At 38.5% G+C, this 138498-nt stretch overlaps 20 protein-coding genes, 3 long non-coding RNA genes and 4 other non-coding genes across 38 annotated transcripts; 14 read left to right on the forward strand and 13 right to left on the reverse strand.

The window, feature by feature from the left end:
- The first annotated feature begins 719 nt into the window (after positions 1 to 719).
- LOC112191333 lies at positions 720 to 2080 on the forward strand. Of its 3 annotated transcripts, none has more exons than XM_024330647.2 (4): positions 720 to 783; positions 977 to 1116; positions 1202 to 1348; positions 1488 to 2080. In XM_024330647.2, exons 2-4 carry the CDS (start codon positions 1105 to 1107, stop codon positions 1986 to 1988), a joined length of 660 nt encoding a protein of 219 aa, XP_024186415.1. In that variant the 5' UTR covers positions 720 to 783; positions 977 to 1104; the 3' UTR covers positions 1989 to 2080. The 3 variants fall into 3 exon arrangements, with proteins under 3 accessions (XP_024186415.1, XP_040373151.1, XP_024186414.1); XM_040517217.1 differs by having other exon boundaries at positions 737 to 762; XM_024330646.2 differs by lacking the exon at positions 720 to 783 and having other exon boundaries at positions 801 to 1116.
- Positions 2081 to 2471: 391 nt separating this feature from the next.
- On the reverse strand, positions 2472 to 5881 carry LOC112193222 (putative E3 ubiquitin-protein ligase XBAT31). The gene is made up of 8 exons (XM_024333294.2): positions 5419 to 5881; positions 5255 to 5314; positions 5062 to 5133; positions 4844 to 4965; positions 4615 to 4755; positions 4420 to 4527; positions 3613 to 3868; positions 2472 to 3184 (listed from the first exon to the last, which is right to left on the reverse strand). Exons 1-8 carry the CDS (start codon positions 5596 to 5598, stop codon positions 2798 to 2800), a joined length of 1326 nt encoding a protein of 441 aa, XP_024189062.1. The 5' UTR covers positions 5599 to 5881; the 3' UTR covers positions 2472 to 2797.
- A 5326-nt stretch (positions 5882 to 11207) lies between these two features.
- On the forward strand, positions 11208 to 12914 carry LOC112191364 (60S ribosomal protein L36-2). The gene is made up of 4 exons (XM_024330687.2): positions 11208 to 11328; positions 11418 to 11522; positions 11625 to 11824; positions 12659 to 12914. Exons 2-4 carry the CDS (start codon positions 11421 to 11423, stop codon positions 12690 to 12692), a joined length of 336 nt encoding a protein of 111 aa, XP_024186455.1. The 5' UTR covers positions 11208 to 11328; positions 11418 to 11420; the 3' UTR covers positions 12693 to 12914.
- Positions 12113 to 12215, forward strand: LOC112195604. The gene has a single exon (XR_002934657.1). It is a non-coding gene; the product is annotated as a small nucleolar RNA Z107/R87 (small nucleolar RNA).
- On the forward strand, positions 12323 to 12423 carry LOC112195566. The gene has a single exon (XR_002934624.1). It is a non-coding gene; the product is annotated as a small nucleolar RNA R30/Z108 (small nucleolar RNA).
- Positions 12915 to 22184: 9270 nt separating the features above from the next.
- On the reverse strand, positions 22185 to 24085 carry LOC112192890 (dof zinc finger protein DOF2.4). Its single transcript, XM_024332805.2, has 2 exons — positions 23824 to 24085; positions 22185 to 23657 (listed from the first exon to the last, which is right to left on the reverse strand). The coding sequence occupies exons 1-2, from the start codon at positions 23872 to 23874 to the stop codon at positions 22563 to 22565; spliced, it is 1146 nt and encodes a 381-aa protein (XP_024188573.1). The 5' UTR covers positions 23875 to 24085; the 3' UTR covers positions 22185 to 22562.
- Positions 24086 to 25293: 1208 nt separating this feature from the next.
- On the reverse strand, positions 25294 to 30113 carry LOC112193770 (transcription factor-like protein DPA). Of its 4 annotated transcripts, none has more exons than XM_024333998.2 (10): positions 29443 to 30113; positions 28840 to 29025; positions 28558 to 28625; positions 28317 to 28360; positions 27911 to 27982; positions 27673 to 27813; positions 27508 to 27576; positions 26979 to 27077; positions 25809 to 25879; positions 25294 to 25720 (listed from the first exon to the last, which is right to left on the reverse strand). In XM_024333998.2, exons 2-10 carry the CDS (start codon positions 29010 to 29012, stop codon positions 25543 to 25545), a joined length of 915 nt encoding a protein of 304 aa, XP_024189766.1. In that variant the 5' UTR covers positions 29013 to 29025; positions 29443 to 30113; the 3' UTR covers positions 25294 to 25542. The 4 variants fall into 4 exon arrangements, with proteins under 4 accessions (XP_024189766.1, XP_024189767.1, XP_024189765.1 ...); XM_024333999.2 differs by having other exon boundaries at positions 27920 to 27982; positions 28840 to 29054; XM_024333997.2 differs by having other exon boundaries at positions 28840 to 29054.
- On the forward strand, positions 29629 to 29702 carry TRNAV-AAC. Its single transcript has one exon. It is a non-coding gene; the product is annotated as a tRNA-Val (tRNA).
- A 123-nt stretch (positions 30114 to 30236) lies between the features above and the next one.
- LOC112193769 (beta-glucuronosyltransferase GlcAT14C) lies at positions 30237 to 32699 on the reverse strand. Its single transcript, XM_024333996.2, has 4 exons — positions 31958 to 32699; positions 31799 to 31874; positions 31596 to 31711; positions 30237 to 30796 (listed from the first exon to the last, which is right to left on the reverse strand). Exons 1-4 carry the CDS (start codon positions 32520 to 32522, stop codon positions 30288 to 30290), a joined length of 1266 nt encoding a protein of 421 aa, XP_024189764.1. The 5' UTR covers positions 32523 to 32699; the 3' UTR covers positions 30237 to 30287.
- Positions 32700 to 33848: 1149 nt separating this feature from the next.
- LOC112194147 (amino acid transporter AVT1J) lies at positions 33849 to 34682 on the forward strand (the record flags this gene model as incomplete). The annotated part of the gene is made up of 2 exons (XM_024334397.2): positions 33849 to 33917; positions 34024 to 34682. Coding segments are annotated over 2 exons (585 nt in total), but the record flags the coding sequence as incomplete, so codon positions are not given.
- A 111-nt stretch (positions 34683 to 34793) lies between these two features.
- LOC112194148 (protein BPS1, chloroplastic-like) lies at positions 34794 to 35162 on the forward strand. Its single transcript, XM_024334398.1, has one exon. The coding sequence runs from the start codon at positions 34794 to 34796 to the stop codon at positions 35160 to 35162; it is 369 nt and encodes a 122-aa protein (XP_024190166.1).
- Positions 35163 to 35914: 752 nt separating this feature from the next.
- LOC112192886 lies at positions 35915 to 36545 on the forward strand. The gene is made up of 3 exons (XR_002933688.2): positions 35915 to 35961; positions 36061 to 36110; positions 36199 to 36545. It is a non-coding gene; the product is annotated as an uncharacterized LOC112192886 (long non-coding RNA).
- Positions 36546 to 38412: 1867 nt separating this feature from the next.
- Positions 38413 to 41344, reverse strand: LOC112191320. The gene is made up of 4 exons (XR_002932918.2): positions 40773 to 41344; positions 40632 to 40694; positions 39378 to 39485; positions 38413 to 38736 (listed from the first exon to the last, which is right to left on the reverse strand). It is a non-coding gene; the product is annotated as an uncharacterized LOC112191320 (long non-coding RNA).
- A 3698-nt stretch (positions 41345 to 45042) lies between these two features.
- On the reverse strand, positions 45043 to 45917 carry LOC112192928 (RING-H2 finger protein ATL33). The gene has a single exon (XM_024332871.2). It carries the CDS (start codon positions 45787 to 45789, stop codon positions 45259 to 45261), a length of 531 nt encoding a protein of 176 aa, XP_024188639.1. The 5' UTR covers positions 45790 to 45917; the 3' UTR covers positions 45043 to 45258.
- A 29083-nt stretch (positions 45918 to 75000) lies between these two features.
- Positions 75001 to 77606, forward strand: LOC112191431. The gene is made up of 2 exons (XM_024330779.2): positions 75001 to 75252; positions 75688 to 77606. Exon 2 carries the CDS (start codon positions 75836 to 75838, stop codon positions 77369 to 77371), a length of 1536 nt encoding a protein of 511 aa, XP_024186547.1. The 5' UTR covers positions 75001 to 75252; positions 75688 to 75835; the 3' UTR covers positions 77372 to 77606.
- A 1167-nt stretch (positions 77607 to 78773) lies between these two features.
- Positions 78774 to 79910, reverse strand: LOC112191434 (uncharacterized metal-dependent hydrolase YabD). The gene has a single exon (XM_024330783.2). It carries the CDS (start codon positions 79672 to 79674, stop codon positions 78871 to 78873), a length of 804 nt encoding a protein of 267 aa, XP_024186551.1. The 5' UTR covers positions 79675 to 79910; the 3' UTR covers positions 78774 to 78870.
- A 162-nt stretch (positions 79911 to 80072) lies between these two features.
- On the reverse strand, positions 80073 to 82192 carry LOC112191433 (protein STRICTOSIDINE SYNTHASE-LIKE 10). Its single transcript, XM_024330781.2, has 2 exons — positions 81656 to 82192; positions 80073 to 81472 (listed from the first exon to the last, which is right to left on the reverse strand). Exon 2 carries the CDS (start codon positions 81411 to 81413, stop codon positions 80430 to 80432), a length of 984 nt encoding a protein of 327 aa, XP_024186549.1. The 5' UTR covers positions 81414 to 81472; positions 81656 to 82192; the 3' UTR covers positions 80073 to 80429.
- A 144-nt stretch (positions 82193 to 82336) lies between these two features.
- LOC112191432 (heat shock 70 kDa protein 1) lies at positions 82337 to 85363 on the reverse strand. Its single transcript, XM_024330780.2, has 2 exons — positions 85055 to 85363; positions 82337 to 84274 (listed from the first exon to the last, which is right to left on the reverse strand). The coding sequence occupies exons 1-2, from the start codon at positions 85266 to 85268 to the stop codon at positions 82545 to 82547; spliced, it is 1944 nt and encodes a 647-aa protein (XP_024186548.1). The 5' UTR covers positions 85269 to 85363; the 3' UTR covers positions 82337 to 82544.
- A 3088-nt stretch (positions 85364 to 88451) lies between these two features.
- On the forward strand, positions 88452 to 90565 carry LOC112195166. The gene is made up of 2 exons (XM_024335531.2): positions 88452 to 88598; positions 88913 to 90565. The coding sequence occupies exons 1-2, from the start codon at positions 88587 to 88589 to the stop codon at positions 89423 to 89425; spliced, it is 525 nt and encodes a 174-aa protein (XP_024191299.2). The 5' UTR covers positions 88452 to 88586; the 3' UTR covers positions 89426 to 90565.
- LOC112194149 (putative nuclease HARBI1) lies at positions 90029 to 91366 on the reverse strand. The gene has a single exon (XM_040516962.1). It carries the CDS (start codon positions 91364 to 91366, stop codon positions 90029 to 90031), a length of 1338 nt encoding a protein of 445 aa, XP_040372896.1.
- A 3492-nt stretch (positions 91367 to 94858) lies between these two features.
- On the forward strand, positions 94859 to 101249 carry LOC112191975. Of its 5 annotated transcripts, none has more exons than XR_005807985.1 (6): positions 94859 to 95090; positions 95655 to 95859; positions 96192 to 96531; positions 97413 to 98381; positions 98699 to 98887; positions 100856 to 101249. XR_005807985.1 is itself a non-coding variant. In XM_024331480.2 (6 exons), the coding sequence occupies exons 2-6, from the start codon at positions 95644 to 95646 to the stop codon at positions 99345 to 99347; spliced, it is 1710 nt and encodes a 569-aa protein (XP_024187248.2). In that variant the 5' UTR covers positions 94859 to 95090; positions 95411 to 95643; the 3' UTR covers positions 99348 to 99974. The 5 variants fall into 5 exon arrangements, 2 of the variants coding, with proteins under 2 accessions (XP_024187248.2, XP_040372015.1); XR_005807984.1 differs by having other exon boundaries at positions 100797 to 100898; XR_002933259.2 differs by lacking the exon at positions 100856 to 101249 and adding an exon at positions 99257 to 99972.
- A 1773-nt stretch (positions 101250 to 103022) lies between these two features.
- LOC112194150 lies at positions 103023 to 107122 on the forward strand. The gene is made up of 3 exons (XM_040516963.1): positions 103023 to 103660; positions 105236 to 105403; positions 105497 to 107122. The coding sequence occupies exons 1-3, from the start codon at positions 103133 to 103135 to the stop codon at positions 107120 to 107122; spliced, it is 2322 nt and encodes a 773-aa protein (XP_040372897.1). The 5' UTR covers positions 103023 to 103132.
- A 397-nt stretch (positions 107123 to 107519) lies between these two features.
- On the reverse strand, positions 107520 to 107856 carry LOC112191590 (dolichyl-diphosphooligosaccharide--protein glycosyltransferase subunit 4A). Its single transcript, XM_024330960.2, has one exon. It carries the CDS (start codon positions 107854 to 107856, stop codon positions 107749 to 107751), a length of 108 nt encoding a protein of 35 aa, XP_024186728.1. The 3' UTR covers positions 107520 to 107748.
- Positions 107857 to 108129: 273 nt separating this feature from the next.
- LOC112191591 lies at positions 108130 to 109322 on the reverse strand. The gene is made up of 2 exons (XR_002933020.2): positions 109215 to 109322; positions 108130 to 108366 (listed from the first exon to the last, which is right to left on the reverse strand). It is a non-coding gene; the product is annotated as an uncharacterized LOC112191591 (long non-coding RNA).
- Positions 109323 to 109402: 80 nt separating this feature from the next.
- On the reverse strand, positions 109403 to 109474 carry TRNAH-GUG. The gene has a single exon. It is a non-coding gene; the product is annotated as a tRNA-His (tRNA).
- Positions 109475 to 115820: 6346 nt separating this feature from the next.
- Positions 115821 to 121197, forward strand: LOC112193374. 3 transcript variants are annotated; one of them, XM_024333499.2, is made up of 12 exons: positions 115821 to 116057; positions 116156 to 116241; positions 116343 to 116490; positions 116901 to 117021; positions 117125 to 117571; positions 117670 to 119070; positions 119156 to 119235; positions 119361 to 119886; positions 120249 to 120307; positions 120424 to 120478; positions 120736 to 120820; positions 120912 to 121197. In XM_024333499.2, exons 1-11 carry the CDS (start codon positions 115998 to 116000, stop codon positions 120777 to 120779), a joined length of 3027 nt encoding a protein of 1008 aa, XP_024189267.1. In that variant the 5' UTR covers positions 115821 to 115997; the 3' UTR covers positions 120780 to 120820; positions 120912 to 121197. The 3 variants fall into 3 exon arrangements, with proteins under 3 accessions (XP_024189267.1, XP_024189266.1, XP_024189265.1); XM_024333498.2 differs by having other exon boundaries at positions 120736 to 120816; XM_024333497.2 differs by lacking the exon at positions 120736 to 120820 and having other exon boundaries at positions 115822 to 116057.
- A 3922-nt stretch (positions 121198 to 125119) lies between these two features.
- On the forward strand, positions 125120 to 125710 carry LOC112191355 (histone H4). The gene has a single exon (XM_024330668.2). It carries the CDS (start codon positions 125178 to 125180, stop codon positions 125487 to 125489), a length of 312 nt encoding a protein of 103 aa, XP_024186436.1. The 5' UTR covers positions 125120 to 125177; the 3' UTR covers positions 125490 to 125710.
- Positions 125711 to 138498: the final 12788 nt, after the last annotated feature.

Consider the following 138498-nt stretch of genomic DNA (forward strand, 5'->3'; position numbering starts at 1 on the left):
TAATAATCAACATCTCAACATCAAGTTTTCTTGAATAATTTTTATTGTTCTTCAAAAATTAGCCTAACATAATGAAATACCAAAATAATTTTTATGTTAGGCTAATTTTTGAAGAACAATAAAAATTATTCAAGAAAACTTGATGTTGAGATGTTGATTATTATTTATCGAAAGACAATAATTGGAGGTAAAATTTGAATAATTTGGTATTTCATTTGTTAGGCTAATTTTTGAAGAACAATAAAAATTATTCAAGAAAACTTGATGTTGAGATGTTGATTATTATTTATCGAAAGACAATAATTGGAGGTAAAATTTGATGAAAAGTTTTACATGAATAGTGTTGGGGGAAGAGTCAATTTTTTTGGAGGGAAATTAAGATAGAAAGGAGGGAAATGGACAAAATATCAGATGAGGTTATAACAGTCATTTTAGTGGTCAATTTGGGTGAAATGTCTGATTTATCCCCGCAATTAACGGAGGATTAACGGAATATAGACGGAAGTACCTTAATGATGTGGTTTTGGAAGTTCAGGTACCTATTTGATCATTTTAAAAGTCCAGGTACCATTCAGTCCGGTCAGACATAGTTCAGACCCCACCTATGATAAAAACCCTATACTAATATAATGGACTAATGGTTATGGTCCTAATGGAGCATGTGCAAACTCTGATAATGGAAGCAAGGAACCTTTCAATGGAGGGGTTAGTGTGGTCATTTGAGGGTCATCACTCTTCATCTTCTCTGTCTCCAAAACCAGTGTATGCTTTAAACACTAAACGGTTAGACGTCAATCTCACTCCATCTCTATCACAATCTGTGTTTATGTGAATCTTTTGTGCTTAAAGTGGCCAATGCCGTTGGCCAAATTTCTTTAGAAGTTCCACTCTTTTTCTTGTTTATAGAGTATCTCAATCTTTTCATACTCTCTCCTTCTATCTTTTCTTACTCGCTCCATCTCTTTATATTCTGCAGGTACAAAATAGAGTCATGTCGGTGGAAATGCGGGTTCTTTCTGTGAAGTGATCGCGCCGGAGTTTCGATATAGTACATTGTTCAGTCTGCCTCATTTTCCCAGATAAAGACTAGGAGGAAAGAAAGTTATGGCTAATCAGGTAATGCTAGTGTGTCATTCATTACTTTGCTTTGGTTGAATTGGTACAAAGTAAGCAAACCCTTGTAACTGGTTTTTGAGTACAGGATGAAGGGTGGCCTTTGGGATTGCGACCGCTTAATGCAAGGGTTGGGTTGATGAGAAGCCGAGATTTCTCTGCCGGTTCGGCTTCGTTTAGTACTTTGGTCACTGGCTCTCCTACTTTTACTGCTTCTTCAGATCTTGATACAGAGGTCAGCATCTTGATACATGTTGTTACTTTTGCCTTGGATTTGTTTATGAGCATTGTCACTACGGACTTCATTGTGAGTCGAACAAAGAATTTGTGTTGTTGGTATGGTTTTGTTGATTCGTTCATGTAACTGGTATCAGTCAACTGGGTCTTCATTCCATGACAATGGCATCACACTAGGGAGCCTCATTGGAGTATCTAGCATTTTCGACCTCTCTCGAAGATCCAGCATGGGAAGAAGGACAATAGAAGCCTCGAAAAACAAGAAGAGTTGCAAATACAAGCATTGGTTGTTTTCACTCTGCTTTAAGCTGACCCCTGAAGCTGTGGATACGAGTAATACTCCTTCTCTAGGTCACTTTCTTGAGGTGGAAAGAAGAGGAAGTACCAACATTAACAGAAGAAATCACAGTCCAAGACCAATCGAATATGGACCTGACGATTTCTCACCTGCTGTGGCGATTTCAGACGCCAACAGCCTATTTGTGGATGGTGTAGTTGCAGCTGCTCAGGCTTCAAGTGCTTCAGAAAGTGCAGATAATGGTGGAACAAGATCTAACAATAGAGAGTTAGTAGAATATGGAAACGGATTCAGAACCCCATTGCTGGTTTCATGTATGTGTGGACAACTCATTAAATGAAGACCGCTCAATGGATTTTTTTTTTTTCCTCATTAGTACTGGATTTCTCATTTCATGTATTGAAATTCATCTGACATAATGTTTAAACTTTAAAGGGAAGACTTCTAGTTCTTTGAGGATCTAATATATGTTATAGAACTTTGCCATTGAGTTCATGTCGGTTAATAGTCTTTTGAGGTACATTATACTATTAAACTCTGACCAAGCTCTCTGATTAAGGATGTGTCTACCAAACGATTCTTGATTAGTAAATGCTGCTCAATTCCATTTAGTGCTAATTGTGTCAGTTCCACACCTTCACGTGATCTTAGATACAAAAAATTGCAGCTTAAACATATTTCACATAATTTATTCATTTCGGAACCAATAGGCAATAGTATAAGAGGACGGCATTATAAATTTCAGGTTAAGTCAATGAGGCAAAGCAGAACTAGAATGAACATAACATAATAACCCCTTGAGGGTCATTCGAAAAAAGAACTCTTTTGAGGTGGAAGATAAAATGAAACTTTATTTATATGATATGGAATTATATTTATAATTGGGTAACAAACCCATGAAGTTTTGCTGCTTCTTTAATGTAAAGAAAAGCAGACTAGACAAGACTCAAGAAAGCAAAAAACTGCAGACTCGGTGTGCCGAAGGACATATATATTCTCATATGCTCATAGCATTTAAGACCTCCAAAAGGTGAGTAGGATGCTCATACCGGTGATGGTCTCGCTCCTCAAGCAAATTCAAGATAGCTAGCTCCATCTGCTGGACTATCAAACTGGTTCAGAGAGAGGACAAATCCACAACTGCACTTGTCAAGGCTTGATGTCTTCATTGCATTCAGCAGATACCCTTCCTGAATTGCGACCACCCAATCTTCCAAATGAGCCCAAAGGCGACAGGCCCTTGAAGCTGCTGCTGCCTTCACTGACATTAGATTTTCTTGATTTCCTTGGTTTTGAGGGACTCATTTCCACCTCCACATCATTGTTGGCCTTGATATTGGCAACAACTAGTTGGGTGATGCTGGTCCGACAAAAGGGGCAAACAGGGACTGTAGGGCAAGATAGAGATGAGGGGTTGGGCTTCTTGTGGCAGCAGAGGGCGAGGGTGCAATGTGCACACATTTGATGACCACATGGTCCAACCTCAATTGTGCATAACTGGTCAAAGCATATGCAGCATAGATCCACATCGGTAGCCTGTTCGACATTTCACCGGTTAATAAGAAAGGTACATGCATTCCAAAAAGATTTGGCTCTAGTATATTTTACTTGAAGATGGTTGATTCTAACTGTGCAAAGCGCATAAGGTCATTACAACCGAGTGGCGAACAAATGTTTATCTACATATGCCCTTTCTGGCAAGACAAACAAATGTAATGGATTAATTCTTTTAAGACTTTTCTAGTGCACTACCAGATGACAGGTTATAAAATGGAAATGTTTGCTCATTCAAAAATTCTTTTCAGTGACATATACTTGCATTCCTCAAGTTATGTCAATAACTCCAAAACCAACAAGAGTATTGCCAGTAAAGGTTTTTAATTCCTTCTATGAACCAAATTATGGAAACTATGCCCTCAAGCAGCAAAAATAATACAGTAAGCAGAAAGAGAAGGCACATTCACCTCAGAGGCATTATCATCACCCTCTACATCTGAATGCAAAGGAGATGGAATGGAGACTATCTCCTTCAAGATAGCTTTCTCCCTCTCCATGTTTGATTCCATTAAAGCCTTCTCCAACAAAGCTTTAGCCTCTGGATTAAGTTCGCTGATAAACTTCAAAGGTGATGGCCAGACAAGAGGCTCTGCTGATGAAGGGTTCAGTATCGCGGCACATGCTCTGTGCTTGTGCTTCAGAGCAACCAGGTATGGGATTCTCCTGCAGAGATCATTTCTTGTAATGTTATACAACATATCTATAAAATCCAGTCGCCCTTATCTAAAGCAGATCTTTAATAATTGAAGGATGTTACTTGTATGGGTTTAACGGATATAGATCTACAAGATGGGATCAAAAATCAAAATTTAAATGAGTAAACTCCATATCCTCAAAGTCATACTATGTATGGATGACTGCATACATACATTGGCTCAGGTAACTTTCGATGTAGAAAATCAAGTGTGAAAAAGGCTTTTCCAGGAGGTTTACATCCCATATATCAAATCCAACATCAAGTTCTTTCTAACATGCCATATAAAACAGGCAAGCAACTAGCTGACTGCACTAACGCATTAAGAAAAAAAATAAAAAATAAAAAAAATGAGCCGTTCCTAGATAGGAATGTATTGATGTATTGCCTCCTCCAAGCGCAACGATCCATTGAAAATAATCGTATTGACTTATATGGATCTCATAGTATTTCAAACATGGCAAGATCCAATAAATTAATGTAGAAGCAAATATTCAACCATCTAATTAAAGAAGGTTACCCTGATGAGTCTAATTGAAGCCGATCCGCTCCCCAAGCAAGCAACTCTCTGACGCAATCTAAAGAACCAGCACGAGCTGCTAAATGAAGTGGTGTGCTTCCAGGGTAGCTGCAGATATGGTAGATCCATCAATCTCTTGCCAAACTATCACCAATTATCCACAACATTAGTAGAAAAAAAAGCAACTCTAATCACCTGTATCCACCAGTTGAAGCACAAACAAGAGCCCCGCTATCCAAAAGAACATGCACACACTCGGCCCGTTTTTGACGGGCAGCCAAGTGCAATGGGGTTGCTCCACCTCCATCTCTAATATTCACAAATCTTGCAAATCCCCTGCCAGTGCCACAGTATGTAAATTAAACACCAACACCAATCTTCAGAAAGAGAAGGAAAAAAAGAGAGAGAGAGAAGCAAAACCAACCAAGAATTTGCAACAGTGGTGGATTGTGCGGCGGATAAAAAGGCTTGGAGGCAGTCTGAATGGCCATAATATGCAGCATAATGCAGGCAAGTTCTTCCATTTAAGGAATCGAACATCAATATCTAATAATCGCACACATAAAACCCATGATCAGTAATTCAAGTAAAAACTACACCAAAGAAAACTACCGTAACTCACACAAAGAAAACAGAACATACATTTGCTCCGGCTTGGATTAGCTTTCTAACGCATGCGATATTCCCATGCATTGCAGCCAACATCAGCGGAGTCTGAACCGATCACACACCAAAAACAGTTCCAATCCATCAGATACAATATAGACTATCCAAATCCAATCAAAAACCATCCAAACAAACCAGTCTTATCATCTAAACAAGATCACACATTCACCTGCTTATGGCGATTCACTACATCCGGACTAACAGACCGATCCAAAAGCATGGAAAGAACCTACTCACCACCAAAACCAACCACAAAAAAACAAAACTCGATCAGGTCATCAAAAAAAAGATCGAATCTTTCAACGCCAACCACCAAAACCAAACAAAACCCACCTCGATCTGACCACCAGCAGCAGCTACATGCATAGCAGAAAGCTTGCCACGGCCTTTTCTCTGGTCCAAAACACTGGGGTCAGCTTCCACCATATCCTGAACCCCCTCCAAGTCCCCATTTTCCACGGCCCCAAACAGACCAATCTCCCGAGGCTCTCCGCAACTCAGCCCCTGACCCATTTCCCGTCTCGCCCCGGAAAGGCTGCCTCGAGTGTCCCTCACGCGCCACCCTCCAGTGGCGATTGTTGCTGCCACTCTATTGGTGGGAGGTGATGATGCGATGGGAATTGCGCAATCCAAAAAGTAGTAGGAGTAGTACTAGTAGTAGGAATGGGCGCTGCTTCTCTCGGGGCTTGGACCCTGACCGCCGAGATTTCGGGCAGCTGACCGCGCGTCCTTGCTCGGCTTTGAGTGACAAGACTTGGGGCCGCAGCTGTCAGATATTTGTTCCCGGAGATTTTAGATTTCATATGTCTTTATCATCCCCCTCTTAATTTTTATTTTATATATTTTGGTCGTAAAAAGTCTTTATTTCACACATGGGTTTTACAATTACAACGCGTTTACTGAATCATTCGTATTTTCTGGAATTATTTAAGCTTGGTCCAGTTGTGTATTTTTTTTTTTAATATTTTGTTTGGTCACCTTGCGTTTTGGAGAAGCAAGTTTGGTGTATAAAAACGACTGCAATTGAACTTGGTCAATCCGTAGAAAAACTGAAAGCTCAAAGCAGCCATAGATAGGTATTAAAAATACAGAATTTTAGCAGTTACATACTTTGAGATATTGAAAAATGAGAATGTGTGAATATATTAAAAAAAGGGACTTATGATTTTTCAAATCCCCACAAAAATAAAGGAGTTGTTGTAAGTTTATAGCGATGTTTTTTAATGATTAAGATAATACATATATGCGAATTTTTCAATCACAACCGATTCAAATGAATGATTCATTTGAACACTATTGTTTTCACGATTCAAATAACTATATTATATAAGTGATATGAAAGTGTATTTGCTGTTTATGAAGGAGAGTTGAATGATGATCAAGTTCTGTGTTTTGCTTTTGTTTTTCCCTTGGATGGACAAATGCTTTTTCTTCCTTTTGACCTCTTCGTACGTGTTGTTTCCATTCCGGTTGCCAACTCGCTATTATACCCAGTTTCTAGGCTATTCTTTTAGGTATTTTGGTCAATTATCTACAGCTCTGAATTGATAAGCCGGCCAACAAGAAATTAACAATCAAGGAGGAAGGGAAAAGTTTTGAAATTTTTTTATCATGCGCAAATCCATGCTTTAACCAAATTGGTCCTTAATTGGAGGCTTCTGTTTTTAGCCGAAAGCTTCTGCATTTTCTGTAAGGGTAAAATAATTTTAGCCGAAAGCTTGAAAGGTACCTTAAGACTTTTAATACAACCCGAGTCATTCTTCCTGAAGAAGAAAGGAGAATGAGTTTATTGGAACTTGAGTGGTGTCATGATCCGAGGGAATTAAGATTTGATATTTACTCCATCTTCTTAATCGAAGTAGAGCTAGCTTGCCTTGTACGGCTGGCTGTGCTAATACTTGCACTCTTGTCTCTGTGTGATGAACAAATCAACAGCCTTTGTTGTATGATTTTGATCACCATACGTGTGTTGATTGATAGAAAATTCAGAAGTTGACGATGATCGAGCCATAAACGCCATTCTTTTGCAAACCATTGTTGTTGACGTCGGTGATGTTGGAATTATTGAGCTTGACAATGACGTTGCGATGAAAAATGTTGCCCTCATGTGCTAATAGGAGAGGTTTAAAAAAAAAAAACTACACGTGGAGTTGTATTCAATAAAGTGTGAGAGGTCTAAAATTAAATGAAGTCATGTAGAGCCACCCGCAAATTAGACATACGTATATGGTATCTGCAGTTTTAGAAGTAGTTAGCGCGTATATATTTTTCAAATACAAAGAGTTCTTATATTAAACTTGAATACATGCAGTTACCTAAAGAGTATACATATGATGTGTGAATAGTTTGATATGTGAGGTGGTTATCCAAAATTTACTCTAACGTTCCTTTTATACATCAGAATGATGATCATGATCGCGAGGAAACAGAAAAAGACAAACAAACCCAAAGATTAGGGGTGTTTTATCTTTCCACTTTCATTAAATTATACATATATCAAAAGTCGGGGTCATAATTTGGTCATTTGGCCTTAAGCCCTTCGGCCCTACTGGCCCTTTCATTAGGGCATGTCGGCCTGGCCGTTTGAGCCCTTTGGAGCCAAGCTCGGCCAGACCCTTTAAGCTCGCCTAATTAAGCCATAATAATTTTCTATTTTTTCTATTTTTTAAATATGTATCTCTTTTTTCTATGACATACTTATTTCTTTATTTGTAATTGATTTCTTAAGCTTTATTTTATTTAGGGTAGGGCCGGCCCCAGCCAGATACTGTGGGTTATTTTTATTTTTTTCTTCAAAGTTTCATATGTAATAGATGAATACTCGCAATCTAAAAAACATCGGCGCTATTTAGAATATGATTTGTTTTATTGTTAATAATAGATTATCAATAAATGAGATACAATAAAAGATATTTTTTTTTCATGATTTGTAGAAATTTACAAATACAAAACATAATTGTTCTCCCTTTAAATATTTTTTTTGAAAAAAAAAAAAACTAAAAGTATGTGGCAGGATTATAATTTCAGTCAAAAACTATGGGCAAAACCATCTTTTCTGGTGAACGATGATCACAGTCGGGACTCAGGAATGACAAATTGTAAATTACGAAAGAACAAAGGGCAACACAGTATTTTTACTCCTTTATGAACAGTGCTAGGGCCTTTAGATTAGGGGTCATCATGGGCTGGGCTAGGGTCGGGCCGAGGCTTAAATGTGCTAACAGTTACCTGCCTGAAAGGCCCAAGTCGCTAGGACTGAAAGGGTTGGGTCGGGCAAGCCTTCCGAATAGGCCAAATAGGACCGAAATGGGCTGAAAATGACCTTATTTTGTTTAACAAAAAGAAATGCATTATTTTTTTCTTTCTCAAAATGTGGCTCAATGATTATATATTTAATACAATACTCATTATTTTTGTTGATCATATTTAATACACATACACACACAGACATACATACATATATATTGGAATTAACTTATAACATTTATAATGAAGATATCAATCTGTATGGCAGTCCTAAATCCTAGTCGCCCCGGTTTCGGGGTTATCCAATGGCGGCCGACTCCAGCCTTGCCCCTAAGTGGAGCCTTCCTCTCCACACTTTGTGGCTTCTCTTTAGCCCTGCAACACAGTTTGATTTCGGCGAACACCAAACCAAAGCAACCTTGTTATTAGAATGGATCTCTCGACCATAAACCCGGACCTTCTCATGGGGATTATCGAAGGAGATCTGGCATCCGGTGTTGGGGCTTTGAAGCCTTCAGACGCCAGTTTGCAGGACAGGTTTCATTGGGTTGGCTCCGACCAAGTCGAGCGAGGCTAAAGGATGACAGGCTGGAATTGCATGGGATGTCCAGATCTGATGGGTTGTTTCAGCCATGGCAGAAGCAATTTCTCTGTGCTAGAAGCAAGGCAACGAGGGGCGGTCGACTCCGAGTTGCTGAGATGGTGGTTTCGAGGGGTTGTCGAATCTGGATCAGTGCTGGTATTGTGGGTCAGGTGCAGTTTGATGCGGTGGCGATGGCTGCAGAAACATAGGAGGTGGTCACTGTGCAAGTTGAGGGGCTGCAAGCGGCGATAGCAGTGGTGGTTGTGGTCGTGATTGATGGAGAAATGGTGCCCAAGTACGGGGTGCACATATCAGTTGCGAAGCCCAACTTCAATTGGGTGCCCAAATCATTTATGTGGCCCAAATCAAATCGGTTGCTTTAGGTGTCCAAAGCTGTTTTGGGGCTTGCCTGTAGTGGGGTGATTAAAACAAGTTGGTGGCCCAACTCAATTTGGAGGCCAAAATCGGTGTGGATGCTGCAGTCCAATGAGCTCTGGGTGTCTGCAGTCTTATGGACTTGGGCTCATCCACAGACCACACTAATGGGTAATAAGTCTATGAGATTTCATATTTGGGATTCAGGAGGATTAATGTCTCAACTAATTGCCATTGTTTTCTTTATGTTTTGGGATGAGTCTATGTACTATGTTTATTTTCATAGTTTTATAGGTTCATTTTTAATAAGTGTGCACTGGTTGTCTAATGAGTGGTGCTAGCATACCACGTCCTAAACTTGCCATTGAGTTTGGCAAGGGAACGTATGTATCCGTGTCATTCTAGCTTGAGATGAATGAATTACTTGGTTAAAAAAAAAAACTTATAACATTTATAAATATTAGTTAAGATCGTTATATGCAATTAATTATGTCTCTAAATCTCTCAAACTTTATTGTTGTTTCGCAATGGAAATAAAAATTAAATAAAATAAAGCTTAAGAAATCAATTACAAAGAAAGAGATACGTTGTATGTTATAGAAAAAAGAGAAACATATTTAAAAAGGTGTTAAAGGAAAAACACATTATGTGCCTTCGTCAAAGTGATTGACGGAGAGGGAATCAAGCAATTAGCAATTACTATCAATCAACATGGATTACGGACCAATCAGTAGTTAATGTCATCATTATAATTGTTATTTCCATTGTAATTCTCTCCATGTATAAAGGGGTTATGAAATGAAATGAGTAGACCAATTCCAACTGTCATTTTTACTTTAACAAAAGGAGAGTTCTATTCATACCTTTTAAAATGGTATCTAGACCTTCAGCAATTTTTGGAAGTTTAAAAAACTGACCAAAATGAAAAATAAAAAAGATTTTAAAAAATCTACACATTTTCTTCTCCCTCGTTGCCCCTCCCTCATTCTCTTGCAGCCATATCTGAGGATTATTGGGGAACTTTGATTAGAATATTAAAGATTGCAAAATTGAAGAAAGAACAAAAAATATAGAGAAGAAGAATTGAGAAAAAAATGATCGGAAAACAATTACTATTGCGTATTCTTTTTGTTTCTGGTTTGGCTTAATTGCTTCACTTCATGGAGGTGACGTCAATTGTTATCTTGGTTTCTCTTTGTAGTGGTATTTTTTTTTTTTGCTTGACTAGACTGTTGCTAGCCTATTTTAGGTTTAGGGAAATTGATTTTGATAATATTTCTCTTGTAGTTTTTTCCAAATGCACGATTAATTAAGAAATAGAAAGAGGTTAATAAGAGTGTCCAAGCTTACCAGGTGAATGATGTTAAGTCATGGCTATGACCTCGGTTTTAAGTGATGGATTTTTTTTTTTTTACTAGTATATGTGTATTGGAAAAAATTTGTGTGAATACAAAAAATGGCAATATTGAAAGTTTTGTGTAAATTTTAGAAGAGGAGGTCCAAATGTCAATTTATGATGAATAGAAGCTGTCATTTGAAAAATAGAAAATTATTAGTGTTTAATTGTGCAGGCTTAAAGAGCCGAGCTTGGCTCTAAAGGGTCTAGTTTCATTTATATGGTCCATACCCTACTCTATTTGAGAAATGATCGGGCCGGCCCACCCTAATGCAAGGGCCTGATCGGGTCAGCGGACTTAGGGCCAAAGGGCCGAATGATGACACCTAGATCAATTTGTCGAAGTTGCAGTAACCACAAACAAGTAATGGACTTTGTGAGTTGTGACCACGGACCTGCTATTCAAGCAGATCCAATTAACAACAATCAAGGGAAGTAACGGACCGGGCCACATACATATTCCGGGCTCACAAAAGAAAACCCCAAGAAACTAACTGATTCAGCCCGCAATGCAAAACCTAAACACGACGTCGTACGGATCAAACACAGTGTATATATAAAGCGCATAGGCACTAGGGTTTTAGTTTCAGTTTACACTCTTGAGGAGCCGCCCCTCTGTGAAGATCTAGCAGCAGAATCAAAGGTGACCTCCGAATCTCTCACATCCATCCAACTTGGATTCCTCTGTTCCTTGTATTCAATGCGAACTCATATTGATCGATAATTTTGCAGGAAATGGCTCCGGCACAGCCCAAGACTGGGCTCTTCGTCGGATTGAACAAGGGACACGTCACCACCAAGCGTGAATTGGCTCCTCGCCCTTCTGACAGAAAAGGGGTATGTGAAGTTTTGCTGCTCTTTACAGTAAAATGTTCGTATGAATCTGTGATTTGTTTACTGGGTTCTGTTTGTATGAATGGTGGGTTTTGGGTTTTGTAGAAAACGAGCAAGAGGGTCCACTTTGTGAGGAACCTGATCAGGGAAGTTGCTGGGTTTGCTCCATATGAGAAGAGGATCACTGAGCTCTTGAAGGTCGGTAAGGACAAGCGTGCTCTTAAGGTCGCCAAGAGGAAGTTGGGTACCCACAAGAGGGCCAAGAAGAAGAGAGAGGAGATGTCCAATGTTCTTCGCAAGATGAGGTCAGAATTCTTCCACTTATATTCCTCGATGAGAATTTGTTTTTGTTTTGTTGATATTTACCGATAGTCATTTATAGGTTGTTTGTGTTTGGTTCCATAGTTGTTTGATTAGGATTGCATATTTTATTTGGATTAGCCTACGTTGTTTGTGTTAGGCCAAATATGTGAAAATGGGTTAAATGCTGAGCAATATTAATAATATTTGGATCAGGTTTATTGAGCATTAGTAGTTTAGTCATGGCCATCCCTTTGTGAGATTTGTCTGAAAAGTAGAATGGAGAAAGAGAAAATGGCAGTGATGACTCAATAATTTCAAGCTCAACAGACCGGAATGCAGGCTTTTCTTTCTAGAGAAATTTGCGTGTCGACAACCCCGCTGAACTGAGCCATCTTTCTCTTGCTCTTATTTTTATTACCGAGAAGCTCTCATTCTTAATGTTGAATGTAACATGGAATTCTTTTTGTATTGCTATTTTTTCTTAATATGTGTGGGAAATGGGAAGTTGCTATGAGGATACATAGCTCCCTCTTCTGATATAAAGTTGAGGAAATTTGTTGGCAAAATCGAACCTAAAAACTTAATAGCCACCACTGAGTCAATCTTCCCTTTCCCAAGTGGCTACTCAGATATTTCCATGTGTTGTTTACAATAGAGGTAATTCATAGGCCATGAGACCATTTTTGGAGCACCTGTTTAGAGTCATTTTTTTTTGTCATTCAATTGTTTTAGTTCTCTGTGATATGTGAGAGCAAAGAGTTTTCTTCCATTGCAACTTTGTCTCCAGTGAAACATACAATGTTAATGTGGTTTCTTTGTTTTTGGTTCATTTGCAGGTCTGGTGGTGGCGCCACCGACAAAAAGAAGTGAGCTAGTCGTCAAGCTTATGGAGACTTTAATTTTGAACTGTAGTTGTCTTGCAGTGGATATTTGGTGAAGTAATGTTAGACCATTGCAAGGGGAATGTAATTTTTATTGCTGTTTTAGACCGTTTGGTTTTTTATGCAGAGGATATTTGTTCTAGTCTTATTATTCTGCTATCAGTCACTGAATTACCCTCTTAAAAGTGTTCATTGATTTTCTGGTGGTCGATATGTTCATGGCTATGGTTGACAGCTTTATTTATGAAACTACGAGTGCATTCCAGTGAAGAGCAATGCCCGTGGTCAATTACAGAGCATCTAGATAATGAAAAATTTGTCTGCTAACTAGAGATGGTAGAGACTGGAGGAGTGGAGGTTATGCATTGGGATTGACATCATTGGAACACAAATTGGACTAGACTGCAAACAATGTATCTCCAACTTCTTAGAAACGTTGGACCTCCTAAATTTTGAAGTCTGATAGATTGAGGTTCACGAAAATGTTAGGAGGCCCAGATGGTAGAGAAAGTTCAGTTTGTAGAGAAAGATTAGACTATCTTTTAGACTCTATCGGCCCGAGTATCGAGTGAACAGTAGTCCAAGTAGTGTCGTGGCACTAATTTTTACATTCATAAAATTCCATTCACTTATTTTCAACACATTATTAATTCAAAAGATAAATGAACTAATTTCAATGATATTTTGTTTTGAACCTACTTTAAACTTCGGCTCGATTTGACACAAAATTACTTGCTATATCAAGTAATTATTTCTGCCGGAGTGCTAAAAGATGCTATGACATTATCGGAACCATTATTTCTAAAGCCCCACCGAACATGAATGTTTCTCATTTAGCAATTTTCATGGTTTGTTTTTACGTTATTCTATGAAATCTCTATAATTGAGACACATTTCAAATGCCTTATATGAACCTCAAAAACCTCATCCTCAAAAAAATTGTGATTTGACTCCCATTTTGAGCCGAAACTCCTTGTTACGACACACCATTTTATTTTTTTAATTGAATTTTTATGTTGATTGATATTTATATGCGTGGGTGCAATAAGACCTTAATATAGCACAAGCACGAGAACCATTAAAATATCACATATGGAATTAGTTTGTGGTTTATGAGGATTGAGCGCAAGAGTCACAAAGTGAAAGGCATCTTATTTATCAATTCACATTTTTACTTTTCAGGTTTTTAATTGATTTTCAACACATAAGACATCTTCCATATGTCTTATATTACTCCACGTCATTTTTCAATGATATTTCATTTTCAACACAGGTTAAACTTTAGTCTAATTTGACTCAAATTCCTTGCTATTGCACACCCCTTTTTTTGCAAAGTTCACTTTTATAACCCGGGTTCATTTTCATGTTATTAAGTGAAATTCTTATGATGGAGATACATTAAAAATATCTTATATGAACCTCGGAAACCTTATTTTTGGACAAAATTGTATTTGGATTCATTTCCAATTTGGCCGGATTCAAAAACTCTTTGTACATACTACATGGTGCTTTTTGGGAAAATTTAACAATGTATTGACATTTTTATGCATTGGTGTAAAATAAAATATCAATACATCATGAAAAGCATTAAAATATCAAAAAATGTGGAAGCAATTTCAATCATGAAGATTGAGCGAAAGAATATCAAAGCGAAAAACATCTTACTTATCAATTCACATTATTATTTTTCAAGGTATTTAATTGATTTTCAACAACAGAGACATTTAGACAAAAAAAAAAAAAAAAACAGAGTTATTTTCCACATGTCTTGTGTTACCCTTAGAGACATAAGTTTTCAATGATATTTTATTTTGAATCCAGGTTAAATTTCGGCCCTATTTGACACTTGTTCCTTACCATCACACATTATTTTTTGGGCAAATTTCACTTTTATACATCAATCAAGTTTTTCACTTTCATATTTATTAATATTATTATTATTTTTTATCGTTATTTTTCAAGGTATTTAATTGATTTTCAATAGCAGAGACATTTTCCACATATGTTGTGTTACCCTTAGAGACGTAAATTTTCAATGATATTTTATTTTGAATCCAGATTAAACTTCGGCGCGATTTGACTCAAGTTCCTTGCCATAACACTATTTTTTGGGCAAATTTCACTTTTATACATCAATCAAGTTTTTCACTTTCATATTTATTATTATTATTATTTATCGTGCCAAATTATTGTCTCACGATTGGCATGCTGTAATCAAAATATAAAATTAAAAATTCCAAAACCCAGTTTGGCAAAGGTGTCTTGGTATATTTCTGAATTTGGAGTTCCTCGAGAATTTTGTATTGAGAAGGAGTCAATGAGCAACCAGTTTATCCATCTCTCCCAATAATTTCTTGGTCTTCGTACTAAAATAAGGAAGAGACTATGGTAAGAACACAAATCATAGGATTTGGTCATGATCTTACCAAATCCTTGGTTTGTCTCGGACTGGTAAGTTCAATTCACATTGGCAATGTTACTATGATGCTGATGAAGATCACATAGAAAGAGATTGCCACTAGAGAGACCAAGGAATCTGTCTGAGCCTCAATCGATCATGAATCTAATCCAAATACATTAACAGCATTTGCCGTCTCGTCGACGTAACTGAAACATTGAAAACCCTCTAGTCGCCACCATGAATCATCTGCCTATTCTCTATGACTTTGCTCAGTACCTTTCTAAAGTGCTTACTTTGCAAGAAAACAATTGATCACCCCAACCAAATACAGGATAAATGAAACCATGACAAATCATTTCCCTCCAAAATTATTGGACCTAAAGTACTAACCATGGCCTGAAAAAGGCCCAGGACCACAACAACAAACTAGCAAAGAAAAATCTAAAGAGCAAAGAAGCAGTGTGGTAAGAATTTTATTTTTTTGTTCGAGAAAATAATCGCAATTAACTCCTTACAACTTATAAGTCGATGTAAGAAGCTCACCCGGGAGTTTTCTATTTACAACCAGATACCAAACTGGCAACCCATTATTAAACTTATAACTCGATGTAAAACAGTCGGTGAGCATACTTATAAGTTTAATAATGGATTGCCAATTTGGTTTCTGGTTGTAAATAGAAAACTCCCCCTCTCTTAGCCAAAAGACACAGAACCAAAACTCACCAATTAATTTCTATGAGATGATCCATCTCTGTGACATGGACAGAGCGTTTTCCCCGCGCGCCCCTAGCTTGGACCAACAAAAGAATTTTCTTTTCTTTTTGCTTTTAGGCTTTTAACTTCTATATAAAATGAGTGAACGAAGAGAAAACCCTTGTTTGCTGTGGTTACAAATCCATAAACAGAGTGAGTGCTCTCTTACATAAGCATCCATTCCATGCATATATAAATGGCTTATCATTTTATATTTAACCCCACACCGCCAAGAATGGCAATGTAAATTATGATATTGAAGGACAACCTTTCCCATTCTACGTACACTAATTCAAGGCCAAAATTAATTTTGTTAGGCACGTATAAGACAACCTACTTTACAAAAGACTACACAAAATTAAATAGTCCATTAGCTTATAATATATCTGACCAATATGATCATCCGTTGAACAACATTTTCTATGAGAAAGCAAACATGCGTTTTGCTACCCAAACCTCAAGTTGTTTGAGCTTTCCAGCCACAATAATTATTTCAAAACCTTTCTATACTTTAAACTGCACTAAATCGTGATTCTTATAAACACGATTTGTATAGCTATACCTCCCAAGTTGGGAAATGTTGGGAAAGTGACTTCAAATCGATCATTTAACTTATATCATTTGAAAATAAACTTTGAGCTATATATAGGAGCCATTTGGTGAGTAAGATTTTTGATACGATAACTCATTACTCATTAAGTTGAAGGAAGGCTAATTAACCGGACACATCCTCCTGTTTGGCTTGTAAAAAAATGTGTCCGGCTGATTGGATATTCAACCTCCTTCCCCCTTATCTCATGTACTTATCTTTGATGTTGTTTCTGCTTCTGATTAGTTTAATGTTTAGTTTCTTTAGTTGCATTTTTTTCTTTCCTTTTCTTTTTTGTTGTAATCTTCCCTCGTTGTACGTTGGTTTGGTTGTTTAATGAAATTTCATCTTGTCAAAAAAAAAAAAAATGTTGAAGGAAGAAAATGGAGATTATCTTATTATTCATGTGCAAGTTGAAGGATGGTTGGAGATGGATATATTCACAAACAAACTTATCTATTCAAAATCGTTAGATGTCAACTTCTTATAACTCATCCAATTACTTCCTTCAACTTGGACAAAAATCGAAGTGAATGTTTTATTTATTCATTCAATACGTATAACTTTAATCTAATAAGTTTATTGCATAATTAAGTTTATGCTTGATATCAAATAGGTCTTAATTAGGGGTGTCGTATTCTTTTTTAGAAAATGATTTGTGGCCTCAATGAGGCCTAAGATTTATGGCCTCAATATTAGGTGTCATGCCATGTCACTTACACACATCACTTATTTGTCAAATCATGCCATGTAATTCTTGAGAAAAATACCATTTTAGCGTTCCAAAATCTAATGACTCTAAGTTATTTTGATTTTTTTTCTAAAAAGAAAAATTATTTTGTCTTTTTTTTTTCTTTTCATTACACTCATGCTTAGATTTAAATAACAATGTCAAGAATAGAAAAAATTTCATATAATTCAATCAATAGATTTGCACATACATTTGATCAATAGATTTGCATAACACATGTATATGAGTTCAACCTTTGTTGCGTTTATGTAAATTTTGAAAATATAATGTGAAAAATACATAGTTATATCATTATATATATTCTCATGTTCATTCTTTTCTCTTTATGTAGCTAAGGTTTAAACGTTATATTTTAGTTTTTTATTTTCTGTTTGTTTATTTTCCTTGTATTTAGATTGTAGATGATAATTAATGAATGCTACTAACATGAATTTTTTTTTCTTACCTCTTAATTTAGACATATGTATTTTCTAAATTCAATTTATTAATGCTATTTTTTTGGATGAAATTAATCAATAAATTTATTGCCTATTTCTTGACACCTAATTCAATATATTTATGCTATTTGGAAAGAAAAATTATAGGAAAGAATTTAAATAAATGAAGAAAAATATTGGTTAAAGAATTTGTAGACATATCTCTTAAATTAATACATAATTAATAGCAGTTTTTTTTTTCGTCACCTAATTAAATTCATTAATGTAATTGATTCACCCCTAACATCTAAAAGGAAATATAAAAGGGTAAAGTTGGTGTTGCAAATATGGCAAGATATATTATGTGAAATTGAAAATAAAATTAGTATTTGCTTACATGGCATGACACCTAGGATTTGAGGTCATAAATCTTAGGCCTCATTGAGGCCCTATATCATTGCCCTTCTTTTTTATTTGCAGTTCTCGTGCAAGGTTTTAACGAGGCCACATTTTGGCCCTTATAATTATAATTTTGCTTATGAATTAAATTCTTGTTCAATCACCCAAAAAAAAAAAGGCCTTAATTAATGTTGTAAGAGAAACTCCTCAGTTGATCTATTGTCAGATTTCTTAATTAGTATTCACTAATCCATCTACTTTTTTTCGACTCTAACATAGCTAAAAGATTGAAATTTGCCTTGATGAGTTCATAGATTCAATGCACTTTTGGAAGTAATGAGTATAACCAGATATCTAATGTTATGCTAAAGACCAAACTGGCCCGAACGCTGTAAAAAGAAGCTCCTCCATTGAGAGTTATATTTCTCAAATGGATGTGAATCTACTTAAAATGATAGAGGGTACGTATTGGTTCCGGAAGGGTAAAACAACACTGATTGAATGGCCTCAAGTTTTAGTCGAAGCTGACATATGCATTTCTAAATGGGCGTGATACATACATATGTATATCATGTGGAAGCTATATCTAATAGTGAAGAACGCGGTCGATAGGTCTATATCTATCAGACAAGAGCCTGGAATCTCGGTCTCTTTCTTTCTTTCGATTTCTCTACCTGTTGATGATCAGGATTAACCGGCATTTAGAAAATGAATGTTTTATATTCAATCAAGGTTAGCTACAGAACATGTTAAAAGCGAAAGCTGCTACTTCTGCTTCTGCGATCTCTGCGTTATTTGTGTGTGAGAGAAAGAATTAGAAAGAAGGGCGCATGTCATGACTGATCACACAGACCCATGTGGTCATCATCAATATGAGGCACAGATACTGGTACCATATAGTAAAAAGATGCAAATATTTGCTGGCTTGGATTTCTGAGCCCCTGTAATTCCTTCTAATGCTAGCACTTGTTCGTACAACAGCTTATTGGACCAGTCATGGTGCGACTTTTTTCATATATCTCACAGCTGATCGAGAACTGAGAAGAAGATGCCAAAATTTCCAATCTATATATCTATCTATCTTCAATTTCGGGATCGTAATATTCAAGTACTCTAATTCCTCTGATCAATTTTCTGATTACTACACAACCAAGAAAGATGTTGAGGCTAACAGGCTCCGCTATCATTATTCTATGAGTACTACTGTCTCAGAGAGAGAGAGAGAGAGAGAGAGAGCGTTTTAGTTTGCTCTTTTTATTTTCACAGTGGTTTTGAATATGCTTTATTGGTTATTGCAAAAGCAAATCCGAATTCGCTCTCGATCCCTACATAGATTCCTTTCTTTCAATATGGGACTAACTAAACCAACTTGGTATACAACTGTCCGGTCTGGCCATATATATACGCATGTAATTGATTATATTGATTCCTACGTACCCTATAATAACATTACTTTATACATATTCTTGTATCTAATTCAACTCAAATGTTCTTGTATCTAAGAGCATATCTTAAGTCCGAATGTCAAATTGACGTCACAATATTTAACTTTATTGATTTCCTTTCACTTGTTGATGATTATATATGTAGATATAGATGCTCTAATTTCTTATGCTTCATACTATAGCGCACTGGATTTTGTACAAATCAATATAAAAACCAAGTATGGTTTCGCATAATATCGCAGTTTCTGTAGGCAAATTATAGGATGAAGCAATTAGAATGACAAATGCAATGTCTAGGCTGGCGCACTAAATACTTAACCTGCAAGCAACCAATACTATTCTTGATGAACCATTTATTCTATATCGATCAGAGACTAGAATGCATGCAATCCAAACTATCATTGCCAAATTTTCTTTTCAGAGTAATCTATAATATAGACACAGAACACTATTCTTTGGTAGTCAATTAAGTAAAATGGCCATATTATATATAATCTCAATGTTAATAACCCCAGATAAGCAAATCTATAAGTGTATATATATGATATCATGCTTGATGAGTTCAAGTTAAAAGTTAGGGTCACTGAGAAACTTAGACTAGCGCACAGTGTCATGTCAGAAATTGTAGCAAATCAAAGAGCAAGGTTAGAACTCAGAGCCCAGAAGTAGCAAAGCTAGGGCTTAGGGCTAGGTCAAGAGAAAGAAAGTTGCACGCAGCTCTGAGGCGCGTGCCAACGATACATCGAATCAGTCTGGGAGACTGGGACCCACATCTTCTCTGCCATGTCAGATTTTGGGGACCTGACAAAACAGTAATTTGTCTACTAGCGAAGTAGTACTGGTCAGAGACTCAGAGACATATATTCTCTGTTTGACTCTTCAATCTATGACAAAATGGGTAGTAGGAATTTACGTGTTTATATTCTTTGCACAAAAAAGCTCGAGATATATAGAAAACGCAACCAACAACGAACAAGAAAAGTCGGGTTAATATTGTTAAATGTGGCGAGTATGAAAGTAGAAGACCAAAGCAAAGGAAAGCAATCTAGCTCTGTCTATTCTATGATTTGGTAATGAAATGGAATGGAATAGAATTTTTGGTGGGTGTGGAATTGAGTGTCGTTTTGGCGTCTTTTGAGAGACTTGTCCAAAATCATCATCTTCTGGATTCTTATGATCTCATCGTCATCGATTAGAGCCTCAACATATTCCATCTTGTGGCTTAAGTACATTTACTATTATTACAAAATGATTTGGAACAATATCTTAGTCTCATGCAGCGGGCACCTAAGCCAATCACTGATTTGTGTTCATTCCAATTATTGGGTTATCAATCATTTAAGTAATACATGCATGCTTCCTCATGCATGCGCATTATAGCTACTTATAATAAAAGATTATATTTTTGCATGCTATGATATGGTTTTTTGGAGAGTTGGATGTCACTTAACTCACGGTGGATGTATATATATGTCTCCATTATTTTTCAGACAAAAAAGAAAAGACTAGTGGAAACTGATCTGCTAAATTTCTCTGTGTCCTTCCATAATGGAATGAACCTAGCTAGCAAAGGAAACGATATCAGAATAGTTTGATCGAGAAGTACGTACTGAAATCTATGGCACTTTGTCCAACAGATATTAAAGCAGTTTCTTAACTGGGTATATCCCAATTCCCTAAGGGCATGTGGTTCATTGAAGTTTGCAATGGGAACAGATTTAAGACGGTGATTTTGCCAAAATCTATGGCTTTTCTTTGCATCGAACATTACTGCCCAGTCAATATTCTAGCGAGCTAGCTTCTTTATGTCCCCTGCTAGCTCTTAAAATTAGAACTAGGGCAAACACAACATGGATGGCCTACTAGGTCTTTCTTGCTTACTCCTTTTGTTCGTCATAAACATTGTAAGCCAGAACGACGACACTTCAAAGTTTCCAAAGAATGGTCGACACAAATCAAAACTCACAAGGATATGTAGTCACTAATTAAGCTTGCTTAGACTGGAAGCTTGGTAGCTCCTTTTATTAGTAATTGTTGTCAAACAAAGTTGGCCTTTTTGCTTTGACAATATAATAGTATATGCTTGCAAGCTAAATACATACTAGTTAAGCTAGCTAGTGAGCTTTTCAAGTATTAAATGGTGGCATCATTTAAAGTCAAGAAAGGAAATCGCCTCACTTGGATACTTTACTCTTCAGGTAGCTTCTGCTATGAAGTATATATGACCTTAATTGCCCTAAAATCAACCCAGACTTCATTAAAAATTTCATGAACGTACACATTTTCTACTAGAGGTGATGATAATTAACAATTCGACCAAGAATTCATTACAAATTTCATGGAAATCCTCATTTTCTACTAGAGGTGATGATAATTAACAATTCTAGTTATGCTAATTATCCTTTACTGAGATTGATTTATTCTTCAACAAAGACAAAATCTATCAAACATATTTAGCAATGTGTATAAACAAATCATTGATTTTTAGCAACAGAATCATGAATCCATGATTTTGAATAAACTCTACGTCGGTGCATAGATTGATAACATCCTGGAGGACATGGAGTCATTTGCTTGTAATAAGATGTGCAAATTGAATATTCTATCGAAATGCAATAATTGGAGCATATTATAAACTTGAGGATCAGATGATAATGCCAGCCAAGAACTTTAATTCCAGCAGAGAATCAGCTAGCACATGATCAAACACATAGAATAGTACAACACTTTTGTTAAACATGTTCCATATTCTCATTCAAATTGAATTCCATAAACTCATACACTCACTAGTATTGCAAACATGCTAGCTAAGCTCATACAAGGCCTTCTAAAACTAAATTTAGAAAGGAATGAAAAGAGGAAGAAAAAGAAAAAAAAACTGAGCTCGTCAATGGCGAAGAAACAAATTAAAATCATCGAAAAACCTACCATTTCTAGGGTTTCTACTTGATCATGAAGATGAACAAAGTAAACCCATCCACCCATCCTCACATTTCTTCGTACTCAACGAGTCGGATGTGGAAGTACCATTAATTTGTTTAGAGTTAATTTCGATCTAGAGCTAATTGAAGCTGCGACACACAAGGAAAAACCTCAAAACTAAATTTATAGTGGATGATTGGTGGCAGTGGAAGTAGAGCTAAACCCAGAAAGATCAGTCCACGCAGTTGTTGAAGTACCATTCCCATTCCCACCGGAGTTAATCCAGTACTGACTATCATTCCCTCCTTGGATCCCCAACAGCTGCCTAGACAAGTTCAACTCTTGTTGCTGATGATTCTGATGGTGAGGATCTTCCGTCTTCACCGAAGCCATTTGCGAAGAAACCCCAACACTGCTACCGGACGATAGTAGCCTCGGCCGCACCTGATTATAACCTGGAAACTCAACTCCACTACCCTCAAACAAACCAGGAGAAGGATCCAAACCTCCACTCAAGAAAGGAAACGACGGCGTTTGCTGTTGAAACCTCCATTGCTGCTCAAAAAGCGACCCGGTGGGAGTACTAGTAATTCCTCCACCTAAGCCGCTCCCTATCTGAAAACCCAAGTCTCCTACTCCGCCGCCGCCGTAGTTCATGCCGTAGTTCAGGCCGAGATTCTCGCTGGCTGCGAAGTGGTGGTCATTGAAAGGGTTGATGAAACGAAGTGGTGGGATTTGAGGGCTCAACCCAGCTGCTATCATATCAACGGTTCCAGTTGAACTGTTGGAGGGAATTGCTTGACCGGATGAGCTAGCCGAACCAGTGGGACGGTCCGAGCTGCTGACTGGAGATTTAGACCGGCTACTTCCTCCTTTGCTGCTCCTTTTGTTTCTCCTGCAGCCGCCTCCCACGGGAACGTTCCTCAGCGCGCCGCCACGTGTCCAGTAGCGTCGGCAGGTCTTGCAGAAGTGGCGGGGCTGCGTGAGGCTGTAGTTGTTGAAGTAGCAGAACTTGGTGTTGGTGGACTCGCAGCGAGGGCATTTGAGTGCTGGCTCCGGCATGGGGATGTTAGCCATGCGGGCTCGATCGGCCATGGAACCTGGCCTGATCGAGCCCGCACCTCCAGGCCCGCTGCCACCACCGCCAGGATTTGAAGGCGGTGGTGGCGGGGGAGGCGGAAGCGGATGGAGCTGAGAGTTGTTGATGTTGTTGCTGTTGTTGTTGTTGCTGCTTCCGGATAGTAAGTGATGATGATGATGATGATGAGGACTTGGTTGCTGCAATTAAAGAGGAACATATTCAAAGATTGTTAGAAAGCAAAAATCAAATATCTGTAGTATATTCAAGAAGCCAGACGATAAAAAACAAAAGCAAGAGGAATATTTGGCTTTTGAAAAAAAAGATTGAAGAAGAAGAGAATTAAGCTAGCTCCGGATTCATTACCTGTTGCCAGTTGGCTGGATCAAGATAAGCTGGAATGGAGGAAAAAACCATGGTGATCTATATCTTGTAGTCTTGTGGCACCCTTTAATTCTTTTATCTCTTTTGTAAAGGTTGATGGGGGGTTTTTTGGAGATAATACTGAGCTAGCTAGTAGTGGAAAGAATCACATCAACAATTTGCAGACACAGAGTGAGTGAGAGAGAAAGAGAAAGAGAAAGGGGAAAGATGAGGAGGAGGAGAGGAGAAGGAGCAAAAATAAAGTAGGGGGCTTTTGTGTATTTATATCCTAATAATCTAGTTGGTTGTTGATGATGTTGGTGTTATTACCTCCTCACTAAGACTTACTGCTCTTTTTGTTTTATTGCTTTTTAGGGTTTTAAGAAGAGGATGTTTTTTCTTTCTTAATCAATAAGCTTCTCTCTCTCTCTCTCTCTGACATTGTGGGTGCTATGTGCTTGAGAAAAAGAGATCAGTGGCCCTGATTTTGCATGGAAAAAGTTGTTGTAGACCATGCTTGATGTTTAGTTTAATGTTATGGAATAGAATCATATTGTAGTTTATGACCAAACTCCCATTTTGAGATTTAAAATTATATAGTAAGGTGGAAAATAATCAATGGGTGATAGATTAAGGAAAAGAAATGCATGGGATTATGTTTAAGTAAATAGTTGTAAATGAATATTAAGATAATGAAAAAGAAAAGGTGGTTCTTGTATGTATGGGGGGGTATGGGGGAGGGTGAAGCTTTGGTGGTGGTGGTGATGAAAAGAGTGGCACAGTCGAAGTGTCCGAACGAACCTACCCTTTAAGCCCGGTCCGCTGTCTGCTTCCTTCCCCACTCTGCTTTATTTTTATTTTTTTTGCATGGGAATATTATGTACACCTTCCTCTCTATCTCTGCTCATTTCCTTCACACTCACTTGAAATGACTGTCATGGTCAAAAGTGAAAATCTTCCGTTTAAAAGGAATTTTGCAGTTTAAGAGGAATCTTCCAATGAAAATCATTCCCATTTTATATGTTTATTATAAAACAATCAAACTATCAAAGTTGTCCAGTATCATTTAGTCTACTGATATCAGTGATTATTTTATAAATGGAATGTCTTGAATTCAACTCACTACCTAGTTGAATCAAGAATATATTCTAGTAAAAGAGAAAAATATGTCAAAGTCAAAACATTTGCATAGATGTAGAATACCAACCAAAATCAATAATCACACTCTTAGTTCGAGATGGAGTTGATATATATATGTAGATTTCTGATTTGTCACATACACTTTATGGTCTCCATTGACTCCCCCTACACGCCCATTTCAGATTAGTGAAAGGGATAAACATCGTGTTTTACCTCACAAGTTAAAAGAATTGAATTTATTCTCACTTTAAAGTGACAATATTCTACATGTAGTTTACTTCATCTTATTGCAACAAAGATTAACAAAGGTAATATACTAATTACTTTTCTTGATATAATGATTCTAAAGCAACAAAACTCATATGCAAAACTGAATATTCAAATACATGCTAGCTATACGGGTTCTAAAAGTTAATGATCTCATAAGACAAATCCAAATCTTTGGTCATGTTAAATACCATTGCCTTTTGCTGAAACCTTAAAACTACTCATGATAATTTGTACAAATATATCATAATTTCCTTTTCTTTTGTAGTTTGTGTACCATATATGGCCTTCTTGTACAGCTCAGTATCTGGTTCATCATTTTGGAGTTTCTGTTTCAGAGTTCCAAAGAAAGGGTCTGGTGCCTCCAGAAGCCATGCCAGAACTTGAAGACGAGTAAACTGAAGAACTTTGAGACACATTTCTACTTTCTGGCAATTGGTGGCACCGCAATAGCTTCAGAATGGAAGTATCATCGTGCAAGGAGAAAGGGGTACTGCCAAACACATGCAAGTCAGAAATTTATGGTGCAGAACAGCATTAGAGTGTCTCCATAGTAAGGTAAAGTAGTAAAGTACTCATACCTATTGAAGTCACAGTGCACCAACTGCATATCTTCAGAAATCTCAATCTCAACCGTAGCATTATTGCTTGTCTAAAATAAAAACCAAATAGTGAAAAGTTAGGCTATGCACCTCAGACAAAATGAGAGAGCAAGCTGTTGAAATGGTATTCATATAATCAAGAAAAGATGATTCTAAATTTTGTAAAACTACTAGTCCACCAACTTGAGTTTATACCAAGAAATTCAACAGGAGTGCAGGAAACTGAACTGTTTTATCGTAAGACTAAATTTTAGTAAATTGCTCTGGCAAATCTTCAGCAGCCAAATGGAAAATGGCCAACAGCAGTTTTTCTTATTTCACAGAGGATAAAAGTTTCGTATGTTTCTTCTACGTGATACAGAATTCTGTTTAGCAACAGCATAAAAACCAAGCAACCTGTCAGCAAGTGGTAGATTGATAGCATATCCTAGGAACAGGTCATCTCTTGCTCCTAATTAAGCAATAGCGAGAAAGAGGATATCTTCCTTCCTACACCTAACAGACGAATGGTTGACCTTCAGCCCAACTAATTATCAAGTTAATGCAGCACACTCCTTGGTAATCATTGTTAGTAGGATTAATATAAACTTCTAACACATTTCAACCAATTTAATAGTGAAAAGCCTAATAAGATTATGTCAGTATTAACATGTTCAGGAATGAAGTTTATAAAGGGTCAGCAGTATCTGATGAACATATATACTATGCCTCATTGGAAATGTCTACCAAGCTAGTTCCTAAGTTTCCCTTAATCCGCAAACAAGATAATGTGGATCATAGCTCTTGGCCATTGCCAATTGGCTTAGTTGGTAAAGAGTAGAATGGGGAGATGAGTCTTGAACAGTTGAACTTATTATCAATAGTGCAAACAAAAGTTAAATGCATATGCTTCAAATGTAAGATTGTATGGAATTCAATTAGAGCTATATATAAAATTGAATTTATAATGTGGACCATAGCTCTTGGCCATTGCCCATTGGCTTAGTTGGTAAAGAGTAGAATGGGGAGATGAGTCTTGAACTTGGTATAATAATGAAACAAAATTTAAATGCATGCTTCAAATGTAAGATTGTATGGAATTCAATTAGAACTATAAAATTGATTTCTAACCATCATAATGCCAGCAAACAACCAATAAGATCTATATACCTGAGCCAGTATAAATGGAAAAGAAAATCCTTTGTGGCGACTGTTTCCACTCTTGATCAACTGCTTATTACGCAACATCAAATTCTGGAGATCTGCCATCTTTTGATCCCAACAAAAAGAAAAACAGAAATGCTGGCTATGAGAAAATAAGCCAATACAATTATTTGACTAGGCAGAATAAAACAAAAAATTTCAATGAAATGATTAATGATCAAACAAACTCCACCTGTCGAAATACATTTGACCACATACAATCAAATTTCAAATTCTTCATTTAATGTGTAGTACAGACGTGTGTGTGTGATTGTGTTTTTAACCCTTTTTATGGGCAATCACATACTAGCCATTGGTTATTACAATTTGACAGGTAAAGATTTAATGCAATTCATGTTAGCAAAGATTTCTTACAATGATTGAATAAGATTCAACCACCAGTGAAACTCCACAATACCACAACAATAAATACTAGGAAAATCCATCCAAAAACTATACAGCAGTTATACGACTGCAAGGATTTCAAATTCATTACTTGTTCTTCCAAGTCTTTCAAGTAAGCCTCTTTTGCACCAATCCTGCCCATCAATTTAACCCGCTGAGCCTGGAAGGAATAAAATCATCATCAAACCACGCCAATCTCAAAATTTTGTAACATGTTTGTATGTCATGTGATAAAAAAGTAATAACATCTACCAACCTTAATACCTTCCAGATCAATAACATTTGTATCTGGAAGTCCTTTCCACTGGATTTGTTTTTTCTCTTTGGTGATGATATCCATTGCCATAAGAACATTTAATGCATCATATACTCGTCGTCGTATGTTTTTCTCATCAAACTGAAAAGTTGAAATTTCATTTTTAGAACAATTGAAAGAATATTGAAGAACAATAGCAATGATTATGACAATGTAGATACTAGATAGTTATATTTACTAGTTGAACCTCACTCAAAGCTTCTGTTTCACCGTAAATTCCAGGTAACTCTGAAATGATCTCATCTGCAACCTGAACAACATCACTATTATTAATTACATATGCTAAAACATTCAATGGTCCAAGAAGGAAGAACTTATCTGAAGCTTTTTTGGAGCAGTGGATTGGTTGTCGGCAAGAAAACACAGAATCCAATTGTGAACAATGACCTCTAATTTGAATCACATATATTACTTTCATACAAATAGGTAAACCCCAAACTGATTCTAGTAAAAGGCACGTGCAATACCAGCAAAGGAAAAGATTAATAACTTGATCACATAAACAATTGCTACAGAATGGATCGCTTAGTTATTTCCACAATGCTGTAGCAAAGAAACTACCCTCAAAACGAAAGAAACCATACCTCATTATATGTTGCTCTTCCCTTGCTCTTCAACTTGCTGCAAACTGAATAGAAAAGAAGAAATATATTTTCACTAACCACAGTTTTTGAAATAGTACTCTTTTACACATATAGGCTTCTTAATTTCACACCCATAGACAAACGATACAAGCAGATGCTGAATGATCAAATGCAGCAAGACCTTTCTCTCTTATTCATGTTAGAAGGAAATAGTTTTAACTTGTGTATAAAAATTACTGACCTATGGCGCTGAACTGACGTAGACCTCCAGCTGTATATCTTGAGCCCCTTTTCTTCTTTCCCGCATTTCTGTTGCAGAAACGAAAGCATTTCAGACAATACATAAACTTAATGAGAGAGATGAACCACTTGATACAGCCTACTGGTGAAAGTTAAGACTTAACTACGCAAGTCTGAAAGTATGCTATGGCTAATAAAGTATTGCAATGATTCTTGTTAAATCGAATCGCAAGAATATGAAAAACAAACCAAAATTACGTGAGACACAGGCACTTGTGCTCACTTGTCAACATCTGGTGTACTTGTACTGTCACAATGGAAAGTCATACTGTTCGAGGAGCTCCGGACACTCTCAGAAGCAGCTGCATTGCTCGCCGAAGCTGACCTAGGAGTTATTGGGCTAGAATTTCTCCGAGATAGCTCACCAAAAGAGTCTCCGAAATACTCAAACTCCATTACTGTCTGGAAGCTGCTAAGCTTGGAAGTGAAAGAAGAAAACTGCAAGTTAAAGAAAATCTTAGTGGGAAATTACAAAAGGTCCTACAAGGATCATACCGAACCATAGCATTTCGCAACACATACTTGCTCATACTCACGAATCTCTCATAGTTTCGAATTAAAATTAGAGCTAATTGACATTGTATGTTCAACTCTTAAAATTTGAATTCAATGTCAGGATCTGAGCTTAGAAACTCAAACAAATGCAAGCGAAATCCCAATTTGCTAGATCAAATAGAACCCCTAATTTTGTAGAGTAAGGAAATGAAAATAAGGAAGATGAGTAAATTACAAGAAATTAGAGGCAGGAAGTTGTTGGGTAAAGTTTGGAGTGTAAAAGCGAAATGGAGGCGTTAAGTTTGAGTAGAGAGAGAGTGAAGAATCTGACCTGAGGAGCGAGGTGTTTCAATGGCGACGAAGGGAACCCTAGAATTAGAGGCAATGTTACAGCGCATAAATTCGACTTGGAGTTCCCGCTTTCGCGAATATGAAAGATCAAAAGGCAGAGACACTCTGAATAGCAAACATGTACTTAAACGGTTAAATAGATAAATGAGGCAAAATTAAACAACAAGGTTTCGTGGTGTAGTTGGTTATCACGTCAGTCTAACACACTGAAGGTCTCCGGTTCGAACCCGGGCGAAGCCATTAATAGTATTTTTTGTTTGGCTCTTCTTAACTCTTAAGTGGCTTTTCTTTGGGTCTGTTTAGGACCCCAATCTATCCAAAAAAAACAGTGGCTTCTTCCAAATTCCAAGTTCGTTTTGCGTCTTTACTTCAACTGTAGAAATGCTGTGAGCATAAATCTTGCAGCCAGACGTGTGCTTCTTGATTTGAATAGCAGTCCAGCGATGCCAATTTTCCCACGCTCCGAGGCAAAGTCATTTTTCTACAGCCATTGCATGAAGCGCATGGTTGTTGCCTGGTTTCAAACTTTCATCGACTCACTCTGTGATAACATGTTATCGCGTGATAGGAACACCTCAAATGCGAGTTCTTCTTGCACATATCAGATTAAGCTTAAACACAAGTGTGTTTTGGACCATAGACGTGCTGTTCCTAATTTCCTATTGATTAGCTTGTTTAAGCCAACTATGTGCATGGGCACTGCACCATCTTATTAGCACAGATATTAGACAAAAGCAGGGTCCCAAAAGATAAGCCACAGTACAGGATGACATGTAAAAAATTGAAGAAAACAAAATATAGGAGGGAAACAAGACATGGCAAAGACTATTTACACTGCTTGGACCTGAAATTTTCAGAATCGAGAAGTTTCACAATCAGTTTCTCTAGTCTCTTTGAAACAACAGTAGGTTTTACAGCCACTGGATTCCCATAAACTGAACATCTATCTTTACCTGTACTTCCTAAACACCAACCACCGGGTGTAACATGCCCGCTTGGTCTCCTCAAGAGCTCCTTATCAATTTTGTCAAGAACCGGATCATCCCTCACAAATGGACTGGCGAAGGGAGCTCCCGCTTGGATGATGTCTTTGTAATGTTCCAGTGTTAGATGAACTGGATTTAGCTTTGGAGGACTATCCCACCTTATGTAATGCAAGTCATGATTCACAGTCGTGTTCTGGTAATCCTTATGGTTGCAGATAACAGTGTGGAAGTAGCCCTCTGTGGATGACAGGAAATTGGTATAATACATGAGAAGAGTGCGGGGAAGATTGTCCCATCCCAAAACACAGAATTCAAGGAATGATCTTGTCAGCACCACCCCTGTAGACCCTGAAAGTAGAAAGGTTTACATTTTAGATCTGCAAAGTAAAATGGCTGTACAACATCAGCCACAGAGAGGAAACTATGCAGAATAACCACAGTTCCAATAAAATTCTCCAACTAGTACAATATGCTCCATTGCAAAACCGAGTATACATTTCTGTTTAGTAGATGTAAAAGGACTATGCTATGTTCAACATGACAAGACTGAAGCCCTGCACAGGACTATTGCAACAATACACTGGTTAAAAGTCTAAAGAATAGTCAGGATGACCATCAACAACATTTTATAATATCCTAGTATCAGGGTTATCATTGTGAAATGTCAGTAATGAAATTAGAGGACCTATGGCTTAAGAACTTGGAAATCACTAGTTTCATGAGAAACAGTGCTCAATGCTAAATTACATTGATTCTTGGAAGAAACTAACCCAACACATAGTTTGAAGAAATTCCAGCTGCTGTAAGCTTATCTTTTCTAGGTAAATGACGCAAGTGAAGAAGCTCTTCAGAAAGCTCAAAAAAAAGTTACACAATTTGTTCGGTTTTTGAAGCATATTAACCACTCACTCAAAACCTACCGTATGGGATCTGTTGAACTATTTCCAAGTTATATTTCCGATTTAGCTAAGAATCTAGCACTCTCAAGTATATACTCGATCAGTACAAGCCAGCATCCAATACTATCTCACAGAATTTACTCAATTTCATAAACTCAACTGTAAAGGATATGCAAAGACTACAATACTAGCTGGCATTAAAATAAACGCAGAACATTAATATTCTTAATGTAGATAAAGTGCAGTACCCATGAATAACTTGAAGGAAGCTGGCAGTGACCTTCTCTCTTTAGCCCAAAACACACCGGATTTCTTAGTGTGGTACAAACCCGGATCAATTATAATAGGCCTCGCTCTTTGATTTCTGCAACATTTTCATAAGAACACCAACTCTAACGCTGAAACAAAGAACTAGAATAGTAGAATACGAATCCAAAATGAGTATGCTCACTCTTTCCACCCAATATTGCTAGTGTGCTCCAGAAAGTTGAGGTCCCTTGGCAAGTATGAAAATATATGCAGCAAATCTAAAATCCCCAAAACAACCATAATTAGCAAACATAACCAATCTGTAATTTCACAAATTAGAACCATAATTAGTAAAACTCACCATCTTGGGACATGAGCGGATAATCCGAAGCACTGAGATTAATAAACCAATCCCAATCCTCGGCCCGCTTGAGCAAAATCGCAACCGCGTGCAGCGTCGCCGCCAACACCGTCGGACCTTTCGCGGTCACCAAATCCGCGGTTCCAACCACCATCGCATTCCGAAACGCGTTCATCACACTCTCGGACTTGACGTACTTGGCGAGCTCGAGCCTCTCGGCGTCGGAAGCTTCCAGATCGAGGTGGAGCAAGTAGTAATTTCTCGGGTGGTACGCCGCCTGAAGCAGCCGCTTCAGCTGAGGGCCGTCACCTTCAGAACCGGTAATCAGGTAAGCGAATCTCGGGAGCCCTAGGCCGTAGTTCTCGTCGTCGTCGTCGCTGTCGACGAAATACTGGTCGGGATTAGGGAATCGGCGGTGGTCGTAGGTGAAGTCGGGGCCGGAGGAGGAGGAGGAGGAGTACTTGGCGTGGGTGGTGGTGAGGGCGAGGAGAGCGAGGAGGAGGAGGGCGGAGGTCGCGGTTAGAATGACGAGCCATTGAGGCTGATTGTGGCTGGTTCGTTTCATGGAGGTGTGGGAATTAGGGTTTTCTGGGATCGGAGGAAGCGGAGAGGGTTAGGTGATTTTGGCGGTTGGTGAATGGAGAGGGTGAGGTGGTGGTGGTGGTGTTGGCGTGAAGGTTGGTCCTTTTTTTTTTTACAGGTGGGAAATGGCCCAATTGGACTATTGGAGAGGGAAAGCATACCTGTTGAAATTTTAATTTGAATTGTCGGTTAGGATCTGCTGCCGCTCGGACTTTTCCCCTTTCCGTAGGACCTAATCTATTTCTAGTGTTAACTGATTGGGTTTTTGAATAACATATGGAACCAATTAATAAATCAGAGTGGCGCGTGGTGGGACCATAACTTTCAGGTTTCACTGTTCCAAGATCGAAACCTGATGTGATTATGTATTATTTTTAAAGGGAAATTATGGAAAATGTCAAATTAGAGTATGAAATGATAAAAAGGTCACCTAGTTTTCTACTTGATAAAAAGGTTCATCATGAATTGTTAGTAATATTAATTTAGTCCTTGTTAATAATGAGGTGATGTTAAAAAAGGTCGGTTTATGATATTTTCGTTTCCGATTTTACCCCTATTAGTAACCTACCCGATTTGTGTTTCAATTTCAAAAAAACCAGATCAGTTCTCTCTCTCCTCCCCACGCTACTCTCCGACTCTCCATCGACCCCCTCGCCGTCTCCGAAGTCGATGTCGTTTGCGCCTATCCTTCTCCGGCTGGAGCCGAGTCGCCGGTGACCATTGGACCTCCATATCCGACTGGAAAGCAACCTAGAGACGAACTGGAAGCCGACGACAATCATGAAGACGACGGGAGCTGCGGTTGAGATTAGGCGCTTGAGACTCGATCTGTACCTATAGCTTCTTCTTCCTCATCGCAGATTTCGCTCGCCTCTACTCCGCCATCGAGTCCAACATTGAAGCTGCTCTTCAGGTCGGTCTCTTTCTCAGTCTCTCTCGATTCTCTTTCTTTGATCTCTGTTTGGTTTCTGGAACGTAGGTGGATGAAATTGAGTAGAATTTCAATTATTATTTGGTCCTATTTTTTCAAATTGAGACTGAAATTTGAGTAATCTTAATCTGCAGAAAGCGGAGCTTGCTTCAAAAGAAAAAAGTATGGCATCTGCAGGTGCTCTGACTGCCAAGATTCGCCGGACCAAGGCTCCATTGCTTGAAGAGGTTCCCAAGTTGCAGAGATTGGCTGTAAAGAAGGTTGGCCTGCACTGTTTGAATCAATTCTATTTCCGTGCTTCTTCGTAATTGTGCATTTCATAAAATTGTTTAATAAATTGATGTTTAGTGCAGTCCTCTACATATATGCTAGAACTTGTGTTATTGTGCTCATCCTGTGTTCCCTACCCTGTACACTTCTATGAAAAACAAAAAACAGTTCTCCAATGTAAGTAATGCTCGAATGCTCAAATTATGTTCATACTGTTTGCATATTTGGGCTTTGAAATGCTTTGGTTCATACCGAATTTCAATCTGTTGTTTCTTTCTTGCAGGTTCTCCTTGTCTGCTTTATATTATGCACCATCTGTTATGCATCAATGGCAGTTTTTGGGTACTTAATGTTCGGGTCAACAGTTCAATCGCAGATAACTCTAAACCTCCCGACTAGCAAAATTAGCTCACAAGTCGCAATATACACCACCCTGGTCAATCCAATATCCAAATTTGCTTTGATGGTTACACCAATAATGAATGCTGCAAAAAGATGGTTTCCTGGTTACCAGAATAAAAGAGTCTTTAACATATTAGTCAGTACCACCCTGGTAATCAGCTGTGTTATAGTAGCTTTGGCTGTACCCTTTTTCGCATATCTCATGGCACTTGTTGGAGCGTTTTTGAGTGTCACAGCTTCAATTATAATGCCATGCTTTTGCTACCTTAAGATTTCTTGCACTTATCGAAAAATTGGATGTGAGATGTTGATCGTATGGGGTATTATACTACTAGGTGCTGCGGTAATCATTTTTGGTACTTACACATCTCTGGTAGAAATAATAGAGCATCAGTAGAAGGCTACCCTTATATTTGTTACTGTAGTAATTTTCTCGCTCATTCTTGTTTCTTCTTAGGCTAGTCTATTGTAACTGACTAGCTAGTGAGTTATTATTCAAGGAAAACTTAGCTTGTTACTAGCTGAAGCAGTTAACATTTACATTGATCTGTATGGAGTGAGGTGTTGACAGTATCTGTTTGTAGTGTCTTTGCCGCAGCCTTTTCTGGTTCTGCAAGCAAGTTGTTAGATTTGAATGTTGCCGAGACATATATGTGGGCACAAGCATTTAATGACTTACAGAGTAATGTAAATGGGGAAATTAGAAATATACTTTCTAGTGGTAGAGTTACGGTACTAAAAGAGCTGGAAGCAGTTGATGGTATTGTGAAGCACTTGTATCCTATGATCCAAGATGACGTGGCCCTCGCAGAAGAAGAAGCATTCAAGAATTCTACTTCAGATTTAGAAAGGAAGGCACAGAATCTTTCCCAAGGACTTGATCTTCTGACCAAGGAAGTGGATGGGTTTTTCCAAATCCTTTTGACTGGACGCGAAGCCTTGCTTTCTAAGCTGAGATCAGGTGGAGCAGTCTCTGACCAGATGATGATGGGAAATGTAGAAGGGCAGGTTGTGAGGTGAATAGCAAAGCTAATCTTGATTTCTGGCTCTTAATTACAATCAGGTACAGGTAATGGTTCCTTCTCTTCTTGATTTTTAGCAAATAATACTTGTTTTTCTTGCCTTATTTTGGTCTCTAATATGGCAATCCCTGTGATAATGGTGTGTGGCTATTTGCTGCAGTTTGTATCTTGGTTGCTCTGCCAACTCATTCTTGGCTTTGGCTCATCTCTATCTTCAAGTATATAAGATACAGTTACCTTTCATTTTTGTGCAGTTGCAGTTTCATTTTAGTACGTACTGTCAGTGGCAATTATGACAAAAATTTAGTTTTTGCTACAGAGTTACACGATCATGAGAATTAATTGAAGAAATGTATCATAAGATTGGTTTGTATGGAATCCCTTTCTAACTTCAGTTAATTTGATTATGCTGCAGCTCAATTCAAGTTTTTATGACAGTCATCAAATATACTCCCCAGGTTTAGTACTCTCCCCTAAATATATAGTTCATGATGGTGTCATTGAGAGGCTATATACGTTAATTAGTTTCTTAGATAACCCCCATTTGACATTGAAACTATAGTCTATATATAGTACTGTTCACTGCGCGCTGAATGAAGTTGTATTTGTTTTAAGATTTGCAATGAAAGACAATGTGCTTAGCTGTACTAATACAGAATATATTTTGAAATGAATATAGGCATACATGAACTTCATAAGAAAGAGCACAGATGGATTAAGTATTTTCTTTATTCTACTTGATTTTTCGGGAGGAGTGGGAAGTTATGCACAAATGGCCGTGTAGTCTATTGATCAAGGTTCACCCGCTTCTCTACCTTAACCAAATGTAACTGTCGCAAATCAATAATTGACACCCTGTTGATTCATATTAACTTGTTTTGAATTTGTGCCTGCAGATTCTTGGGTGAACTTCTATGGAAACATAGGGAAGACACTGCTATCTTTGGTATAAATGGATTGACATTGACGTTTCAACATAATCAATACATATTTTCTGTCACTTATGATACTCACCGTGGTTTATACTATTGCAGATATGTGTATCATTTGATCTTCTTTTCATTTGCCAACATTATGTGCTGTATCCTTCCAAGAAGGCATTGATATCTCCTAAAATGATCACCAACAAGGAGGACTTGGAGCCCCTTGTCAGTTCTGATAATCACCGGCCAAGTGTCTGAAAATGTCTAGAACTTTTGTTTTGCTGGTGAAAATTGTACAAAAGCTTCGTTGGGCCCAAGATGTATGCTTTTATTTTGTAATGATTCTGCAAAAAAGTATTGTTCTGACTTTCTGGACAGTATAACCCATTTTACTTGGCCACTTGGCTCTCAAACTTTCGTTTGGGGCTTAAATTAATTGGGTTTTGTTTCTCCTTAAATTAATTGGCATTGCCTAAACTGATTGGGAATTGGAATCACTTACATTTCTCTGCCTTTTTGCCAATTTGGTGGACATTGCCCATATGAGGGTTTATCGAAACAGAGGTAACAATCACATTATTCAAGGCAACACCAATCGTACTCCAAAGACAACAAAGAAATAGCTTGATGCTATATGCATGTTTCATCTGATTAGTATGCATTGGAAGAGAGGTGGTTAGCGCCTTAATGGTTCGAAGAGTTTTGTGTTCCTTGAATGTGCTCGACTTGGCAAGTGCCGTGATTGACAATGACTTGGCAAGTGAGATGTGATTGGTGGTGACATGGTCAGTTACTTAGTTAGTGACATGTGATTAACAATGACTTGGCTATTAACTTGTGACTTGGCTATTGACAGTTACTTGGTCAGTGACATGGTTAGTTACTTAGTTAGTGACATGTGATTAACAGTACTTGGCTATTAACTTGTGACTTGGCTATTGACAGTTACTTGGTCAGTGACATGGTCAGTTACTTAGTTAGTGACATGTGATTAACAGTACTTGGCTATTAACTTGTGACTTGGCTACTGACAGTTACTTGGTCAGTGACATGGTCAGTTACTTAGTTAGTGACATGGTCAGTTACTTGGTCAGTGACATGGTCAGTTACTTTGTCAGTGACATGGTCAGTTACTTAGTTAGTGACATGTGATTAACAGTGACTTGGCTATTAACTTGTGACTTGGCTACTGACAGTTACTTGGTCAGTGACATGTTCAGTTACTTAGTTAGTGACATGGTCAGTTACTTAGTTAGTGACATGTGATTAATAGTGACTTGGCTACTGACAGTTACTTAGTCAGTGACATGATCAGTTACTTGGTTAGTGACATGTGATTAACAGTGACTTGGCTAGTGACATGGTCAGTTACTTGGTTAGTAACATGTGATTAACAGTGATTTGGCTATTAACTTGTGACTTGGCTACTGACAGTTACTTGGTTAGTGACATAGTCAGTGACATGGTCAGTTAGTTAGTGACATGTGATTACAGTGACTTGACTATTAACTTGTGACTTGGCTACTGACAGTTACTTGGTCAGTGACATGGTCAGTTACTTAGTTAGTGACATGTGATTAACAGTACTTGGCTATTAACTTGTGACTTGGCTACTGACAGTTACTTGTTCAGTGACATGGTCAGTTACTTGGTCAGTGACATGGTCAGTTACTTAGTCAGTGACATGTGATTAACAGTGACTTGGCTATTAACTTGTGACTTGGCTACTGACAGTTACTTGGTCAGTGACATGTTCAGTTACTTAGTTAGTGACATGGTCAGTTACTTAGTTAGTGACATGTGATTAACAGTGACTTGGCTACTGACAGTTACTTGGTCAGTGACATGGTCAATGACATGATCAGTTACTTGGTTAGTGACATGTGATTAACAGTGACTTGGCTAGTGACATGGTCAGTTACTTGGTTAGTAACATGTGATTAACAGTGATTTGGCTATTAACTTGTGACTTGGCTACTGACAGTTACTTGGTTAGTGACATAGTCAGTGACATGGTCAGTTACTTAGTTAGTGACGTGATTACAGTGACTTGACTATTAACTTGTGACTTGGCTACTGACAGTTACTTGGTCAGTGACATGGTCAGTTACTTAGTTAGTGACATGTGCAAAATCAATCAATTTCTATCTCAAAGTTGGCTGATTATGTTCCTAAAAATGATTGATCCAACAGTGCCCATTAGTTTGAGAATTATACCAAACCAATTCAAAGAATGATAAGCATAAACTATAATACCTCCAAGCACTAAAAAATTGCTTCATGTAAATAGACTTCACTCATAACAAAAAAAAAAATTCAAGTATCTGAACTGTCAATACTCTAATTCAAGATAGAGAGGAATGTTATTGGGAAAGAACAGGATTCACCATAGCAAAAATCATTACATGATATATGTTGCAATGCTATTACAAACTAAAGTCACACTAATTCATTGTCAAGACTCAGAAGATTCAGAGAAAGGAAATGCAATTCGACTCAGATCTCTGCCAATTATAATTGAACGTCATTTCTTTGATTAACCAAATCGGAGGATTGCTAATAGCAAACTAAAGACCAGATATCAGATTTGAAGCCATAAGGAATATCAGCAAGCAGTTCAGGACACATGTAATTGGGGGTTCCTACAACCTGCCACAAAAATATAGGAAAACAATCAATTCCATAATAGCAGCAATGTCACTATTACCATCAAGTATAAATAGCTCAACTTTTCCAAAATAAGAACCAAGTTGTTTCCTTCATATATAAATGTAAAAGCTTCTAGTTTGACCCCTCAATATGGTTTTCTAAACATCTATTTACTCAGTTTATTAAACCTAAACGGCATACAATAGAATGTGAAAGGAATTAATTCAGGAAAAAGTTAAATATATAGAATATCCAGATACTTGATCAACTTAACTACCGACTTTTTGTAAGCATGGAGAGTTGTAGAAGAAAAAAGAGGCTGCACGGTAGCTCTATACAAAACATGTCACTATGAGAATATGATTACTAAATGGATATATATACATATCAGGGTCATTTATTTCTAGATTGCACCTCATTAGCAGTAAAGAATGATAGCAATGAAGGATATGTGACCTCATAAACAAGCTCACATCCTTATGGGAGCCGTAGTGGTTATTCACTTATTAATGGGTGCATAGCCGTAGTAGGATCCAGGAAGAGGGTTATAGAGTAACTCACAAATGGCAAAGTTCAAAGCCATGACAATGCTTGTAGAACTCTAAAACATGATAACTTCAAAGAATTGCAGTAAAATATACCTTCTTCTGTTTTACAGCAGCTCTAGCTGTGTACTTCCCTCTTTCCTCCCTCCCTGCTTTCACTAATGCCAGCCTCTCCTCCTTGGTCATTCTTCTTTTTACATGGAGCTACACAGTGGACGTTCAAATATATAAAAAAAAAAACGATGGGAGAAACAGCATGTTTATAATGGCCAAGTATTTAAGTGTTGGCTTAATATATACAAACAACATAAATTTGAATACTAGGAAATTTAGAATTTGATCTGGTTATACTTTACTACTTACAGTCTGATAAAATGATGATTGCTAATTTTTAGAAACATAATCCAACTCTCTCTACTCAAAACAATCCAGCAAATTTACAAAAGTTGTTCAACTTATTATATCTATTTCAAATGATATAAGCCAACACTTATATCAGTATATCAACTGATGTAGAAAATCTATACATGTAGACCGTCAAGAAATGAAACTATAAGCTTGGTGCAAGTTATAATCAAGTGTCGTCAACAGAGGTCTTATACAACATCATTGCTCTTCAGGATATAGGACAAAGGATCACACAACAAAACCAACTTTTTCTTAAAAGTATAATGTAGTAGATACTGTAAGAAATGCCTATTTGGTTTGATTGAAGTAATACATTGTTCAATAATCTATCGCTAGCTCGAGCAATAGGCTAGATTGTGGAAGAAATCTAGTTCCATGGAGAACAATGCTTTCTTTTTTGCTGTGGAGCCTCTAAAAGTATTGCATTGGTAGGGTACTAGGGCATTAATGATGACTAATTTAATAGTATGATTATGACATGATTCGTAAGTCACTGTATCTATGGCTCTTCAACTGTCCTAGTTCATTTATATACACGTATATCATTCATTTATATATATATGTATGCCACAATATTCGATCAGTCACAGTCACACGCAGATACCCAAACAGATAGTTCCATATATAGATAAACTATACAATTTAAAGACTGAATTAGTACTTTTGTTACAGATTTCATAAACTCAATGAGATCCCAGCAAGCAACAAGACATGAGATTCTAAACATTACATAAATGCTTCATCGGTAATCAACATGTATCAAACAAAAGCCTAATAAAAATCCATTCACTTGCACTCTAATCACCCAACTGCACCAAATTTGCAGAAAGCTCAATTATCCAAATCAACTACGCAACACACAAAGCTTCAACCTAACTCTCTAAACACAAAAATTAAGAAATCAAAATAGTAAACAATGGTGTTAGTGTTGAAAATACAAACCTTCCATCAGCTGAGGACTTCGACCAAATCCGTATGCAGCACCAGCACCTCTTCATCCTCTTGCTGCAAGCACAGAGACACAGTCAGAGCTCTGATAGAGAAAAAAAAACACCTAACCCTTTCCTACTACTCAATCATAACCTTAGCAAATCGGTACTCTTCAAGTGAGCGAATCACAAAATTGAAGGCATTTTGAGAGCGAATGGGAGGACCGGAACCCTAAGTGATCAGTCATGGATCTAAGGCCGGAGCTGTAGCTATCAGAACCATCGCCAGTGTCTAGTCCTTGTATTGAAGCAACGGCAAGTACGCCGACAAGTCGTACGAGCACGACATCATCAAGCTTTGTCGGTACGGCGAGAATTTGACTTTTTTGAAGGGGTAGCTGTGGCCGTTGAGCACCGAAATCGGAGCTCCAATGGATCAGACGTTCCAAACCTTGATCGATTTGTCGACGAAGACGGTGGCGATGACGCAGTCGTCGTACTTGTTCGAATCGCAAGAGAGGATCTCGAACTTGTGCACCGGGATGATAATGGTGGATCTAGGCTCACGCATGTCCGAGACGTGTGCAGTACAGTCACCGGAGACGGAGTAGACGCAGTAGGAGTAGTCCTTGAAGGTGCGGACGGAGGCGGGGTAGAGATAGAGAGAGAGATTGGTTAGGGTCGAGGGTGTTCAGACGGGATTGGATAACGGGAGGGAGAGAGAGCTGCCAGTGGCATCTTTGGTAATTACATTTAATTTTAGTGGCAGGTTATTAAGAGGTGACCTTAATTATCATTGGGACATTTGTGTTATCTGAATTATAATAAAGCACTTCAAAATGACCTCTTTTATCATTAGCCCTATTTTTAATTTTTTTAAAAGAGAAAAATGTACCAACAGTTCCTCAAGTCTTATGCATGGGCCAATTTGATATCCATACTCTCAATGTTATCAATGTGATATCTGAATATTTATTTTGCTATCGACGACATACATCCGTTAGATTTTCTTAATGGAGGCGTTAGAACAGTGACGTGGCAAGTACGTGTTTAGACCTGTAAATGGATCGGATTTGGATCGGATCGACCTAAATCCAAATCCGTTTACTTAAAAAAAAATTCGATCCAAACCCTCTCCGTTAACCCGGCGGATCATTGATATCTTGATCCAAATCCGTATCCGCCGGGTTAACGGATACCAGATCCGCTAATCCGACCCGTTTATAATTTCAAATATTTTAAAATTTTAAATAGTAATATTAAATTTATATCATTATATCTCATAAGATATTAATAAAATATTAAAACAACATGAAAAACAACATTATATCTCATTATATCTTATAACAATATTTGATTAGTTACTTAAACCTCCACGATCCTTGAACGTTTTAGTACTCTTGTAACTCAATTCATTCAATTCTCGGACTTAACAGCATCATCAACAACATCCAAGATGATGAAAACCCATAAATTTGGTAGCCCCAATATGGCTTGATTTAGTAATTTAAAAAAGAAGAAGAAGAAAAGAAAGAGATAAATAAAAATAAATTAGCAAACGGAAAGGGTAAATTGGTCATTTACTCTCTTTTTTGCCTCCACGTGCTTGTCACGTCATTGTTCTAACATCTCTGTCAAAAAGTATTCAGGTATCACATTGATAGCACTGAGAGTGTGAGTATCAAATTGGCCGGTGCACAAGAGTTGAGAGTCTGTTGGTGCATTTTTCTCTTTTTAAAATCGATTTAATTTGTGAATTTATCACTTAAACAAAAAATAAATACATAGGGAACTGTGGCTTAACGATCAAATAATGCCAATAATCTTGCGATTTCAATTTAAATATCTAAATTCATACAAAATTATAATAATTAACATATGCTCCACATATCAATCTACACATGGCTGGTCATGAGATTTCTTTGGTCTGAAACGAATGTGATCTCTATAAATTGACATTAAGTATGCATGTATTTTTTTTTTTAATAACTAGTAATACTTTATTCTATTAGTAAATAAGTTGTGTATTTGAATAGGTTATAAAGAATTAAAGACCAAGAAAATTAAAATTTCAATGTAAAAGAAAAATAAATAAAATTCTAGCTTAATAACTAAAGTTGGGCTCGAACCTATTATGAGAAATGGAAAGACCAAAAAGGTTTGACACATAACCACTAGGCCAATCTTATGCTTCACAAATATAGTTTTACTAAAAAAATACATATAGTATATGTAAATTAAATTCAGGTATTACCGATTCACTTGACACCCCTCACGGCCACCCTAAATCCACACATGCACATTTTATTTCTATTTGCTATATAAACGGTTCATAATACCATAAATGGAAATATTAAATTCAGGTATTATAAACAAAGCTGTATAATTCTCTAAAAACAAAGAACAATTGTCATATTTCATTCAATTGGTAATTATCTTGGACTGGTGAAAGTAGTTTATGGATGAGGACTTGACTCCTATTTGTTTACTAAGAAGTAGCATTCTGTTTCGTACCACAATTATGTGCCGCGGATGGAGCTAGTTTGATGATTTTTTCCTATAAAACACTGGGTTAGTCTTTGTTTATAGGTTTACTTTAAAAAGCGAGTTTTATTTGTCTTGTATGAGTTGCAGTGCTTAGATAAGAATTTTGTTGTTGCCCTGTCATTTTTCTATCTTTAAGTATTTGTAGTCTCTGTTCTTTGTGCCTATTGATATAATGTATTCAACTTCTATTTTTAAAAAAAATAATGTCATATTTCATTGCTCTTAATGGAATTGTTTAACAACATATCTTCATAATCAGTGTGATTTAAAACAAGCAAGCGCATCTGGTGTAGTGGTATCATAGTACCCTCCCACGTTACTAACCAGGGTTCGATTCCCTGGATGCGCAGCTCATTTTTATTGTATCTTTTTGTTCCAAACGTGCCTGTGTTCAGCTGTTGATTAAGGGTCTGTTTTGGCTTGATCTCCTGTTTTCGAGTTTTGGAAAAACAATCTCAGAAAAACCGCAAGTCACACAACTTAAAAATCGAAGAAGGCTCGGGAACAGTTAATCACTTTTTTTTTTACTTTTCCTCAAATCGCATAAAAAATACTTAATTTCAAAGTAGTGCCAACACTTCCAAGTCACTCAAGGGGCAATTCAAAATATCTGTGATTACGAGATGACCCTAACTAAGACACGGGAGAAAAGGTTTCGATTTGGTACAAAATTATGGACCCATATGTGATGATTCGTGTTGATTGATCGATGACACTGGAAATTTCCTCCCGTAGTAAAAACAGAATATGTCACGTTCCTTGACTCTTGCTTCCCCTATCTGCTAAAGTCGACAGTAGGGGACTAGTGCATACATAACCTATGCATGAACCATAAATAAAGAGCTTTATAATGATAAACCACCAATTGTGACCTCCATGTGGAATTGATGATCCTTTTGTGAAATCCCTTGCATATAAGTAACATGGGTAGTAACCAATCATGCATTTTAATGTCGAGAAATTCACCGCTTACTATTTGTATGTCATCATTAGTTTGAAAAGAAAAAGAAATTAACTAGACGAAAAACTAATAAAAGAATCTATAAAATAATAGTTCTAATCATGGACAAGTGAACTTCTCACCTTACCCTTGGTATTTGTTTTGACAAGAAAAAAAATTAACTAAACGAAAAACTAATAAAAGAATTTACAAAATAACAGTTCCAAGTTTCCAACCACGAACTGCAAAGAGGATTGGAACGAAGAAAGTTGGCGGAGAAAATTGATAAATTGAGAAAATAAAGTCGGTGGTATTGCTATTTTCATAATTAATTTAAATGGTTCGGACTTACTCATCGCACCTTAATGAATAGTCAAGTCATTAATTTCGGCACAAATTGAAGGGATGTGGCACCATGCATGAACACTTGAGCACCACACAAGGAGCAAGAAACAAGGTTTTGTTTCCTTATAAGTTTTAACCAATAAATCACAAACAACATCATCACGTGTAATGTGAGGTAATGTGAGGTAAGACCATTTTACAGAAAAATGATGACTTACCAACTCCACTAAAGTCTTTCTCACCGAATTAAGAAACTCAAAAGATGATACGCACTCTCACTACTTTTCCCATCGATCTGGGTTTATCAAACTTAACTTAGGTTCTCCTCCTTCTCCATGAAGAATATGATCAAAACCATTCAAGAAGCAACACGTACTCTTCAGTTTCTCTTCCCTTTCATTTTTCAATGATACATAAATTACCAAACAGAAAGAAAACCAGGGAGACAAAAAGCCAAAAAGAGCTAAGTCTATATCTATATCGGATACATATCGATCACTTCACTGACCCAACTTTGAATCTATGATAGTGGAAGAGGATAACTTTCTTCAAGTTGAAGAAACTAGGAGTTAATTACTACTAATTTGCAGCATTTCTCAAAACCAGTTCTCCTTCATGTAAAAACTAATCACATTCACCAGCTACAACTCTGTCCGTAAGTTTCTGAAACTACAAAGTTAAAAAAGAAAAAAAAACAAATATTTCCAGCTTCTTCACATGTTGCCATCATCTTCATCCTCCAAACCCAACAAAAGCAAAAGCAAAAGAAGACGAGAACAAAAGAACAAAATAATTTAGGTTTTAAGTGTCAAACCATGGCGGAAGCATCGGGCAAACCTTGTTGCAGATCATCCCGATATTCTCTACCGGACGCCGCCGTTCTGCTGTTACTACTACTCCGATCGACGGCGATGTTCGCGCGGCATATCGGGCAATTCGAGTGATCCTTGAGCCACATGTTAATGCACGTGCCATGAAACGAGTGCTTGCACACACTGAGCTGCCTCACTTCTTCGCCGTCGGCAAAGACCGATAAGCAAACCGGGCACTCGGTCCCGATTTCCTTGACGTGGGCGTCCTTCTGGTATTTGAGGTCGGAAATCACCTCGGGCCGGGCATGGGCCGGGTCGGCGGGGGAGGTGGTGGAGCTCCGGCGGGGTCGATGGCGGAAAAGGTTGGGAGGACACTTGATGGTGAAGAAGACAGCGTAGATTAAGGCGGGGACGGTGATGACGGCGAGGAGGCCGAGGATGAACTCGAGGGCGGAGAAGTCGACGCTGCGCGGTGGCGCCGGGAAGGGCGGGGGTGGTTTGTTTAGGATGGCCGGTGAGCTCTCCATGATGGGAGAGAGAAAGAGAAAGGGAAAGAGTGTGTGAATAGACGAGGGTGGGTGAGGGAGGTTTTGGAGTTTTATTCAAGTTTTTGGAATGGGCTGTGCTGTGGTGGTGTTTTGTTTGGAAGTTTTGGAAAGCCAAAATTATTGGTGTGGGGTTTTGAAGACTAGTGTAGATTAATGTTGTGATGGCTCCATGTTTTACTGCAGTTATTATCACGATGATTATGATGATGGTACAATGTGTGTTGGTAAATTACCACTACGATTCCAAGCAGTTCTACGTTATGTTTTGATCTTTATAACGTTAAAAAAATCCTCCAATGTGGTAAAAGGGAACAGGATGCCATTTTAGCTACCATGGTTGGAGGAGCCCATGAAGAAGAAGATGGCCGCTGCTCAAGTGAAAAACAGAATATGACAGAGAGAGAACATGCCACCGGGGGTTTAGGGTTTGGTGGGTTGCAACTATGAGTACGGACGAAGTCAGATTTTTACATTTCACATCGAGGGGTCCTAAATTTGTGGCGTCGCGTATTCAAATTGTTCGATGTTCATAATTGCACCTCTACAGATACTGTAATTGCAGGTATGTTTTTACCCTAATTTGGACAATATTAAATTTTTAATGAAAAGAAACATGTTGAGAATATTAATTTAGTTTAGAAGTGTACGTTTACACCTCATGAAAAGTTTATTGTACATTGTTGGGTGGTAAGAACTCAAAAGAGAATGATAATTTTTGCGATAAAATATCATATTTGTATTTGGAGTAAAAAAAAAGATAAAAAAAAACTTAAAGGAGCTTTGGCATAGTAGAAACCGAGCTCGTTATGATGGTATTAAAGTTAGTGTGTCACAAGCTTGCCATTTAATTTCTAGAAATGTTGCAGCCTCAAGTCGGTTGTCTTTAAGTTGCATGTTCAACAATTTACAAGAGTTTTGTGTAATTAAAAGAATAGGTGCTACATGCAGGCCACGTGGGGCGTCTCGAATCATTGAATTAAATTGGTTAACTCCCCTTATTGGTTGGATCAAAGTTAATATAATGGACTCCAATCAGGTTGGCTATATTGTGTTGATAGAGACTACAGATGATTGGTTTTAGGTGTGCGTTCTCTTCTACTCTTGATATCCCTAGTTATGTGGCTACAGAGGTCATAGCGGTCATTAAGGTTATTGAACTAGCTTGAGTTAGAATAGGAAGTATGTATGGTTGGAGGTGGATTCTTTCCGTATTCTTATTTTTCTCCGTTTTCCTCATCTAGTGCCTTGGAGGCTTCATGTGCAGTGGAGGAATTACTTGCATCGTACCTCTCAAATGCATTTCAAATCTAGCCATATTTTTCGTTAAGGTAATTAAGCTGCTGATACTCTTGCTCACTATGATAAATCATTAGATGGCTTTACTTGGTGAGATTCAATTCCATATTTTATGATGAGTCATTTTAATAGAGACCGTTTGATCTTTCTAATTTTTGGTTTTGTTAATCTGTGTTCTATAGGAAGATAGTTGCATTTTTTATGTATGTCCTACCTTCATTCTCTTTGTAACTTTCTTTTCATTTAATAAAATACACTCGGTCAAGTTTTCATTTAAAAAATAAATAAATAAATAAAAAGAGTACTTACTAGGGCCTAGGAAAAGAAGGCATAAAAAAGAAGGACCAAAAGTATATACATCGACCAAACATTTACACAATAGGGCCCAGTTTTCCTTTAACCAAAGGCCCACTCACAAAACGGCTTAACTTGAAGGTGAAGCCATCCATGTCCATGATTATGATTGCAAGTTAAACTTCAAACTCCAGCAACAAACCATCTGTCTAGCTAGCTCCTAGATAATCCCACCCAAATTTGGTATTAGCGGAGGTTGAGAAATTGAGTTAGGATCGGAATAGGTTATAGGTTCGATCCTCTCCACTGTAACATGTTGGCGCCGAGGGATAATGTCAGTGCGACATAAGGGGCAATTTGTGTGCGAGTTCAACCACATATCAATGCAGCCCACATGAAACAAGTGCATGCATTGGGGCAGCACCCTAATCGCCTCGCCGTCGGCGAAGTCACACAAGCACACGGCACACATTCCCTCTCTGCATTCCTTGGTGTATCTGTAAGTCGGGATCAAATGCTCAGGGAAAGTGTTTGTGGGAATGCTCCTAGTCCTGCTGTGGTTGGTAGTCGGAAGCACTTGGCTTTGTTCGCTTTGTTGTGCACTTGATATGCGGCTTTGGATGAAGCAACAGTTGTTGACTAGGCAGTGGTATATTGCAACGATGATGGCTCCGGCTGCGACGCCGAGAAGGCCAATGATTAACGGGCTGGAGAGGAAATGCCGGTGTGGTTCTTCCATTGTAGAGAGAAGATCGAAGGGTTGGAGGTGGTGGCTGTGAAGAGATGGGAGAGGTTAAATTGGGTTTGATTGATAATTAGACCTTTTGTCTTTGACAATGTTAACAAAACAAAGGCGTTTACTTAACGTAGGTAATACGCAGAAAGAAAATGACGCTGTCAATTACAATTTTGGTGTCAAGTGTGTTTGGATGATTGGATCAGTATGATCAAGGTAGCAGTCAACTGTGTAGAAAATCGATGTGGGAAGATCGCCTGGGTCTTCTAATAATGAAGAACGCTAATTCAAATTATCTTAGGAAAAGGGTATGGAATTAACTAACAGTGCTTTAACTGTAACATGGAGCTTGTATTAGCCTGTGAAAGTACAAGTTGAGATCATTATTGACCCATTTTGCGCAAGTTTTTTTATACAACAATTATCATTTACAAGATTCAAAGTCATGTTTATACAAAGTTTTGAGTTCGAATTTTTTTTTTTGTATTTTCTCACTTCTTTCTAAGTTTCTTTTTCAATTTATCCGTTCTGTATGAACTAGCTTGTTTCGGAACATATCAAATGAGTTATTTGTAAAGTGATCTAATTATCTGAATTATTATTTTCTAATCTTAATTCAAAATTACCAACCAACTATAAATGACTAGAAAAAATTCAAAATTTTAGTATGGCCGGGCCAAAGAAGATTCCTTAAGATCATGGGCGATCATCCACATCTCTAAACAAATATTCCTTTTAGAGTTTTAGGTCCACATATATGCATTTTCATGGTTTGCTACTACCTGCTACGCTTATTTCTCTAGATATTTTGGATAGGGTATCAACTTTATTTTATCAAATGGAACTCAACACTACTTCACTTCAAATTACAGTTCTTTAAGTTGGTTTATCTCCCCCTTTAAGGCATTTTCACTAGATTGGAGGGATTAGAGACAAAACCAATGTGGTAGAGAAGTAATAAGACTCTGTTAATCCCATTAAGTTGTATAAAAATTAAAATAGGAACGATCAACGAATATATCATTCATATAAACTCGTAGCTACTAAAGCAGTGTACAAATAAGTTGCAGAATTTTGAAAACTTGCCAGGATAATGTGTTTTGCATCTTGTATTGACACTTGAAAATATAATTATATAAAATGAGTATTTCTAAATATTCCCAGCAAATATCTAAGTATACCTAACACATTTTTCACACCCAACTAATTTCCAATAATACCCTTGTTTGTAATTAAACCTGGCAAAACCTATTGCACCCAGCAAAACCTATTACACCCAGCAAAACCTAAATTATTATTGAAGATAAACTCCACAAGTCCACAACAAATCCTTCGTTCTTCTCAAATGTTGACGAGGAACAAGTCTAAAAAAACAAGACTTCCTTAGCTCTAGTTGTAGTTGATGAGAACAAGTCCAACACCAAATCGTCTTGTGTAGGAATAACATGGAGCAAAGATGATGAGATTGTTATTTTAGGCGATCTTATCTCGTTTTAGGGAGACACGAGAGAATATAAAGTAAGGACTTTTATGCAATTCATAAAGAATCGCCTCAACCGTGGAGATTTGAACCAAGTAAAGGAGAAAGTAAGATCCCTTAAGAGAAATACATGGGGATGTAGAATCAGACACATTTTTTTTTTTGTGCTTTGAGACTTTTCAGAAGGAGCATTCCCATGAGATGAAGGTATTGAAATTGTCCAAAGCATATTGGGTACATACGTCATACTTAATTATCATATGTTGTCGCTAATGCATTAACTAATAATTGTTTGTTAAGTAGCAGGGTATATTTGATGTTGTTGATGATGACAAATTAAGCAAGGGGAGGAGCATGAACATGTGGAAACTGATGGCCAAACAATAGTAGTGCAGTTGGCCGACAATGAGAAGATGAATGCTGATGATCAGAGCAAGTCGAAGATTAGTGGAATTCTTGAGTTTGGGACTGGTTATGCATCCGTTTTAATTTAGAATCTCAGAAGAACAAAGGATTTGCCGGGTATATAAATTATTCTTCATTCTAATAAGTTTTTGCAAGGTGTAATGAGTTTTGTTTTGAATTAAAAATAAGGGTGTTATTGGAAACTTGTTAGGTGTAATTAGAAATTCTATGATTTTATTGGGTGTAAAAAATATGCTAGGTATACTTAGATATTGGCTGGGTATATTTAGAAAGACCCAAATTCACTCTCATTACCTATTTTCTGTCATCAATCTAATTTGGCAAAAATGTTGAACAATACCTCACATAACCACACCATTTCTTTCCATTAAAAAGAAAACAAAAGTATATATCACTTATCAACATAAAGGACATATACCAACTTCTATACCTTATTCATGCTATAGAAAAGTACTTGCTATATTCCTATTCCCTCACATGTGACTCTCGCCTAAGCACATTGGAAAAGAGACAATAATAAAAAGATGGTTTGACATTTGTTTTGGAATGGGCATCAAATTAAGTGATCACTTGGCAAGTTTGAGTTGGTCAACTAAATAGCTCTTATTTTGTACCCCAATAACTTTCCAATCTAATGCGCTATGGTCTTACAAAATTTGATTCAACCAACTCAATAAGATGGTTGAACTTGTTGCTTTTCCATGTGTAAAAAGGTTTGTTCTTTTGGATCTGTGGAGTCGAGTAGGATCCCAAATGCCACCAATCGATTCCTCTCCGAGACCTCTTTCTTATATTCTTATACAATATAACTCACTTTTAAGATCTCACCCTAGCTAGTCTTATACAGTTTGTCTCAATTATTGTGTTCGTTTATTTCCTTCTTATGATCATCACTACACCACTAATTCCAAATTCACTGCCTCTTTTCTGTTCTGTGAAAAACAAATGCTTCTAGATATTTTATATTTGATTTGTTTAGTATCCTTCCTGCAAGACGTGTCTAAATCGAAGGGAATACGGGCATTTCATATGCTATCACTACTGTGATTAGCAGCCTGATTACAACAAAATGCTGGCGATATTGCTGACGCACTGCATCACTATTAGAACGCTCATCATGTTACTGTATTCGAACTTCTCTTACACATTTTACATGTTTCAAAAATGATAATGGATACTCTTATTAGACGTATATTCATTTTTCATTACAACATAATTACAAAATCGTTTATTTTTCGGATCGTCCTTAAAGAACTAATTGATAACTTGCTTTGAAAAAACTAATTGATCGGCGGACGATAGCTACGGACAACGTACTTTTATTTTAGTTACTAGTACAACTAACCCTACTGCATGCAAAAAACCCTAATGCGACTCTGAAGCCGCTCCTAAACCCTATTTCATCTTCCTCATGGCGGTTCACTTTCCGACCCCTCCTTCTTACAAAATGACGTCCATTGACGATGTTACAGCCAGCTTTGTTGCATCTCTCGCCCTAGCAGGCTCTGATGTTGTTGACATCTAGCACTTGAACGGCTCAAAGAGGTCCAACTCTTAGGCTTTTCTCCTGGCCAAACCGATGACAAAAAAACAGTTTGACACTCAAGATCTGCAACCCCATTTCCGACGCATCTGGGTCATCGATGGAGCCTTTAAAGTCCAAGACAGTACCCAAGGTCGCTTTGTCTTCTCCTTTGATCTGAAACGGGATCAGAATAAGGTTTTAAAGGGAGGGCCGTGGTATTTTAACAAAGCCCCGGTTCTGCTACAACAATATGACAGTATGTAAGATCCACTCGTCATCCCCATGAATCTGCTCTTTTTCTAGGTCAAAATCACAGGTATTCCGCCAGCCCTAAAAGATAAAAAAAATAATCATGAATGTGCCTTCTGTTGTGGGTAAGGTTCTGGACTTTGATCAAAGACTGTTTGACCATAAGGGTCAGATTAGGGGTTCATGTAGCTCATGCTATATCCCACCCTTTCTTCCTGAAACTGACTCTTAAAATCATTCCTGGAGTGGTGAAAGAAATTACCTTTTTCTTTGAGAATTTACATGGACAATGCAGGGAGTGCCATCTTTTGTTTCATGAACAGGGAGTTTGCCCTAATGTTGATGCACATACTGTGCATGAAACCGCTGCAAGACTTGAGACATCGGGGAAGTCTTTGACATCCCACTTTCCAGGTTTTTTCAATCTTCGTTTCCAGCATGGAGCGTTCCAGTTTCAAGGATTGAAAACACCTCTACTGTCACCAGTTGCGCTCAACTTCTTTGGCACGCCTGCTATGCACAAGCACCGCAAGGCTATTGTGGTGCGTAGTGCAAGAAGACCTCAGGCATGTTGAAGAAACAAATGTCCTAGCTTTAGTTCCTGTGGAAGTGGAGTCATCAACTGCAAAAAAAGGTAGGCCTACATCGCCGTATACATCCCCAGAGAAGCTGAAATTTCTGTGTAATGGTGATGAGACTGCTGCTAGCTCATCTATCATGCCCAAGAAACTAAAAGTTTCAGAATTCCACACCAAATTCTCTGCTAAATCCCTGGGTCTCATTGAAGCTCCGGGAGGTGTCTTAATTCCTAAGGAAGGGTCATTCATTCCCCAAGGATTCTATGTAGCTGGTCAAAGCAGAACATAAGAAGAAAAGAGGCCAGCCTCTAAGGTCGAAAAACAAGAACTCTTCAAAGAATAAGAAGATTGCAGTTGAAGAGGTGCTTAGCATGCTTTGCCCTAAAAAACCTCCTAGCCCTAGTGTTAAGGTCAAGGAGAAACTTTAGTTTTTTATTTTCTTTTGAACTATGCATATTTACTTGTCATTGATAACATAGTTTAGAGACTTTCTTTGAATAAGTGAGCATGGGTACCGTCAAATGATCGACTTAATCTATGTATCGCTGTGGTTTTTCACCGCAAACTCTTTATCTGCCCAGAGATAATAGATGGAGGATATGTAATGGTTTTTTCTGGTGGCCTAAGTTTTATTAATATATCTACATGAAATTTATAAAAAGAAGTAAATAAATAAAAAACCCTACTGCATGCAAGTCCCCACTATTGTGGATTTTACATTGAACTCGATCAAAGAGATTATGGTGAGCCCGTAATTGGCAAGATTAACCATCGATCCCAACACAAAACAAACCCATTACCCATGTTGGCCAGCTGGGGGATGCTTTTGGTTTTTCTTGGGTCTGTTGTCCAGTGGAGGCTTGCAGTAGAGCTAGACCAGGTCCGATGAATCCATAGTTCGATTATGATAAGCAAGAGGCCTGCCTCTTAAACAATAATCAAAGTGCCACGTGCAACCATCTCCCACATCTTCCTCGTACGTGTCCAAAACGGAACTGTATATATGCTGCTACTAGCTAGGTAAGTTCCAAAGGCTTCAGATATAGAATAAACCGGGCCATATCGCATAGGTGATATCTGAGGCATATATATCTGCAACCAGCTGTGACATTGTGTATATATAGTCATCTGCGCTCTAATCATTTAAGCTAGGAATTAGGAAACCAGTATTTTACTTTTGTTTATAAGTGGACAAGAAACTGAAGATTCCTCAGCTCTCTTCAATTTTATTCCCGCTGTGAATATTATTATCAAACCGTCTGGCTTAGGGTTTTATGTTTCGATCTATGTTTAGACTAAAAAATTCAATCAGTGGCCGGAAGGTGTTTATCCTAATGAGACTGCACTTTACTTCGCCCTTTTCCCAGCAACATGTTAAGGAGTTGATAGTTACAGAAAATATAATTTAAGTAAAAAGATGATGATCATACTGAAACACAGTTACACTTTCATTCTCTTCAGCTTTCTATTCACACATAATATACTATTTTCCAAGCAAACATTATTCCAAATATGAGTTAAACATGTTAGGTTTTATAAATAAATGTAGCGATGTCGTGACATATGCAGTACAACGATGTCGTCCGACATCAAGTCACATGGTTACCTTTCATTTTAGATGCATTTGTGCATCTTGCTATCCTTTATTGTTTTCCTCCTTTATAGATGTGTTTGTGCATCTTGTTATGCTTTATTGTTTTTAATTTCGATATTTTTGCATCGCTCAATGTACTTCTCAGTTTCAACTAATATAGTTTGTTGTATTTTCCAATAAAGGACGGTGAAACATTTATAAATTTTTGTGAGGATTATTTATCCTATTGTTCTATCTAAATTATTTTGAAATATTCTTGAACACTTTACTGTATCTTAGTTTACGTATCCATTCAATGCCCTTATTAATTGTGTACACTAGAAATTGATCTCTTTTTTTTTTAATCAAACCCAAAACCCTAAGGCCGGGTGCCAATATATTCATCTAAAGCCATAATAGGCCGTTACATACCATTCCGCTGCCATCTACAGACAAACAAGAAGAGAGTGGTAGTACCCACAGTGGTACATAGAAATATATAGACCCACTCATTAGACATTCACGTACGTAGACATAGCGAGAATCCCCCTTAGGTACTACTCCAGAGGCGCTAAAGGTACATAGAGTAAACACAAAATGCTTAGCTTCCTAATACAAGGAAATATTTTAATTTAGACAAACTAAAAAACAAGGAATGACCTTAATTAGGGCTAAAAACCACAGCCTAAATTTGAAAGTCCAATAGCACAGCCCTAAGAGAAAGAGGACAAACTCAATAAGGCCCAATAAGATAGGGTTGACCCAAGCCCAGACCACATCTCCATCACGCCTTCAGCCACCTGTACAGCGTCGGTGTTGTTTTGTCATCCCTAAGTCTCGCCATGAGCCTCCCACGAGAATCGCGTCGTCGAGCTCCGCCACAAGCCAGTGTTACCTCGAGCCCTACGGGCCTCTGTTGATGTAGAGCCCTGCCCCACGAGCTCGCTTCGCTGCCCAAACGCTCCAAAACCCACTCGCGGGATCTACACAAAAAGCGACCTCAACACCCAAACATGTGGCTCAATACCCGCCGCCAACCATCCTGCCAAAACCACGAGCCAAACACCTTATCTCCAAACCTCAGCCCAGGGCAATAAACTACTTGTCCGACAACCAGCACAGGGACAATGCAGCGACGCCGGCTCTAACCCTTGGTCACCGCCGGACAGGAAACGTTTTGTTGGTGTAGGTGCTCTCTCACAGCGCTAGGGTTAGGAGAGAGTTTCACTAGAAATTGATCTTAAGGAGCTTTTAATTATATATAAAAAGAAAAATATTAAAAATAAAAAAGGAATAAAGAAAAGTTAGTCAGTCAAATGTCGTTTTAGTTAATACCTCGATTACTTACTATAATTATATATATATATATAGGGATAATGACCACTTACCCATAGAATACCAAATACAACCCCATACACTCCACCAACTTATTTTCAACCCCACTCACACAAAAGTTTTCTCTTTTTCTCCCAACTATTCCTTTCACTTAATGTTTATCCCATTAATACCCATTTCTCTAAGCTTTTACTATTCTTTTGTTTTCTTTTATTTTTTTGATGAAACGTGGTGGGCCCATCTTGAATTTATTTGTCTAAATATAATTGCAGCAAAATTGTATCCTCCATTCGACGGTAAACAGTAAATTTTACTATTCATTATTTCGATCGTTGATAGACTTGAATTGGTGGCAATCTGTAAAAATACTAGTAAAGAGTTGAAAAAAGAAAGAGAAAAATTGAGAAAGCTGAAAGACTATAGAGATAGTCTTAACAAAGAAACTCCCAACTATTGGGATATCATTTATAGACTCCAAACTAGGATCTATAAATTAGAAGAAGATATTGACAATCTTTTATATGTTCTAGAGATAGAACAGAAACCACTTGATTATTTGAGCATTGGTAGATCCGCAAACTACTGGTATCAGAGCTTGTAAAATAGCTCAAAGGAGAACCCCTCCTTAATGGGGACAATGTCAGAATTGTTATTAGAGAAAATAAATCCTCTACTGAAAACTTCTGATGAGAAATATCAGAAGCTGTTACTAGAATTATCTAGATGCCAAGATCATCTAGAAAAATTTCCTACTATAATCCACCAATTGGAAAGATTGGAAAACAAACTGGATTATATCAAGGAATTTCCAAAAACGGAAGAAGAAAAGCTGACAGTCGTCAGTAGAAAAATCAATGAACAGCAAAAAACGCTGGATTCCATGAAAAATATACTGAAGGACAAGAAAGTGCCTACAGTAAAAAAGAAAGCTAATGGATTCAAACCATTAGAAAGGCCAGACAAGAATCCTGTTCCAAACATGATTTTTCTAGATCCTTCAACTAGTTCTACTAGTATCCGATATGAAAACTCGGAAAAAGAGAAATGAAGATGTTAAGCATCTTTGAAAAAAAGAAAGGAGTACAACTCCTAAATGCTGAAGAATTTGAGTTCAATGAGATTGAACAAGAAGTAAAAAATTCCTCAATCCCAAAGTTAGATTTTAAACAAATCTACAAAAGAGGAAAATTTGATTTAATGGACAGCCATTATTTCAAATTATTGGAAATTACAACACCAGCAACAGCAGGAGGAGAGACTGATCTTCTATTGATCACCCCAGCAGAAGTTGCCAGAGCACAAGCAAAAAAATATCAATTTATGCATATTGGAGCAGTCCAAGTAGGCATAAACTTGCTTGCTCGTGAAGGTATAAACTGTTCAGTCCTATGTGTTCTACAGGACAACAGGTTAACAGATTTCCAAGCTAGTCTGTTAGGAACACTCGAAGCATCCTTGTGCGACCAAGTAGCATATTTCAACTGCTTCCCCAACTTCACCACCAGCTTGAAAGATGCAGCTCACTGCCTCAGACTAAGAGTCAAGACAGATGGCATATCCATGAAAGAAGATATGCAAGAACTTGCAATAGTATATAGAATATACTATAAATTGATGAGTACCACAGTAGCCCCTAAGACGAGGATTACAAATATCCCAGGTCTTACTACTGGATTCCTCACCAATCAAAAGAACCATTCACAGCAGATACACAAAGTTACTTGGAATGAAGTAACATTTCCCCCTGAATGGAAATTATCCGGTCCAAAAAAGCAACCAGAAAGAGCAAAAGCAAAAATCTACGAGAGTAGAAGAACTGGAGAAATCAGCCTCAACTTCGACAATCACAGGAAAAGTGATGTCTGTCCTGAGAACCTCAGGATAAATAGCAGTCTTCTGAGAAGAACCTACAGCACTAGAGAAGCTAGTGTCAGTGGTACAAAACCCACTATTGAAGAACCAATATCAGAAGAAGATCTGGAAGCTGATCTAAACAGACCAGTCCATATGCTTAGAGCTGAGAGGCTCTATGATCTTTATGAAGAAGCTGAGAATTGTGAAAATCCTGAACGATTAGAAAAACTAATCGAAGAAATGAAAGAATTCAAAATCAGAAAGACAAGAAAAGTCTTTCCATATCAAGATATTGAAATGGAAGAAGGAGAAAGCTCTAAGACTTCCATTGTTCGAGAAAAGGGAAAAGTCAAACTTCCTATACAGAAGGCCCCTACGGGCAGAAATGGAGAAAGAAATTCTCAAAGATTTGTCCCAGAGGACAAGATACCCAGAGTACCAATTTCCAACTATGGAATTTGGCTAGATCTGGATAAAGCTCTTGACAAGAGAAAAACTCTTGACCAATGGGTAGACAGCCTAATGATGGCCTCTGCTCTTACCCTTGGAAAATTTGAAGCTCCTGATCTTCAGATGTACTTTGAAACTACTCTCACCGGGGTAGCAAAAAAGTATTACTTCTCTTTCAAGGAAACAGCCAGAGGAAAAGAGTGGCTGGAAGAAATTAAAACTTCAAAGTCTCCGTATGATTTTGCAGTACCCCTGTACGATCAGTTCTGTGGAGATCTCTCAAATTTGAGTGAAAAAGCCAAAGAAACGGCAAAATCGAATATCTATGCTCTCAAAATCTGCGACATGCGATATTTCGAAGAATACCTGAATGAATTTCAGGAATATTACTGTACAATTGGTGAACTAGAGAATACTGATCTAGTTAATCTGTTGCACAGAAAACTCCCTGAACCATGGAGAACAGCTGTGAGAGAAAGCATAGCTGAAAAGCCAATTGAAAGATTTTCAGTTGGAGGAATTGCTGACAGAATCCGGCAATTACTAAAAGATCAATGCAAAGCCAATCTTAGAGCTAAGATGGCTAAGAAGCAACTCAGAGGAGTTGAAAATTTCTGTTACGGAATATTGGATATGCCCACAAACTGGGGATGTCATGAATCCAAGTTCCACAGAAAAAGAAAAGAAAAATATTACTCTAAAAAATTCAAAAAGAGTAATCAAAAGAAGAATTGGAAATTCAAGAGAAGTTCCAATTACAAGAAACAGAAGGATGAAGATCCTAAAAAGAAATTCTTCAAGAAAAAGAAGAATACTCATCAGCATAAACAACCTAGCAAGAAAGCTTGCAGATGTTGGTTATGTAAAGCTGAAGGGCACTATGCCAATGAATGCCCGGAAAAAAGTAAGAGATCTACTAAAGCTATATTTGAGGAATATGAACAAATAGTAGAAGTAGCAAACCTGAAAGGCTACGAAATAGTCTATTCTGATGATGAAGAAGACGAGTCAGTTTATTCTGCCTGGTCTGAAGAAGAAACTTCATCAGATGAGTCTGAGATAGATTCTGAAGTTGAGTACTTCGAATCCAGACAAATGAATGTTTTAAAAATCAAGAATTGGGAAGAAAGCAAGACAGAATCTTTTATGTCTTCCTATCAGGTGAACCCTGGTACATTCGTTTGTGACTACTGTTTTTGTCACGAAAAGAATGGTCTCCCTATGTTTTGTGAAGAGTCTAAGAAGACTTATCACAAAGAATGCTTCATAGCTGAAGCTCGAAGAAAAACCAAGAATGGCCTTGTCAGCCAATTGGTTGAACAAGAATATGAAGAATATTTCTCTGAACAAAAAGAGAAAGAAGAAGAAAAGGAGGCAGAAACTCTGTTCCAAAAAATTATGGAATCTTCTTCTCCTCCCTCTTCCTCAGAAAGAAAGGAAGAAATCATCGGTGAAGAAAACATCGATGAAGATATTGAACTGGTTGAAACACCAGAAAATATAGAGCTGGTGAAACCACCAGAAACTGTTCATCTCTTAGAACGACAAGAGGAGGTTACTAACACATGGGATCTACTTGGCCAACCATCTGGCAAGTTTGATTACAAAGTTAGGTACGACCCTCCATCATGGTTCAATGATCTAGAGATCAAAGAGATAACTCCTACAAACTGGGATGATAGAATAGATAAATCACCCACTCAGGAAGATGTTCCAGAAGAATGCAAACCATTCATTCCCAAGGAACAAGCTCGGAAAAACGAGCCTCAACAATCAAAAGTCGTCTCTACAAGTAGATACAGCAACTACATAGAGATTGGACTCAAGTTCCCTGATCACAGGAAATATCATCTACATGCTTTTGTAGATAATGGATCAGGATTTACTGTGGCAAAGAGATTTGCAATTCCAGATGAACTCTGGAAAGAAGATAAGAAAAAATCTGCTACCGGTGTTACATTTGATGGGAGCCATCTCACCATGAAAAAAGTAGCAAAAAATGTTCATATCACCATTGGTGGCGGAACATTTATCATCCAGAATGTTTGGCAATCTGAAGGCCAAGGCGCTGATTTCTTGTTGGGAAATGACTTTATTCTCCAACAACGATTCATTCAGGATGAAGAAGCGATCGGCTTCAGGAAAGGAGAACGGGTATTCTGGGCAGACCGACTCACACATGCATTTAGTGTGGTAGGTCCCGGTTTTACTACTCACTATCAGAGATCGCAACAGAATAGTGGTGATCTTACCCCCTACAAACCAAAATTTGAACCCATACTCCAAATCAAACAACAAGAAGAACTGCTTGTTGAAGAATCCTCAGAAGAAGAAGAAGAAGCTAGTAAAGACGAAGAAGCTAGTTTCATCCATGAGCACAACCTCAAGCACTTTCAAAACAAGCTTGAGTCTCAACAAATTCCCACTCTTGACAAAATCAAGAAACTACTAGAGCAGAATGTAGATACAAACCCTCAGAAGTTTTGGGAAAAAGACCCAGTGGTCTGTGAATTAAGATTGCATGACATGAACGCTATCTGCCATGTCAAAGCCATTCCTCAGTACAAAGAGGAAGATCAGAAAGAATTCAGAAGTGATATTGAAGATCTCCTGAAAAAGAGATTAATTCAACCTTCCACTAGCCCTCATCATGCTCCAGCATTCTATGTAAGAAATCATGCAGAGAACCTACGAGGCAAAGCTAGAATGGTGATTGACTATCGAGATGTCAACAAAAAGACTGTCAAAGACGGTTATCAAATCGCTCAGGTACGAGTACTGATCAACCAGCTCAGAGGAGCCAAAGTCTTTTCAAAATTCGATGCAAAATCGGGTTTCTGGCAGGTCAAGATGCATCCTGAGAGTATCCCTCTCACTGCATTTGGAACACCACAAGGTCATTACGAATGGCTGGTTATGCCTTTTGGTCTAAAGCAAGCTCCCTCAATCTTCCAAAGAAAGATGGACAACATCTTCAAGCATGTGGCAGAGTTCTGCGTCGTCTACATAGATGACATCCTGGTCTTCTCCAAGAACCGAGAAGAACACATGAAGCACCTCCATGAGGTAACAAAGCTGATAGTTCAGCATGGGATTATCCTAGGGGAAAAGAAAATCTTCTTTATCCTTGATGAAGTTGATTTCCTAGGAATAAACATCAAAAATGGAGTCATAAAGCTTCAACCTCATATCCTTGAAAAGATCTGGAAGTTTCCAGACAAAATTCCTGATGCTAAGAGTCTAGAGAGATTCCTTGGTGTCATAAACTATGGGAGAGATTTCATCCCTAAGATCTCAGGATTAACAACAATGTTATCTCCTAAGACTAGTTCCAAAAGAAAATGGAACTTCACAGAAGATGATGAAAAGATCGTGAAGCAGATAAAAAATCTCTGCAAAAACCTCCCTCCTCTTCAACAACCAGAAGAGAATGATGAAATTATCCTCCAAACAGATGCGAGTGATAATTACTGGTCCGGTGTAGTCCTTGCAAAAACGCCTGGAACTAACATCGAAAAGATTTGCAAATTTTGTAGCGGCAAATTCAGCCCTGCAGAACTGAATTATCCCACAGGGGAAAAAGAAATTCTAGCTGTCAAGAAAACGATTTTAAATTCTCCAGCTTTTCTTGGAAAACCCTTTACTGTCCGCACAGATTGTGCCAGAGTAAAAAATTTCAAAAATTTCAAACTTGATAAAGCTGCTGATAGAGGAAGATTAGCAAACTGGCAATTATTTCTTAACCAATATGATTATAATGTTGAATTAATTGCAGGAAACAAGAATTATCTTCCAGACGCCTTGACCAGAGAACTGGCAATGTTCAGCCAGAGAGAAGACGACGAAGGTCGTAATCCCAGAAACAGAAGAACTGGGAAAGAACATGAACCTCAAGAAGATCCTATAGAAACCAAAGAAAAGGTTCTTAAAAGGTTTCTGCTAAGTCCAAAAGGCTTGGCCACAACTGATCAATCCCAGGGTAAAGGATTGGCTAGCCCGTCTCAAACGGCAGACGGTAAAGGCTCATCAAGACCGTTGATGGCTGCTGCTTTGCCAAAAAGCAGACCAACTCCAAATGGAGTTATAAATGTTTTTAATTATGAATTAAGAACTTTTGATACTCCTGTGTTCAGAACTGGCAGGAGACTAGCTTATCACCAGAAGGCAATCTTGGATAATCTCTTATTTGCCTTTCAAGAAAGAAGCAGTGGTCTAATGTTCCCGGCACTCTTTGCACTAGCTGAAGAACTATATGAGAATGCCAGACCACAATCTGAAGAAAGTCATATACAGCAGAGTGCTGTAAAGAAAGAAAAAATTCTCTTCCTAGAAAGTCCAGAAAGTGCTAGGGTTCCTATCATGGCACTTAATGAATCAGACTGGCATGAATTCCATAGTCTGATAGGAAGACATAATCCAGAAAACCTGGTTCCTCCAACTCTCTTTATTGTCTCAGGTCCTTATGTTGGAAGATACCTGGTTAATGTTCAGAGTGAACATCCTCAAGAACACAAGCTCTGGCTTGTTGAGAATGGTTTTGTCCATAATCTGTGGACTAAAACAAATGATGATCTAAGAGGTTTGCCACCTGTCATTGTCAACACAGTCAAAAATGTAAGAAAGAATGACTGTATGCTTCGACTGAAGTTCAGATCCACCCCTCCAGAATGGATCCAAAAGGCAAACGGTGAAGTTGAATATATTCCTCCTTATCATTATGTAAGAATCATTCAAAGGAAATATCTTCAACCAGCCTGTGTAGGGTACAATGGCCAGCCAAACTCAAGCATCCCATGGATGAAGGCCATGACTCTAGAATATATCAAAAAGATCATCTCTGAAGATGTCCACAATACCTTCCTGGCAGCAGGAGAAAAAATCATTATCACTGCCTACGATCATCCTGACGTAGTCAGCAGTGACTTATTCTTATCTCTTACCAGAAGGGAGATAGACTCGACACTGGCATGCTTACGATGGGTGGAAAAGCTTGAAACAGACAACCACTACAAAATGTATGTTGATACAGATGTCGAAGATAATGCAACAACAGTAAGGATGGCCCAGGCAGATAACGACTCGTTTGTCCTTGGTCACAATTCAGAAACCGACGAGAACATGTGAAGCAGCAGGTGTAGAAAACACCGAAAGTTCTTTTGGACTTTTCCCAAAAGCAACTTTTGCTTTTCAAAAAGCAGGTGAAAAACATTTCACCCAAAGGAATCTGCTTTTCCCCGGCCGACCTCCACCAGCAGGAGCACTAAGGAAAGCAGGAAATCACGGAGTCGTACTGTACATTTTGTTGTTTTGTTTTGAGTCCCGCTCCCTATATAAGGAGCTTTAGCTTCCCTTAGAAGGCATTCGAAAATAGAAAGCATCAGTTCATATTAGTCATATTAGCAGTGTAATTTTCTTTCCTGTCCGTGTGAAGAAGTGTGCTTTGATTTCAAGTAAGTACTGTAATCATTCTTATGGATAGCTAAACAGCTTTTAGCTGTTTACCTGAGAATGAGGCTCTGAATTTATAGCTTGTAATTATGTTTATATAAATAATTTCAGTGTGTTCACCCACTTCATCAAGTTTTAAGTTAAAAAGTTCTGTTATGTGTTTCTGTTATCTTCATCGTGTTCAGCCAATATCTTATACTTGCTTTAAGTTCAGAATCTCTTATTTTTAGAAAAAATTGCCACAGCTTAGGATAGAAACAAGCAGCAGTGATTCCGCCTGTTAAAGTAACCGTTAGGCAGGAGGCCATTAGGTGAAAAACTTGGGCATGTTGAAGGCTAGTTTTGTTTTTCTCAGAAGTTGGAACAGGGTTTTCTAAGAAAAATGAGTTTTGGACCTAAAAGTCAGCATAGGATACACTAGGCACTACTTTAGGAAGGACTACCCTTATGAGTCTTTTCACCTAAAAGTTGTGTAATTGGGCAAAATACAAGGATGTTGGATTGATTGGGCAAAATACCATGAGTTTGTGGGCAAACGGGCATAACCCCAATATATATATATATATATATAAATTTTTATCGTTATTAACCAAATTACGATAAAAAAAAATGGTTATTTTTAAATTTTTTCTTTTTCTTTTTCATTATGGGTTTCAATACAGTTTGTCCTTCTTTATCTGTTTAATGGGTTGTAGTGTAGTGTATGATAACTTGATGCGATTCACCCAAAAAAAAAATGATAACTTGATGCTAGTATCAATTATCTAAAACAGAGGGACATAGAAATATAATTTGTGGTAAGCATGCAATATGGGGAAACTGTGTTGTCAGCATTAGCTTTAAACTTAATGGACCATAAAGACATTATTGCACATGTGAGACAAAAGAGCAATTAATTATGGACTAATTTTATTAGATTTGAACCCCCATTAAACCTAAGCAGGGACAGCTTAGCTATTGGTGCTGAGAATGATTAACATGGCATAAGTGGTATGCTAATTATGTAGTTTTATATTCTAATAATTGAACCAGAACCTTGTTCCATGCCACATGGCTTTGCTCACTGGTCGCCTCTCAATATTTAACAAATAAGATGATCGCACAGATCATCGATCTTTTGTTACATGAACATGAACCCTAACAAAAGTTCGATATCCACCACAACAAATAAACATTATTTAAAAAGCAGTTCCATTTTTTCTCATTGGTGGAATTCGATTGATATTTAGGGTTTCAGGGCAGTGGAGAAGGAAGCTAGGTCCCTTATGATACGACTGATAGCCACACCCACCATATATTTTTAGACGAAAAGAAGAGTGGACGACACTTTGTTCTTCTTCGAGCTTAACTAGCTAGCTTTAATAATGCAGGATCTAAGTCATCTAACCAGGTTTCACTTCAGCCACAGTTTTTTCAGCTACTGGATGATGATTTCGATCCATCTTTCAGAAAAAATAAAGTGGCTCGAAGGAAATCTGTTTCGGGAATCTTTAAAGTTAATTCATGCAATTCCAATCAAGCAATTTTTGTTCTTCTTTTCCCATGGTATACAAGTTGGTCAATCTGTATGCCGCGTATTGATCCTTTTAAATACCTTTTATTCAGTACGTTGCCAGTTTAGAGCATCTCCAACAATGGAGTCAAAAGCCAAAGTCATTTGCAAAATTTGACTCCCCTAATGTCATCACTATTCATTCATATTTTGCATCTCCAACCCTCTTTAGTCAAAAGTCAAAGTCATTTCATAAATTAATCATTTTAAACAATTATTTAACTACAATATGAATTTATATATCATACGTAATTATTTTATATAATATATCGTCATTAATTTATTATTAGAAATTTTTTTTCTGATTTTTAAGAAAATTTTCTTTTATTTTTTGAAGGTTTTTTTAGTTTAAAACACAATTACTTTATATTAACCGTTGATTTTAAATCAGGGCATTTTTTCCACCGTCAGATTAGAAATTAGTAAATATATATTTACTTTTTTATTTTTAGAACAAATTAATCTGAGCCTTTCATTTTAAATAGAATAATTGAAGACTGAATCTGGGCTGTTGATTTTATGACAAGTTGGTTTTAATGTCATGTGCAGCTGGGGCCCACGTCTACTCCATCTAAAGCCAAAATGGCTTTCATTCTTCATTCTTTAGTCATTTTGGCTAAAGTTTTGACTCATAAGTCAAAATGACTAAACATGGGGATTGGTTGGAGATGCTGATAGAAGCATTTTAATGCGGTATTTTAATAGTTAATTCCTCACATTTTGCTTAGTTAATTCCTTAACGAATCGATTTTTAACTCAATTTCTATTTTCTTAGGTACATTGGAGTAAATGATGGTGAAATGAGCATTATGTCCACACTTACCTACAAATTGTGGAGATAAAATTGAAGTAAATGAGTAGGAAATCCACCATCATCATCACCCAAAAACATTCCATGTTTTAGGGTGTAATCATCATGTTTTCTCCATCATTACTCACACTAATTTACTCCATCTTTTCCAATTTCACTCTTCTTTTTCTTCCCTATATAAACACATTCTCCTCTCATTCTAAAACATCTTCCTTCATCCATCTCATCTTCTTTGTCTCTCCATTTCCTCTCCATATTTCTTTTTCATTCTCTAGTTTTCTTGTTCTTCATGTTCAAGCCAAGAGAAAGAGAAGCCATGCAATACATCAATTTCCTAACCGCCATCCACCCTTGTGTCGTCCCTAGAAGATTGCTTGCTTTCAAGGATCTTCAAGTTCTTCGTCTCAAGGCTTTATCATTCATCTTTCAAGGTGTATTATATCCTTTCTCTTGTTTTCTTTGTTTGATTTTGTAAGACTATGAATTCTAGTTAACAAATAATGTTAAGGGCAAAGTTTAAAGCCCGTTTATATGTTTTGAAATAAAGTTGTGAGATTTTCGATTTCTATGTTGTGATTCCATAGTTGCTTATGTGTGATTGTTCGATTGAATTTGCTTGATAGAAAACTTTTATATGTTTATCTTATTTGGGTCGACACTTATAGGATTTGCATGTAATTGGTGCTAGGTTTAAGAACATGAAATCGACTTTTCGTTTTGTGTAAACTTGAATCAAAGTAGTAAAGGTTTTGGACAAAAATCGAATTCAATTGAAGAGGATTGCAATTAGGTGAACTTATTCATACTAAGTTGTACACTTGAGTTGATAGCCTTTCTCTATGTGTAATGCATTAAACATGACATGATTGACTAGCTTTCTAGGGCTTGATTGCATGTTTGATAGGATTGATCTAGGTGCTTTCGCTTAGGTTAATTAGCATTGAAAAGTAAAATATGGGAAATCATTTGCTTTCAAATGTTTCACATGATCAACTCCTCTCTCATGACTTGGAAGAACAATTATAGGGTTTGAATCGAATTTGATTACATGGAATTGATTTTGATCTTTGTTCCTTGCGTTCCACCCTTGTATATATGTTTTTACATTTTCTTTATTTTATTTATTTTAATTTTAATTTTAAGAATCCTAATCCCCCCTTATTTGTGTTTACTTGTATATATTTATATTCTTTATTTTATTTTTGTAAATAATACTTTTCTTTATTTGTTTCACAATTACAAGTGTACCCTCAATCCCCGGAATAGAACGATCCCTATTTACCATATACTAACGATGACATTTTACAGGGTTAAATTGCGCGCTTGCCAAAAGCGCATCAATTTTTGGCGCCGTTGCCGGGGATTGAAAAATCACTTGCTAAATTGTATCATTTATTGTATATATTTGTTGTATATAAATTGTTTGAAACTTAGTTTATATTAAGTAGGATATTATTTATATTATTGAACACGAATTTTAATTGTAGGTTGTAAATTGAGAGGAATAGGTGAAGTCTCTTTTATTAATATTGGCCTAAACCCCTTATTGGTACCTAGCTCAGGTCCCTTAAGGTTGAGGGCGGCCTTTATTAACACTTGTTGAACTGTCTTCACACTTATGAACTTTTTCATCTTAGTAAGTATAGCCTATGTGGAATGGTGTCTAGGAAGGGGACAACGTTCATGACGGGTTTTTGAATCCAGAAGTGCTTGCAAATGGGCGTAAACCACAATGTGGGAGTAGCTCATGCCAAAATGGATTTTTCCTCTCGTGTTCGTCCTCCCCCACCTGGCCATTTCAGTAAGGTTGCCCAAACGATTTGAAAGGGAGTTTGTGTCTAGGCGACTATACTTGGGCCGCACGTCCACTTGATTTACCGCTTGGAATTTGATTCGATATCAATAATGTTTATAATAAAAGAAATACTTGTGAATACTCTATACGTGTAAATTATTTTGTTGTTTCACACTTTAAACTTGTAAAAATACTTTTCACGTTTTATACTCACTTGAGTACTTAACTTGTGTCTTATGTACAATATACTTGTTAATTATACTTGTAGTTTGTAATTAATAGTTATACTTGTTTTTATTTTGTATTTCTTTGTTAATTATAGTTACTAACTTTATTTAATGTAAGTACCGTCTGGCTGCAAGACGTAAAATACAAGCGCTACTTGGGAGGCAACCCATGCAAATCAGATTTGCTTTCTCTTTCCCTATTTCTTTTTATTTTTCAATTTTTCTCTTTAGTTTTTATTTTAGGATTTGTTTTCGTAAATGTCTTCTATCTATGCTTACTTATTACATTGCATGCTTTTAATTGATTACATTGAGGATAATGCAATATTTAAGTGTGGGGGAAGAGATTTATATTTTTGTCTTTCATTTTGAGTCCTATATATATATTTGTCTTTTATTTTTGAGTCCTTTATATAAAAAAATATTTTAAAAAAAAAAAAAATTTGCATTCATTCAGTCTTATTAAATTCAGCTATTTACAAAAAAAAAAAAAAAAAATTAAAAAAAAAATATATATAATAATAATACTAAGCCATGTCTGCATCTCTGTAGGAGTTGAGACTGAGCTCAAGGGAAATGTGAGAGCCACCGCCATAACCGCCACCTCCCTCGGAAGTAGTCTTCATGTTGCCCAAGATGTCCTCACCATGCATGGGGAATAGTGGAAGGGTTTCAATCTCCTGGTGATATTCTCCTCGTTGTTCCATGATCGATCCATCAGCACCATAGCCGACACGTGACCCAAAGTTTAGATCAATGGATTTGTCAGTGGATCTGTCATTACTAGTAGAACCAGTGGAACCAAAATTGAGATCGAGAGATCCACCAACCGGAACGTTCCGAAATTCCTTCAACTTCTGCCTCTCACGAGCCTTGAGGTTCTGGAACCAAAAGAAGACGTTTTTGTCCTCGATCTGCCCATACTGTTTCAGATGAAGGCAGATCTCTTGAATCTGCTATGGAGTTGGGTACTTAAAACCCTTATCATAGTAAAGGCCCTTGAGGATTCTTAGTTGAGGCGGTGTGGGAGCCCACCGGTTACTACTCCCGGCTGCTTGGATGCTTCCTCCCTCCTCGGTTGGTTGCTGGGCTTGTAATTCCATTTGTTGCTGGGTTTGTAACTCCATTAGTTGCAGAGTTCGTGGTTCCATGTTGATGAAGAAAGGATTTGAGTTTCGAAGGAAAGGCTGAAGGGTTGAGAGAGAAAGGCTGGAACTCGGAAGAATTTTCTTTTGGAGTGAACAGTCGCTCAGAATGCACCTATTTATAGAACGAGTAAGCAGATCTCCACCGTTGGATCGACGATCTCTGAGACTAAATCTACGCGTTGGATTAAAGTCACCCGAAAACACGGAAAAGCTGTTGGCGCGTGGAGGACACGTGGGGGAACCAAACGAATCTCGAGGAGCTGTGACAGACAAGCTACAGCAGAAAGCAGGTTTAATTGCCGTGAATCAAGGAAAAGAAAGGACGCGTGGGGGAATCAAACGAATCTCGAGGATCCGTGACAGACAAGCTATAGCCGAAAGCATGCCATAAATCCAGGAAAAGAAAGGAATATTTACACGTGGGGGAGTTTCTTGGGCCGTGAACTGTCATAACTCTTCTCCTTCCCGGAGAAGCTTTGTTAAAACCGTGTGCCTGTTGAGATTTCTACCCTATTTTGTGCTTTACATATACATCCTTTTTTGTCTCCTCCAGATTTTACTAAGGTTTGTCTAAGCGTGCAGTTTCAAATTCCTTCTACTTCCTCATGGCTCGAACCAAGGTTACCCCTCGCAGGGGCGTCAATCAACGCCGTGTTCTCTCTTTGGAAGAAGAAGGTCGTCAAGCGGCCACTAGAGCTGGGCTTACTCGTCCATGGGACCATCGTCCTATCCGTGAGCGTACCCGCAGTCCCCCTCCTCTGCCTCGTCGCTCTCCCAGACTGCATCCCAAAGAGTCTTCTTCCTCACCAGCTGCTCGTGCTCCTCGGCCTATGGCCACCCTGGAAAGCTTGTCGGATTTGATTGATGATTTGCGTTCCTCTCTCCGCGATGGTATTATGGTGACAGATTGGAGAGTCAATTGCATGATCGATTACATCTCTGAGATGAACTGCTCTTTGATCCGCTGTCACACTGCAATAAACAAGCTTGCTCAGGAAGTCAATAACTTGCAGAGTTATCCTCCTGGGTTTCCTCGCAAGGACGCTACTGCATCACAACATGAGGACCCGCCTCCGAAGGCTGAAACCAGCAAGAGGGCTGCCACTCGCCCGCATACCGCTCCTCCAAAGGAGTAAATGGAGGTACAAGTCTAGGCTGAAAGACTTTAAACATTAAGCGCTGCATGGGAGGCAACCCATTTCAACCGTATCTGTGGAGGAGACATCAAACGCAGATTTGCTTTCTTGAACTCTTCCTTCTATTTTATTTTCATGAATTTTAGGTTGTTTTAGGTTTCGTTGTGTTAACTTTCTCTTCTATGCTTGATTTATGCTTTGCATGATTTTTATTTGTTTATACATTGAGGACAATGCATGAATTAAGTATGGGGGAAGGATTATTGCTTTATTGTGTTTTTAGTAGTTAGTATATAAAAATAAAATAAAAAAATAGTTGATGTTGGATTGTGTTTTTATTGTGTTTTTAATTGATGTTGTGATACACTAAGGTATATTGGATTAAACATAGTCTTGAAAAAGGGTAGCTGTTTCAGTCCCATTGCACATCGAGACTCCCTGTTCCCGTACCTAAGTGTTGAAATTAAATTAAATTGTAAAAAAAAAAAAAATGTTGGTTTTAGAGTGTTTTTGTGTGTTTGAGTCTTAGGATGCTCCTAACGTCTAGGATGAACATGTCTCCGAATTCATGGCTGAAGGTTTTCACAATCAAAATAGGACATAATTGAATTCTGTGGTTAATCGACATTGTGATGCTTGTATGAAGATTTGAGATATGATTGTAACTTGGTTCATTAAGCATGCTAGGATTAAGTCTGATTCATTTGACCCAAGTGAGCTGTTGAGCTAAAATACTTTCTTTTTGAGTGCTTACTGATAATTTCAGAATTTCATGGCTGTATTTGCAAAACCTCATCTTTCTTTGAAAATCCAATGATCATGTGCCATAGATTTTAATGGACTAGAGAGTACTAGAACTCGGCTGTTGTGACTGTCAAAACTTGTATGCCATAATATGCACTGATCCTGGATAGGATAGAAGGCATTAGGGTAACCACCATAGCCAAACAAGCATGTGTCCCCAATTGTGCCCGTCGTGGGACTCCTTAGAATGAACCCCTTTGAGCCTACGTTGAAAACCTTTGTTTCATTACCCTCACTACCCTACCATGAGCTTAGTACAGGATATCTCTACCCTTGTCTTAAGGACTTAGTAGAGCATGACATAGTATGTAGGGGTGACGATGAAAGACAAGTGTGGGGTGGGGAAAATCCAAGAAGAAAAAAAAAGAAAAAATTTTGCCTTGAAAAAAAAAAAAAAAAAAGAAAGAAAAGCGGCAAAAGAGAAGAAAAATTGAAAAGAAAACTCTTGGGAAAATGTTGAAGTGTGGTTTTGGACTTGCAAATTTGTAGAAGGCTCAAAGTTGAAAATTATGCCTTTGTCCATTCCCATGTTGGTTAGAGTTAAGGTTTGGCCCAAAACAATGATATTTGGTCTACAAAAATGATGACATAAGGTGGTCCTTATATGCTCTGCTAGGTCCTTAGGATTTTTGTATCATTAATCTTCATTTCGAAAACCCTAGCTTAGCCCCATTACAACCTGTTTTAAGTGCTGACTTGATCCTTGAGATGGGCAGTCTTTGGTTAGTGGAGTCAGTTACGCAGTCGAGCTTATGGTAGGTCCATTTGTGCACTTAGTCATTTCATGAGGTCATTAAAAATTCTTCACAAAATGTGTTTATTGATGAAATATGCAAGCGGTTTGTTGCCTTACAATTTGTTCTCTTGCATATACTTGAGTGTGAAGCTTTTAAGCATAGCCATTTATGAGAGAAAAATCGAGAGTATGCCCTGTGAGTTTGGATTGGACTTGTTCGAAACATGCTATCATTCACTGTATAACTTAAGTTCTCCATATCTTGCTTAGTCATATGAATGTCACAGGTTTATTAACCATGGAATTATCTTTGTGATTTTGATTAAGTGTTTAACGTGAAAGTCATGAGTTTGGAGTCTCTGAGACAACAGTTAGGAGCAGTAGAGTCATTTACTTGCTTTCTATCAAGTCTTTGTTCTGTTTTGTATTTTTGTTTTGCTAAGGGACTAGCAAAAGCTAAGTGTGGGGGAATTTGATAGAAGCATTTTAATGCGGTATTTTAATAGTTAATTCCTCACATTTTGCTTAGTTAATTCCTTAACGAATCGATTTTTAACTCAATTTCTATTTTCTTAGGTACATTGGAGTAAATGATGGTGAAATGAGCATTATGTCCACACTTACCTACAAATTGTGGAGATAAAATTGAAGTAAATGAGTAGGAAATCCACCATCATCATCACCCAAAAACATTCCATGTTTTAGGGTGTAATCATCATGTTTTCTCCATCATTACTCACACTAATTTACTCCATCTTTTCCAATTTCACTCTTCTTTTTCTTCCCTATATAAACACATTCTCCTCTCATTCTAAAACATCTTCCTTCATCCATCTCATCTTCTTTGTCTCTCCATTTCCTCTCCATATTTCTTTTTCATTCTCTAGTTTTCTTGTTCTTCATGTTCAAGCCAAGAGAAAGAGAAGCCATGCAATACATCAATTTCCTAACCGCCATCCACCCTTGTGTCGTCCCTAGAAGATTGCTTGCTTTCAAGGATCTTCAAGTTCTTCGTCTCAAGGCTTTATCATTCATCTTTCAAGGTGTATTATATCCTTTCTCTTGTTTTCTTTGTTTGATTTTGTAAGACTATGAATTCTAGTTAACAAATAATGTTAAGGGCAAAGTTTAAAGCCCGTTTATATGTTTTGAAATAAAGTTGTGAGATTTTCGATTTCTATGTTGTGATTCCATAGTTGCTTATGTGTGATTGTTCGATTGAATTTGCTTGATAGAAAACTTTTATATGTTTATCTTATTTGGGTCGACACTTATAGGATTTGCATGTAATTGGTGCTAGGTTTAAGAACATGAAATCGACTTTTCGTTTTGTGTAAACTTGAATCAAAGTAGTAAAGGTTTTGGACAAAAATCGAATTCAATTGAAGAGGATTGCAATTAGGTGAACTTATTCATACTAAGTTGTACACTTGAGTTGATAGCCTTTCTCTATGTGTAATGCATTAAACATGACATGATTGACTAGCTTTCTAGGGCTTGATTGCATGTTTGATAGGATTGATCTAGGTGCTTTCGCTTAGGTTAATTAGCATTGAAAAGTAAAATATGGGAAATCATTTGCTTTCAAATGTTTCACATGATCAACTCCTCTCTCATGACTTGGAAGAACAATTATAGGGTTTGAATCGAATTTGATTACATGGAATTGATTTTGATCTTTGTTCCTTGCGTTCCACCCTTGTATATATGTTTTTACATTTTCTTTATTTTATTTATTTTAATTTTAATTTTAAGAATCCTAATCCCCCCCTTATTTGTGTTTACTTGTATATATTTATATTCTTTATTTTATTTTTGTAAATAATACTTTTCTTTATTTGTTTCACAATTACAAGTGTACCCTCAATCCCCGGATAGAACGATCCCTATTTGCTTATACTACTAACGATATTTTCAGGGTTAAATTATGCGCTTCCCAGGAGCGCATCAGATGCTCATCACAAAAGCCAAAGCCAAAATGGCTTATGACTCCACTTGTTGGAGATGCCCTTAGATCGCCTTTTTTAACGACGATATATGGCAGTTGGGTTTGCTTCTTTAGAAAGCTTCACCGTTAAATGTCTAAATTTTGTAGTGGTGTACTGATGTCATCATGGTCGATTTTCTCGATGACATATGGACTAGCTAATACTTAATCGTATGTATATGTGATGAAATTAAAGGGTGAATCTACGTATATGTCTCCAATCATGAGTGAATTGCTCCATGTCGTATTTGTACGTTGCTCATTTATATTTAGGATTTACGAATCATGACAGTTTAATAAATAAAGTCATTTACACATGTTAGAAAATAGTAAAACATGTGCTGAATCTTGTAGAAAAGGCTTGTAACTAAGAAAAGTATTAAAATGATTGGGGATGAGTGAAGCTTTGTTCAATAGGAAATGTTTTTCTTTATTTATTCAGATAGATGAAGTCGCACTAAACACATTCCTAAATATCCATATTAAAGTAATTCTCCTATATGATAATGGGTGGAAAACGAACTACCAAATAATAATAATAAAACATGTAACTTTTATATTAGAATATTAGACAAATATACCTTATTGTATTGTCCTTTCATATCTCAGCTGCTCAGTGAAAGAACTACCATTTAGCTCGGTTACTTTTCACATAATTGATCTCACGATCCTATATTCATCATGTGAAATGTTCATTATTCAAATAACCCATGTATCAAGAAGTTGTCATTTTGCATGATTAACCTCAATTACTAGTTGTGGGAAACAGATTAAGAAGGAATGTAATCATACTTTTTCTTGTTGTACTAAAAAATTTAAGGAATTTAATTACCAAACCAAAATCATTCACTTCCACCCGTTATTTTGGAGGGCATTCTAAGCGTAGCTTCTAACCAGCTTGAAGTTGTAAGAGTGAATAGATGATGGTGTGATGTGGTTGTTGGAGCTGCTCTTAGAGAAAGAGAGAGAAAATGTAGAACAAAAATCAAGTTTTCATGCATGCTTATGCATGTCATAAGTGATATTTGTCAATTACTAAAGCCCAGTGTTGCCACCTCGCAAGTTGAACAACTAATGCGCACAACACGAATGTACCCCGAAATAAATCGTATCACTGCAAGTCGGTTATCTAATTAAAGAGAAGATTTTGAATGATATGGTTGTGTTACGTGATATCTCTAGTCCTCTAATTATAAAGCATGGCATTAACATGAACTATATAGAATACCAAAATAAGCATAGGACAATAGCTAAACTACCACTCTAGTATTCTCATGTGGAGCTGATTCCTCATGCTCTAACCATGTCTAATCCGATTGAATCCTGACCTAAATAGAAAAGAAAAAGGGTCGCATAACTGGTATTGTCAACAAGCCTAAGGAGTGAAAGTTGAAAGCAAAAACCTCTTTTGCAACGAAGAAGACAAGAAGCTGAAGATCTATACCTCTTGAATTGTTATCTAGTTACCTCATTATGAAATTTAGTATGTGAAGAGTGAATTTTTAATATGCTCCATGTTTTATATATTTTTTGTGCTTATGTCACTAGTTTTATCAATAAATTTATAATTTTTTTAAAAAAGTAAATAAAAAATGAAAGAAATATTAAAAGATAAAAACAAAATTGATGGGATAAAAAAAAAAACAAAAAAAGGCGCACTGTCACGGCGGTAAGTAACGGCAGGCCAAATGGGTGACATCCAGTGCAGGCTTTAACCCAGCACCTCTCTCTTTATAATGAGACGCTCCCACACGACTCTGAAATTTCTCCTTCTACTTCTCCAAATCTCAATTCTCAGTCCCGAAAATTTCCAATTAGCCTCACCCTTCACTTTTGGACTGGCATAAATCGAAAAAAAAAAGAATTTAATTTAGAACTAATAAAAATAAAAGCTGGAATAGGGAAAAAGAAATATGGTAGTTGATGATATGCTGGAGATGAGCATCATGGTCAGCTATGGAGGTCCCTCTTGTTTCCGGTTCCCCGATGCCTATCCCAAAAGGTAACCTCTTTCAAGATCCCCACTCTTGGGTCTTTGGATTTTTGACTCTTTTAGGATAAATTTTTCTTCTTATTTTATTTATTTTTTTTAATTTTTAATTTTGCTTTTTAAAATTGGTTTTATGGATTTGATGGTTTTGATTCATTGTTTTCCACCTGGGTTTGGAGGAATTGTTGAGATTCTTGGGTTAGGGTTGGATATGGTGTTTCTATAGCGTTTTCGATATCTCTTTCTCTCTCTCCCTAGGTAGAGATTGAAGAGATTTATTAGAAATAAAAAAAATAAAAATTCTTCAAGCTGCTCTCTCAGTCTTTCATTTCGATATAAATTTTAGTTTTTTTTTTGTTTTTGGAATTTGATTGAACCTTGTTGTAGTTTATTGGATATTTGATTGTGTGTGTGAGAGGAATTTGTTATTTTGATTGATAAAACTAGGGTTTTGATGGAGGGGAGATATAGTGGGGATTGATATGAGGATGAAGGTGTTTATAAGGTTACTTTGTTGAGTTTGTTTTTGGGAAAATGGCAATATTCAATCCACCAGCAACAATACTCACCATCCAGGAGCTGCTGCTCAGCTGAAATGGTTGATTCCCTCCTCACCGCCCTGTCAATGGAGAATAATCATCACCCATCAACGCTCTTGTCAATGGATTCCAGTGCCTCCTCACACGACGAATTGGATTTGGAAATGAATCGGCAGATCATACTTTCTCGTCCACCTGACATCAATTTGCCCCTGTCGGCCGAGCGCAGCCCCCCGCCGCCGTCATGGAATTCGGAACCCTGTGATATTCTGGATGTTGGGCTTGGTCCACAGGTTTACGAGACTGAGAGCCTACTTGCGGTCCCCAAGGTTGGAAGGAAATGTGCCAAGCGGATAGACAGCATATGGGGTGCCTGGTTTTTCTTCAGTTTCTACTTCAAGCCTGCATTGCAGGAGAAATCAAAGGCGAAGATTGTCCGGGACAGTAATGGGGTTTCAGGGTTTGAGAAAACTGATCTCAGGCTTGATGTTTTCATGGTTCAGCACGACATGGAGAACATGTACATGTGGGTTTTCAAGGAGAGGCCGGAGAATGCATTGGGGAAGATGCAGCTGAGGAGTTACATGAATGGGCATTCCCGCCAAGGGGAGCGACCATTTCCATTTAGTGTTGACAAGGGTTTTGTTCGATCCCACAGGATGCAACGGAAGCATTATAGAGGCCTTTCAAATCCGCAGTGTGTTCATGGGATTGAGCTTGTCCGGGCACCTAATCTCATGGTTCTTGATGATGAAGAGCGCAAGAGGTGGATGGAGCTTACTGGAAGGGACATGAACTTCACGATCCCTATCGAAGCAGGTGATTTTAGCTCATGGAGAAACCTTCCAAATACAGATTTTGAGCTGGAGAGGCCACCAGCTCCAATAAAGACTGTGCCAAACAACCACTCAAAGAAACTGCTGAACGGATCTGGATTGAACTTGTCTACCCAGCCATCTAACAACAACCATTGCGAGGCAAATGGAAATGGAAATGGTAATGGAATGGACCTATCTCCTGTCAGTAGCAAGAGGAGGAAGGAGTTTTTCCCAACTGGGAATGATGATGACTGCTACTTGGGTGTTAATCCTCCTTCTGATCGGGTCCTGGATATGGAAATCAACCCAAATGAGTCGCAGTGGCTACATCAATTTAGTGGTGTAATGAAGAACGTTTATGGGCCTGTTACAGCTGCAAAGACAATCTATGAGGATGATGTAGGTTATTTGATCATTATCAGCTTACCCTTTGTGGATCTTCAGAGGGTGAAAGTTTCTTGGAGGAACACTCTCACTCATGGTATCATCAAGGTCTCTTGTATAAGCACATCTCGCATGCCATTCATTAAGAGACATGATCGTACTTTCAGGCTTACAGATCCTGCCTCTGAGCACTGTCCTCCTGGAGAGTTTGTTAGAGAAATCCCTCTCTCCACCCGCATTCCTGAAGATGCTAACATAGAAGCTTATTACGACGGGCCAGGATCAGTGCTTGAGATTATGGTTCCAAAACTCCGTGTTGGACCAGAAGAACATGAGGTTCGTGTTTGCCTTCGCCCTCACCTTGGAGGCAACGATCTTATGTTGACTTAAGATAGGCAATGATAGAGATTAAGGTTTCTTGCTATGGTGGTGCTGCACTGTTCTACTAACTGTGTACCATACAGTGTAAGTGTATTTTAGTATTCCATGAAGGGAAAAGAATGCTGCTTCTCATATTTGTCATTGCAGTTTTTTGCTCCCTATTCTATGCTTCTGTAGTTGACAGTCTGTTCTTGGCTTATATATCTGATTCCAGTAATTTAAATTATGGTTCAAATTTTGCTTCTTGAATACCTTGAATGTGGTGACTTTTGCTAGCTTATATTTCTACTCATTTAAGTTGAACTGTTGAACTCCAATATTAAAATGTCTTAGTTTTGTTCTTGTTTGTTGGTTTCACTTATCAGCACAGAACTTGTTCATTCTTATTACTCCATCATCAAAGTTGATTAACTCAGCTTGGCAATACCCAAAGTGGCAATACCTAGAGTGGTGTGAGCAGTAGGCTTATTCTTGATATTTGTCCCAGATTGAAGTTTTGCAATTAAGGAAATGGCTTATGCAATTAAGGTAATAAAATACACCAGATGATTAGCAACTGCCAACTAACGTGTGCGTAGTATAGTAATATAGTACGGTCAACATTGTGATGAAGTTATAAACTGTATAAACTATGTTATTAGCGTATAGTAGTAGCTCCTTTTTGTAAAGAATTCTTTCAGGTTATTGTACAAATGGTAGTTTGCGTGTTTGATCAATGCAGCTTGATCAAGACTTGCATTCTTGCGGCACGACATGTCTTAGGTTCACATGTTATTTTTTTGCCACTTGTGGTTGAATTATGTCTATAAAGTCATCTACGTTTGGAGGATATCTGCATCATACAAGTTGTGGTTGACACCACCACCCAGCTTTTAATCAGAGTCGTACCTTCAAGTGGAAGGTCTTTGGGACTGTGATGGGATTTGGAAGAGTGAAAAGGCCACGCACCTCTTTCACTCCTGTGTGTGGCCAATGGCTTATCATCTAATAATTAGAATATATATTGTGGTAGTCATAATCTGGCTGATAAAATGTCAAAGGAAGCTGATATTTAAGGAATGTGACAGGATTTGGGTGTTTGATGCATTGGATATTCCTAGAAAGATGTAGGTACTGCCATCCATTCATATAGCATCATATCATATCAGATATGATGCTGTCGTTATTGTTAGGCATATGGAAACTTGGTAGGAAATGTGACATTGTCGTACTTTTGATCGGATTCCATATTCGACCATTATTACCTGTCGATCAAAGATTTTGATTCACAGCATATCAAAATTGACAACGATTTTGATTCTCAGTTTACCAGAATTCAATTCATGGTGCAAAAAAGTCTGCTGCGCTTTCTTCGCTAAAAGTCTAAAACAAGAACTGCTTGTTTCGAGTTAAAAACATCACTCGGTCGGAATAGAATATGAAATATGACGATGTAATTCTTATTCCATTCTTTTGAGTTGAGTAAACAACTACAACATTTGTTTGGCAAAGAACCTGGATTCAAACACCTAATAAGAGAACAAACGCACAGCGTTATGATAACTTGCTTCGGCGACTTCTTCCTTGTCTATCTCCAACAAAGATGCAACATAAACCAGCACGTTGTGAATATTTGCCGGATGGTTCAGCGAAGCATCATCACCTTCAACCGGCTGCAGAGGCTCCGATTCTTCAGACTTTGGCAATGCATCAGGCGCATCCGTCTCCAGTAGAATCCTATCAAACGGCACTGCCTTGAGCATCCTCTTGGCCTTGCTTGCTTTCATGGACATTAGAAACCCCGAAAACGAAAAGTAACCACCCAAATTGGCGAATTCAGGAACCATCTCAGCAGAGCCAAGAAATGAATGAAGTAAAAACCCCTGGGGAAACGGGCCCAGAGATTTCATAATCTCAAGAAGGTCGCCGAAAGCTCGAACACAGTGGATTGAAACCGGCCTCTTCAACTCCTTGGCGAGTTCCAGTTGTTGTTTAAACACATGAACCTGATCGGCGAAATCACCCATCTTCTTCCCTTTGTCCAATCCAATCTCTCCGACTGCGGCAGAGGGTGTGGAGTCAAAGCTTTCTCTCAGGGTTTTGAGCCAATTGGGGCTTCTGTCCGCAACATACCAGGGGTGGAGACCGAAGCAGGGAACTACGTGAGGTTTATGAGTCTCGCCCATCTGCTTCACCAAAGGCCAGTCTTGCTCCGAGACCCCATTAACGGCGAAGCGAACGACGCCGGAATCGATGGCTGAAGCGATCAATTGTGGTGCCTTGTCGAAGATTCTTGGGTCTTGAAGGTGACAGTGGGCATCAAACAACTTCATCTTCTGCGCTCACCACAAATTGAGGTCCAGGATGCAGTAGTCTCTCTTTTTTTTCCTTTACGATATTCCACCAGGTAAACAATCATATAATTTGCTTTATTTTGTCGATAAAGTAGAATTTAATAACAAAAACAACAATACTATTAAGGATAATGAGAATATTTTTGCCCAAAAATAAGACAATGAGAAAATTACAAAATAAATTCTATAAGAAATTAAGAATATTTAGCCTACATTTCAATGAAGGTTACGAACAACGCCCACAAAATTGTTGGTGGGGTGGTAAGGCTTTGATCTCATATATAAGAGGTCAAGAGTTCGAGCCCCATCAAGGGTGGGAATGGGGTGGGGTTTTTTTTTAAAAAAAAAAAAAAAAAAAAAAGGTTACGAACAACGCCCACAAAATTGTTGGAGTTGTTTAATGACTTTAATCAACACAAGCAATCAGATAATTTGCTTTATTTTATTGATAAAGTATAAATTAATAATACTTGCATCAATAAAATATTAAAAATGAACAAATAGAAGATATTATATTCACTTTTAGTTAACAAAAATATAAAAAAATTACGGCAAGTATCAAATGTTGAAATCATCTAATAGGTATTGAATCACTTACATTATTTGTATGTAAAATAATTTTTATTAATAAAAATATAAAAAATAATGAGAAAATTACATAATAAATTTTAATAAAAATACATAAGGATAGTAGCCCTAGCACTTAATAAAAAAAAAAATATATATAAAAAAACTTAATAAATGTTGCGAACAACGCCCACAAAGGGGTTGACAATCGAACCTATCCAAAGATTATGATGAAATTCTTGGGCATGGCTAATAGGATTAAGCCCATCCAAGGCTTCCATGAAGTTCCCGTAGGCATCGAACTTGGCTGCTTTACCTCTTCCATTACTATTCTCTGCAACCCAAAACTCTCCGTTTATGTTTCTGTTAATATTGTCAGGGAAGCCTTGTGTTTGTGCAAAAAGTTCTCCTACACCTGAATTAGTAGCTCTTGGTCCTCGAACCCAATACCTTAGAATGTTTTTGCTTGTTGTTTGGGTTACTAGAACGAAATTACCATCGAGACTCACAGCTACACCATTTGCAAAAGACAAACCACGGAGCAAAACTTCCACGCGGTTTGCACTTGGATTATATCTCATTAGTCTTCCAGTTTTGTCACCGGTGTTGAATGACGACTCCCAATTCCTTCTTTGATAAACCGAGCTTGAATCTGTGAAATAAACCATTCCAGTTACGGGATTAATATCCACAGAATTTGTAAACTGAAAAGGGATTCCTTCTGCTGAAGTTGCAAGTTGTCGGGCTACCCCGCCGTTAGGTCCTGTCTTCAAGAGCCCGAAATAGGCATCGGCTATGTAAAGCTCGCATGTGGTGGGGTGGAACTTGAGGCCGAGGGGTCTCCCACAAGTTGGCTCATTGTCTTTGTTGGTGGAGCCGTCGCACAATGCTCTTGGCCTAGATGTGGAGGTTGTGGCAAACTCCGCCCATCCATATTGCCTCCCAAGCCATTTAAAAATCCGCCCGTCCGCAACCCCGACGTAGGCTGCTCCGCTGCAGTCAAACGCCACACTCTCAGGGCCAACTACCGGAACAGGAATTTCATGGTGTTCAAAACCACCAATTGAAAGAGCTTCTGCTTGAGAAATAGATGAGGCTATTGTAACCAAAAAGAAAAACGAGAAAACCACGAAACTTGATCTCACACTCATGGCTGAAAACTTTGCTTGATTCTGAATTTGCTAGTTGTGATTTGTGTATGAAAGACCACCTGTATTTATAAGGGTATCAACTATCAATGTTTGTGTATGTTGGAAAAATGATCCATCCCAGAAAAGAAAACATAATCCAACTTGTAATTGGATTACTGAGTTAATCTTTAACGTTGTGCACTAACCAAATCCAACGCACAATGTAATCGAACTTGTAATTGGATTACTGAGTTAGCACTAACCGAATCCAACGCGAAGAGGGACTCACTTCTCTGCTGTAACAAGCAGTGCTAGGATCTGCTTGGACTTCACCACTAAGCTGACATGTCATTTATAAGAGATCCAATTAAAGACAATTGAAAAACTACAAAACACAAATCTTACACTTGCCACACTAAATCAGCCTTTGACAACCCAATTCCCTTGCTTTCCTTTCTGGCTTTCTTTTCTGGCTTTCTCCATTATTTACCATGTTCCAGATGCAGTCACAAAAGCCCACATCAGAGATGGCATCATCAACTCAAATATATGACATTGAGGAATTTGGATCCGTGACACTGTCATAGATTCCTATAAATGAAGATGCTTCATGTTTTGTCGTTTTATTAATGACATAAATGAAGATGCTTTGGGTCGAATTTCGGTTCCGATTCACTTTGAGTCTGAGACAGAGTTGGACTTATGTTGTTCTGTTACAGAAGGCGTGGAGGTGGAGAGAGAGAGATTGATATGATGCTATGTATGGTATACGGTTTGTGTGTTTTGGAGACTTCTCATATCTGACCCTATCCAATTTTAAATGACGTATCAGCTTGGTCCAATCAGATTTTAGTATTGCCTATTATAACAGACACCAACGCCTAACAAAACTCTTAAAACCTTGCTCGAGTAACAAGAAAATAAGGAAGCAGATGTAAGATCAATTAGCACCGAATAGTTGAAAAATATTATAATAAAGGCCCCAGACAAATTGCCCGGGGAAAATAACAAAGGGCCTCCAAGTTCAGCAAAAAATAAAAACAAAAGCTCTGATTAACAATCAAAGTAAAATTAAAAATAAACGCGATAAATTGTTCCAGACCGCCTAAATAATCCAAAAAGAAACGAAGCCACCCACGGGGATCATTTCACTTAGTCGACCTCCTCGATCTTAGGCCCAGCACCGCTGCCCCCAGCTGGAACATCATCATCAACTGGGCCAGCACCGTCAGGCCCAGCACCCTGGTACATCTTGGCGATGATTGGGTTGCAGATGCTCTCCAACTCCTTCATCTTGTCTTCAAACTCATCAGCCTCGGCAAGTTGGTTGCTGTCGAGCCACTGGATAGCAGCCTCAATGGCGTCCTCGATCTTCTTCTTGTCGGCCCCTGGGAGCTTCTCACCGATCTTCTCATCCTTGATCGTGTTCCTCATGTTGTAGGCGTAGTTCTCCAAAGCGTTCTTGGCCTCAACCTTCTTCTTGTGCTCTTCATCCTCAGACTTGTACTTCTCTGCCTCTTGAACCATCTTTTCAATCTCCTCCTTTGAGAGCCTGCCCTTGTCGTTGGTGATGGTGATCTTGTTCTTTTGCCCAGTGGTCTTGTCCTCTGCTGACACATTCAAGATACCATTGGCGTCGATGTCAAAGCACACTGTGATCTGGGGTACACCTCTGGGAGCTGGGGGGATTCCGGAGAGTTCAAACTTTCCGAGCAAGTTGTTGTCCCTGGTTCTGGTTCTCTCTCCTTCATAGACCTGGATGAGCACACCAGGCTGGTTGTCGGAGTAGGTGGAGAAGACCTGTTCCTTCTTTGTTGGGATGGTTGTATTTCTGGGGATCAAGACGGTCATGACACCTCCGGCAGTTTCCAAACCAAGGGATAGAGGGGTAACATCCAATAGAAGAAGGTCCTGGACCTTCTCGTTACCCTCACCACTGAGAATTGCAGCCTGAACTGCAGCACCATAGGCAACGGCCTCGTCGGGGTTGATGCTCTTGCAGAGCTCCTTGCCATTGAAAAAGTCCTGGAGGAGTTGCTGAACCTTGGGAATACGGGTGGATCCACCAACAAGCACAACATCATGGACTGTGCTCTTGTCCATCTTGGCGTCCCTCAGACACTTCTCTACTGGCTCCATACACTTTCTGAACAAGTCCATGTTGAGCTCCTCGAATCTAGCACGGGTGATGGTTGAGTAGAAGTCAATACCCTCATACAAGGAATCGATTTCAATGGTGGTCTGGGCAGTGGATGAGAGGGTCCTCTTCGCCCTTTCACATGATGTCCTCAATCTCCTAAGCGCTCTGGGGTTGCCGCTTATATCCTTCTTGTTCTTTCTCTTGAACTCTTGAACGAAGTGGTTGACCATTCTGTTGTCAAAGTCCTCACCCCCAAGATGGGTGTCACCAGCAGTGGCCTTAACCTCAAAGATACCCTCTTCAATGGTTAGAAGAGAGACATCAAAGGTACCACCTCCAAGGTCAAAGATCAACACATTCTTCTCACCAACGCTGGTGGCCTTCTTGTCAAGACCATAGGCGATGGCAGCTGCTGTAGGCTCGTTGATAATACGCAAGACATTGATACCAGCAATAACTCCGGCATCCTTGGTGGCCTGACGCTGAGAATCGTTAAAGTAAGCAGGGACAGTGACCACTGCATTCTTGATGGTGGAACCAAGGTAAGCCTCAGCAATCTCACGCATCTTGATAAGGACCATGGAAGAGATCTCCTCAGCAGCAAATAGCTTCTCTTCTCCCTTGTATGAGACTCCAATCATAGGCTTGTCAGCAGGGCCAGCGATGACCTTGAATGGCCACAACTTCATGTCACCCTGAACTGAGGCATCGGTGAATCTACGACCAATCAATCGCTTAGCATCTGCAACAGTAAAAAAACCTATTAGCACATGACCCTTATTTGACAATTACATAAAATTGGATCAGAACCAGAATATGACAATACCATCAGATTAAGACAATACTCTAAAAACTCTTTGTTTAAGTCAACTGATTATAAATTGGTCAATTAAACTTTAGTTGGCCAACTATATAGAAACTCTAATTCATATTTACATCTACTTCAACCGATTGTACCTAATAGATTTCACATCAAGCAATAAATAACATTTAGTTAACAGCAGAGTGCTCTGTTCCTAATCTAAATTGTAAAACAGACTGCAAGTATTCCATCTAATAACCTGATTTGACTTCACAATTTAGTTATTTAAGAATCAATTCATCCAACAATAAGTTACTTAAGAATCAATTGACCAATCTATTTTCCATCAAAATAAGTTGAGGCAGACTACAGAACAACAATTAGATTACTTTTTCCTAAAGAAATTTCAAAATTCAAATTAGAATAGTAAAGTAGATCTACAATAATTTCAAAATTTTCAAATTCAAAATCCAAATCAGCAGCTCCAGATCCAATCCAGATTCAACAACAAGAAACAGCAGCAATAAACCGCAAGCGAAATCAACACAGATCTACAAACTAAGCAGCTATAAAATTTACTACATCATACAGTACAATACAGCAAAATTTCTAGCATACAAACTTCAACAGCATTACACAAGATCCAAGATCTACTAAGAACAAACATAAAGATCTACTAAGCTACTGAAATCAAAACAGCAACTGGATCTGAGATCTTACCAAAAACAGTGTTGATTGGGTTCATGGCGACCTGGTTCTTAGCGGCGTCTCCGATCAACCTCTCGGTGTCGGTGAAGGCGACATACGACGGGGTCGTCCGGTTTCCCTGGTCGTTGGCGATGATCTCAACACGGTCGTGTTGCCAGACGCCGACGCAAGAGTACGTGGTACCGAGATCGATACCGATGGCCGGTCCCTCTCCTTTGCCGGCCATTTTGAGTCGACGAAGAGATTGACTAGGAAAAGAGAGAGGCGCGGGGATGAGAAAAAGTAGAGAGGCGCTAGGGTTTCGTAAGTGGGAGAGAGAGGAGATTGTGGATGGGTTTATATAGGGTGAGACGTTGAGTGGGCCTGGAGTTCCAGAATGTTCGAACCCTAGAGTGCCGGAGCCGCTGGGATCCTTGGATTGAGCGGACGGTTCGGATGGTGTCCAGGTTGCTTTTGGAGACTCGTTGTTGAGTTTGATTCTTTCTCCAATCGGCGCTTGTGTAGGTTGTGTCGATGACCTAGTGGGCTTTTTCTCAACACTTTCCCGCGTTAAGCGAGGCCCACTCGTGGTGATGTGACTTGATAATTACTTGTTTTCACTTTTCAACTTAGCTAGAGGTGGGATGAAGACTTCGATGGTATGAAATGTGTTTTTATTGGAATTCTAAATAGATAAAATAATAACGTATTTAGTGAATATTTTATCACGTGATACTTGTGTAGTATGTGATGTTTTGTGATTTAAGAATGGTAAAATTTGTGAAAAAAAAATAAATTTTATTTAAATTGAGGCGTTATTATAATAGAAGTTCTCGACATCTGGCATGATACTGATATCGTTATGGATGTTATAAACACTAGTTGGATTTATGCAATGAGTGGTTTAGATGTGATGCTTTGAATCTTGATCACCTCAATTCAAGCAATGAAAATGTAAAAAAAAAATTATGAAGATTTCAAAATTGAAATTAATGAAGTTTTTGATATATTTCAATTTTGGATTAGCTAGATCTAGTTAATCTCAATCAAATTCTCAACCTTCTTCACCACTTGGCCTAATCTCAGTGATTTAGTATTATGAAAATGACTTGTCGTGTAAGGGACTTGATTCAAAATGAGTAAAAATATCGGTGACGTTACACTAAGTATACATATATAATCTTAAAGTTAGAACAAAAGGATCAACAATATTCCTCTGTCAATTTTCAGATATTTTTTTTGACCAACTTGGTTCTCTTAAATGAATTTAGACCAAAAAAGATTCTTTTAAATGAAATTCAATATATTCTCATTCCACCAAATTGAACTTTGATTGATCCCTTGTGCACAATGAAAGGTGGGCTTCTGGTATATGACGCTGTGAAAGTGCATGCAAGCAAATGAACCTTGCATTACTTCTAAGCAATGACCATGCCATGCCACAGTACCAGGCTTGGCAGCTGTTAATCAACCCAACTCTTGAAGATACGACCAAAACCACCTTCTCCCACCATATTATCAGAACGAAATTTCCTGGTAAATCTTTTCATTTCACTAAAGGAGAAGTTCTTTAAGGTGGGGAACAGCAAGAGTTCGAGGAGCTGAAGGCAGTGCCTGTCATGCTTGATTTAGATTCATGATGTAGAATATACATCCATGTTCAGCAAAAGTTTTTATTGCTCGACTGACTCTTAGGCATTGATAATGTGTGCATCAAGTAATGTATCTTGTGATTGTGCCAGGAGTTCCATGGACAAGGATTGAATTGTATGACCTTTTTTTTATGAAGATATCCTCTATTTGCTTCTTCAAATAATTAATGGTCAATGTAGCCGCCAGTGGCGGAACCAGGATGAAATTCCTGTCTAGGCTAATTAGAAGGGCACAATAATAATATTTTCTGAGTGACTGACCTTCACCCAGTGACCGACACACCGTCACTGACCATGAATCCATGATCAAGAATCAAGAATTCAAGATCCTCGACTAACATGGAATCTCTCTCTCTCTCTCTCAGTCTCTCAATCTCTCTGTCTCTCTCTCTCCCCCAAATCTCAACTCATACACAAAAGCCCAACAGCCCCAACTCACAACCAGACGGCCAGACCTCAGCTAACATGGAATCTCTCTCTCTCTCTCTCTCTCTCTCAGTCTCTCAGTCTCTCTCTCTCTCTATCTCTCTCTCCCCCAAATCTCAACTCATACACAAAAGCCCAACAGCCCCAACTCACAACCAGTGGTAGCAACTAGCAAACAGAATCGACAATCATAGGAAAGAGATCTGGGATTTCTTTGAGGAAAGTCAAGAAACCCCATTGGGAAAAACAGAGCAGCAAGAAGTGAAGAACAGAGGAGATTGATAAAGCTTCATACCTTGTTTCAATCCATAAGTCCATAACCTCCATCGAACGTTCGAAACACTAGAGGTCTAGAGTACGGGACTGGGACTCTGGGAGCTGGGAATACGGGACTTCTGCATGCAATTTTTTTTTTTTCTTTGGGCTGGTATGGGTTGGAGGTAGAGATATCTATATACTTAAGGGTTTTTTGGGCTAAATATTGTCTAGGCTTGAGCCCATATAGCCCACCATGTGCTTCCGCCACTGGTAGCCGCCTTAGCTAAAGGCCTAAAGCTATTGTTCTAAGGGCAAGTTCACCGGGCATCCTATTGCCCGGGCACCACGTCAAAAGTTGCAAAAAACTTGACCCAGCTCACTATTCACCTTTCCACCGGGCTTGGGGCAAAACCACAGTGGGAGGCCCAGGTCACTAACTCGGGTAGGAGGGTGACCGAGCCCGTGACCCAGGATGCCAGCGTGGCCCAAAAAACTGACGCTCGGGGAGACGCGCCGCGGGGGGGAAGTGAAGCGCAGTTTCTTGTCGTCTAGCGGGGACAACGTCTGCAGGCGCGTAGCAGCCGTTTTTTTGTCGTCTTCTGGCGTGATGCGGCGACGTGGCGTGTAGCCGTTGGGCTACTTTGCAGATTTGAATGCAACGGTCCACAGATCTGGACCGTTGCTTATGAAACTGAAATGCATCTGACGGCCAACATGAAAATCGATTTGCATAGGTTAAAAAAAAAAAAAAATACCGTTAGATTTCAACGGTAACAAAAAAAAATATAACCAAAATTTTCTATAAATACCTTACCTCCTATTTTACTTCTCACACCAAAAAAATCATCTTTCTTCCTCAATATTTTTTTGTTCCTTCTCCTCAAAGCTTTCATCCTCTACAATTTTTTTATTCCAATATGAGTGTACGAGGCAATACGATTGTCCAACCCGTAGGAGATCCAAGTATTGACGGGACACGTTGGCAGACTAATGAAGACATTCAATTGTGCAAGTCTTGGAGGGTTGTTAGCCAAGATCCGGCAAAGGGTACGGAACGAAGAAAAGATGAGCTATGGTTAGAGGTACGCCAACACTATGCCGAACATTGGGATGGATATGTCCGATCATTGCAAGCTTTTCAAGGGAGGTGGAAAACCTTGAAAGTCGAACTCTATGCTTGGCATTGTGCGTTAAGGCAAGCGAAACTTTGGTACAAGAGTGGTGCGAATATGATTGATGAGGTATGAATTTGTAGTGTAACACAAATATTAATTTTTATTATTCTTTTAGTGTATATTAAAATTTAATTAGTTGATACATCTTACTTTAAATTATTAGTTGAAATATTTTGTTGATAATTATACTTTAAATTATTAGTTCATATATAAAAATTTTGTTGATAATTATACTTCAAATTTGTACTTCATAATCATACTTTAGACTTCATTTTATTTAAATTATACATTATACTCACCTTATACTTAAATAGTTGATACATTGTACCTCGTTTATATTTATACTAATAGATTTATACGTTTTTGTTTAAATTCAATAGCTACGTCAAGCACAAGATTTGTGGAGAGCTGCGATGACCAAATCTAAAGGAAAACAAAAAAAAGGTGATTTCATTAATTTAGAATGTTACGAGATTGTTAAGGGGTTTCAACAATTTGAAGACATTCCAAACCATTCCTCTTCGGCTGGAGGAACCTCCAGGGGAGGAACTGAACGGATGCACACACAACAATCCGCTCCTGATTCTCATGTCCAGTTAGACATAGATGCAGATGAGGTAAACGCCGATGCAACTCCAAATCCTTCGGTGAAGCCTCAAGGAAAGAAGGCTGCCAAAGAAGCTCTTCGGAAAGGAAAGAAAGCATCTAATGATTCAAGTCCTCTGACAGCCGCTGTGGAGACTATAGCAACCAACCAAACATCAATGATGTCTGCCAAGGAGAAACGTGATGAGGAATATGCTCGACATCTCCGTGACCAACAACAACGAGATTATATACGCTTGCAAATGGATATGCGAAACGAGGCATTCAAAATTCAAGAGAGGGAATAGCGTATTATGGAGATGGACACAAGTAAGATGACGCCAACCAAAAAGAATTACTGGCAAAGAAAACAAAAAAAAATTGCAGAGAAAGAAGCTGAAGATGCAACCCGCGGATCTAACATCCCACAACCACCATTCCCCGGTGGGTATTATCCACAATCTCCTTTCTCCGGTGGCTATCCACAACCTCCTTTCCCTGATGGCTATCCACAACCTCCTTTCCCCGGTGGCTATCCACAACCACCATTCCCCGGTGGGTATTATCCACAATCTCCTTTCCCCGGTGGCTTCCCACAACCACCATTCACCGGTGGTGTCCCTTCCCCACCTTTCTCTTCGGGTGAATCCACCAACCCCAACCATATGGATGACCCCACAAACACAAATTGGATTCCTAATGAAGATGAGGATTAGGAAAATTAGGGAGTTATATATTTTAAATAATTGTATTGTTATGATTCCAATGGTTGGTTTTTGACTTATGTAATATTAGATTGATGAAATTAAAATTTATTGGAATAATACCCTTACAAATGAAAAGCTAAATGAAACCACACAAACATAATTAAAAACATAAAAACTAATAGAAAACACACACAAATAGCAGATCTAGATACGCCTATTGCCTTGAAATTCCCAAAAGTGTTGAATGAGGTCTTCCTGAAGGTTGGAGTGACACTGCTCAGATCTAATTTGTTGGTAGCGGTCCATGAATCCGTTCATATGATGAGCATCTCTACCAACAGGATCAAAGTCTCTACATGTTGGTCCCTCCCATACCTCAGCAATCCTGGGCCTCATATTATCAACCTCCTCATCATCGGACTCTAACTCATCATCGCTATCTTCAGGTCGTTGATTTTCGACAATCATGTTGTGTAATATAATACACGTCAACATAATGTATCGAAGGTCCTCTTTATGCCACCCACGAGCAGCTCCTCGAATAATACCAAACCATGACTGTAATATACCAAAGCATCTTTCTACATCCTTCCTATACCCCTCTTGAGCCTTTGCAAACTCGATTTCCTTGGGGCGTGTAGGATTTCGAACAGTTTTCAAGAAAGTCGCCCATCGAGGATAAATACCGTCGGCGAGATAGTACCCTAGATTGTCAGCTCTGTTGTTAACGTGGAATTGGACAAGAGGTGCTCTACCGGCGGTAAGATCATCAAACAATGGAGACTTTGCCAAGACGTTCAGGTCGTTGCATGCCCCAGGCACTCTAAAGAATGCATGCCAAATCCATGTGTCGTAAGATGCGACTGCTTCCAGGATGATAGTGGGGATCTGTTTCCTACCACTATATTCTCCAGCCCAACCTGTCGGACAATTCTTCCATTGCCAATGCATACAGTCGATGCTCCCAATCATTCCTGGAAAACCTCTCCTCTCAGCTTTGGTAAGAAGTCGTCTGAGGTCGGCTGCAGTTGGAGCGCGGAGGTATTTTTTTGAGTAAAGATCAACAATTCCTCGTGTGAAGTGCTGAAGGGCTGCAACGGATGTGGATTTCGCCATCCTACAATACTCAGCACATTGATCTGCCCTTGCACCGTACGCAAGCATTCGCAAGGCAGCTGTCATCTTCTGCTCCGGAAGAAGTCCGACTTTGCCAGTAGCATCTGACCTTTGAACAAAGTAACGATCATACTGGCAAAGGTCAGTAGATATACGCTGGAAGAGATTGAGACTCATCCTGTAACGTGTTCTGAACTCCACATCTTTGAACACTGGCCGGTCGACAAAGTAGTCGGCCAACATACCTTTGCCCCTGTCTTCTCTATATCGTTCCTCATTTGGTGCACGACCCGGATGAGAACCGCGCCCTCGGTGTTGGTTTCCAGATTCTTCAGCGACTGCAGCCATGACAATGGCGTTGGTGGCCATCATCTCTTCATCATCCTCATCCTGAGACTGTCGAATTTGATCCCACAAATTGTTCATTGCAACGAGGGGAATTTAGGAAATATGTAATGCTAGAGATATGAAAAGGGTGAAGTTTTGTTAAGCTCGGATAGTGTGTGTATGTAGTGAAAACATCATGTCTATTTATTGAAATTTTCCACACATAAAAGTGTCGGTGGGTTATCACTCACTCATTTCAAAAAACTTGTCGGTGGTGTGCATGTGATAAAAGTGTCGGTAGATTTTCAATTTGTTTCACACTTTTCAAAAAACTTGTCGGTTGTGTGCATGTGATAAAAGTGTCGGTGGATTTTAAAATTTGTTAACACTTTTCAAAAAACTTGTCGGTGGTGTGCATGTGATAAAAGTGTCGGTGGAGTTAAAAAAAATTTCACACTTTTCAAAAACTTTGTCGGTGGTGTACATGATAAAAGTGTCGGTGGAGTTTTAAATATTTTCACACTTTTCTAAAACTTTGTCGGTGGTGTACATGATAAAAGTGTCGGTGGAGTTTTAAATATTTTCACACTTTTCAAAAACTTTGTCGGTAGTGTATATATGATAAAACTGTCGGTGGAGTAAAAAAAAAAAAAAAAAAAGGAGTGTCGGTGGACATATAATTTGTCTACCAATAAAATTTTCTTTGGTTGCATTTTCAAATTGTTTATCAATACTATTTATTTACATCATACATTTCTCATTTTCCAAAAAAAAATTATAAAATATTCGATGAACAGTAACTGACTGGTGACCCTGACCCAATTGGTGGAAGCAAAGATCCAGTGGCAGTGAATAGTTTCCTGCCCTGGTGACCTGGTGACCTTGCCCTGGTGACCCAACGGGTGAACTTGCTCTAAGAGAAGACATTCTCCAAGCATACATGGCTCAATTCAGAAGCCGTTACTGTTGGATCTTATTTCTTTTTCTTTTTTTGTCAAATGATGTAAAGTGTATTAGATGGTCCAAAATTTCAAATGTTACATTAAAATACAAGATGTACAAAAAAAGAAGCACGTAAGTCCCAACAATAAGATCCAACAGAAGATGAAAGCATGCATGCCCAATATAAATAAAATAAAGGGTTTTTGTCCATTTACACCATTTTTAGAGATATTTTTCCCACTTACCCCACTAAGTTTTTTTAATTCTCTCTTACCCAAAACACTCTAAGGAGGTCTTCCCTAATACCCCATTAAGATTTTTTTTTTTTTAATTATTTTTTTAATACCATTTTACCCTCACCTTTATTACTTAGAGAGAGAGAGAGAGAGAGAGAGAGAATGGAAGAGAGAGAAACCATAGGGGACTTCGCCGGAGTCCGATCACCGGCCGCCGGATTCCGGCCAACTTCGCCGGAATCCGGTCACCGGCCGCCAGATTCCGATCACCGGCTACCACCCACCGGAAAGTTTTTTTGCCCCCAATAGACGTCTATTGCCCCCTAATAGACGTCTATTGCCTCCCAATAGACAACTATCAGCCATGTATTGCCCCCCAATAGACGACTATCAGCCATGTATTGCCCCCCAATAAAGGGGCAATAGACGTCTATCAACCATGTATTGTCTCCCAATAGACGTCTATTAACCATGTATTGCCTCCCAATAGACGTCTATTGCCCCCCAATAGATGTCTATTACCCCCCAATAGACGCTTTAACAGATGTCTATTGCCCCAATAGAACCTTTTTTTTCTTCATTTTTTCTTTCTATCCGGGCATTCTGCACCATTTTACCCAAAAAAAAAACAGAGAAATTGATTGATTCACCCAATGAAAAGCTCTGGGCTCCCATGTCCTCTTCTCCATTCCTCTTCTACTTTTTGTTTGCATAATTTATCAAGTACCAATAGTAACATCAATGATTGCTCCAATGTTGGTGACATTTTTTTCATCTTCAGCTTCAGCTGCACAGGAGAGATTGAATAGCAAGTAGAAGATGAGCAGAGGAAATAAGAGCCAGTCAACACTCTTCACATTCCAACCATGGCCAGTCAATGCCTGCTCTTGTTGGCACTGTTCAAAATCCCCAATTTTAACAGTAGTATCATCCGAACATGAACAAAACTTCAAATTACTGCAATAGAAGCTTAAGTCCAGAACTGATTCCTGGTATGCAGATTCATTGACTAGGATCATCTGCTCGGTGACGTTGCGGAGGTCAGTCACCGCTACATCTCATCCTGCAACCGGCCACCACGAATTGGGCAAACCCGTCGGCCCTCTGAAATCAACCTGGAAGAGCCAGGGTCGTCGCCTTCTGTCCACACCTCCGATCCGCCCTTCTACCTTGAGCACGATCAGACCCGTGTCTTGATCACCCGACCCCCAACCCGAATAGTCCTTATTAAAGTCCGGTGGGGATAATCTGCTCGGTGATGTTACGGAGGTTAGTCACCGCTTTGGTTGTTGCTATGATCGTCGAGGTCGACTCCAATTTGGACCAGCGCCGGAGCCGGAGGGGAGAGAGAGCCTGGAGGAAAGGGAGACGGCCTGGGTCCAGTGCCGGAGCCGGAGCCGGAGGGGAGAGAAAGCCTGGGTCGTGCGTCGGAGCCGGAGATCAGTAGGGAGAGAGGGAAGGGCAGAGATAGATCGGGATGAGAGAGAGATTGGGGCTGAGTGGGTGTGGTTGTAATTGTTTAATTGGGTTGAGGGCAAAATGGTCATTTTCAATTAAATTGTGTATGTGGGAATAAAAATATGTTGCTGGTGTAAGTGGGATAACTTTGGCTCATTTTGGGGCTTTTGGTCAAGATCCCTAAAATAAAATCCATGATGAGCTTGGCCCAATTACAAGACAGAAGATGGTGTCAAGGGTGGAGCTCAGCCTCTTCCCTTGACTACGCGTGGTGGTAGTAATGTTGCCGCTTTAAGGCGGCGGAAGGATGACTAGAAGATGAACATTGGTGTTGGTAGAGCCTTAATGTCTAGCTTGTTACTATGGCAGTGTTGTTGTGTTTGTTCACATCATAATGGTTGTTTTTAGTTATGGTGGCAGAACGGCTGCTATGTGCCTAGCCACTGGTGGCGGTAAGGCTATTGCAGGAGGTAATCGTGGGTGTGGTGGGGGTTTGGCGAGGCTCGATTAAGGGGACAGCAATGGCTTGGTTTCTATTGCGGGTTTTTGGGTGTTGGCCCTTACTACCCTAATGTTAGGGTTTAGGCCAATGTACTGGGCTCTTTTGTTGGGTTTTTGTTTTGACCTAATAGCTAGGTGTGCTTGGGCCATTTCTTTTATTTTATTTTTTTAAATTGAGCCTGGGATAGCCCCATCTGCATAGGGTTAGATTTTGAATTGTTTAGTGAAAACTTTAATAGTGTCAGGTTACTAGTTACTTTGCACTTCTTTCTAGCATTACATATGTTGGAAATTATTCTACTCTCTTAGCAGTGATACAAGTCATAGGTCTCCTTCGATCACTTGTATAACCACATTTTCGTTTAATGGATTAGCACCAAATTTTCTTTTGAAATAAATAAATAAATAAAGAAAAGGGAAAATTTTCCTTGCCTTTTAATTGTACCTTCTGAAGGTCCAGGGCAGCGACGAGAGTGAGCTCTCACTGGTAAACCCATTCCTTAAATGCTAAAGAAAAACACAAAAGAATCTTCTTCATCTTCTACAGCTCGTTCCTCTCGTCCAAACCGAAGCTCATAACCAAAGGGAATGAAAATGGACTCTATCAGAGAAGCGGAGAGTGCCACTGAACTTGAAGCCTTGTGCAAGCAGGATTCTTCTTGGTATCCCTGCCAGGTTTCCCTCAGGTCAGTCAGCTAACTCAACGCTGATCCCACACTGTGATTTCCTTATTACTTTGAAAATTGAGTAACGGGTTTTTTCTCTAATTTCCAACTGCGTTTCATTCAAGTGTGATCATCCTCAGGCATTTTAGATTCTCTTGCTGATCATTAGTGGTTCAATTTGCTATTCTTCTTGAGCAACTGAATCAGTACTTGCTGATAATACAGTTTTCGCAGTTATGATGCAATCCAATCATGCATCCCAGTTTCTTTATTTCTGACTTAGTTGTAAACAAACTGATTTTTTTTTCTTTTTCTTTTTTCCCATTAATCTTGTTTGGAAGAGTGCCATGGTTCTGGACTGCATATGGGTGTGACTTGATGAGTATGCCACAACTGCCATCTGGATTTTCGGCAACATTGTGACAGATTCAATGTTAGCAATAAAATAGGAATGTTTCTGTGTAATGAATCATCATGAACTAAATTTCTCAAGTCAGGCACTTGCCGTCACCATTTGCTTTTAAATTCCAAGTTTTGGGCATGCATTACAAATGTATTGAGGTGGCTCCTGATTATGGTCCACAGCTCTACTGAAGATAGCCTAATTGTCGACTTTGGGAGGCAGGAGTTACAAGATATGGTGTTGAACAAGGATGAAGCACTTACGCGTCTTCGTTTTCGTTCGGCTCCTCTTCAGGGTGACGACTGCTCTCGCATTGAAGGAGAGCATGTTCTTTCCATCCATAAATCACCATATAAGAGCCACTTATATGATGCCAAGGTGGAAAAGGTATCTATCTACATCCAAATTTACATACGCCTCCCTTGGAGTAGGGGATTTTCATCTTATCATGAACTTTATATCTTCTTGAAGTAATTGTTATATATTTTTCAAGTGCTAATGGGAATGACCCTGTGGGTACTTGAGATTTGAGAAGTTTGTTTTTTCTTTGCATCTGCTGTTAATGGCTACAAGAAGAAAGAAATGAGATTTTTTGTCACTTTTTTCATGTTTCTGTGGGTTATATATGGTATTGCATTTCATCTTAAGTGACATTTTGATGAAATTTACTACTTCATATGCTTGTTAATTCAGTCCATTTCTGAACACATGATGAATAGGTGACCAGAGTGAGACACTCTACAAGGGTCTATTGCAGATGCAGTTTTATGATTAAGTGGCTTCACCCAGACTTCAAAGGACAGATGGTCACTGTCCCCTCTAGTTCAATCATGAAACTAGCAAGCAAAAGCATCAATTCTCATCCAACTGTTGCTGCATTATTGAAATCAGTTAAGCAAATGGGTTTATATACTGCACCTCCCCTTCCAATCATGCATGAAGACAATGATGTTGAATTCGACCTCAATAAATTATTGGGAAAGCAAATAGAAGAGATCAACATTTCAGCTAATGGAGTCACAAATGAAACTACAGTAGACATATTAGAGGTGGTTAAAGGTAACTAGCCATACTCAGTACTTTATCTGTTTAATGAATTTTGGTTTGTTGTTGCAATATGTCTCCTAGTTTTTCCCCATAGGCACTCCGTTATCTGTTTATAACACACAACAGAGTGTGTATGGTGACAAATTTCTGTTATAAACAGATATAGTCTCTGAAATCTGGTGTTTGCAAAATGATGTAGTAGATGTGCCTCACTTAATGAACTATATTATTCATCCCTTGTGCATAACCTAATGAAGAATAAATGCATATCCTAGTTTCATGCTGTTCTCTTTTTCCTGCTGTTGAGGCAAAGGAAAATCTAATATATCTTACATGGGTCTAGACATTTCAAAAAAAAAAATTTCCCAAGAGTTTGACCAGCTTAGGGTAAAGAGTTGGCTACTTTGCTAGTCTAAATACTCCCTATTCCCCTCCTCCTCCTCCTCCTCTCTCTCAACAAAATGATAGTTAAGGCTGAAGCTTGATACAGTGGGACTTTATGCTTGCAAGAATTTGTGCTGCCTGCTGACATAAGGTGCTAGATGTATTTATGACTTACCCTAGTGATATATTCATTTGTAATGTTTTTGTACTTAGCATTTTGTTCAGTTATCCCCTAAATCTTTCACCCCTGAAGTTTTTAGTTTCCACCTGTCTTCCTCCATAGTCCACAGCCAGCCAGCATGCTGGCCATTGTGGTTAAGTTGAAAAAGACTAATGATGGAATAAAAACCTTGTGAGGGAATAGAAGATTCACGAGGCATAAAAAATTTAGGGGGCTCTAACTGATTAGATTTATCTGTTGTTTCTCTTTTAAATAAAATGACCCTTCTAATTGATACATATTCATAATGCATGGTTAACATTTAGATACTTCCTGGTTGTGCATGCAGCTGTTGACAATGGACATGTTACTTTGTCCAAAGTAGGCACTTCAAAAGCTCAGGTTTCTCATGACCAGGATCAATTGAAATCTGTTAGTAACAGACCTGGTAACCTGGAAGTAAACATAGAAGATGAGGACCCACAAGCCCCTCTCTCATCCAAACAAGAAGAGCATTCAGAACACAGGTCTCATATTAGTCCTCTTGCTGCCCGTGCAGCTCTGGCCTCCCTAGTGTCGCTTACTCACAAGCATATTGCTATAAGTGGGACTGAACTTTTCAAGTCCAGTGACAGTAATAATATGTCTATTATGGTATCTTCTACTGCAATCAAATCTCCAAAAAATGGAAATGCGAACTCAGGTGTTAGAACAACTCGCTCAACAGTTCAGAAAGGTTTTGGAATTCAGAACAGTGATTTGCATGATTTTACTGAAGCCATCGAGTTAAGGGTCTTAACCAACACAGGAAGGTTGACACATTTAGCAGTCAAAGAAGAAAAAGATATATCATCTATGGAAATTAAACAAGGGTTGGAAGAAAGTGAGTCTGCTCAGAGTACAGGATCATATTCTTCTGAAGGAACTGACATTGTTCATGAAAGCAAAGTACTCAGAAAGAAGAATGATATATCAAACAAAGCAGTCTCTTCACCATTTCATTCAGAGAGTAACGGCCCTAAGGAAAATCTGACGTCTGGTGATCTTGAGGCGATTCAAGATGCATATGTTCAGATGAAGACTTGTGCTAAAGACACCAAGTCAAGTGTTTCAACCAACATGAGGAGGTTGACTCGTTCCATGGTCTCTTGTAAAGACAATTTGATAGTTCCTGAAAGCCATGCAGTGGAAAAGGAAAATCGTGAATCAAAAAAGAAGAAAGCTGTCTCTGCGACATCTCATAATGACAGTACACAAGGTGAAGAAAGTAATAGAAAGCACATGTCCGGTGCTGTCAGAAACAGTCGACAAACTGAAGGTTAAATATGTTTATAGTACATGTATACATATCTTGACATGTATACATATCTTGCTAAGTATAATCATTTGTGTTATGTCACTCATTGCATACAATATCTTCTCGAAAATCTCATACTGTTAATCCAGTCTCACATTCTGACTTTGATGCCATTCAAATTTTGGAAATTGACTTGATTAAATCTTAATTAATTTATTGTTTAAGCAAATCATTTTGTCCCATATGGTTTCCCTTTTGTAGTCTTTTGCACGCCACAGTTACTCGTTTCTTCTTTCTAAATCTCGGTATTTAAAGCTTCACAGTGATGTCAACTGCAGGAAAAATGTCAGGCAGTGGTGACAATAGTCAAGGCCAGAAGAGGAAGTGTACTTCTTTGAGTAGGCAAGAGCAACGGTTTTCTCCACGATTAAGGGTTCTCCCTCGCACTCGTTCACAAAACAAGTCTTAAGTTAGTCTTTCTTTATCGGCATTGCTCACAATGAAGCAAGGCAGCTTTTTGGGAACTGGTAAGAGGTTAACTCTATTGCTTGCTTTGCCTATGTTTGAGAAAGAGATTAGGAAGCTAATAGAAGGTATGCTTCTTTGTAATATCTATTTTAAGTGGATGCATGTGTGAACTTGGCAATATCTTAGTATGATTCACAGATGGAGAAAACAACTTGGTAGAATGACATCTCACAGAGTTGGGATCATCTCACCTTCATTTTTCTCTCCCAGTCAGTCGCAGCGTCAAATTATATCTGTCTAGGCATTTTAGTTGTTTTTATAATCATTAATAAGATTATAAACCTGTCTAGTTAACTCGTGAAGAGTTTATAGATTTATTTTGATATTTTCTTGAAAGAATCATTTATAATGCCAATTTTTTGGCCTAGGCATTTGCCTCAAACCAACCATGCTATGCAACAGTTGAGAAAGCGTGAAATGTTGAGTAAATGCAAGATAGGTACAAGTGGGAATTTGTGAAAATCGTGAGCCAATACAAGATGGTGACAACATTGGGATCTCTGTTTAACACGTGATTGCAATTTGGTGTGCAAATCTTTTGTGGGTAAGATTAAACGCCACTTCTGAGCCCATGCATAAGAAGGATATGCACTGGATAATTGGCATTGTATGTTTTATCCTTGTTTTGATTGTCCTGAGCCTACTAGCTATTGGATACTGATGTTCAAGGGACTGATGTACAAGTGACTGTCCCTTGACTCCTTTGTGCAAGTGTTAATGGAGCAAGAGCCTTATTGCATAATATAGATTCATTGGACAACTATATATGGGTTCTCCGACATGGAAGAATTGGTTTACTATATATGGGTTCTCGGACCTGGAAGAATTTGTTTTTATTAAACGCATTATCTCTGAGGTGCTTAGTCATTAGCTTGTGCTTAAGGAACTTCAAATTTGTTTCACTACTGACCGTGTAGAACAAGTGATCGTTGGAAAATTAGCTGCTCAGGCTGATGAAAGATTGGCTGATAGTGAAGAGGCACCTAGCTGCTTTGAAAACTGCTTTTGTGACCTTTACTTCAACGCCCAGATTAGAAAAATGAAAGAGTGGAAAAGGCACATAACTTAACTTGATTGTTTTTTTTATTTTAATTTTGTTTTGTTGTTTTTATATATAATATATATCTAATTTCAAACATGCAGTTAGGTTTTACATTCAATTTCTTTTCTTCACAATAATCATGGTACCAGAGCATTTGTGAGTTGTGACACCATTTTCTGTTTATTTGCATTCTAACCGCAGATGCATCAAGCCATATCATCATTAGACCTTGCTTTACACGATGCCAGATGAGTTCAACAACTGTAGGACTAGTCATATCAGTTGTACCAGAACAACTACTATTACTAATTTTGGTCCGTATCCTAAATTAGGCTCAAATGGGACATATATCCTAAATTAGGCTTCTTTGCACCAACTGAAACATGAGTTTCTTATTTCTATTGAGCCAGCAAGATATCACCCGTGCTCATATAAGCTTGCATTTTCATGTCTTTAGGAGCTCACTTTGAGGAGCAAGCAAGCCTTTGTCAAATGTTATAGACACTTGATAATTACGTCTTACTATATATATAAACATGCAAAATGCTACTACTTAGCAAAGATCCTAGGTAAGAATATTATAGGGTAGGTCAAGGGTAAGGTTATCTTGCTATAATGCTGATTAGGTGGAGTTAGGCGTGAATATTTGCTCGGGATTGATAGTTTGATAACATAATATGTTGGATATCTGGCAAGATATAAGTACATAGTCAAAGTAGTTTTCTCTTGCTAAATACATGTAATGCTGTCAAAATCTTTATGTATTTATGTATGTATGTATGTATTAGTTTTGTTTGCCACTGTCAGTACTCAATAGTCGTTGACATAGTTACCTTATAACATTTTTCCAAGTCCTTGTCATACAGGATGATGGTGGAACCTCCGTAAGACATTTTATTAATGACATTGATTGGATTTATCGCAGCAAATCACATTACTAGTTGCTTCACCATCGTATTTCCTTACCGAGTGTACAATTCCTAAGACGACGTGATGCCGTGATGGATGTGAAGATTTAAGTACGTACTTAGAAGATTGGAACCATATGATTCCATTTATAATTCACCACTTTGACAACTGGTTGCTTTCTTTCGAATAGTTATTTTACAGCCGGCGCAACATACTTACGCCTGATCGTAGATATGCCATTGTCGTTCTGGTATAACATGCCATGACTCATAGGTTGATTTGATTTTAACAGTACATGCTACTTTTGCTATCAGACTGGGTTTACTTGCTATGTTGGCCCGCTCGTACGCCATTTGCTAGCATAATGTTCATCATTTGGGTTGATTATGCGAATCACAGTCATTCACTCATTCATATCATCAACATAGATCAACCGTTTCCGTTTGGTTGCTGATTAGCCGTTCATGTAAGCTTAGATGGCTGTACACAGCGAGCTTTCTTGTGTAGTATTTGATTAACCTGCCTGAATTTGCAAAATTTTTGTTATGAGCCCATATAAGATGACGCGCCAATTTCTCCGATCAATAATTAATGACTATGATTAGTCCGCACTCTTATACTGCCGACTAAAGTTGCACACTTGCAAATCATCGAAAAGGAAAAATAAAAAAAACTTTAACCCACCCCTGCAGTCTTATACTGCCGACAAAGTTGCGTATTAACAGGTTAACTTGTTAATTATTACCAACTTACTAGCTTCTGATTCACCTATTCCTTTGCATTTTGACAGTTCATGCATCTTCAGCAAATCCCAACTTCGAAATTTTTCCAGAAAAAAAAAAATGGAACTGATTAGTCTGACTGCAATACCAAATTGGGCCTAAAACACTAAACGATCTGTTACTCATCTCCTGCCGACTAACTGACATAGTAATGGGTTCGGTATACATTTCTGATGAAAATTCAGATTCTCATCCCGGAAAAATCAAAAATGCTCATTTTAGAGTTCATTTTTCTTTTTCATGAATAAATTCAAAATAGCCCTTTTTGATAAAAAAAAATTAAAAAAAAAAGGTTAGATTTTAACCAAGATCATTAGATTGGATGGACAAAATACCTTTCAAATATGTATTCGATCCCCCTTCAGGTGCATTCGAACCCCGGTCGAGTCGTATTCTGAGGAGGGTTTTAACCAAAACTCCAAAAGGATTCCTATTTTGTTGAAGAGAAATGATGTTTCTGTTCATCAACATCAAATGTTAACTTACTTGAAAATTTGAAAGAAAAGACTATTTTTATTTGGAGTTTTGAGCACTTCTTTAATCAATGCCCATCAATTCTAGTACAACTTTTCAAGTCACTTTCAAGCGATATTATTTATAAACAGAAGCTGTTCCTCAAATATGGGGTTAGTGCAGCGAAAACAAAAAGAACCATTTCAAATCCAAGTACCCATGATCGATGCTTACAGAAGCTATAGGACAACATGCAAAACCCAAATTCTTAATCAAAATTGACATAAAAGATACTAGTGCGTAGCTTCAAATTTGTTTAGCAGAGTGATTAATTGTTTAGACTATAGTTAATCATAGTAGAAGCTTATATTAGCTGCTATTGATACAAGCCAATACAGGGAGGCTGCTTATGTGAAACTTTTGTTCTTAATAATACAAAGGTCTCTATTCTTACTTTTCTCTCTTGTTTTCTTCAATAAAGAAATACAGAAAGCAAGAAATGCAAACGTTATCAAAATTGTCCAAAGTTTTCCATAATTTTGTAGAAAATTAATTATATATCAATAAAATATATTATACCATCACAATCTCATTTCTTTCATATTTAACTCCCTCGATAGTATTTGTGTTGTTTTACCACTAACATTTGATTTAGTGATACGATAATTCATCCCTCTCTTATATTAAAAGTCAAACCTTCGTTTTGTAATATATAAAACACAAAAGCAAACTAAAAAAGAAAACATAAATATACAAATCCATTTCCATTTCTTTCAACCATCTTATTTTATCTATCATATATTCTCTGTTTTATTCCACAACTCTTATTTCACTTGTTTCCCAAAATGGGTAAATTTCCACAGTTCCATGTAGATATTTTTATTGCTTGACAAGCTTCCTCTATATATAATAGTGGTCTTCGGTCTTCTCCTTCAGCAAACGCACATCCTCAGCTTGAAAGAGCAAATGTGTATCTTCCCTCTCCTACAAAACAAGTACTCAACGCTCATCAGGCTCTACTTAACCACAAGTTTCTGATTTCATACAATTCCATAAAAATGGAGAACCAAATCCATCCCTTATGGCGCGTGCGATTAGCCGCTGCTCTCCGAACCGCCTTAGCCTGCACCATAGTCGGCTGTGCCACCCTCTACAGCCCGAAACCTATCCGCAATTTCTTAACCTACCCATCTTATTCTTACATGACAACAATCCTTATAGTCTCGGACGCAACCCTCGGCCAGACCCTTATGAGCTGTTGGCACGTGGTCTACGCCACGTGCCAGGTGGTGGCTTCTTCCGTGTTGGTCCTGTGGCTGGTTGGACCAGCACGGTTCACTAACGAGGTGGCGGCAGCGGCCATGGCCGTCAGCGTGTTTGTGGTGGCGCTGCCGGGGTCGACGCACTTGATGTCCAAGAGGATCGCGTTTGGGCAGTTTGTGAATGTTTACGTGGGTACTGTTGTTTATGGTTCTAATACTCGGATCGTCGTGCACCCAACTCAGGTGGCGGCGAGTACGGCACTTGGAGCTTTGGCTTCTGTTCTTGCTATGATGTTTCCATATCCTCGGCTAGCTTACTATGAGGTATTATAACTCGTTAATATCCATTTGATACTCTTCTTTGCATGTCGTTCGAATTAGACCATCACTGAATCTCAAAAGCTTAAAACTAGAGAAGTGAGCGAAACTTTGTATCCCATGCTAAAATACTCCCCATGACGTGCCAGAAAGGGTAAATGAGAATGAGAATTAGATGTTTGGGCTGGGAGAAACCAAGGTTCATTACTATACACCAAAAGTTGAAGCTTGTTTGTGACGTGAATACCTCACAAACCAAGAAAGACATGAGAATGAGAATTAGATGTTTGGGCTGGGAGAAACCAAGGTTCATTACTATACACCAAAAGTTGAAGCTGTTAATTAGCTGTAAGCTATTCACGATATTCTTCCCTACACCCCGATATCGATCATCGTGTTTGTGTTAGAAAATCACCTAACTAAGCCCGAGCCTATTTAGTTTAGTAAGATACTCAGATACAGTACTTTTTCAGTTGTAAACGACAAAGTTCATATTAATCTGTCTTAAAATTAGGGTGTTATAGCTGGGACGGAGAAATACACATGGTTTCAAGACTAGTTTACTAAACAATACATGTAATTAGGAAAAAGACCAACAATATATAATTAGCTTTAATCGGTCACTCTTAATTTGCACTTGCGGGGGTGCAAATTAACACTGTCATTACGACAGTGTTATCCATGCTCCTGAAAGACTGGAGGAGGTGTTTGGAGAACGCGTACCAACGTAGCGTACAGAGCCATTCTTGAAGATACGATCAATTATCAGCTAATAACGCTTTATAATGCAAGTTGAACTAGTCTTGGTCTAAGTCTAAGAGGTTTGACAGGTGAACCAACCAGAGTGAAGCCAATAACTATAATACATTAATTCCATCTCCCAAATCGGCTAATATATATGTCATAAGAGTTGACAATCTAACATAAGCATTTTGTTTCTCCAACTCCTTCGGCAAATGGCAGCTTGCTGGATTAATTTGCCGGAATGCAGGAAATAATTAATTTATATATGTTCAAGTCCTTTCTTATTACGTACATAATCATTCCTACATGGCTACATATATAGGTATAAATTAGTAAGAGATAATGACTTGATCGATCCAAAACAAGCATGGGATTCGTGGTCCAATTGCATTCAATACATACAGTTATTTCGTCTTGTCTGATCGTCTCTTTTAACCTAACAACAAAATGATCGATGGAATATACGCATGCAAGTATGAAGTATTGTTAAACTCTTTGCATGAGTCACAAAATCATTTGCATGAATTAACATTAACCCCATTGAAGCATTCCTGGTCTCTATATATAATTCTGAGCATCCAGCTAGTGATTCTGTATTTCGATCGACACAGGCGTGTTGTAGATTAGATGAACAAAAAGAACTATGGGATCCATAAAACTATGAACAGATCATATATAATAAATGACCCCAGATTAAACTCGATAATCATATATTAAACAGTTTCTTCCTTCTTTTTGTTCCATGTCTGCATTCTGTAGCATTTAAATTGAAAGAATAAGTATGACTATAGTTGCATGTAGTAGTTGTTAACGGTTGTTGGTGTTAAAATTTTGCAGGTTAAGAATTCATGGCGTCTTTATGCTGAAAATGCTTCCCAGAGGTTAACTCGATTCATCGAAGCAATATCTTCCCAAGACAATAGAGTAGCACTTGAATCCATTTCTAAAGGAAAATCTCTTTCCAAAGGAGCAGCTAAGCTTCTTCAAAGTATCAATCATAATCTGGTAAGCTAATATTCATTCATGAAAGTCCAAAAAATGGGTGTGATCAGCTTGATTAGTTCAGTTCCCTAAAGTCATTTATTTAACCTTTCGCAGGAAGGTATGTTGTGGGAGAGACCAGATATCAAATTTCTAAGACCAAACCATAGGGAATTGGGACATAAGTTGCAAGAAATGGAGATACCAATTAAGGGGATGGAGATGGCTTTATCTTCGTGTTCTTCCTTTCCTGTTGATATGATCGACCAAGGGCTGAGAGATCATTTACTTAACTCACAGCTACAGATCAGCCTAAAACTACTGCAATCTAAGTACCCTGTGCCTTCGGAGGCAACAACAGTTCCAGAAGGTCAGACAGAAATCTTTGACAAGCCCCTTTGGACTAACAAAACCAACACCACAACCCATCAAGATCTCCCAGCTTTGTTCTTCTTGTACTGCATGGAACTCCTCTTAGGTGACCTCCCTATTGCTCGGAATCCCGGAAACACTCCAAAATGCAAAGAAAAAAGAGGTGATTCACAGACTCAAGCACAGTGTATCTGCAAAAGGGTCTGGAGAAGCATTAGGCCAAGCCTCGGGAATTTTATTTTTGCCCTCAAGTGCTCAATCGCATTAGGCTTTGCTGTCTTTCTTGGTTTGATTTACAACAAGGAGCAAGGATACTGGTCGGGCCTCACCATCGCCATCAGCTTCATAACAGGACGACAAGCGACATTTACAGTTGCGAATGCTAGAGCACAAGGAACAGCACTGGGATCAGTCTATGGAATCATATTTTTATTTCTTTTTCAAAAAGTCGACCAGCTAAGGCTCTTACCGATCTTACCTTGGATTGTTTTCACTCATTTTCTTAGGCATAGCAAGATGTATGGCCAAGCTGGTGGGATCTCAGCGGCAATTGGGGCGTTGCTAATCTTAGGTAGAGAAAACTATGGTCAACCAAGTGCCTTTGCAATTGCAAGAATTGCAGAGGCTTGCATTGGACTGACCTGCTTCACTTTAGTAGAGGTTCTGTTTTATCCTATGAGAGCAGCGACCCTAGCAAAAAATCAATTTTCGCAAAGCTTGGGGGCACTTGGAGATTGCGTTCAAGGCATAAACCTCTGTGTACCAGCTTCTACTGGACTGAGAGAAAAGCACAGGAAGCTAAAATCTCATGTCAAAAAACTGGAGACCTTCATTGAAGAAGCTGAAACGGAGCCTAACTTCTGGTTCTTGCCCTTTCAAGGTGATTGTTACAATAGGATCCTAGGATCCATGTCGAAAATGGTGGATCTTCTATCCTTTGTGGCCCACAACAAAGACTTCATCTCACAGAAATCTGAAGGTGCTTCACAGGAGCTAAAACACCATATGTATACTGATCTGGAGCTTCTAAAAGTGAAGATCGGGTCTTCACTAAAATGCCTTGAGCAGGTGATTTCAACGAAATCCCTTGCAGCGTTTGAGAAAGCGGCGCAGAGTGAATACGATAGCGAAATGGGCATATCACCAAACCCGTTTATGATTTTGGGTACATGTGATGAAGAGGCTGACGCTATGGTAAGTAATTTCCTACAACATATCAAAGAAGCAGTTGAGAGAGTACATAACAGCGATGGTGAGGTGAAGGATGTGAGCCAAATGGTTCTTTGTTTGAGTAGCCTGGGATTCTGCATCCGGAGTTTGACAGAAGAAACAATGAAGATCAAGGAAGAAGTAAGAAAACTTGTCGAATGAGAGAGTCCTAAGAGATGTGTTTCATTGACAATATATCTAACATTCTAACCCATTGGCAGATAGATACTAATAAATCTGTCAAATCTCTCTTTTTATCTATCAGATTTGTTATATCTTTCAATCTTTCATGTAGATCAGTTTACCATCCCCAGCACAAGTTGTAATTGGGAAAGTTTATATCTAAAATAATGAAATTAATAACCCTTCTGAATATCCGCCAACCGGTTTTTTCTTTTTCATGCATTATTTTTTATTGGGTTTAAGTCACCTCTGATCCTCCCGGTTCATCTATCCCAACTTTGAAACTCCTTTGAATAAGTTCTTTTGCAATTTCTAAGAACGCCACGACAAATCACAATGGTAAGACAAGACAGAACTAACATCTTATCAAACAGTATAACCAAATTCAAATATAAACACAGCCAATATCCATTAGTATCAACGCAAAAGTGCTGCAAACTTTTTATGAAAGCAGAAATTATAAGTGAATGAAAATCACGTGTCTATAATAGCGAACATTCATATTGCATAATAACGCCTTTAACTAAATTAAGTTGTATCCATTGTGAAACCACTCATACTACAAAAGTAATAGGACATCTCTATCAATAGCAAAAATGGCATGTCTATTCATATTTTGGGTCAGCCATCACATAATGATACGCGATTACCAAAACAAAGATGAAGATGCCAAGGAAATTGGCAAAGAAGCCCAGGTCCTGATCGTCAAACATCTGGGACATGAAATAAAATACAAAACTTAGAAGGATGAATTGTACCAGAATATTGCTTTAAATATTTGTTAAATACACATGCAACACCAACACAATTTGGCAACGTTGAAAGTAACTTTCTAACTGACCCAATACAAACATCGCATAGAGTTCAAACTCAAACACAAATGTGCATTAAGCAAACAGAAAATTATTCAGAGAATATAATCAATAAGAATCTGAGATAAGTACTGAAAGTAAGAGATGTTGAGCAGCTATTGAAACACAAAATCATTGAACCCATAACTTCAAGAACTCAATTTATGGAAGAACTTGGTTTTTACATTTTAACTTGAAACCTCAAGCCAAAGCTCCAAGTGCCATAGTATATGCTGCATGAGGGGAAGGAGTGTATATAGAATTATGTGAGAAGCGCCAACATCGCTGCCTCAGACGCCAGTCTTGGTAAACCTTGTCAGTCCAACAAGTACAAAGTCCAATAGAGAAGGAATCAGCAGTGCCATAGAACACCTGCCAAAAGTTTCCAACTGTTGCCATGAAAGAGATAAATGGGATGCTAAGACTTTGTGGAGAGGCTTTCAGCCATTCATCAATCGCCAGTTAGTAATAGGGAAAATGCATGGTCCTCCCCATGGCAACAGTTCTACACAGCAAGTCTTATCATACTCATCTTTCTCTTACATGGCAAGAGTTCTCATTGTGTTGACCAACCAAGTGTTGATTTCTTCTACCTTGATGCTGTGCTTGTTGGGCACAACAGTTAACCACCACTTGCCGCAGAAGCGGCGATGGCAGCGCTCAATGCAATTGTGGTGATGTACCGCGATCAATTCCCTTGATGACCAAGAGAATTGTGTTTTGGTCAGTTGGAGCTTTGAACCTGAGAGCTCTAGCCACACCAATCTTGTTCTAAACCCAACTAAACCTCAACACTGCTCAGACTCTCACTACCAAAAACCTTAAGCCCATTGGAACCATCAATACTAAACAGTTCCAGCAACACTACTCTTTTAATCAATATAATTATCCCCAATTCCGTTAATTTGTAAAACATTTCGTATGTCTCTAGAAACCATTGGTTCAATTCAATTTGCAAACCCAACTACGACCAACTGAGTAAAGATCGATTCTTTCTACGAAATCATGCATTATAACTAAAACCCATGTTCAAATTCAAGATCAAATTCATTACAATTAACCCTACATAAACAATTCAGATCTTCAAAATCCTAAAAACAACACTATAATTGCTGGAAGAAAAAAAATAAATGAACAAGAATTGGCATGGTAGAATTTGAGATCTAGCGGATCAATGTGGAAGTAAATCAAAATCGAAGAAGAGAGGGAGAGAATCTTACAGTTTTTGGAGGCGAGCAGTCTGAGTCAATGGCAGAAGTCGAAGCTCTGTGTAACTGTATGTCGAGGAGGGTAACGAGTGCGATGGGTCTACGTTTATAAACCTGGCGTTAGTGACGAGCAAACGGCGCCGTATTACCTGTTGTTTGTACTTATAAAAAGAAAAAAAAGAAGGCAAAAAATTTACAAGTGTGGCTGCTGGGATTCGAGCCCAGGTCTCCACGGCCACAACGTGGAATTCTTACCACTAAACTACAGCCACTTAGATGATAACCTACCTGCGAGAAAAATATTTGGATTTACTACTGGGCTAGTGTCACACACAAGATCTCAAATATGGAGATTTCAGATTTGTGCGAAATCGAAAAGTACTGAGCTGAAAATGACTTGGTATATTTGTTTTTATTTTTATTTTGTAAATTGCCTTTTTATTATTATTATTATTATTATTTTTTAAAGAAGGGCGAGTGCAGCCACCCCACCCTAAACCCTTGATTAATTAATTTACCGAATACAAAGGGGGGACATTAAGCCTAAACCTCTTATTACAATAAACATCTAGAGCACATCTCGAAATAATATAAGGAGACTTTATAAAATACATGTATTCTAACAAGCACTAATCAGTAAATAGTGCTTTACTAGCTACTCCATTTGCTTTGACATAGCGGTGACATACCGGAAAGAGAACTCGATTACAACGAAGCATAATTACCAGAATCACAGTTTTCCTAGTATGTTGCCACCGGAAAATAAATCCGATGACACTTAATTTCATTCTGCCACTAGGAGGTTATAACCATTTAACAATGGATCACCTTCTCGATAGGCCAGACAAGGCACTAAGAGTGCAGGCACGAACATTTAGCCCGACTAACCCTACAAGATACATGCAGATTACACGCCAAATGCGAGACAACACTAACCAAATATAAAAAAATTAAAGTAAAAGCATAAATAATAAAACCAGCCCAGCCCAAGCCCAGAAAATGGCCCAAACCCAAGCCTCATCCAAGGAAATAGGAGGACCATAAGCTGCCAGCCAAGCCTGGCCCATCCCCACCACAGCCACTGCCAATTGGTTATTTCTGATTCAAAGTTTTTTAATATATAAAGGGTAAATTGTTTAAAAAAAAATCAGTTATGCAAAGCAATTTTTTTTCTTTTAAGATAATATTATAGATATAAGCATAACCATATACACAAAGAATGATTAAAAGGTGTCATAGCAAGGAGAGATTTAAGTTGTGAAAACTTTTTTTTTTTTTTTAGGGCAACGGAAAACTAATCCATTGATCGAAATCATGACGACCTCACTCGGTCAAGCATGAAGGGTACAAGCACCCCTCATATTACAATGCAAGCTCACGAAGAGTACTAAATCCAAAAGAAATCCATACTTGAAAACTAAAATCCTAAAGAAACTGCTGAAAAAGAAAATGCAGAATTGAAAAAATTCTCTAATCCTACACTGCCCAAAAATGAAACCAATGTCCTGAACATCTTGACGCCTAAGACCCTTTTGGTGTACATCGCGACATCCAACACACCCACAGCAACATTCTAGGAACAGATGCAGGAAAAAGAGCAGGACAGACCATCCCAAAAAGCCCAAACCCGACCCAAGTGTGAGAAAATAGGGGGAATTGGGTTATAGACCCAAGTCTCTAGACTGCACCCCTGCAGCCGAGAAAGGCAGAGGCCCAAGGCCCACTACCCACACCCTTCGTGCCTCACACCCAGCCTCCAAATCTGGCCCTTCCGAGAAGCTGCCCACCACCACCAAATCAGTCCGGCGGCCTCCCCAGGCAGGAGACCGTGGCAGCCATCTCGCCGCCCACCAAAGCCTGTGCTAGTCGCCGATCTATAGCAGGAAAGCTCCGATCTCGCTCCTCCTCTAGTACCGAAACCACGATCGATCTCCTCTTCTAGTCCTGACGTCGATTCACTCCGACTGGAAACCGATGATGCAAGAAGAGCCTCCCCCAAAAGCCTGATGCCGACCACGGCTGTCGACCACAACGCAGCCTGAAAGAACCAAAACCGGGCTCGACCACAACGCAACCCGAGATCTAAGTCTCGTCTCCCTTGGTCTGGAAAACGACGCCGGAGCGCCCTGCTACAGATCGGAGCCACAGGACGCCGCCGCACTACTCACGAAACCTAGGTTTAGGTTTCGGAATCGCTCCGACTTTTTTGGAGCCCTTACGGGTTTTGTGTTCCAATGTTTAATTCATTTGTAAAATGTGAGATTGATTTAAGTTGTGAAATTAAGTGCAAAGAAGTGGTATAAATAAGGAATGATAGAGTACATGTGAACAAGTTTTGTAATGAAAAATTTAGTTGATTAAATTAGAAGCAACTCAAAATTACAATTAAAATCTTCTTTGATTTGCACTCAGATTTTAAAGTACCATCAATATTCAATTTTAGACCTTTATGAAGGGTGTATCTAAGGCTAAACGATTCGTGGGCATGAACCCGTAGAACCATGATAAAAGAAGATGAAGGGTAAGTAGCATTATGCATGATTTAGTTTTTCCAGAATATTCAAGAGGGACTAGTGGACTAAGCAAACAAATACGTATATATTGTGGTGCCACTCTGACATTCCTCAGTTCAATCAGGTTATCAGGCAAGTCACATAGTGACGATCTGGGGTACGTAATTTGATGTCGATCAGAAATTAAGCAAGTTACAGGATCATGTGGTCTCTCAGATAACTTCTGTATGAGAATATGTGTGGCACATACGCAGGCATTGTATATATAACTGATTGTGCACATATATACATTCAGCTATTAGCGTGGCCCTGGCTCCCTAAAACCTTCATGTTGCAGCATTTGATTGGTCATAATATTCATATATTATAATTAATATTAAGAGAAAATATATCATCCCTTCCAAAAAAAAAGTTTGGGCTACCTCCACCATTAGCAAGGCCACGATTATATTTTGGGAAAATGATTATTTACCAAATTTTAGGGTTAATTAACCTCACTTATCCAAATACTCTAAGAGATTGTCAACTTATCCAATAGTTAATATATATTTTTCCCTAATACCTAATTAAGTATTTTTTTAATTCATTTTTATTTATTTTTGGGACAATTTTGCCCTCTCTTTCTTTGTCACTTAGAGAGAGAAGTCATCGGAGACCTTGCCGGACTCCCATGACCAGTGGCCGGCCGCAGACTCTGGTGACCGGACTCCGGCGACCGTTGACGGTGACCGGAATCCGGAGACCGTTGACCGATCACCATAATCCGATAACCGGTCACCGGAATCCCGAATCTGGCTACCGGACTAGTGACCGGATTCCCGCGTCTGATTTTATTGCCCCTAATAATAGCCTATAATCATATTATTGCCCCCAAATACTCATATTATTGCCTCCCAATACTCATATTATTGCCCCCCAATAATCATATTATTGCCCTTCAGTGAATTACATAAACTTCCAAAACCAAAATGAATACACTACAGGCACAATTGATCAATTTATATGTTCAATTCTACATGTTCATTTTTTTTTCCTTCCCCAATTCTACATGTTCATTACCTTCTTGTAACATAAAATAAAGCCACTGATATAAATTAAAACTAATTCCAAAGTAAGTGCTTTTATGAAGCCCTAGTATGTCTACATGTTCACTTTTTTGTTTCCTTCCCCATTCTCGGAGCTCACAGTATATCAAAAAAAAAAAAAAAGGCCACCCAGAATTTGCTCTGGGCACCAGATCGGTGTTTGGAGCAACCGGGGACCGGTGGTCTGTGGAGACAAAGAAGGACTGCGCCGAAAATCCGAATATTCAAACGATCTTGTCGCTCGGCATTTGGCCTTCCGGCTGGAGAGAGAGAAAGAAAGAGAGAGAGAGAGAGAGAGAGTGCAGAAATAGTATAGATTGGAGAGAGAATTCTGATTCCTCGTCATGCCGGTCTCGAGAACGACGTCGAGTAGGGGTTGGAAGTGGAGATTGATAGCAGGGCTGATCAAGGTCTGCGTCGGTGTCGAGCATCTATAGGATCGTGCCAGAGTGGAGCAAAAACAGGTTTTCCGATAGTCTGGGTTGTAGTCCGGTGAGCTGGCGGCTTCGAGTTCTATTCTGGAGTTGGATTTCAGGTGTAATTCCAGTGACGGTGGAGAGAGAGAGAGAGTCTGGGAGGAGAGAGAGGCTGAGGGGAGTCGAGAGAAAGAGAGAGTATGAGGGGAGTAATTGTTAATTAAAATGAAGGCAATGTCAATATATGTTAGATTGGGTAAATGGGAGTAAAAAACTCTTAGACTGCGTTTGGTTCGTATAAAGGAAAGGAAAGGAAATCAATTCCTTGCTCTTTCCATAGGCATGAGAAATTGCAATTCCCAGCAATTTTCCTTTTCAGGGTTTGGAAAGACTAGGAATGTAGTCAGAATATACATTTTAGTTTCCATTATAGGGGTAGTGCAAAAATCAAACAAACAACAAGTATAGTTGGTTATGTTAGCAAATAATGATTTTGAGTAGGGACAATTTAGTCATATAATTTTGCAAGTGGGTGCGGCCGTGGGGGGGGGGGGGAAACCAATTTCCTCCTTTTTTTCCTTTCCTTTGGGAATCATTTTCCCTTCCTTGGCCATCCCAAACACAGGAAAACATAGGGGTGTAAATGAACCGAGTCGGAGCGAATACCAGGATGATCATATTCGACTCATTTGTTTTTTTATCGAGCTCGAGCCAGGCTAAAGCTTGAATTTTTTTTTTCCATGCTCAAGCTCGGCTCGGCTTGAATATTTTTCTTCAGCCCGAGCTAGACTCGGCTCGGCTCGATTTATTGGACAAGATCGAGGTTAAATAGGCTCGGTTTATTTGACTTTAAATTTAAAAATTAAAAAAGGAAGAAAGAAAATTTAAAATAATAATCCAAAATTTGATGTCTAACCGTCACACAAATCCTTTTTGACTTTATTGTAATATATTTTACTTAAAATCTCATATTATCTTCCAATTGAAAAAGAATTAAAGATTTGAGATCATAAAAATTATATTTTTATTTATACTATAAATTTTCATGAGTCGAGGTTTAACAAACTCGAGCTACTCATGAGCTGGACGAGCCGAATATGTCATTGTTCAAGCTCGGCTCGTTTTTTTGTCGAGCCTAATATTGAGCTCATACTCGGCTCATTTATCTTACGAACACGAGCCGAACGAGCTAAAATCGAGCTGAATACTAGTCAACCACGAGCTGTATCGATCTTATTTACAGCCCTAGGAAAACACAAGAAAGGAAACACTTTCTTTTCCCAATACCTAGATTCAGCAAAACAAACACAGCCTTAGTGGAGTAAGTGGGCAATTTTTAGGCTAAAATTGGGTAAATAGTCACGGCCCCTTATATTTTCTCATTTCTCGATCAATTTGAATTGAGAAGAGATCATTTGCTCAGTGACCAACTTGAGTCAAAGAATCCGTCACAAAGATTGCACCTCCACCTACTAAAAAGTTTTGGGCTACCTCCGCCATTGGCAAGGGCCTCGACCATATCTTCTCCCTTCTTGATCAATTTGAATTAAGAAGAGATCATTTGCTTGGTGATCAACTTGAGTCAAAGAATCCGTCACAAAGACTTGCACCCCCACCCACCCAAAAGTTTTGGGGTACCTCTGCCATTGGCGAGGCCACGACTATATATTCTCCCTTCTCAATCAATTTGAATTAAGAAGAGATCATTTGCTCGGTGAGTCAAAAAATCCACCATAAAATTTGCTCGGTGAGTCAAAAAATCCACCATAAAATTTGCCTCACAGAGAGTTAGAGAAAAAGACTGATGCTCCTCACGTACTACTGTTACACCGGCCTTATAGTTATATTCGCTAGCTACGGCAGTCGTAAAGCCAGTCTTCAACTGTTGACAGAAGTTGTAATCTGCTAGCTACGATTACTATGCACGGCTACAATGTGGTGGATTGTAACCCAAATTTCCAATTGCAAAAATCCAGCTGCTATAGGATACGTACCTACGTGGTTGATCAAGGAATCACCAAACAAAAGACCTGTTCAATTAGCCTATTTGTTATGGTTTCCTCTGTACCAACCAAATAATGCCGAAGCTAAAATATGTTGACTACTTTCATAGTGTTATTCAATACTACAATGAGAATTGTATATATTTCTGATGCATGTCTATGCTTATACCAACCCAAAGGCCATGTTTGGTTGACTGTGATTCCTTCCTTTGGGAAAGTGTTTCCGGAGGGGAGGGGAGGGGAGGGAACCAAATTCCTCAACTTTTTCCTTTCATTTGGGAAAGTGTTTCCCTTCCTTGGCTGTCCCCAAACGCAGGAAAGGAAAGTATTTCATTTCCCAATGCCCACTTTCCGGGAAACAAACATGGCCTAGTACGTACTACAAACTTATGTTCGCTACTTTGAGTATTTTCAGAAAAATACTATGAAACACTAAGTTTAAAACACTATGAAAATTGTATGCACACATTCCTAGCAATGTAATGGGAAAGCTAGGTCCTCTTTTTTTTTTTTTGATTTTGTATTAGATTTTCTCTTATTCTCTAAAATTTTATTTTAAGAAAATCTTCACACACTGAATTCTTCCACGGAAAGAGTCTTGAAAATTGAAACAAAAATAAATTCTTCACAAATGACTCGGTTCCCGCGCCGTAGTAGTACCCGTCCAAAATCAAGTATTTATTAATAAAAATCATAATTGCATCATAATTACAGCGGAGTCCCTCTTCGTTTTTTCCCGCGGTACCTGGTAGCAGTAGAGTGCCAGAGCTTCACTTCCATGGCTTCTCCTCCTTCCTCTACTCAAACCCTCGGCGACAGATCTCATTTCAAGCCAACCGTAAGTACTATCTCTGCTTCCCCACTAACAATTTCGCATCTTTTTCATCTCTACATAATCCATTTTTGATTCGCTTTCCTTGCTTTCAATTTCGGAAGGTAACTCTCTCCGATTGGTGGTTGGTCAAATCCGAAGAGAACGACGAAAAAAGGAGACTTGCCGTCGCCGGTGTTTCTTCCGCCCCGTGAGTCAAATTCCCCTAATTTCTGTTCTAGGGTTTGAGTCGCCCGTACTGTTTGCGATGGTTAATTTTAGGGATTTGATTGCAAATTCGTTCAATTTCAGGCAAGAGATTCCCCGGAGAGTGTTTTACTCTGCGCCCATCAGTAAAAAATACGATGTGTTCACACTAGAGACTACTGATGGAGTGTGCATTATTCTTGATGGGATTATTAACAAGCAGCAGACTATTGCAAATGGGTTTCCTGATGAGGTACTAAAGAACTCATCTTTTTAATTTTGTTTTACTTTACATGTGAGTTTTGAATTTCGGGTTTGTTGGGTATGTTGAGGAATCGGATTGTATTTAGGCTTTTGAGTTTTAACAGTGAAGAAGTGTCAACTGAGTTGAATGACCATGGATAAAGATGAAGATTTAGGAGATTGTAAGTTCATCTTTTAGGATTGTGGTCAAGTAGTTGTTGATTCATTTTGGGCCGAGAAATTTGGTTGATGCTTGGTTTATCCAAAAGGCAAAGCAAAGGCATCATAACGAGTATAGGCGAGCAGATTCTAGTCATTATTACTGCATGTTTTCCTGAGTTACAAAGTTGAACTTGCATCTTGTTTTATGTAATATGTGTTGACCTTTGCAAATTGATGTTTGCCTTTGACCTTAAACAGGTTGCCAGGCGTTTTCAATTAGGCTTTTATGCAGGCTGGGAAAAAGGTGTTGCAGAGTTCTTGGGAGGAGACTCTAACACTACTGGTGTTTCTGAAAGAATATCTGATTTGGGTTCAGAAGGTATACATGGTGATGCTACTTTTAATGTGTAATGTTTTTGTTCATGCCTAGAATTTCGTAAACTAACTAATCATCATCATTTTGAATCTTTTCAAAACTGCAGGAAAAAAGAATTCCAGTCCAACTTCTGTGCATTTTTCTCAAGAAGAAACTCGAACTCCTTATGAGCATATTGGATCAACTTATTTTCAGTGGATTGGTAGATCAAGGAGTCCGGAAGGCAATCAGAAGAACCCAATGTCCGGATGTTCTATGAAGCATAAAAGTACTAAGATGCTTCCTTCATCAGATGCCTTTGAGAGTGTAGGAGGAGCAACAGGTGCAGCTGTTCAGTCAGGGGGGGAAATGAAAGAATCGGAGAGATGTCCAAGCAATTCTGCACGCAGAGTGACTAGATTTTTTTCAGAGTTTTTAAGGAGCAAATGGACGAACCACCAAATGGTTGACAATGGTTTGAACTCTGAAAAAAAGACAACGGACTCTCTTCTAACAGTCTCTGAAACTGTGAACAACTCTCAACAAAATGGTAAATGTGAAGTTGGAGGGAAAGGTGTGTCCCATCCCTTAAATTCTGCCTAGGATTTTGTAGAACTAGTTCTCTAAAAAGTCATTTTGAAGTATTTTTCTCTTTCTGTGGAGTGGCTGCAGGCGTGAAAAGTTCCAGTCCAACTTCTGTGCATCTTTCTCTAGAGGACGATTCACACGAGCAAGTCTCTTGTGAAGACATGTGTGATGCTGAATTTCCAAAACGGTTGTCTTCGAAGCTGTCCTTGAATAGCTCCATTGACGACTCAAAAATTGATGAGTTGGTTAACTATGCCACTGAGGAGGAAACAGAAAGAGAGGATTTTGGATCAACTGGTTTGCAGTGTATTGGGATACCGAAGACTCTAGAAGAAAATGAGAAAGGCCCAGTATCCGGATGCTCAATCAAGCATAATCATACAGAAATTAGTCCTTCAATAGATGTAGGTGTAGTAGCGTCAGGTGTAACCATTCCGTCTGCGGGGGAAATTGATATATCAAATATATATCCGAGAAATTCTGGAGGCAGAGTGTCCGGAGATTTGTCAATAATTACAAGGAGCAAAGGTAAGACGAAGCAAATTGTTGGCAACGGATTGAACTCTGAACAAAATACCATGGACTCTGTACCCGCAGTTGAAACAGTGAGCAGTGATTCAACAAATGTGGATTCTGAAGTAGGAGGGAGACATATGTTTGAATCTTTTCTCTCTTATTGTGAAATGGCTGAAGATGTACTAAATTCTAGTCTAACTCCTGTGCATTTTCCTCACGAAACTCCTAACGAGAAGGTCCATTGTGAAGATAGGCTTGATATTGAATATCCAAAACAGATTTCTACAAACCTGTCCTCAAATAGCACCATTGATGACTCAAAAATTGATGATCTGATGAACCGTGCTGCTGAAGTGGAATTGGACGCAGAGAATATTGGATTAACTGAATTTCAGTCTGTTGGGAGACCACAGGCTCGAGAAGAAAATGAGAAGAATCCAGCATCTGAGCCTGAAGTGGAATTGGATGCGGAGAATATTGGATTAACTGAGTTTCAGTCTGTTGGAAGACCAGAGACTCGAGAAGAAAATGAGAAGAGTCCAGCATCTGAGCCTGCGTCAGAAGCCCTTGAGATCCTAGATGGAGCAGTCGATGCAAATGCTCAGTCAGGTGGAAAAATGGATATATCAGAGAGATCCCCAAGCAAGTCTGCAGGCAGAGTGTCGCAACTGTTCTCAGGAATTATTAGGACAAAAGAGAAGAAGAAGCAAACGGTTAGCAATGGATTGAACTCTGAAACAAATACAATAGATTCTGTTCCAGCAGTTTCTGGCAGTGTGAGCAACCTGTTACAAAGTGATTGTTTTGAAACAGTAGGGAATGGGATGCCCCGTCCTTCAGATTCTGAACTTCAAGAACCAGTGGATGTGAATGTGGTAAGGAAACTAGATTTTGATTTTGTAGAAGATGATATGGAGCAGACTTCCAATGCAAAAGAGGGACAGGATTTTGGAAATGTTACAGCTCAAGGTAGTGTGCATTCTGGGTACACATTTATAAGCTTGTTCATCTAACCTTGCCTGAGAAAATCAAACTAATGAGTTGAATGTTGCAGTTGGAGAAGGAGAAAGTGGTGCTAAAGAAGAAAACAAATCCAGGAAGAGAAACATGAGACAAGTAACCGTTGATACACAAGTAAGCTAGTTATAGTAAATTCAAGCTGATTGTTTTTCAACTCTGGCCGTTTGAAGTAACTGTTCGTCTGTCTCGTGCTTGTCACATTTGGTGTTTTGTTTTATTATTGTTTTTCTCTTTGTTAGCAAATTCATTTCATTCCGGAAGTGAACAAGAAAAAAAAGGTGGGGGTGAACAAGAAAAAGAACTCAACTCCTTCCACACTGGAGGTGAAGAAGAAAAAAGATGGAACTCCAGAGGTGATCAAGAGAAGGAAGGTATCTTCTTCCACTTTGGAGGTGAGCAAGAAAAAAAAGTTAACCCCTTTGACCCTAGAGGTGAACAACAAAAAAGAGGCATCTCTTTCCATTCCAAAGGTGAACACAAAGAAAAGAAAGGTATCTTCTTTGGACGGAAGCAAGAAAAGAATGTCAAGTCCTCCGACTCTGGAGGTGAACAGTAAAAAAGCGGTATCTCTTTCCACTTCGAAGGTAAACACAAAGAAAAGAAAGATATCTCCTTCCACATTGGAGGTGAGCAAGAAAAATAAGTCGAGTCCTTCGACTCTGGAGGTGAATAAGAAAAAAGAGGCATCTCTTTCCACTCCGAAGGTGAACACGAAGACGTCTATTATTTCTCCAGAATCTATGAGTGCCGGACGGTCAAGATCAGGTGAGTGGGCTTCACACACCCGATATGATGATTTGTCTTACATACAGATACACGAGGTCTACTTTGTTTTCTTTACTATTTTGTGTTGGTTTGGCTACTTGTTTAGCTGAATGAAAATGGGGTGTAAGTCGGCCCAACATGGTAGCCATATTTTCAATGGCTCAATATATGAGGGGACATCTGGATGTTAAAATGAATGGTTTGTAGCATTTAAAACATGTCTATCTGTATTTTTACACCATTTAAATGGGATTAAACAAATTGAGATTGTAAGATTTGACAGAAACTGAAACATCAACGTGCAGTATGTGCTGTTCTCTTTCATTGGTTTTTAGGTGCTCAATTAATTGTTTATGTTGTAGGAAGACTGCAGCTACCTCCCTTGGAATTCTGGCGCAATCAGTCAGCAGTTTATGACAAGGTTTCTTTGCTATCTATTTTCTTCCCTTGTGTGTGTGTGTGTGGTTTGATGACTTTTAACTCTTTAGCTTTAGCCTTTGTGACACATTGACTCGCTATCTCTGATGGTATGTTCAGGATCATGGAGTTATTGGGATTCAGGAAGAGCTACCTAGAGTAACAGCGTCAAGAGGTTTGTCTCTTATAAACTGTATTGAACTGGTTGCTTCCCTTTACCCCTTTATATGAATGAGAATGTGCTTGGTAGATTTATACTACCCATTATCTGCATCACTGCAAAATTGGGATCTTAAAGCCATTATAACTTGATGCTTATGATCCTAAGTTACTTGCGTTGACTACTTGTGTCCTTTATCTATTGATGAATTTTCTGCTTGTTTTTGGTTATGGCAATACCTGCTGATGATGATATGTTTCACTTGTTGTTAGGCAGTAGATCTGAGCCTCAGAAAAGAAAAGCCAATAGAGATTGATTTCTTGGCAAATCTCTAGACTTGTTTCTTACCTTGAGTAGGTGTAATATTCAATATAAGCTGACTGTTGTATCAGTTAAAGTTCATTTTACTATGACCAGCATCACCAATAGACTTCCACACAATTTTCAGGGTGGCATAAGAATCTCAAGGACTTGTGTATAATGAAAGCTCAGGGCACATAGCACCACTCTTGAGGGGATGTTCACAGCAGAGGGAGATATGGAATGTATATTTGTATAAGTTTAACAAAGGAAAGCTGAAGTTTCTTTTGTATATTCTTTAGTTCTCGAATAGGTTTTTGCTAGGAGGTTTAACAAATTGTACCGAAGTGTAAACATAGTGCAGGATGAATAGAACTTGGGTTGTTCCCCTGAACCTTGATATCTAATTGTTTTTGTGAGTGCTAACCTCATTATTTCAAAAGCTCAGGGTTGAGCAACTTGAAAGTTTTAACCATTTACTTTTGTATAAAGGTTACCTTAAAGAGTTTTTTTATCACCAAACAATGTTTAAACCGTTTTGCACTGGAGAAAATGATATTTAACTTTAAAAAATAATCAAAATGATACTTAAATTTTTAAAAATAAATTAACTTGATACATCAACTTAGTTTCCGTCAATTCTCTGTTAAATTTGATCACTTGTGACGTCACAAATTTTCTGGGGTTAAAATAGTATTTTCACACCAAAATTAGGTTTTAAGAGTCGGGCAATCAACAATAAAGAATAAATAAGCTTGGATAGTTAGGCTGTAGATGCCTAGATGCATTATACTGAGGGTGGTTCTAGTTGGACCTCTAAATTTAATATTTGGACTTCTAACTTTTTTCAATTTTGTCAAATCATATGAAAAGACAAATAATGACAAAGTGAGAAAAATGAAAAAAAAAATTACTCTTCTTACCTCCCCAAATATAACATTCAATTAAATTATTGTTTTCTTTTTCCGGAATTTCCTTATATTGCCATATAGTTTTATAATTTATCTAAAACAATTAAGTAAAAATAATAATTTTTATACATGGCCAATCATTTAATACAAAAGGGTTTAGAAATCAATTGAGAGAAATTGGAATTATACAATTGCTTTAAAAGTGGAAAAGGACAGCATGAAAACCCTTGAGAGCGAAAGCTCTCGCTACCCTAGCGCCGCCAACGACAGAGATGCCCCTATAAGCGATTTGTATTGCTGATTCAATGAAATTTCCCTTTAAAAAAAAATAAAATCATTTAATACAAAAATAAATTCAAAATAATATGATTTGAAATTTTCTTAACCTAAATTAATTGAATATTATGATATAGTTATTACTAAATCTCCTAACCCAAAACCCTTAAAATCATTCTTTTAGCAAATTCAAAGGGATTCTAGTAACATATGCAAGATCAATAACCAACCCTTCGATTAATTTCGGTGAAAATAAATTCAAAACAATATGATTTGAAATTTTCTTAAACTAAATTAATTGAATATTATAATATAGCTATTCTAAATCTTCTAACCCAGAACGCTAGAAATCCTTCTTTTAGCAAATTCAAAGGGATTCTTTGATTAATTTCGGTGAAGGAAAGACATACTCATAAGAGAGCAATATCATATGATTTTGATTCATTCTTCTTCTCGTGGTTAAACATAGAGATAAAAAGTAGAGTAACAGATTATTGTATCTCATGTTCAAGGGTGTTTTGGAAAAAATAAGGAGGTCTACTTAGCTTTTCAAGTATTCTGAAAAGTAAATTAGAGGTATATTAAGTATAGGATGTCCAAATAGCAAATTTGGAGGTATAACTAGAATCACCCATATACTGATTGCAAAAGAACGAGGACATAAAAAGAGAAAGAGAACTTTTCAAAAAAAAAAAAAAAAAAAGAGAAAGATAAATAATTAGAGGATAATATTGTCATTTTCAACTAAAAATTGAGTGAAAGTTTGTATATATCCTTAGTTTTAATGGAGATGTGACAGAAAATGGACGGAAATGTGAAGTTGATTAATTTTTATAAATCTATGTACCTCTTTGATCATTTTTAAAAATTGAGTATTATTTTGTCCGATGTAATAAAATTTTAACCCTGATAGTGATAAAAACCCTACCTTAAATTACCATGACGAAAACTATAAACATCTTAAGCTGTTAATTTTGTTTCATTGGATTTAGGTGGGTCATATAAACAATCATGAAATTTTTGATGGAACATGGGGACCAACAGTGACGAATTCTTTTATTTCAATTCAAACGTCAAAACTAGATGCTTTTGACTATGCTTTGTGGCTTCTCCAAAGTCTACTTACTAATACCACTCCGCAAATTTAGGGGGGTGTATTCAATTAAGAGTCTACAAGATTTTTTTGTATTTTAAAAGTCTGAGGGTATTCAACTGAGATTTTGAATAGTCCTTTAAAATCTGGATGTATTCAATTAAGATTTAAAATTATCCATTCAAATCTGCTGATATTCAAAAGTATATTGATTTTTAAGGATTTCATTAAATGCTGGATTTTAGATGATTTTATAGTGCTTTTTATACATATCAAAACTAAAAAACAATCCAACCACTTCCCAAAATATTTTGATGGATTCTTTCTCACTCAAAAAATGAAGAACCTCTTGTCTTAGACCTATTTTCCCACTATCTTCCTCTGCCTCTGCTCCCATCTAATAATTTTTTATTTTATTTTTATCACCATAGCTCTAGAAGCCTTAATCCTTCTAGCTAATGAAGCTCACTTTCAATGGTATTATTAAGATGATACATACACACATGATTCTTTTGTAAATTAGATATGAAATAAATTATGTCATTAGTTTATTACTTTATTTTTTGTGTAACATTTTGGCTGGTTAGTTTTCTCTTATTATTCATATATCATTATACACAACATAAAAAATGGTATATTGCCATACTTTCTTCTCATTGATATAGCATTATAGTTGGATCCATACATCCATTGCTTAATTAAAGAAGAAGAAAAAAAAATAAACCTACCAAAAACATCATAAGGATTTGTAAAATCTAAACAAATACTAGTGAATCAATCCATTAGAATCAATCAGAGTCCATATAGAATTTAAACAATCCGTGGATTAAGTAAATCCATGGATTCTAAAAACTCAAACAAAGTCTTTTAAAATCTGAATTGAATACACCCTCTAAATACTGTTGATTCTTTTAACCCCTCACATATTTTTGGTACCTGGCTACCCGCAAGGACGTGTGTATCTAACCAACAAGTTACGATATTGTGCAACAATATATCAAGATAATAAGAAAAATAATTGACATTTGTCGATGTACAATTTGAACTAGGAGGTTCAAAATATCATTGCTCGCTGAACACTAGTGAAGAAGATCTCAGTTATGCTTTACTTTATGAGGTGCGACAATTAGTAAGTAATTTTCAGTCATGTAGTGAGAGATAAACTTTGAGAGTTTGTAATAAGGTCGTACATGGTGTGGTAAAGGCCGCTTTATATTTACCTTATGCTACATATTGGTAGGGAATGATGCTTGATTAACTCATTCAAATTCTCGTCAAAAATAAAAGTGATTGAGTTTCGTAATAGAATTTGGTCCTTTTATCATTGCAGGGTTGTGATAAGATTTAATAAGACCATTATAAACTTTTTGATTATAAATTTTATCAATGAATGGAGTCATATATTTTGATAAAAAATAAAAATAAAAATTTGAACTATGTGTCAAAATCAACCTTCTTTTCCATCAACTATGATAGAATCACACATGTAGTTAATTTGGGAATGTTGGAAAATGTAACTTTGTTTTTAAAGGAAATGTTAGTTAACAAATGGAGCAAATTACACGTTAGAAGCAATCTCTACTTAAATGTGTAATCAAACAGATAACTACATTTTCTTCATAGAAATTACAACATATTAATGAAAATTTTATATTTGGACCCCCTACGTTTAATAATCAACACAATTCCACTCGAAGAAGTAATATACGAACAATTTTATTTTCCAACAAAAAATAAATTTTTTAACATATATGAACAATTTGCTTTTTAGAATATTAAAGTTTCTAACCCAAAGTTGTGGCAAGGAGACGTCCGTGTATTTATCAAACGTCCACGTACACAAATCCAACGCTTCACATCTCACTCTACACAAACACAAAAATCGCCAAGTCATCAATCCTCGTGAAACCACAAGCCACAGAACCAACCAATCACGCACAACTTAAACTCACGCCTCGGATCCCCATTCTCACCCGTGGATTCAACAACAAATCGAACGGCACACGCTCTCCCTCCCAAATCTCAGAGCCAGAAAACACAGACCCCCAACTATAAAATCCCACCCGCTCACCACCTCCCTCTCACTCAAAGCATTTCAAAAAATCCAAGATCCGAAATCCGAAGTCGAATCAAAATGTCGGGTCGGGGCAAGGGCGGTAAGGGTTTGGGCAAAGGCGGAGCCAAGCGCCACAGGAAGGTCCTCCGCGACAACATCCAGGGCATCACCAAGCCGGCCATCCGCCGTCTGGCTCGCCGTGGCGGCGTCAAGCGTATCAGTGGCCTCATCTACGAGGAGACACGTGGCGTCCTCAAGATCTTTCTGGAGAACGTCATCCGCGACGCCGTGACGTACACCGAGCACGCCAGGAGGAAGACGGTGACGGCCATGGATGTGGTGTACGCGCTCAAGAGGCAGGGCAGGACTCTCTACGGGTTCGGCGGTTAGGGTTAGGGTTTGGGATTTGGGAAATTTGTAAAGGGAATGGGCCTGATTTCGGTGGTGGTTGGATTAGGGTTTTTTTTTATGAAGTGATTGGAATTCGATGTTGTTTAGGCTGATTTGGAATGAAGAATCTACTTGCTTCTTTTACCTATATTTTTCTTAATTGAATGGTTTGATTTTGGTCTGCAATTTTAATCGTCCAGTTGCCTTTGTTGAAACTCCAATTTGTTGAAGAACAAGGGTATGATAGTGAGGCTATCCAATTTGCAAAACTAGTGTCGTTCACTTTATGGGGTGTTTGATTTGGTGCTATGGATTTGATGTTTTTCTCCCTACCTGATTCTGTTGATCATTTTTCCTGTTTACCTAGAGCGTTTCCAGTGTTTCAGACTCTTTGGACTCTGAAGGGTTTTGTGTTTAATGTTGTGACAGTATTGGGCCTGGCACCGCTGAAGCCTTGTTACATTGTATCTTCCAGAGTTTTAATTTGATATGTCGTCCAAGGTTGTTTGCTTTTCCTTTCTATTGAAAGTCGGCTCAAGTGTTTGGGCCCCCCAAAATCCGTTCCGTCACATGTCCGGATAAAATTAATATATTTTCCTTGTTTTGCTGTCTAGGTAGGGGTTGTCAATAGGTCGTGTCGGGTCAAGATATTTATCGTGTTATGGGAGACAAACTCAAACCTAACTCATTTAATAATCGTGTCAAAAATTTAAATCTAAACCTAACTTGTTTATTAAATTAGTTACCCGTTTCTAAACCATTTAATAAATAGGTCGTGTCGTGTTAGATAAAATGACCCATTAACATTGTGACTCATTTAACTAAAAAAATGCATGACTTAATTAAATTCACTAAAACTCCACAAGATAAAGAGTATAAATAATTATATATAATTCATGAATAATCATCCAAGTTGTCCAATCCTAGAATCAAATACTCTGAGCTTCTAATATTACTAGAAAAAATATAGCATAATCCATTAATCCATAATTAAATTTGAAGTTTAAAATTGAATGTAGAGCATCAATCAAATCCTAACTTCCAAAGTCTTCTTCACTTTATTCAAAAAGAAAAGCAAGTGATTACCACCTACAATTGGAAGAAAATCAAAATCAGTAGATTAAACTAGCATCAAACTCATACAAAACGTAATTAGGACACTAAAAGAAAGATCTACTTCCTCACAGTAAAAGAGTAAAAAAATGCTGCACAAGTAATTAACGTCACTTACCAAGAAAAAATGGTCACATGCTAATGAGTTTGGCATTATTTCTCTTAGCTTGGATGAGCAGCAGATGGATATGCTATATACTAATATACCTTTGCAGTTTGCAGAGAATCAATATAGAAGAAAATTTGATGCAGATGACCCGTGAGTGTTAGGGTTTGTGTGTTGATACAAGACCCAAACAAGAGAATTTATAGTGTTAACGGTAACCCTAGCTTAAAGTGAGAAAAAGACTTATTCAACCTTTATATGCATATATTATTATTTGGACTTTTAAATGGGTCGTTTATGTGGTTATATATATAATATAACCGAACTCATTTAATAAACGAGTTATATGGGTTCACTTTGTGTTGGCGGGTTAACCCGTTTATTAAATAGGTCATGACGGGTTGACCCGCCGCTGACCCGCTTTTTAATCATGCGGGTTCAACCCGCTTTATTTCTTGCGGGTTTCGAGTCGTGTTGGCAGGTCGGGTCGGAATTGACAGCCTTATGTCTAGGGCCAGTCACAAGATTTTGGTTGTGATCCATGAGTTGAGACTATTGTTTTTGATCTTTAAAATGGTGGCTGAGCAAGCTATCACTCTGGGTCGTGAGACAGTTTTTTCAATATCATCCCCATACGCCTGTCTGTCGATTGGGACCCACCCAAAGAGACAAGTGTTTTGCCCTCCTTGCTAAGTAGTCCCATCACCATGGGTCGAGACTCGAGAGCAACTTGAGTATAGTCCATTCTCAAAGGATGTTTTTCATAGGGTGAAATTCGAACCAGTGACCTCTTATGACCAAGGGAAGCTCTGTAGCGTTCGTCTCATTTGCAGGCTGCAGTTTAGCATGCTTCCACTAGATTAACCCAACATAAAAAATGCACTAAAATAACCCTGAATTATTAAAAAGTTTTATTACTCATGAAAATTGTTAGGAATAATAGTCAAATTACAAAAAAGAAAAAGAAAAAAACAATAATAATAATAATAATAAAATTGTGAAAGTGGGATAAAGTACATGAAAAAACCACAAACTTATATAAAAAACCTGCCAACTCATGTGAAAAACTTCAATCCCCGTTTATTTATTTATTATTATTATTTTTTTTTAAATTATCAGATAGTGTAGAGGGCATCTCTAGTATAAAATAGAGAGAAATTGTGTAATGACTAGCGAAAATAACTCTTTAACTATTTATCTAAATTTTAACTGAAAAATAACTAATTGTTCAAGTAAAACTCTAATTTGTGTTTGACCCAAACTCTAGATCACTTGACCTAGTGGTAATAGAGTTAAATGATAAGGATCTAAATTCCTATTAAATGTACGATTACTTTCCTTGTATGATTGAGATTCTATGCATTGTAATCTTCTATATAAAGATGCCCCTATTATCAATGAGAATACATAGCGAATTTCTCTCAATTTCTGATTCTCTAAAACACGTTATCAGCACGAAGCCTTAACCCTGAAACCCTAAATTCATAGCCTTCAAATCCCAGGAACCACCGCCGCCCACCTTGAAGCTTTCTCCTCAAGGAGTCCAGAACTGAAGGCGCTGCCCCAAAAACTGGCCGGAATTAACCTGAACCGGTCACCGTAAGAGACCAAAATGGCCTCCCAAGAAGAATCCGAGATCTTCTGCCTGGTTTGCCATCTTCCAGTCCACCTTCCACTGCCATCTTTTGTCAGTAGCTGCATCTCGTCCCTAGATTTCGGGAACCGGATATACCATCACTGGAACCGGCCTGGAAACAACCGAACCGGCCTTCTGAAGATACTGCACCACCAAACCGTTGCCTACTTCAGTTAACCCAGCCCAGCAACCCAAAGCTTCGGCCCAAAAGGAAAGAAAAACCCTAGGCCCAGAAGCACAGCTGGATCTCGGCCCAAAGTCCAAAGCCCAGAAGCCCAACAGCCTGAAGCCCACAAACGTCAGCCCTGCGTCATCAGCCACGCAGGCATCTAGTCAGCGTCCAGTCAGCCTGCCACGTCAGCATCAAAGCGCCACGTTAGCACCTCGGTCAACATCAGTCAACCCTCCGGTCAACCTTTTTCTGGCTACTTTTCAGGCCACTTTCAGGCGACATTTTTTAGGCTAACTTTTCCTGTCAAGATTTCCGGCAATTTTTCGAGGTATTTTTTGGTAAACGTTCCCTTTTTTTTAGAGTTTTTAAATTCAATTTCTCTTCTTTTTCTGGGACTCGCAACCTCCCTTCTTCTACCCCCCTTTCTTTATCACAGGGGAGACCAAATTAAGCCGAACTGTGGGAGTTCGTGCTCACTCCAAGCTTGGAGCTTGTAGAGTTCACAAAACTTAGAGTTCGTTGAGATAAAACGATTGACTGCAAACATCATTGTTTCGATCTAATCCAACCCCTCTTGGAATCGAATTTCTTGGAAGAGACTACATTCGGAAATTCCTAATTTCTTGGAAGCGACTACGCTCAGAAATTTTATTTGTTTTCGTGGTAGCCTTTTTTGCTCCGAAACTAACCCTAATTTCTTGTTCTATTTCAGGATGAGTTACCTGAACAAATATGACTTTGCTCCATTGGGAACAACTGGCTCTGAATATCACAGGTGGGTTCGTGATATCCGCCAGCATCTTAAGGCCAATGGAATCTTGGATAAGATTCTAGAGCCTAGCCAGGACGTGCTAACTGTTGAGCAAGCTCAAGCTTTGGAAGCAAATAGAGCAGCCTTAGAGGAAAATAAGGGGAAAGCCATCATCTTAATGACTCGTCATATGGATGATTAGCTCCAGTACGAGTGTATGAATGAAGAAGACCCCAGAAGGCTATGGGTCTCACTCGAAGATAGATTTGGCAATGTCCGTGACTCCCTGCTTCCTGACCTAGAAGTGAGATGGCATAGCCTCCACTTCTGTGATTTCAAGTCAGTTCTTGACTACTCAGAAACACTTCGCATTAAATCCTTAATGGAATTTTGTGGTAAAGAGATCACAAATGCGATGTTGATTGAGAAGACTCTCTACTTTCCCCTTCTCTGCATTGATGGTTGCTATGAACTATCGAATCGATGTTACTGCAAGACGAATCACAAGGTTTCATGAGTTCATTAGAGTTATGAATGTCGGTGAAAAGCATGACAACATCCTTGTGAAGAACTATAATTCGAGATCCGTGGGAACAGAGCATATTCCGGAATCCAATTATAGTCGCACCCTAAAGAGAGGGCGCCAAGAGCGAAACCCTAATCTTAGGAATACATTTGGACGTTCTGGTCCATATAATCTCTTTACTTAGGAAGGTAATCGCAAAAATAGGGGAACACGGAACCGAAGAGGTAAACATGGAAAGAGAGAGGGAGGCAACGCCTCTAGCCATGTTGGTGAAGCCAGCAACACTAAGAGCCATCTAAATGAAGCTTTCAAAGCGCCTCAATCAATGGACTTTGAGCAAAGAGATGTATGTTCTCGATGTGGAGTGTCTGATCATTGGGCACACATTTGTAGAGCTCGTGAAGAAATTGTCACCATCTACAAAGCATATTGTGAAGCAAGAGAAGCTCACTATATGGAACAAGAAGATCAAGAAGATAACCTAGAGTGAAGGGTTGAAGACTACAAATATGGCTGGGATCAATAAATCGCCAATTCTGTTAAGTCTTTATTTTTCCAAGAGATGTAATAGGCAATTGCCATATATTTTTGTAGTAAATTCCAATGGTTTAGCTTTTCTTCAAAGTAGGCTCACTCAAAGTAAGTGTGATGTCTAGGAAGGTTCTGAGATTAGTGGTACTTAAGCGAGCTTTGCTCCACCGACATCTCTCTACTCACATGGTCACATTTATTTTGGAATTACCGAAAGAAGTTAGACGACTACCATTGTTTTGCATTAGCTATCATTTTGGATTAGATTTTGTTTAGTCAAAGAGACAATGATGTAACTCTGTTGGCTTATGATTAAAATTTTGAGTTCTTTATGACTCCATTTTGATTCTGAGCATAAGACTTTTGTGACTAAATGACACCATTTAAGGACATGGAATAGCGCAAGTTACACTTGCCAAATGACACCTTAATTACTGTCACAGAAACTCTCTATGCTTCTAGGGTGAATCACACCTATGAATAGCCAACGGATTCCATGCGAAAACTCATGTAGAGAACGGAAATGAGTTCCTTTGCAATACCTCTAATGATTGCGAACAAAAGCGCATCTTAGAGAAGTTTATGTATCTCTCTAGTGGACTTTATGTCACTATTCGAGCTATTAAATCCAATAAAGTTATGAGAGAGGATCTCTTGGATTTAGACACATATTGGCTTTGTCACGACAGGATAGGTCATCTTGGTCATAGTATGATGATCCGTCTACTAAAGACTTCACATAGACATCATTTCTTTGGAGCGAAACGAAGCATGAATCAAAAGTTGATTTCTGGACTAAGTGTGACCGACACAGCTGCCTAGGGCACCGCCTCCGTCCACCACCAGCCTGGAGCTGGCACAGTCCCTATCCATGACACCATGGATAGCGTTCATCTTGGTGATGGCGCCCAGGTGATGCTGCAATCACCAACTTGCTTCAAATAGTATTTCAGACGCTTATGCCTAACCAAAATACTGATTGGTTGCTTCTATAGCCTCTCGCTCATTTTATAAAGCTCGTTCCTTAGGGAAATTAGGACTAAGACCGTCCTATGCAAAGGAAATGAACATACTCATTCTGTTCTTACATAGAATCCATGGGGATTATGTGGATTGATTTAACCAACTTGCGAACGCTTAAATATTTCATGATGTTGGTTGACACGCAAACACGCTGGTCACGTGTTGTGCCATTGTCCACCTATAAATGATGCTTATGCTACACTCCTAGCACATATCATATGACAACGGGCTCACTCTACGGATCATCCTATTCAGTCAATTAGATTTGACTATGCTAGAGAGTTTACATCGAAAGACTTTCGATGGATATTGCAATGGGATTGATGTTGGACATCACATTCCCATGTACACATCCAAATGGTCTTGCGAAAATGACTACGATGGTAGTCCGGACATTGGTAATGTGCACAAATCTCCTTATATCCGCTTGGGGTGATGCAATATCTCATGCAGCTATGCTAATTCGTCTACGACCCACCGCCGCTCAATGTACCTCTGCGTTATAGCTAGTGACTGGGTACAAGTATCGTACTTATGCATATTTGAGTGAGGCATTTATGTGCCAATAACGCCGCCACAGTTTTCTATGATGGGTCCTTACAGACGAATGGGCAACTACGTTGGATTTTAGACTCCAACAATGATCCGCCACTTAATGCCCTTCCAAGGCGATCTTATTATCGCTAGATTTGCGGGTTGTCATTTCGATGAGACAGTCTTCCAGTCGTTAGGGGGAGATAAGAACATGGATGTTCAGCAGGAACGACAGGAATTGTCGTGGCCTGTCCCCAATATGTCTCATCTCGATTCCTGTTAAAGTGACGGGATCACACAAATATGCTGCAAACAAGCCTGCAAGGAAGGACATCCTTTCGAGAGGACGTAGCGCCACCCTACACGGAGGTAGGCATGGCGCCAACACCAAAGAAAGTGGTACTCTGGCGTTACAGGTCATGGCCCCAGCTAGGATGCGTGGGAGGCCCGTAGGTTTGAAGGATGCTTTGGCACACTCCAATCCTCTGATCATCGACACTCAAAATCCGTCTCATGAGAATCTTCCGGGTTATGGTTATCGTTGGGGGACTCCTCAACGTCAGAACCTATTCCTGAGAATATAGAGCTCCGTGAAAATTACTCTAGTGTACATGAGACGTGGGATAGAAACTCCATCATGATTGATGATGTAATCGCACATTTCGTTGCTTGTGAGTTTCTTGAGTCCAATGATATCGAACCACGCTCCGTTGATGAATGAATGCCAACGTAGAGAAATCTGGCCTAAATGGAAAGATGCAATCTAGGTTAAGATGGATTCTCTAACGAAGAGGAAGGTTTTCGAGGTAGTGATGCCAACACCTCCTAACATAAAATCTATTAACTAATGGGTATTCCTTAGAAAGCGTGATGAGAAAAAAAATGGCAATCTCGCCTTATGGCGCAAGGCTTCTCACAAAACGCCCTGGAATCGACTACGATGAGACATATTCTCTCATAATGGATGTCATTGCACTCCACTACCATGTCAGTTTGGTAGTTTCCGAATAATTGAACATGCAACTTACAAATGTGGTCACTACGTATCTCTATAGGGATCTAGATACGGAATATACATGAAGGTTCATGTTGAACTTCATTTACCCAAGTCGAGTGGCTCTAGATCACGGAGCGTGTTTACAAAGAGGTTGAAACGCTCGCTAAAATGACTACTTGATTGGGAAGGGATATGTCCACGCATTTCCATAACAAGTTTCGGATTCCATCGCGGTTCTTGTTGGACATGATCTTCATTAGAAGCCCTTAAAGAGTTAAGGGAAACAGCTGAACACTTCAAATCCGAGTTTGAGATGGAGGATTTTGGGAGAACACGATTATGTCTCGGTTTGAAACTTGAGCATCGTGTTGATAGATGTTTAGGCATTTTGACAAGGTCAAACCTTCAAGCACCCCCATGATCATCCTTAGTCTTGATCCTGAAAAGGATCCTCTTCGTCTGAAAGATGATAATGAAGATGTGCTAGAAGCAGAAGTGCCTTACTTGAGTACAATAGGCGCATTATTGTACTTAGCTCAATGCACATGACCGGACATCTCATTTGCAGTGAACTTGTTAGCTAAGGTATAGCTCTGCGCCAACGCGACGCCATTTTGATTGGTGTAAAAGACATCTTTCAGTACTTGAGATGTACGATTGATATGAGCTTGTTCTATCCCTACAGAGAGATGATGGATTCGGACCCATCACACACTAGAAACACCGCCAACGCTGGCTTGCATTCTCTGTCCCCATCCCAAAACGATATAAGTGTTTGGGAAGGTTTTGCTGATGTTGGGTACCTCTCTGACCTACACAAAGGTCGCTCCCAAACTGGTTAAGTGTGCACCATGGGAAAAGACAGTGATATCTTGGAAGTCTACAGAACATACCGTAGTCGCTATATCTTCAAACCATGCAGTGATTATTGCTCTTCATGAAGTGTTCGTGAATGTTATGGATTGAATCTATAATTACGCATGTTCGAGCAAATTGTGGTTTGAAGTCTACCACAAGATGAGCCTACGAGCATTTAGGATAATGTTGTTCGTTTTGAACAAATGAAGTAAGGCTACATCAAAAGCGACAACACCAAGCATAATCAGCAACAACAGACTCTCCTCAAATACCAAAGTGAACTAGGTTCGATCTGAGGATAATGTGGCAGACTTGTTTACTAAGTCATTGCCCAAATCCACGTTCGAGAAACATGTGACGAGAATTGGCTAGCGGAAATTATCTGAACTCCCATGATCGTAGTCATCAGGGGGAGACGCAGACATCAGGAGGAGATGTCTACATGTTTACATCGAAACGTGAAGGGTGTGTTGTGCTCTTTTTCCCCTTCAACCGAGGTTATTTTTTTCCCACTGAGATTTTGTTACTCGACAAGGTTTTTAACGAGGCAACGAGAGAAGCACCGCGTTTGGGCAACACAAGGAGGAGTGTTCAAGTAAAACCCTAATTTGTGTTTGGCCCAAACTCTAGGTTACTTGACCTAGTAGTAATAGGGTTAACTTAGAAGGATCTAGATTCTTATTCAATGTACAATTACTTTCCTTGTATGATAGAGATTTTATGCATTGTAATCCTCTATATAAAAAGACCTCTATTATCAACGAGAATACACAACAAATTTCTCTCAATTTCTGATTCTCCAAAACACTAATATCATTAAAGATGCAATTCAATTCCTTAGTAAATATAGTCAAATCATCACGCATAACTCATATATATATATTAATCAATGAGGAATTGATCTAAGTTAGTACTTCATGACTCATATATCTGAATAAATGAAATCTTTTCGCCGCCTTTTCCTATGCATGTGCATGATGACTCGCTACAAACAATGATCAATCGTTGTGATCAAAACAAGAAAGAAAGACAAAACTTCCATTATTCGAAATCAACTGAATCTTCTAGTATGGACTTCAATTATATTAATTTGTCCAGGTCCCAAAACAAAATCAAATAAAGTAGATCTCTAATTAGCTTGTTTCGTCTTTTCCTCTTATGTTAATAATGTTTCCAATTCGAGTCGATGGCTACTATAAGTTTTTAAGTTTTAACTATTCCTAATTGACGTAACGTGCCAACAAATATACAAAACTATAAGACCTAGCTAGTAAAGTGCACATCATATCATTCTAATGGAGTTTTTTGGTTGGCCGATCGAATAGAAGCTCAGGGACAGATGAACCCTATGCACGTAATTAACGATGATTATCGTTCCTATACACAATTGAAACCTGAATCTATTGTTGTGGGTATATCCTGATTAAATTTTAGGTTGTCTTTTCACAATTTTCTTGTGGCTTTTAATATCTATACGATATCTTTCCACAATTCCACCTGTTCATTATTTTATTCACATTTATTTACTTTGAAACAAAGGAAGTGTTGACCAGCATTGTAAGCCTTGATATAGGGTTAGTCTGAGAGAGTGGCTAAAAAGGTCGGTCTCCGCTATGCAAAATCGTCCTCGTCCTCGTCCGGAGGCGCTCAGACTCGCGGGCGGGCCTCACCGTTGTCGTGAGGTTGGCTGCCGGACGGGTTTTGGATTGCTATTGCTCATGGAGGGCCATCGAATAGGGTGTTGCTTGGGCGTGTCTGATTGTTCTAGCTGGGAGGATGGACGACGGCGGTTGTGCTAACTGATCCAGTGATCGAACCCAGATGACAGTGCCACGAGTCAGGCTCGAGGGCGGCGGGTGGTGCGTTGTCCTGGATCGGGTTTTTTTGGTTTTTCTTCGTCTTGGCATACTTTGAAGAGGCGTGGCTCGTGGGCTTTGTGTCTCAGCGGTGGGATCGCAGCGCAGCCGATTGGGGCTGTGCGGGTAGTGGAGGTGACAATGTGGGGTGGTTGGATTGGGTTAGGTAGGGTGATTGTGGTGGCATGGCCCGTGCAGTGACGTTTTGAGGCGCTGACGGTGCGATCGTGGGGGCGGAACGTGGGAGGCAGGTTGTGGCAGAGTGCGACAGACGGAGAGAGGCTTGTCGTGGCTAGTTCGTACGACAGGGAGGTTGGGCAGGTGGACTTGAACCGGACTGGTCTGTGGGCCTTGGTGGACCTTTTTTGGTGGTTGTCCTCTACTTGGGCTTTGAGTTTTTGGATGGGGTCCTACCCTAGTCCAGTAGAATTTCAATTTGGGCTAGGGTTTAGGCTCTTGGCCCAACTCTTTGTTTTTAGTTTTATCTAAATTCAATAATTTCCTTGTATTAGGAACCTAGATTTCTACCGCCTCCGGCGTAGTACTAAATGAGGATCTCCGCTATCTCTACGATCTGAAATGTATAATGAGTAGGTCTATTCTATGTACTACTATGGATACTACCACTACCTTCTTGTCTGTCTATGTCCTTAAATGACAGCAGAAGAGTATGTAACGGCATATTCTGGTTTGTGATGAATATACTATTTCGCCCTATGGGCTTGATTCAAAAAAAAATTCCACCTGTTCATTATGAATATATGATTTGGACAATGATTAGAGCTTTTTAATGCTTTTTTTTATTCCACTTGTTCTCTCTCTCTCTCTCTCTCTCTCTCTCTCTCACTTTTGAATCAATCGATAAATGATTGTTATATTCATCACAAGCCAGAATAGACCGTTACATACATTTCAGCTGCCATTTAAGAACATAGATAGACAAGAAGATAGTGGTAGTACCCATAGTGGTACATAGAAATAGACCTATCCATTATATAATCAAATACGTAGAAGTAGTGGGAATCCTATTTTAGTACTACTTCAGAGGCGCTAGAGGTACATAGAGTGCAGAGAAATGCATAGCTTCCTAATATAAGAAATTTATTGTAATTAGATAAACTAAAAAACATAGGTTGGGCCTAGGGCAAAACACCCGAGCCCAAATTAAAGCCCAAAAGGGCAGCCCTAAGAGAATGGACCCAGCTCAAGGCCCAACAGAAATGGATGACCCAAGCCCGCTCCACCATCCTAAGCTCCAGCCGCCGACCACGCTGGCAGACCTACAACCGCCGTGACCTCCCCCATGAAACCACGCAGAAACCTAGCCACGCCGCCCCAGCGATCATCCCAGACCAGCAAAATTTCGTCGCCACACCGATCTACCATACACCGCCATAGCCACACCATCACAGGTCCTGGTAAGTCCCTGCCGAAGATGTCCGCCGCCATAGGTCCTGGAAGTTCTTGACGCCCTGCCGTGACCCGGCCATTTCGCTCAAACCTCAAGCCACACCTCACTCATGAGACTACCGAGCCAATGCCGCCCAATATCGGCATGGAGAACCAATGCCGATCTCGAGGGCCACCAGACAAGATGAAAATTGCAAAACCTAGGTGCAGTCCAATTTTTTTGGAGAGAGTGGTTAATTTTTTTTTTTTTTTGATTTGTCAATCATACGGTGTCCTCAAAGACTTCCTAGGCTCATAGACTAATCCGTTCTCGGGAGATCTTGTCAGAACGCTTCCTCCCCCTGGCCACCAAGAATATATTGAGAGTTAACTCCAATAAGCGTCGGCATGATTCGGACTGGGGTGTGGGGGTTCCATACCTGGAGGCTCTTACCAACTCGACCACCTGTAGTGATTGAGTGGTTAATATTAACTTACATCAAAATCAATCCACCTGTTCTCTTGGATAGTTAAGCTCAAATTATTCTTTCCATTTCTAGGTAAACCAATCATGTTTATTAAGTTGGTTTTTTCACAAAACAAAATAAATTAAGGAGATCCATTGAAACTTCTCTTCTGCTCGGTAGGTCATCAGCACTAATTTTTGTTCCCCTTAATCCAAGTAATCAATCGACATTGTTCGAAAAAAAGACTGCTTGTCTAGTACGTAGTTGGCATCTGCTTCGTTGTAATGTGGTTAACTAAAAATGAGCTGAGGTAAAAGAAAACGAGATTCGAACTTTGAATCTATCTTAGAGGAGATTGAAATGCAATTGGTATTAATTATTGCCGATTCTCGAACATCTGCATATATCAATCCTTACATTCTATAAAGAATCTTAGAAAACATTGTGGTCCTTTATAAAGAGCTCTTAATATTTTAGTCATTTTAGTTAAATTTTAGCTGGAAAATGTGAACATGATTGCAGATACTCTTAAAGGTACTAAGAAGCTAACCGGGGAAGGTTCACCTATCTTTGATCAAACAGAACTCATGACGCAGATGATGATTGTGTTTACCAGTCCATTTCAATTAGTGTGAACGTTTAGGAGGCTCGATATATATATATATATATATATATATATAGAATCATTCTCAGGTGCAGATATCCGCACCTAAGAAAAAAGGTGCGGATTTCCATTTTTTCCCCACTTTCCGATCACATTTTCACATGTTAGCCGTTCAGTTTTTAGGTCCTAATGTATAGATCATCTCTACAAAATTTCAGCCAAATTTGTGATCGTTAAGGCATCCAAAACTGCAATTTACACGAACGGTCCGAATCTGCCAAACCGGAACCGTTCGTGTACATTGTTGTAAATTGTAGTTTTGGATGCCTTAACGATCACCAATTTGGCTGAAATTTTGCAGAGGTGATCTATACATTAGGAACTAAAAATTGAACGGTTAAGATGTGAAAATATGATCGGAAAGTAGGTCAAAACTGGAAATTCGC

This window comes from Rosa chinensis, chromosome 3, assembly GCF_002994745.2.
Source record: "Rosa chinensis cultivar Old Blush chromosome 3, RchiOBHm-V2, whole genome shotgun sequence".
In the NCBI taxonomy this organism is placed as follows: Eukaryota; Viridiplantae; Streptophyta; class Magnoliopsida; order Rosales; family Rosaceae; genus Rosa; species Rosa chinensis.

What these genes read in the sequence shown, in the direction of transcription:
- LOC112194149 (XM_040516962.1), bottom strand. Translation starts at nt 91,366, where the DNA reads ATGAACAATTTGTGGGATCAAATTCGACAGTCTCAGGATGAGGATGAT.
- LOC112193374 (XM_024333497.2), top strand. Translation starts at nt 115,998, where the DNA reads ATGGCTTCTCCTCCTTCCTCTACTCAAACCCTCGGCGACAGATCTCAT. An exon ending in TGCCGGACGGTCAAGATCAG is followed by an intron (nt 119,887 to 120,248) that starts GTGAGTGGGCTT and finishes TTTATGTTGTAG; the next exon opens with GAAGACTGCAGCTACCTCCC. An exon ending in AGTCAGCAGTTTATGACAAG is followed by an intron (nt 120,308 to 120,423) that starts GTTTCTTTGCTA and finishes TGGTATGTTCAG; the next exon opens with GATCATGGAGTTATTGGGAT.
- LOC112194148 (XM_024334398.1), top strand. Translation starts at nt 34,794, where the DNA reads ATGTGGGCACAAGCATTTAATGACTTACAGAGTAATGTAAATGGGGAA.
- LOC112191975 (XM_040516081.1), top strand. Translation starts at nt 94,993, where the DNA reads ATGAAAATGGACTCTATCAGAGAAGCGGAGAGTGCCACTGAACTTGAA. An exon ending in CCCTGCCAGGTTTCCCTCAG is followed by an intron (nt 95,091 to 95,654) that starts GTCAGTCAGCTA and finishes TATGGTCCACAG; the next exon opens with CTCTACTGAAGATAGCCTAA. An exon ending in AAACAGTCGACAAACTGAAG is followed by an intron (nt 98,382 to 98,698) that starts GTTAAATATGTT and finishes TGTCAACTGCAG; the next exon opens with GAAAAATGTCAGGCAGTGGT.
- LOC112193222 (XM_024333294.2), bottom strand. Translation starts at nt 5,598, where the DNA reads ATGGGTCAGGGGCTGAGTTGCGGAGAGCCTCGGGAGATTGGTCTGTTT. An exon ending in CTGCTGGTGGTCAGATCGAG is followed by an intron (nt 5,315 to 5,418) that starts GTGGGTTTTGTT and finishes GGTGGTGAGTAG; the next exon opens with GTTCTTTCCATGCTTTTGGA. An exon ending in GTGATGATAATGCCTCTGAG is followed by an intron (nt 3,185 to 3,612) that starts GTGAATGTGCCT and finishes AATGTCGAACAG; the next exon opens with GCTACCGATGTGGATCTATG.
- LOC112194150 (XM_040516963.1), top strand. Translation starts at nt 103,133, where the DNA reads ATGGAGAACCAAATCCATCCCTTATGGCGCGTGCGATTAGCCGCTGCT. An exon ending in CTCGGCTAGCTTACTATGAG is followed by an intron (nt 103,661 to 105,235) that starts GTATTATAACTC and finishes AAAATTTTGCAG; the next exon opens with GTTAAGAATTCATGGCGTCT. An exon ending in AAAGTATCAATCATAATCTG is followed by an intron (nt 105,404 to 105,496) that starts GTAAGCTAATAT and finishes AACCTTTCGCAG; the next exon opens with GAAGGTATGTTGTGGGAGAG.
- LOC112191431 (XM_024330779.2), top strand. Translation starts at nt 75,836, where the DNA reads ATGGTTGATTCCCTCCTCACCGCCCTGTCAATGGAGAATAATCATCAC.
- LOC112191432 (XM_024330780.2), bottom strand. Translation starts at nt 85,268, where the DNA reads ATGGCCGGCAAAGGAGAGGGACCGGCCATCGGTATCGATCTCGGTACC. An exon ending in CCCAATCAACACTGTTTTTG is followed by an intron (nt 84,275 to 85,054) that starts GTAAGATCTCAG and finishes TTACTGTTGCAG; the next exon opens with ATGCTAAGCGATTGATTGGT.
- LOC112191434 (XM_024330783.2), bottom strand. Translation starts at nt 79,674, where the DNA reads ATGAAGTTGTTTGATGCCCACTGTCACCTTCAAGACCCAAGAATCTTC.
- LOC112191355 (XM_024330668.2), top strand. Translation starts at nt 125,178, where the DNA reads ATGTCGGGTCGGGGCAAGGGCGGTAAGGGTTTGGGCAAAGGCGGAGCC.
- LOC112191333 (XM_024330647.2), top strand. An exon ending in CTTCAGATCTTGATACAGAG is followed by an intron (nt 1,349 to 1,487) that starts GTCAGCATCTTG and finishes AACTGGTATCAG; the next exon opens with TCAACTGGGTCTTCATTCCA.
- LOC112192928 (XM_024332871.2), bottom strand. Translation starts at nt 45,789, where the DNA reads ATGGAGAGCTCACCGGCCATCCTAAACAAACCACCCCCGCCCTTCCCG.
- LOC112192890 (XM_024332805.2), bottom strand. Translation starts at nt 23,874, where the DNA reads ATGGTTTTTTCCTCCATTCCAGCTTATCTTGATCCAGCCAACTGGCAA. An exon ending in ATCCAGCCAACTGGCAACAG is followed by an intron (nt 23,658 to 23,823) that starts GTAATGAATCCG and finishes CTTTAATTGCAG; the next exon opens with CAACCAAGTCCTCATCATCA.
- LOC112193770 (XM_024333998.2), bottom strand. Translation starts at nt 29,012, where the DNA reads ATGGAGTTTGAGTATTTCGGAGACTCTTTTGGTGAGCTATCTCGGAGA. An exon ending in GAAGAGCAACATATAATGAG is followed by an intron (nt 27,983 to 28,316) that starts GTATGGTTTCTT and finishes GATGTTGTTCAG; the next exon opens with GTTGCAGATGAGATCATTTC. An exon ending in TTCCATTTATACTGGCTCAG is followed by an intron (nt 25,880 to 26,978) that starts GTATATAGATCT and finishes TTTTTATTTTAG; the next exon opens with ACAAGCAATAATGCTACGGT.
- LOC112191590 (XM_024330960.2), bottom strand. Translation starts at nt 107,856, where the DNA reads ATGTTTGACGATCAGGACCTGGGCTTCTTTGCCAATTTCCTTGGCATC.
- LOC112191433 (XM_024330781.2), bottom strand. Translation starts at nt 81,413, where the DNA reads ATGAGTGTGAGATCAAGTTTCGTGGTTTTCTCGTTTTTCTTTTTGGTT.
- LOC112193769 (XM_024333996.2), bottom strand. Translation starts at nt 32,522, where the DNA reads ATGAAACGAACCAGCCACAATCAGCCTCAATGGCTCGTCATTCTAACC. An exon ending in AGCAATATTGGGTGGAAAGA is followed by an intron (nt 31,712 to 31,798) that starts GTGAGCATACTC and finishes AAAATGTTGCAG; the next exon opens with AAATCAAAGAGCGAGGCCTA. An exon ending in TTCCTTCAAGTTATTCATGG is followed by an intron (nt 30,797 to 31,595) that starts GTACTGCACTTT and finishes TTCTACTTTCAG; the next exon opens with GGTCTACAGGGGTGGTGCTG.
- LOC112191364 (XM_024330687.2), top strand. Translation starts at nt 11,421, where the DNA reads ATGGCTCCGGCACAGCCCAAGACTGGGCTCTTCGTCGGATTGAACAAG. An exon ending in GCCCTTCTGACAGAAAAGGG is followed by an intron (nt 11,523 to 11,624) that starts GTATGTGAAGTT and finishes TGGGTTTTGTAG; the next exon opens with AAAACGAGCAAGAGGGTCCA. An exon ending in AATGTTCTTCGCAAGATGAG is followed by an intron (nt 11,825 to 12,658) that starts GTCAGAATTCTT and finishes GTTCATTTGCAG; the next exon opens with GTCTGGTGGTGGCGCCACCG.